This window comes from Humulus lupulus, chromosome 5 (genome assembly GCF_963169125.1).
Source record: "Humulus lupulus chromosome 5, drHumLupu1.1, whole genome shotgun sequence".
NCBI classification, from domain to species: Eukaryota; Viridiplantae; Streptophyta; class Magnoliopsida; order Rosales; family Cannabaceae; genus Humulus; species Humulus lupulus.
In genome coordinates, this window is record NC_084797.1 from 126,249,678 (window position 1) to 126,393,856 (window position 144,179).

Here is a 144,179-nt window from a genome sequence, read left to right on the forward strand (position 1 = left end):
GACTAAATGCTCCCGATATCTGTATAATGTCAATGATGGTATTATGCCATGGGACATGTGATAAATGGCCTAAGGGTGTTGTATACAATATTTGCGCATAGGGCGCGGTTTGACCACTAGTAGCCGAGGACAGCTTAATATTCACTGAGCTCAGTTTAAGTGGGCCGGAGTCAGTGGGAGAAACAGAGGGTGCGGCCTAAGGGCGCTAACCCTAGTTTTCATTTGTGAATTGGTTATTGATATGAGATGATATGTTTGGTATGCTGAATACTTGGTTATCATGAATGCTTAAACTATTCAGAACATGTTTATGTGATATGAGATATTGGATTGTCTGTTGAATGTTTATGCTCTGTTATTGTGTTTTCTTGCTGGGCCTTGGCTCACGGGTGCTACGTGGTGCAGGTAAAGGCAAAGGCAAGCTGGACCAATCCTGAGATATAGAGCTACGAGGCTGAATGTACATAGTCAGCTGTTCGGCCGCCATGGCCGAGGAGTGGATCGGGACAAGGAATGCCTACCAGTCTGTTTTGCCTTAGAGTGGCTAATTACTGTATTTAAATCTTGGATCCTTGTAAATGATTTTAATCGTTATATTTTTGGGATCCCGTGTAAACAGAAAATGCTTATTTATAAGAAATGCAACTTTTGAGACCAAAATCTTTTAACCCTAGTTCCATTATAGTTTCAGTAACACGTTTTTAATTAAATGACTTGATTAGCAAGTCTAGCACTTTTATAAACTCACAGGGTAACGGTCTTGGCTATCCAAGGCGTTACAACTGTAGTGCCAGATTTTTAAACATTTTTGAAACCGAGCTTAATTTATTCTTTAACCTCTTGATAAGTCCAGAATCTTTTTGACCGAGTCTTCAGCCTCTGCTGAACGGATATTCAAAGATTTTTCAATTAAAAATCCATTATTTTATTCAAGCTAAATAAAGATCTTTTCATTCTTGAACTCTATAAATAAGACCTAGTACCCAGCCATTTATTCATTCATCAAGCTAAGTTTAGAGTTTGCAAGCTGCTAGGTTATTTTAGAGTATAAACACTTGGGTTGGGGTTATAAGCTTTATCCTTATAAGCTTAATAAACACTCAGGAAGTAAGGTTCATAGTATATTTCGGTTCAAGGTGTAGTTCGGTTATAGAAGCATTCGAGGTATTCCTTCTTCTAGTTCCTTTATGTGTTATTCTTATAGTTCTTCTACTCAAAATCCTAACTCTATTCTTTATTCTTGGTTAGGAATCTAAGATCTTGAACGTAAAATTCTTGGTAAGTATCTTTTTCGATGGTATAGTTCGTTCATTTTCATCTCTTTTCTTTAGTATACTCACCTTTCTAATATGGTTTTTAGGAGTGTTCCAAAGTCCCGATTCTGTTCTCATATCCCGGTATATTGGTAAGGAAAATAGGATAGGATTTTATATGTTATATGTTATCTTATGATTTATGTGTTATGAAATGTTATAGTATGTATGTCGGTAGACTTGGGCATATGACTTGTATAGCTAACAAGCCCCAATAAATTAATGGGCATATGACTTGCTTAGCTAGCAAGCCCCACAAATCTAATGGGCATATGACTTGATAAGTTAACAAGCCCCAAGTAGTATAACCACCATTATAGTATATATGACATATGTTTATGATACGCTTATGGTGTTATGACATGTTTTTAGCATATGATATGAATTTTATGTATATGATTTATGTTGTTAGATTTTCCTTGCTGGGCATTAGGCTCATTCCTTTATGTTTATATGTGCAGGAAAATAGCTTTTGCGGCGGAAAGGTTCTTTGCAGCTTGGGGGTTGTGTATTGAGGCCGGATGGAATCGATGGACTGAGCGTTCGATTAGAGGATGAAGTCTTTAAGTCTTTAAATCATATTTTCTATGTATTTTTCCGCACTTAGTTTTGTAATTGATTTATTTAGATCATGTTATGTTTTTTATTTTTAAAACAATGAGATCCCATATCCTAAACGCATTTTTATGTATTCAACATTTACTTTACAGTTTTAAATAAAGTTATGATGTTTTCATATGTACGTTTTCTTATGATTAGCATAGTAGTTTTTAATAGTCCAAAGTCTAGAATAGTTGGGTCATTACAGTTGGTATCAAAGCAATAGCTCATCCGCATGAAATTCTCCTCGATACACACACTCAAAGCTCCGAATTTGACCGCCAAGTAAGTATTTAAGTTATAGTTATTATGTTTATATGTATAGCTAACGATTTTAGCATTTATGTTTTCAGTTAAGAATGAACGGAGCATTAACCTATGAGGATATCCGAGCCATTAAGGCTTTAAGGAGAATAAGAGAACCGAGAAACACTGTAGGAGCACTAGAGAGAATCACTCGGAGACTGCTTTTGTTCCACAGAGAAATAGGTCACCTTCAAGAATCTAAGCAGATCATGATGAGAGCAACAGAACAATAAGTTTTAGTAATTAGACTATTTAGAGATTTTCATCCCGTAATTGCAGCCTTAGAGGAAATATGGGAAACAATGGATGATCAAAATGAACTGCTAGTAGCAATGCGATATTATTTTCTCTTAATTAGGTTCACTTCAAAATCAGAATTTCAATTTACAAATGAGCAAAAACATAGGATTTTTACGAACCTTCCTTGAGGACATTTTGAGGCACATGATAATGAAGACTATGAAGAGTTAGATGATGATATGCTAGATGAAGGATCAGATATAGAAGATCCCGATTTTTAGAATAGTTAGTTTCATTGTTTGTTTTATTTATTGTTTGTTTTATGGTTGTAATTAGTGAAAACTCTTTTCCAAATTAATATCATGTTATTTTGTTATCATGTATGAGTTTGATTTTTATTTCGCAATCATAATAAATAATAAATAAAATAAATAATGACTAAGTTCGGTGAGGGTGGATACAAATCAATGAACCAAGTTTCTATATTGAGAGTTAGGGGGCCATAGTAGTGGGAAAAATTTTACTGATCCCAGCCCTCCCTTAGTATGGTTAACTTTGGAACAAAGATGAGTTTCGAGCCTGAGAATTAAGTCATATAGGATGGTTAGAAACAGACCTAGAAAATAAAGATGGCTTGTTTTTCTAAGTATAGAAACCCACTCTAAATAAAGAAGACTTATATTTAATTTTCATAAGAAGTCATAATCAGTAGGTCTGAGTTATGTTTGTTTAGAATAAGTTTATGCCTTAGAGCCTATTAGGTCAAGTTCTAACATGTTTCTTTCAACTGTTAGAACTCTGCTGCGATGCCACTCCGAAGATCTGCACGCACCAACGGAAACGCCTCCAACGCTGCTCCAGTGAACAATGAAGCCCCTTCAGTTCGCAGAAGGGGAATGCGTGCTACTGCCAGCCGCAACGCACCGGCACCGCCAGCTGAAAACACTGCGGAGATCACCAAACTGCGACAACAAGTCAAGGAACTTTTGCAGCAACAACGACAACAGGCTCAGCCCCAAACTCAGCCTCCACCACAGCCGCAGCCATAACAAATGGCCACAGCACCCCAACAAGTTGGTCCATATTGGGGATGGCCAGTGGCGAATTATGCGCCATATCCAGTATAGCACATGGAGCCAGTTTATGAGAGGTTCCGTAAGCAGGACGCTCCAAACTTTGAAGGGACTACAGACCCCTTTGAGGCAGAAGAATGGCTAAGGAATGTGGAGCAGATTCTAACACACATGAATCTTAGTAACGTGGACCGTAGATCCTGGGTCTCGTCTTTGCTCAAGAAGGATGCCAGAATATGGTGGGACTTGGTCCAATAATCACATGATGTTGCCACCATGACATGGACTCGATTTGTGGAGCTGTTCCACAAGAAGTATTATAATTCGGCTGTACTCGCTTCAAGGGTCGAGGAATTTGCTAGTCTAAAGCAAGGCAATTTGACAGTGGCAGAGTATACTCGTCAGTTCGACTGCCTAGCTAAGTTCGCACCGAAATTGGTTCCAACCGACTATCTGAGGGTGTCTAAGTTCGTTAGAGGACTTCGACCAAAGATCGAGCTAGGGGTTAAGCTAGCAAACCTGGGGAATACTACGTATGCCGACGTTCTAGAGACGGAAATAGAAGTAGAGAGGCTGCAGGCTAATGTAAGTAAAGAAGAAGCCAGTAAGCCTGAGCCTAGACAGCAAGGTCAACCTCAGGCCAGTCGGAACAACAACCATAATAGCAACAATCAGTCCGGCAACAATAGTAACGATCAGAAAAGAAGGCATCCTGATAATAAGCAACCAGAAGAAACATCCTGGTGAATGCCATGCAAACACCAAGGAATGTTATAACTGTGGTCAGGAAGGACACTGGAAAGAGATTGTCCTCAGCGCAAGCCAGAAGGGAAGAAAGATGACAAGATGGTTCCTGCTAGGGTTTTTGCCTTAACCAAAGGAGAGGCTGATGCTAGCAATAAGGTGGTCACAGGTCAGGTTTCTATCATCAAGAATATATGCTCTGTATTATTTGATTCGGGAGCCACTCATTCGTATATCTCGTTAGGAATGATAGAAAAACTAGACAAACCTTGTGAAAGATTTAGAACTAGGTTTGTAACTGAGTTGCCTTCGGGCAAAGTAGTTCTATCATCACGGATAGTACAAGGTGTATCGATCAAGATTGAGGACGTAGAACTAGAAGGAGACCTGATAGAACTGGAGATCAAGGACTTTGACGTGATACTAGGCATGGACTGGCTAGCACGGCATGGCGCAACCATCGACTACAAATGCAAGAAGGTGATGTTCGAGACTCCTGATGGCCATAAACTATGCTTCATGGGACAAGCTTCAGGATTATGCACCCCATTAGTATCATCTCTCAAAGCTCAAAGAATGATGGAAAAAGGATGCCAAGCATTCTTAGCCAGCATCACAGATGTGGTAAAGGAAACACCACTCAAGGTTGGAGACATCCGTATTGTAAGAGACTTCCCAGAGGTATTTCCCGATGACTTGCCAGGATTGCTGCCGACTCAGGAAATTGACTTCACGATAGAATTAGTACCAGGCACCGAGCCTATCTCCAAGGCACCGTACCGGATGGCACCTACAAAACTCAAGGAGTTAAAGACGCAGCTACAAGAACTCCTAGACTTGGGTTTTATTAGGCCGAGCTATTCGCCATGGGGAGCACTGGTGCTATTCGTGAAGAAAAAGGACGGAAGCATGCGAATGTGTATAGACTATCGTGAGCTGAACAAGGTAACAATTAAGAATAAGTACTCGCTACCCCGGATCGACGACTTGTTTGATCAACTCCGAGGTGCGACTGTATGTTCAAGGATTGATTTACGGTCTGGATATCAGCTCAAGGTAAGGGGAGAAGATATTCCTAAGACAACCTTTAGAACTCATTATGGACATTACAAGTTCTTAGTGATGTCTTTTGGTCTTACCAACACACCAGCTGCGTTTATGGACTTGATGAATAGGGTCTACAAGGACTACTTAGATAAATTCGTCGTAGTGTTCATCGATGACATCTTAGTATACTCCAAGGATGAAGTAGAGCACGAGGAACATTTGAGGTTGATTTTGTCACGATTGAAGGAGCATCAACTCTATGCCAAGTTCAAGAAATGTGAGTTTTGAATTTTGCAAGTGGCGTTCCTCGGGCACATTATATCAAAGGACGGGGTTACAGTAGACCCATCAAAGGTAGAGGTTGTGAAGGATTGGCCAAGACCAAAGAACACATCCAAAGTAAGAAGCTTTTTGGGCTTAGCAGGTTATTATAGGAGGTTCGTAGAGGGCTTTTCTAAGGTAGCCACTCCGCTCACCAACCTGACCCGGAAACAACAAAGATTCAACTGGAATGATAGATGTGAATAAAGTTTCTAGTTGCTTAAGGATAAGCTTTGCTCAGCACCAGTACTCTGTGTACCGACACCCAACGATAAGTTTGTAGTCTACTGCGATGCGTCAAAGCAAGGGTTAGGTTGCGTGCTGATGCAGAATGACAATGTGATAGCCTACGCCTCACGGCAGCTGAAGGAGTACGAGCAACGCTATCGAACGCATGATATGGATTTGGCAGCGGTGGTCTTTGCGTTAAAAATCTAGAACCATTATCTTTACGGAGAAAGGTGTGAGATTTATACGGACCACAAAAGTTTAAAGTACTTCCTTACTCAGAAGGAGCTCAACATGAGGCAGCACAGGTGGTTAGAGTTAGTGAAGGATTATGACTGCGAAATCATATACCACCTGGGGAAGGCAAACGTAGTTTCCGATGCACTAAGTAGGAAAAGTTATGGAAGTTTAGAAGCATTAGCCAGACTAGAAAAGCCACTGTAGCAGGAGCTGATCAATGCCAGAGTAGAAGTAGTTGTCGACAAACTGGCTAACTTGTCTATCCAGTCAAATCTGCTAGAAGATATACGGATTGGGCAAGAACATGACGACACACTAGCGACACACATGGATGCAGTCAGAGAAGGCAAGGCCACAGATTTCTCAATATCAAGTCAAGGATTATTGAGATATAAGGATCGGGTATGTGTGCCAAATGATCAAAGGATTAAGAGGACAACTCTAGAAGAAACACACAGTACCCCGTACTCAGTTCACCCAGGGTCGACCAAGATCACTCATGAAATTAAGGCAATCTATTGGTGGCCAGGGATGAAGAAGGACATAGCAGAGTTTGTGTCTAGTATGCCAGCAAGTGAAAGCAGAACATTAGCGGCCTGCAGACTTATTGCAACCGCTTAGCGTACTAGAATGGAAGTGGGACGATATAGCTATGGACTTTGTGACGGGTTTTCCACAAACGAATAAGCAGCATGATTATGCTTGGATAGTAATAGATAGACTAACCAAGACGGTTCATTTCCTGCCTGTTAAGACTTCATACATGACAGATCAATATCCAAACATCTATGTCCAAGAGATTGTACGGTTGCATGGAATCCCCAAGACAATAGTGTCGGATAGAGGAACGGTGTTTACATCAAGATTTTGGCAAAGTTTACAGCAAGCTATGGGTACTAAGTTAAGTATTAGTACAGCTTTTCATCCTCAGACAGACGGGCAGTCCGAGCGTACGATTCAGATTTTAGAAGATATGTTGCACGGTTGTGTACTTGATTTCGGAGGATCATGGAATAAGTACTTGGCGCTGATAGAGTTCTCCTACAACAATAGCTACTAGTCAACGATCGGGATGGTAGCTTATGAGTTGCTATATGGAAGGAGGTGTCGATTACTATTGCACTAGGATGAGGTAGGAGAAAGGTAGCTTCTAGGTCCCAAAGTTGTTAGACAAGCTCAAGAAGCAGTAGCGCTAATTAGACAGTGTATGCTTGCTGCTTAAAGCCGTCAGAAAAGCTATGCGGATGCCAAGCGACACGATGTGGAATTCAAAGTCGGAGATCAAGTCTTCTTGAAGATATCTCCTATGAAAAGTGTGAAGTGGTTTTGGAAGAAAGACAAACTTAGTCCCCGATTTATAGGTCCTTTTGAGATATTGGACAAAGTGGGAGCAGTTGCATATAGACTAGCCCTACCACCAGCTCTAGCTGATAATCACAACGTGTTCCACATCTCGATGCTACGCAAGTATGTGTCAGACCCATCTCACGTCCTCAAGTACGATATGATAGCACTCCAGAAAGACTTGAGTTACGAGGAACGACCAGTTAGCATCCTGGATAGGGGGTGAAGCAGTTACGGTCCAAGAGCATTCTTATAGTCAAAGTCCTATGGAGTAATAGTTTTGAACGAGAGGCAACGTGGGAGTTGGAAGAGGACATGCAAAACCGGTATCCAAAGTTATTTGGTAAGTAAATTTCGAGAACGAAATTCTTTTTAGTAGGGGAGAATTGTAGAGTCGAAGAACTTTGCTTAGCTAGCTAGATAGTAGTAGCAATAGTAATAGTTGTAGTATTTTTATGACTGTGGATTTTGGTTCAGACCGGGATTTAGTTATACACTCGTAGTAACACTTATAGATTTTATAAGTTTAACCTATAGTTTAAGAATATTAATTATAACCTAACGTTTAATTAATATGACTGATTATGAAGGTGATATTTATTATAATATAAGGTTTAGATAAACCCAATAAGGAAATGACACTTGTCATGTGAATGTTTAATGAATAATTAAGTATTTTGAGGAATAAATTTATTAAGGGTAATATTTGAATATCCTAGGGTCTGCCAGCAGCTTTGAAATCGTAGAGGACATAGTCAAGGCTGTTTACTCAATTCAAATTAGGCTGAAAAAGTGCAATTACGTGTATAATATTTCAGCGTATGCCGATATATCGCAGCACTAGGGGGCGATATATCGCCATACATGGATACAAAAAACACATAACTTCGCAGGGCCACCTCGACGAGCCTCGGGCATATTAGTCCAGGCGATATATCGCCTACTACGGGCGATATATCGGCTGTAGTGCCAGATTTTTAAACATTTTTGAAACCGAGCTTAATTTATTCTTTAACCTCTTGATAAGTCCAGAATCTTTTTGACCGAGTCTTCATCATCTGCTGAACGATTATTCAATGATTTTTCAATTAAAAATCCATTATTTTATTCAAGCTAAATAAAGATCTTTTCATTCTTGAACTCTATAAATAGGACCTAGTACCCAACCATTTATTCATTCATCAAACTAAGTTTAGAGTCTGCAAGCTACTAGGTTATTTTAGAGTATAAACACTTGGGTTGGGGTTATAAGCTTTATCCTTATAAGCTTAATAAAAACTCGAGAAGTAAGGTTCATAGTATATTTCGGTTCAAGGTGTAGTTCGGTTATAGAAGCATTTGAGGTATTCCTTCTTCTAGTTCCTTTCTATGTTATTCTTATAGTTCTTCTACTCAAAATCCTAACTCTATTCTTTATTCTTGGTTAGGAATCTAAGATCTTGAAATTAAAATTCTTGGTAAGTATCTTTTCGATGGTATAGTTCGTTCATTTTCATCTCTTTTCTTTAGTATACTCACCTTTCTAATATGGTTTTTAGGAGTGTTCCAAAGTCCCCATTCTATTCTCATATCCCGGTATATTGGTAAGGAAAATATGATAGGATTTTATATGTTATATGTTATCTTATGATTTGTGTTATGAAATGTTATAGTATGTATGTCGGTAGACTTGGGCATATGACTTGTATAGCTAACAAGCCCCAATAAATTTATGGGCATATGACTTGCTTAGCTAGCAAGCCCCACAAATCTAATGGGCATATGGCTTGATAAGTTAACAAGCCCCAAGTAGTATAACCACCATTATAGTATATATGACATATGTTTATGATACGCTTATGGTATATGTTATGACATGTTTTTAGCATATATTATGAATTTTATGTATATGATTTATGTTGTTAGATTTTCCTTGCTGGGCATTAGGCTCATTCCTTTATGTTTATATGTGCAGGAAAATAGCTTTTGCGGCGGAAAGGTTCTTCGCAGCTTGGGGGTTGTGTATTGAGGCCAGATGGAATCGATGGACTGAGCGTTTGATTAGAGGATGAAGTCTTTAAGTCTTTAAATCATATTTTCTATGTATTTTTCCGCACTTAGTTTTGTAATTGATTTATTTAGATCATGTTATGTTTTTTATTTTTAAAACAATGGGATCCCATATCCTAAACGCATTTTTATGTATTCAACATTTGCTTTACAGTTTTAAATAAAGTTATGATGTTTTCATATGTACGTTTTCTTATGATTAGCATAGTAGTTTTTAATGGTCCAAAGTCTAGAATAGTTGGGTCATTACAAGGCTAAATATTAAAAGGATGAAAATACTGAAAATAAATTGAATTAAACAAATTAATTAGGAAGAAAAATGTGGGTTGTAGAATGGACATGAATTATTAAAGCCCCCTATGACAATTTTATTGAACGGATTGCGGTAGCAATATTTTAGCAAAACTTCTAGGTTAACAAGAATTCAATAAATGCTCATAAAGCTTTCCCAAATTCTATGATATTAATTCTTTTACCTAATTAAACATATTCCTATGCCGAATTAAATTTATGAATACAATTTCAAGGTTCAATTCTCAAAAGTTACACAAGGAAAATAACACATCCCTATATTATTTACTAACATAACCTAACACAAATTATGAACTTGTGTCATCTAAGTTCTTTCCATTATATTTAATCCGTCTAGCATCAAACATAACTAAACATCTTGCCATAGATGGCCAAAGAACAGCAAAAAATTAACATAAAACACACTTGAATGAACAAGAGTGATTTCACTAAAATAAAATGCAAGAAATTACTATACTATGACATAGGGTTCATCAACAGTTCAAGCCACAAAAGATTAGTTCATGGCTAATTGAAAGAGCATAAATCCACTTTCAATTCTTCCCATGAGTATCAAAGTAGAAATTAAAATAGAAAATACAAGATGAAACTTAGAAATAAGAGAAGAGAGCAAATCCAATTGATGATGAATGTCCTTTTCTTCGTTCTCCTCTTCTTCCTTCTTGTTTCTCTGGTTTTTCTTTTCTATCCTTTCTCTTCTTTTCTCCAAAAATGGCAGACTATCTCTTTTTATGCGGCTGGTCCTCCTGTCTTTTGTACCTCTAGGTTTCCCATTTTAGTCATCTAAGTACTAAATTGCCCCTCTTTTAATTCACACGTGGGTTTCTTTCCTTCCCTTCTCTGACAATTGCTTCAAAATTGACTCATGCTCTATGTACTTGCCACCTCAGCCACTAGTACAACTCACTTAATGAATTTCTAGGCACGCATAAATTTTGAATTGTAACCTGATCAAAATGCTTTAGAAAAATCTGCTTTGCTACCACAAACCTGCTATTTCAACATCAAAATTTAGCTTAGATAATTTCACAATTCTAGTTTCATTCTTTGTAAAAATATCTATCCATGAAACTATTGTTTTCAACCCATTAGATTTTAAAAACTACAAAAACAATTAAACTAACTAAGATCATAAAAACACAAAAGTTAGCTACAATAGTTAATAATAAACTAACATCACCCTCGATTTTTTTCACATTTAGAAGTTCAAAAGCATAAGAAATAACTCTTTATTCAAGAGTTATCACACCCCCAAACTTAAGACATTACTCATCCTTGAGTGATGAATCTCAAAAGATAAGAAAAGACACACAAATTGAATAATAAAAGAAAAATGACAACCAACAAAGACAAGACACAATGAGAGAGGATAAACTTGCTTTGCTAATGCCAAAAAGGGGAAAACTCTTGGGAATTTTATTGTTGGATGACAGAAACTGAATTTCACACTTACAAAAGCTTTAAACCAAACTCTTCAAGTATTAATGCTGTTGCCAAAATATAAGTCAAGTGTTTCTCCCTTTAGTGCATGCATAGCTTTTCCTAAACATTTTGGATCACCCAAATCAAACTAGGCCTTTGTCCTAAAGCTTAAATAATGCCTCCATAAGTTACTTACTGATCCCCCCTCCTCTAATGTAGACAAACACCACACCAAAGGTCAATAGGACTTTATCAAGCTTGTAATGATAGACTAGGGTGAAGGTAGGAAAAGAAAGATTAATTTTGGCTCAAATCACCCAAGGCACCTCAATCTTTCTAGGACTAAAATCAATGCACACATTAACTTTCCCAAAGAACACCCACAACAAAATATAACTCTTGCCACTAGCCTTTATTAGTAACATACAAAGACAAAATCTAAAACAAACTTTTCTTTTATTTGAAGAGTTACACCCCGAAACTTATTTACAAACATACTTGATTCTTTTTTTCTTTTTTTCTTTTCTTGACTTTTTTCTAATTTATTTTTCAAAACTTTCCTTTGATGCAAGGGAGTGCACTCTTTAATCCTCTTTTTTCTTTTCTTTTATATATTTTGCTCTTTTTTATAATGATAAACAAACTAAATGGCAAGACAAAAAGAAAAATGAGAATACACTCTCCCTCCAAACTTAAAATTCAACATTGTCCCCAATGGTGAAAACAAGAAAATGAAAGCGCTCGCCCAATTTCCTCTCTCACACTCAACTCCTCTCAATCCCCCAAAATGAAGGTGCTAAAGGGGTATGGTGAAAGGAGGTTATTATCTCTAGCTAGGCTAATGAGTGGCTAAGAAAGAAAAGTGACTATTAAGATCAACGGGATGACTAGGGATAAAAAGGCATAAAGGGTAGGCTTAAAAGGCTCAAACGGTCCAAAGATGACCTAAATCATGTCATTGGTGTAGTGATGTCTAGGATTTCGTCTCAAGGAAAACCACTAAGTAATTCTAGAAAATTAAGCTCTTGCAAGAAACTAGATCTTTCTAGGGTCTCAAAAATGTTTAATCAATCTATACACACACTAAAAAGAAAAACACTCTTATCAATCAATTGCTAGCAACATTCACACCCAAAGAATTTTAGTTTAAAACTTAAGTAAGAGAGACATTGAGATTCAACTTAATTTTATTATATTTTTGTAACTTTTTCAAGATCGTCATCGAGCCCCCTAGGAAACACTAACAAAGACAAAGAATTTTCCTCTCAACAACAAATGACACACAAAACAATGACTCAAATGAAACAAACCACATAGATGCAAAACTAAACCAACAAAACTCATAAAAATTCCAAAAAAATGCCAACTAAACATCAACCAATGATTTCTTTGAAAGCAACAATCCTATAAACAAACACAAAAACAACAACTAAAGACAACAACAGAGCAAAACATAGCATGAAAACAAAATGAAAATTTAAAGTTGGGTTCAAAAATTCTCATGCTATAATGTGTTGTCATCTTCAAGGTCCTATGCATTAGCCATCTCAAACTACAATTAACAACCAGCACAACCTACAAAACAACAAAACCAAGTGCAAAATACCAATAGATAATGAACAAAAAGGTTTAGGAGTTGATTTTTTCAGGACCACTTGAGGCACTGGTGGATAGAGGATTCAGAAATCGGCAAGTAGGAATGCTTGCTGCAGAGATTCTGTGAGAGAAGGCATCTGACAGAGTGAAAATTTTGGGCAACAAATTGGAGTTCATCAACAGAGACTGAGGCGAGGGTGAGTTTCTAGGCTCTCGATGCTTTGGGATCTTGCGGGTTGCTCTTAGCTGGGTTGGGATACTCGTGCCTGAAACTGCGTAGGAGAGGGTGGAATCGCGCCTGGTGGTGGTGCACACTAGTTGCTATCAAATTACAAGGGTCGATGGGGTGACTGGGGTTGTGGGAGTGGAGATGGTGGCTGGGCGGAGTGGTCGGAGTGGTCGGAGCTTGGGAAGATGGTGGTGGAGATGGTGGCTTGACTTCGGGATGGCGGCATGGGCTACGGCTACGGCTAGGGAAATGGTGATGGAAGAATTAGAGAAAGCCCACGCACTATTTTTGCAATCTATCACAGAGCTCTCTGACTTGTGCTTGTCCCAAGTCCAAAATGTTGCTCCAGCTGGCGTAGTCCCTTAATTTTAAAAAATTTCACATAATTTGCTTCCTGTTTTGCTTCATCAAAATTTCCGCAAAACCATCAAACCCACAAATTACTTCCCAAACACCATTTGTTTTCCTTTGTACACTTGAAATTCATCATTAACAGCAAGGACCAAGTGAAAGAACATCAAGAAAGCAATGAAACCCATTTTTTTCTTAACGAGCATAAAAAATATTCAATAAAGAAAATTTAATGAACTTAACTAAAATACTTAAAAAAAATTAAGAACAAAGTTTAGAAACTTGGGTTGCCTCCCAAGAAGCACTTGATTTAAAGTCATTGGCTTGACTTTCGGAGAGTTCATCATCAAATAGTGGTTTTAACCCATAGAGAGTGGCATACGCCCTCGCACATGGGTCTGCATTGTGGACACCCTCAAGCTTAGTGAGATTTGAAATTAATGACCTCCAATGCTCAACGTGACTTTCTTTGGAAGAATAAGCATGATAGATGCCAAGGAATGATGCTAATGGAGGTGGAGGTGGTGGTGGCCAATATGGATCGTCACATGTGTACTCTTCCATTACCATGAGCTCACTATATTGAGGACCGAGTATTTCTTTCATGAGGGGTGGTGGTGGATTTAGCCTTTCTTCACTACTTTGCTCCAGCACTTTATCCACATCTTGGGTAGAGACAGCATTCAACATTACTATTTTCTCTCCTTTGTCTTTGCCACTTTGGATTAAAGAGGGCTCCACTTGACGCTCTTCTTCCATTGGTAGCTCCATCTCCTTACCACTCCCCAATTGACCTCCTCACTTTGTGTTTCCCCCCTTGAATTTTCCCAATCATGAAGTAGAACACCATGGGGTCTATTTCACAACTAATTGGCCAATAATCCCATTTGATTCTCCAAATTCCTCAAAGATGAAGCTTGGCTTTTGATCAAAGCATTGTTTTAGCCATAAACTCCATCATCAATACCTCCAATGAACTTGATTGAGCAACTTGATGAGGTTCCTCTATGATGATGTTTTGAAAATCCTCCAATGCCTCCTCCCATGGTTCTTGAGTGCAATCTTTAAAAGTAGGATCCATATGGCTAAAATTGTTCTCCAAAACTTGGTTGGTTATTAGAGAATGCAAACAATACCACTCATCCTATTATGCCATGTCTTCCAACATCCATTAGGCTTCATCAATGGATAATTGGTAGAAATTGGTGGTACCATCTCCTCTTTCTACCCATTCTCTTGTGGTGGCATGAAACCCATTGAGAAAAACTTCAAGCAAACACTCTCTAGACAACCCATGATAAGGGAACCTCATGAACAAATTTTTGAATCACCACCATGCTCTATGTAAAGGATCCAAGTCATGTTGAACTAAATTCAAGAGTACTTGTTGATGTGACATCTCAAGCACCTCGTAAAAGGACCAAACAAACAAAAGCGTAAAATAGAACAAAGAAAAACAAAAAGAAACAAATGAAAATAAGAAACAAAATTGACAAGTAATTGATTTTAACAAACCAAATTTCACTAAATTCAATCCCCGACAACAGTGCCAAAAACTTATTGTGAAAATTTAGTTGATTTTAATACGCAAGTGCACGTAATCACACAAGTAATACAGTGATACGTAAATTGTCTCCACAAGGATTGCAAATAGAAAAATAGGCAAAACAATTACTAAGCAACTTCAAGGTATTAATAATTAATTGGATTGTTTGTAAGCTAAACTAAATATTAAAAGGATGAAAAGACTGAAAATAAAACTGAACTAAACAAATTCATCAAAAAGAAAAATGTGGATTGTAGAATGGACTTGAATTATTAAATCCCCCTATGTCAATTATACTGAACAGATTGCGGCAACTATATTTTAGCAAAACTCCCAGGTTAACAAGAATTCAATAAAAGCTCATAAAACTTTCCCAAATTCTATGATTTTAATTCTTTTACCTAATTAATCATATTCCTATACCAAATCAGATTTAAGAATACAATTTCAAGGTTCAATTCTCAAAAGTTACACAAGGCAAATAACACATCCCTATGTTATTTACTAACATAACCTAACACAGATTATGAACTTGTGTCATCCAAGTTCTTTCATTATATTTAATCCTTCTAGCATCAAACTTAACTAAACATCTTGCCATAGATGGCCAAACAACAGCAAGAAATTAACATAAAGCACTCTTGAATGAACAAGAGAGATTTCACTAAAATAAAGTGTAAGAAATTACTACACTATGACATAGGGTTCATCAACAATTCAAGCCACACAAAAATTAGTTCATGGCTAATCGAAAGAGCATAAATCCACTTTCAATTCTTCCCATGAGTATCAAAGTAGAAATTAAAATAGGAAATACAAGATGAAACTTAGAAACAAGAGAAGAGAGCAAATTCAATTGATGATGAATATCCTTATCTTCGTTTTCCTCTTCTTCCTTCTTTTTCCTACTTGTTTCTCTGGTTTTTCTTTTCTGTCCTTTCTCTTCTTTTCACCAAAAATGGCAAACTATCTCTTTTTGTGGCTGGTCCTCCTCTCTTTTGTACCTCTAGGTTTCCCAATTTAGTCATCTAAGTACAAAATTGCCCCACCTTTGATTCAGACGTGGGTTTCTTTCCTTCCCTTCTCTGACAATTGCTTCAAAATTGACTCATGCTCTATGTACTTGCCACCTCAGCCACTAGTACAACTCACTTAATGAATTTCTAGGCACGCATAAATTTTGAATTGTAACCTGATCAAAATGCTTTAGAAAAATCTGCTTTGCTACCACAAACCTGCTATTTCAACATCAAAATTTAGTTTAGATAATTTCACAATACTAGTTTCATTCTTTGTACAAATTTCTATCCATGAAACTATTGTTTTCAACCCATTAGCTCTTAAACACTACAAAAACAATTAAACTAACTAAGATCATAAAAACACAAAAGTTAGCTACAATAGTTAATAATAAACTAACATCATCCTCGATTTTTTACATTTATAAGTTCAAAAGCACCAAAACTACCTCTTTATTCAAGAGTTATCAGGTATACTCCACAGACCTATCACGGACATGGGAGATCAACATTAGCGACTGAAAAAAACATACAAGTGTTAGATAACATCAACACACATGCTAACCAGATAAAAAGAAAGGATAAAAAGTAAAGTTAGTATATAGACGTAATGAGGCTCCCTACCACGAACCACATAGGCCAGTAGCTGGGGGCATATCCGTTACTAAGGAGCAAAAGTGAAGAAATCAAGGGAAAAATTGATCGAAGTCACAAATGAGGGTCGGCCTAGGCCTTAAGCTTACAAAACGGGAAGGAAATGTCATAGGTGGTTGGCCTACCAACTTAGGTCGACCACCCTAGGATGAAAACTTCCAAAAAATGCCAAAGGGCTAAGGTTCAAGTCTCCCAACTTATGTCGACCACCCTAGGATGCAAACTTGCAAAAAATGCCAAAGGGCTAAGGTTCAAGTCTCCAATAAATCATACAGAACATGGAAGACCCTAAGGAGATCAATAAAAAAGAGGGAAATAAGGGTCTCAGTGGTCAGCCTATGATTGGGTCGCCCACCCTAGATTTTGGGTCCTTGGAAATCACCCAAGGAGTATGGTGGTCGACCAATGCTAAGTTCTTGGCCAACCACCCAGGCATGGGAACCCTGGAAATCGTCCAGGGCATAGGAAATACTACCTAAGCTTGGATTTGTAACCTTGGAAATCACCTATGCCTATATCTGAAACCCTGGAAATTGCTCAATCATAGGGTTTATAAGCATGGAAAGTGCTCTGGCTAGGAAAATCCTAGGGGTAGTCAGCCTGTACCCTAATCCCTTAAGCCTGGAAATCGCCCAGGCTAGGGAAACCATAGGGTGGTTAACTTATGATGGGATTTGTAGGCCTGAAAATCGCCCAAGCCAGGGAAACCTAGGGGTGGTCGGCCTATGATGGATTTGTGAGCCTGGGAACCACCCAGGCTAAGGAAAATCTAAGGGTGGTCAGCCTACATACCTCTAAACCCTAAAGCAACACGCAAAATGAAACAAGGATCAAGCCAATCTTTGATTGAAAACAAGTTTTTTGATTCAAACAAGTCAGTTGTTTTAAATCAAAATAGAGCAAAGCAAGGAAATTCATATAGATTCATCAGAGACGTAAATATTGGGAGAGAATACTTACACAAGAGAAGATACGCAGAGTTGATGAGGAGTTGGAGAACTTCACAGCTCAGAATTTCCCTAAAGGAGGATCATGGGTCAAGGATTTGATGAGTGAGTCCCTGTAACACCCTGGGTAACCAAGACCGTTACACTCTGTTTTTAAAGTAGTGCAAGACTTGCTAATCAAGTCGTTTGGTTGAAAACATGCTCCTAAAGTCGTAAACCAGTTAGGGTTAAAAGATTTTGGACATAACCGAATAATTTTTCATTTAAATAAATGTGTACTCCATGGGATCCCAAAAACAGGGTTAAAGGACCAATTTACAAACTCCCAAAAGTTAAATACAAGCAAAGGCCACTCTAATGGAAAAATACACATTTTAGGTTTTCTGTCCTTGAAGAATTCCTCGGCCGTGGCGGATGAGCAGCTGACAATGTACACCTTGCCCCCAGAGCTCTCCAACTCATGGTTGATCCATCTTAGCCTTGCATTTACCTGCACCACGTAGCACCCGTGAGCAAAAGCCCAAGAAGAAAACCATATAGCAAAACATAATAAATAATAACAATCAAATGATCCATAAAACAATTAACCAATTATTCAGCATGTCGTAACAGTCACCTAATCAGAGAGGACAATAAATGATTAACAATCCATTCATCCCAGTATTTAACAAACTATAAGCAACAGATTAGCAATGGCAAACATATCAATACTCATCATACAATACTCAGGGTTGATGCCCTTAGGTCGCACCCTCTATTTAACCCAGTGACTCCAACTCGCTTAGGCCGAGCTCAGTGTTAATCTTAGCTGATCCCAATTCTTAGTGGCCGAGCTGTGTCCTGTGCGCAAATATCAGCCCCAGCACACTTAGGCTGTTTATTTCATGCTCTCATGGCATATCATAATCAAACTACATTTGTATTCAATCATAGGGAATATCAATCCCAACACAGCCACACAAATGGGTGCAGTTTTCTTACCTTTAAGTCCGAGCGGAGTGAACGAAATGATTCTGAGCACGATCCTTAACCGCGACCCTAGCGATAAACCTAGTCACAAGGGCCAATGGTATCCATTAACTTTCAATCCAAATAAAATACCTAGGAGACATAAACTAGCCTTTGGGACCTCAATTTCTACTAAACCAGGTAGTAGAATTTGTCTCGAGCACCTAGGTTTGAACCCCCCGAGCCTTAACAATTCTTGAAATAATTCTAAGGCTAAAATCCACAGGCGGGTCGCAACTTGGCTTAGTGGGTCATGACTTGCCCCCAAGTCAGAGAGAAAGGACCCCAGCCAAAAGAGGAGGAGGGCCGTGACTTGGCCTAGTGAGTCACGGCGCACCCCCAAGTCAGAGACATCCCTAGGCCAAAATGGCCACACGCGTCGCGGCTCCCCCAGGCTGGGTCGCAGCGCGCCCCCTTCGAACCCAAAAAATTTGGGTTTTCTCTTCTTCTTCCCAGCCAAGAACACCAAGACTCTACCCATAATTTTCTCTATCATCTCCCCTTAATTCAATACCAAATTAGCTACAAATTCAAGACCATAACACCCATTTTTAATCCCTAAAACCTTAGCAACAAAACCAAAGTCATTATCCCCAATTCATCAGCTATTATCACCCAAGAAACTTTATCAAAATCCAACCAACAATTCAAAGGTAGGAGAACATAATTTTTAATTATAACTAACTTCTCACAAACTTCCACCTCCAAATTCTGAGCTTAAACCCCCTAGTTCCACAGCATCACTTTATCTAAATTCTCATCAAAATTCCAAAATAAACACATTTTCCAAGCCTCAAACTACTCAGCCCTACACAGTGAAATTTAAAATTGAAACCTTACCTCAACTATGGATAAAACCACACCAATTCCAGCTTCAATTCCTAGCCTTTTTCCCAGCTGAATTCCCTTCCAAAACTCTAGCCTTAAGTCTGAATTCCTTCTGCCCTTTTCCTTAGCTTCAATGTTCCATAAGAGAGAGAGAGAGAGAGAGAGAGAGAGAGAGAGAGAGAGTACGTGAGAGAGAGAGAGAGAATGAGCAGGAGGTTTCTTCTTCCTTCTGGTATATCCCTTACCTATGAAAAGACCATTATGCCCCTCCATATAATCCTAAATTATTTAATTGTTCTAAGGGCAAATGGGTCATTTCTCCCCAGTTCCTGCTAAATCCTCCAATGCTCCTAACATTTACCAATGAATCTCGTCCTCAAATTAACTTCCATTTATTTATCCAATTTCTAATAATCACAGATATATTTTCTAAATTACCGAAAATACCCCCAGTCTCCCCCGATCCGGGTAGAAATCCATGTTGTGGCTATTTTGCCAATCCGCTCACTAGGACCATCTCGAGCCATGTATTGCAAATATATCGACATAATAATGTGGTCTCACCAATTTATCACATATAATCACATTTATGCCATCAACGACCAAAATTACAAATATGCCTTTATAAGCTAAACAGGGCCCACATGCATATTTAATACTCATAAACATGCATTTCACATATCCTTATAATCATATAACCATGCATGCCACATAATCATGCATTTAATAATTTAATCACACATAAACCAATTATGCCCTCCTGACACACTAATCAAGGCCCCTTAAGTCTTAATAGTAATTTTGGGCCGTTACAATTATCCCCTCCTACTGAAAATTTCATCCTCGAAATTTACCTGAATAACTCAAGATACTGATCTTGCATTTGACTCAAGCTCCCAGGTCGCTTCCTCAACCTTGCTATTTCTCCATAACACTTTAACTAGAGGAATCGTCTTGTTCCGTAGAACCTTGTCTTTCTTGTCTAAGACCTGAACTGGTCGCTCCTCGTAAGAAAAATCTGTCTGTAATTCCAAGTCCTCATACTTCAACACATGATTCGTATCTGAGACGTACTTACGAAGCATATAAATGTGGAATACGTCACGAACTCCCGACAATGACGGTGGCAGTGCCAATCTATAAGCCATCTGTCCGATCCTCTCTAGGATCTCGAAATGTCCAATGAATTTAGGGCTCAGCTTGCCCTTCTTCCCAAACCTTCTCACTCCACACAGTGGTGAAATTGACAGAAACACGTGGTCCCCAACCTGGAACTCTACGTCCCTACGCTTGGTATCAGCGTAGCTTTTCTGTTTGCTTAGCAAAGCAAGCATTCGAGTTCGGATCTTCTCGATAGCCTCATTAGTCTTTTGAACCATGTCCGGTCCCAAATACTTCCTCTCACCCATCTTATCTCAATGAATGGGCGATCTACATCTCCTCCCATATAACATCTCATATGGAGCTACTCCAATCGTTGATTGATAATTGTTGTTGTATGAAAACTCAATCAACGGGAGGTACTTACTCCAAGACCCCTCAAAGTCTATCACACATGCTCTGAGCATATCATCCAATACCTAAATCGTCCTCTTAGACTGTCCATCAGTTTGAGGATGAAAGGTTGTGCTGAACTTCACTGAGTCCCCATAGCCATCTGCAATCCACCCTAAATCTTGGAAGTAAATATATGATCCCAGTCTGACATTATAGACTTGGGAACGCCATGGAGACGTACAATCTCCCTCACATACAACTCTGCATACTGATCCACAGTGTAAGTCATCCTCACTGGCAGAAAGTGGGCTGACTTGGTGTATCTGTCTACTATCACCCACACTAAGTCATGTAGTCCCACTGTCCTGGGTAAACCTCCCACAAAATCTATCGTGATATCCTCCCATTTCCACTCGGGAATACCCAAAGGCTGTAGCAACCCTGTTGGTCACTAATGCTCAGCCTTCACCTGCTGACAGGTCAAACACCTGCCCACGTACTCTATCACATCCTTCTTCATCCCAGGCCACCAGTACAATGTCCGTAGATCCTGATACATTTTCGTGGTGCCTGGATGAAGTGAGTACGACATAGTATGGGAATCATCCAGTATCTCACATCTAATCCCCATATCAGTCAGAACACAGATCTGACCCTGATATCGTAGCAAACAAACCTCAGAAATGGAATAGTCCTTAGCTGCTCCCACTAAGACATTCCCTCTAACTTCCTGTAACTATACATCTACCAACTGACCCTCCTTTATCCGCTCGAGAAGGGTCGACTGCAAGGTAATATTGGCCAACCAGCCCACAACCAACTCTATCCTCGCTCTGGACATCTCTTCTGCCAACTCTCTCGATATCTGAGTAGAACTAAACAACTGTCTCGGGCCTCTCCGGCTCAGTGCATCCGCCACTACATTGGCTATTCATGGGTGGTAAAGAATGTCACAGTCATAGTCCTTCATCAACTCCAACCAATGCCTCTGCCTCATATTCAGATCCTTCTGGGTGAAGAAGTACTTCAAACTCTTGTGATCGGTGTATATCTTGCACTTCTCTCCACATATATGCCCTTATAAGTTAAACAGGGCCAACATTCATATTTAATACTCATAAACATGCATTTCACATATCCTTAATAGTAATTTTGGGTCATTACCGTCCCTACTTATAGCCTCTCATGCTAACCATATTTTTAGGAATTCAAATTCCTTTAAAAAAATCTTGTATTTTTAGGAATTCAAACTCCTTGAAAAATATCTTATATTTTTAGGAATTCAAATTCCTTGAAAAATATTTTGTATTTTTAGGGATTAATATCCTTGAAAAATATATCATATTTTAAGGAATTCAAAATTCCTTGAAAAATATGATTATTTTTTGGAATTATAATTTGCCTAAAAAATAGATTATGTTATTAGGAGTCGAATACTTTGAAAAATGTAGTTATTTTTAGGACCAGAATCCTTGAAAAGTACGTTATGAGAAAATTATCGATAGTTGATAAAGTACTACGTAAGATCCTGAGGGACTTTGCTGTTAGAGTATTGCTACAATATGTTTCTCAGGCTAGATCAAATTTACGGTAATGTTGAACACAATACGATAAACTTGGGCGGCAAATGTTATCCCTCAAAATTCAAGAGATGACGTGGTGAATGAGAAAGCGGCACGTGGCATCACAAGTCATGGAAAAAAATGACAAAGTATTGAAAAAGACCGATGAACAAAGATGGATAGGTCCAGGACCTATAGGGTAGTCAACAAGGCCTAAACCCCCTAGGATGGTCAGCCTGGCCCTAGCCCCCTAGGGGTGGTCAGCCTAGCATGCCAAAGAACCATGTGGGGTGGTTGGCCCACCCTATTCTTCATAGGGTGGTCGGTCTAAACTCCCAAATACACTTCGCTGGATAAAGTTCATTCTTGTTCCAGCTGAAATCAACAGGCCTAGCACCTAGAAGATTAACAGGCCTAGCACCCAAGCTATAAAGGGTCATCGGGCCTAGAACCTAAGTCTCATAGACCAACCAAGACTTAATATTTTCCCTAAGGTTTCAATCGTGCATGGTCAACCACGATCCAGAGAATTGACGAGAAGACCCACGATCTCATAATCATGCAAAGGTGGACATGTATCTCCACTCCCAATGATCGTGTACCAAACCATGATCCCCAGTCTTGATGATCATGTAATAGCCCCTGGGTACTATCAATAAAGGACCCAAGGCTTCATTTGTGGTGGAGGGATGGAGAGACTTTTGGATTGATCATTTGGATTAACTTCTAGGAAAATTTGTGACGAGTGAACTATTCAGTTCATCTTTGTAATATTCAATTGAGTGATTCAATACTAAATACTAAGTGGATTAGGTTATAACTATTCATCATAACAGGGCTGAAGCACTATAAATTTCAGTGTGTTTTGTTTAGATATTTATACTCTGTCGTATATTTACATTTATATCGTTCAAAAGGTGTCGTATATCGTACATACGACCGTTGGCCAATTTCACAGGTCAACACCAAGTTCTCCAGTGATATCTCGGTCGTTGCGGTCAAGCAGACTGTATATGTACACATTGCCTCTAATGCTCTCCAACTCATGGCTGGCCAAGCTTATCCTTACCCTTACGTGCACCACATAGCACCTGTGAGTCAAAGCTCAACAAGAAAACATATTTAACAAATTTAGATAATCAACATAATATAACAGCATGCTTAACAATAATTACTGAGACCAAGCAAACACAATGTACAAGTAAGCCACCACAGGGTCACACAAGTGCGTATCTCACTTTGATTCATACAAGTTTCATCTGAGCCAGTCAAGTGCATAATACACTCCTAGGGTGGCCTAGCCATAGCGGCATGCGTTCAGCACACATAGTGCCGACCACGGCTTATAAGTCGAGCTTTCCAACCAGGAACAAGCATACATATAATATATTCACCATACACACAAATACAATGCATTCCAATGTACTTAAACAGATATTAACAGGCATAATTATAATCATGCTCATTAATAGGCACGAGCCCTAATCATGTTTACCTTTAGCAGCTGGGTCAAGCCCTAATCGCATTACATTTGATAGTTGGGCCAAGCCCTAATCATAATTACATTTAACAGCCGAGCCAAGCCCTAATCACGTATCTCACGTACTGGGTGAAATTTTCTTACCTCGAACCTCATGCGAATAAAGAAACGACCCTGAGCGCTATCCCTGACCCGAGCCTAGCGAAAATCCTAGTCACAACACAAGTATATGCTCATAAGGAATTAACCCTAGATCCCGTGTTCCAAAATAAACTCTAACTATCAAAATCATAGCTCTCAATTAACGGGGTGCTCAAAATGTCCCCCGAGCCCCCAAGCGGGCACCCAAATCGGATTCCCGATCCCCCAAGCCTAGCCCTTAAAATTCAGCATTTCGAGGACCCTGGCACAATCGCGCCAGCATAAATTTTGGGGCTTCTAGGCCGCTGGCGCGATCACGCCCCTCAACTCAAGACCCAAATTGAAACTCAATTTCTCCCTTTCTGGGACACTAGCACAGTCGCACTAGGTCACCAGAAATGCAAATCTAGCCCAAAATATGGTTTTCTTCCCCAATTCTCAAACTCTTCGATTTTCAGCAAAATAAACCCCAATTCCAACCCAGCACAAGTGTTTCTAGCAGGTTGTCAACCACAAAAACTTATCTCTAGGCTTAGGCAACAAAACCCACTACTCAATTCATCAAAAACACAACATACAACTTAAACTAGGAATCAAATTCATAAGAACTTAAAAACACTATTTGAATGCCAAAACATGGGGATCTTACCTCTGAATTTCGAATCCCTTGAGGTTGATGATTACCCTAGAAATCTCTAAACCCGATCCTATGTTGCTATCGCATTAGAATTCCCTTCAATTTCCACCAAAGATCCAATACTTGGCCTAACTTGGAGTGCCTTGTGTATTCTTTAATGAAAATGCTCCTAAAACTCCCTAGAGAAGGCTTGAATGTGAGTGAGCCTAAGTGCCCAGCTACTGGCCTAATTGGTAATCCATGTGGTCAAATGACCACTGTAACGTCCCAAATTATCTAATAAGGCTTAGGGCCTTGATTAGGGGGCCAGGATGGAAAATTATAGAAATTATGTTATTATGTGATATATATGTATATCATTATATGATTATGTGAGTTATATTATTATATGACTTGATATGTGTTGACGTGGTTTTTTCCCAACAATGAATTATGAAAATAGCAAGGATGGATTAGTGCTTAATGATAAACCGCAACAAGAAAATGATACTCAAGAGCACCTGAAAAGAACTCTCAAGAACACTCATCTATTTTATGTGATTTGGTGGTTAAAATCCACCTAGTCCATGAGTCTATATTATTACTATTTCTCTCTCTAAATTTTGACAATGTTTTTGCATTACAGAAAATTGTTATCCTTTTTTCCCTATCCAAGATCTTAGTATTTATAGAGAAAATCCTTGGATAGGCCTTGGGGTCATCACGTGACTTAATCCCCAGTGTGACCTGTACCACACTAATTATAAATATTACAATTTATCCTAAGGTATGGTCTAATCACTAGGTAAAACTGATCTTGGATCCTCAGGGGTAATCGGACATGCCACGCCTGACCATGCATGATTATATTACGTGTCCGGGTTTTCAGGGATCCGCGGACATGCCATGTCTGACCATGCACTTCTATATAACATAACCGGGTTTCTAAGGATCCAAGGATACATCAGGTCTCTAGTGTACCCCGAGCTAAATGCATCGTGAGCTCATGTCACGGATGTTATGTCATATAAACACTACAAGCTCGTGCTTATTTTTTTGCATTCCCTAGCTCGTGTTATTGACATGGGGAACTGTGCTGTCTTTGTGGAGAAAATATGGACTTATGGATCATCTATTACATTTCCTTACTCGCCAGCTGTACACGAGCTAAATAAAAGACTCGTGCTATACATGGTGGGGACTTTTAAACTTCTGTCGCGATTATCCAGGCTTGCCTACTACTCGGGTATTGGCCACATGGAACACTACAATTGGCGTATGTTCGGGTTTCGAGGACTGCAATAATGGTCTAGCCAAATCTTTGTCGCCGTTTCACCTTTCGAAACACTACCCTTGGATCTTGAACTGGCTGGATCAAACGGTTCACGCTGTTTTATGCCATTTATGTATAAAAAGGGACAGGCCAAGTCCACAGTTTACCGCCTTTCATTCAAAAAATTTCTCTGTCTTCTATCTTTTGTATTTTCAAACCTCCTTCCTTCTCAGAGAAAAGAAAAAACCTCAAAACCCTTTGTTCCAAAATCTTTCAGAGACCTAGCCATTCAGCTACTCAGGAGTGAGACTTCCAGTCCTTACGAAAAACACTTCTTCTATCGACGATCATACTGTAAGTCCTATCATTTCTCATGGGCTCTTTCTTTATAGATTTCTGCATTTTATTTACCATGCTCTTTCATGCTTTGTCATAGTCAATATTAGGGTGTCTTCTTGATTTTTGGGACATAGGTTTCAACTTTAGGTTTACACAGAAGGTTTGGAACCTTTCCTAAAATTATGACATTCACGACATAGGATATTTTTTGGGTAGATTTGGGTAACCTTTGATAACTTTAGAAAATACCCATTCGGTGTTTAGAAGATGAAAGGTTAGGGTTCAATAAAAATCATATTGCTTAGGGAACACATTTTTTTTTCTCTGGGTGGTTTTTCTCTAAACTGCCCCCCTAGGACAATCATGGCCAGATTTTCTGACACACGGATCCCTAAATACGAGGGGTCTGTTCGGAAACCTAGGCGCGTAGCGTAGATAGCACGTGGCATCATGCAACGAGCTGAGATTAACTCAGCTCGGGCATCAAAAGAACCAACCCCCTTCATGCTTCCTTCCCTTTATCTTTATAAAAGATTAGGTCGCCTATTAAGTGACTCGTCGCTCTTGTTTGCTAGGCGATCTAATGGCACCCAAGAAGAGCGTACCCAAGAAGAGTACAGCCGCCTCCTCGTCTCGACAAATCAACAAGGGAAAAGAGATCACCTCCAAATATCCTATTCCTCATTTCGGCCCCGTGGTGGAGAAGGAGGTCGTGGTTGGCCCTAACGCGTTCTTTGAGGCAGAGACAATTGTCTCTAAGATCACGACCTAAGGAAGGGTCAACAAGATAATGTTGTCCCATAACATTGAGGTCGGGTCTGGGGTCCTCATATTCCAACCTTCGTATGAAGGGGAAAGAAGTTACGCGCCTCTCCAGGATGACTTCGCGGCCTGGAGCGACGACCATTTGAAGGCGGGGGCCTTCCTTCCTCTGGACCAGTACTTTGCCGACTTCCTCAATTACGTGAAGTTGGCGTCGTTTCAACTTCCCCCCAACACATACCAACTATTGGCGGGGTTGAAGTATCTCTTTCTGAAGCATGAGTGGGAGGTCCCCACTCCAGTGGACATCCTTTATTTTTTCTGCCTCAAGGCCAGCCCGAAACAACGAGGGTGAGCTGACAGGTTCTATTACTTGACCCGATTCCCAAACTCGCCCTCAGTCATCGAACTCCCCAGCAATCCCAGCGACTATAAAGATCAATTCTTTATGTCGATTGGGTTCCTCAACTGTGAGCATCGATACTTCAACCTTCCTCGTAAGTCTCCCTTCCTTTCTTAGCTCGTGAAATCATTCTCTTTGTTCCTGGTTTTACTTCTCGTGTATATACGAATTGACTAGTATTTTTGTGCAGCCATATTCGCGAGGACGGACAAATCTGTGACCCTCGGGGGTCAATATGATACGTTATCTAGGCTTCCGCCTAGTGAGAATGAATACCGCCAGCTCGTGACCGACGACACGATGCTGGCGTGTAAGTTAATTGCTGAAGGCCAAAATCTGGCTTTGAGAAGAACACAGGCTAATCTCCCGGTGGTCCGCGAGCTCCTGCCTACCCACGAAGAGGATGCTGAGGCGGGTTCCCGAGGCTGCTCGAGACCTTGAGTTAGGGCGAGGTTCATCGGGGGCAGCAGCCGGCTCCTCCGGCCAAGGTAACCCATACCCCTATAGGGAATTAGATAGGGTTGTCGCTGACCTTAGGTTAGTTAGGTTTAATCAAAACCAGATCTTCCATCGCCACCCTAACGAATCAGACCGTAATATAACCCTGCTCCTGTGCGTGGACCACTTAGTGTTACGCCATGGCATGGGCTACCCTAAAGGCACCGTTGTCGTAGATAATACCCTATCCTTTAGGTTGGTCTTTTTTTAAGAGTATGGGACCAATCTCAAGTCATGATCCTCTCTGCTCCAGGGTACCCTTGCCCCTGGACTTCGGCAATACGTAGAGGAGTCCAGCCCGGAGATAGAACCTGAGCCTGAACCTCCCCTAATTCAAGAAATTGTAGACTTAGATTTCCCCTCTCCTCCAGCAGTTCCAAGGTCGGAGGTCGTGACAATAGACTCCTCCCCTAGCCCGAAGGGTAGGACTTTCATTTATTTCTTTTATGTAAACTGACAACTTTACTTGTATATTAACTCCCTTCTCACTCTTTTCAGGCATAGAAATGGTATAACCAGGAGTTCCTGACATCCGCACGATTTTCCAAGAGGGAAAAACCAGCTCGAGGCCTGTCGTGAAGAAACCCCAGTTTACAGCAAAGAAAACGCCCCCTGCAACAGGGACTACCTCTAAATCTCTAGCTAAGGGGAAAGGCATGAGCTTGACAGCTCCGACTGCTATCGCGACGGAGAAAAGGGGTCCTCCTCCTCGATTTCCACCTACTCTTGCTCGAGATCAGACAACACAAGCTGATCCCACAACTCCTATTGTCCCCACCACCACCATGCGCATCCCAGTCATCCCTCAGGAATTGGAGAAGATCCCCGATACTTTTTCGGGGACTCTCTATGAAACAGTGAACCACGTGGTGGAGCATATATACAAAGCCAACCCGAGGGACCTGAGGACAATAGAAGAGAGGAGCCCGGAGAATGTCCTGGAGTCCGCCTTGGGGATGACCCTCACCGATAAGATAGCTTTCCTCAGTTGAACATATATATATTACTTTTTCTTTTTATTTTACCCCAGTATGCGTCTAACTTGTTTCCTTATTTTTTTTTTGCAGTCAATCCTGGCTCAGCACCGCAGTATAGCCCATGTCAGGGCTAGGAATGAGGAGCTTCAGGCTGAACTCCAGGTTGCCCAGACCACCCTGACTACTGCCAAAGCTACCCTTGTAGCTGCTCAAAAAGGCGAGTTCGATGCTAAGGCTGCCCTTGCATCGTCTCAAGAAATCGAGCAGGCTACAAAGGTTGCCTTGGCCACTCTTCAAGTTGAGGTCGCTAAGGCCAAAGCCAAGAAGCTGGAGGCTGAGGTTGCTATTAAAGAGGAGAAAGCGGCCTCGCTGTCCTCCCTGGAGAGCATGTTGTATCATTGTTGGGCCTTGAACCAGGATGGTAACTTATCCTTTCTGGCTCTTGAAGTTTGGGATCCCTACCTCGAGAATTTCAAAGCTCGGATCCTACAAGAGCAGTTTGAGACTGGGGATGCTTCCACCGTGGGCGAGCAAGAGACTGAAGAGGTTACATCCTCAGAGCGCCCTGAAGGGGCTTGATTTTCTATTTCTCTTTTTTGTAAACATTCACCCTTTGGTCTAGTTTGAGGTTATTTTTCCTCGAGACAATTTGCATTTAATTCATATATCTAACTTTTTTATCTATTTTTCTTTTCCTTGATTGTCTCTCATGTTTATGCTTTTCTAGACTTGCACATTCAAAATCTTAGGAATCAATTTTTAGATCGGGATAGATATTTCGAATTTGGTTATATCCAAAATTAATGTGTTGATTTTTATCATACCTGTTAAGTATCAAGCCTGGGATCCGGTTATAAGCGGGATTTTAAATATTTCAAACTTAGTCCTTGTTAGGTTTACTGCTATCTCGAGCTTCTAAGGAAGCCATCGAATTTTCAATTTTGCTAACTTCTAAGTTTCGGACCTGGTTGTATTCAGGTTTTTCAATGATTTAAAACTTAGTTCGTGCTAGGTTTATTGACACCTAATTTTTTCTTTTATAAAAAAAATCAGTTAATCAATTTTACTAACTTCTAAGTTTCGGATGTGGTTGTATCCAGGATTTTAAATATTTCAAACTTAGTTTGTGCTAGGTTTATTGACACCTCGTGTTTTCTTAAAAAAAAACATTGGTTAATCAATTTTACTAACCTCTAAGTTTCAGACCTGGTTGTATCCAGGATAGTTTTGTACCTGGTTATATCCAGGATTTTAAATGTTTCGATCTATCTCGGGTTATATGCCCCCCAAGTAATCAGGAAGTGAACTTTTTTGGTAACTTGGACAAATGTTATCACACGAACTAATATATAAATAAGCTATATGTAAGACAAGAAATACATAACGATCCCTTCATTTCTTAATCAAATGGCTTTTATAACTAAGCCTTACATAAATAGATGGTATCATCATTGAAAATACTGCTTCAGGTGCATGGAATTATAGGTCTGTGGGACTGTTTCTCCATTAAGTCGAGCTAATTTGAAAGTTCCTTCATGCATGACCTCCACTATTTGATATGGCCCTTCCCAGTTCGGACCTAAAGCACCATCTTTGGGACCCTTGTTTGCCAAAAAGTCCCTTCGGAGAACTAGGTCGCCCAAACCAAAAATACGCCTTTTGACCTTGGAATTAAAATGACGAGTGATTTTTTGCTGGTAATGTGCAATCTGTAGTTGTGAATCCTCTCATTTCTCATCAATTAGGTCGAGAGATGCATAGAACAACTCCTCATTCCGCTCCTGGCTGAATGTCTGGAGTCTGTGCGTAGTTACTTTTGTTTCGACGGGAAGGACGGCCTCACTTCCGAAAGTCAGGGAGAAAGGGGTGTGTCCCGTTGAAGTCCGGTGGGATGTCCGGTATGCCCATAGTACCTGCGGAAGCTACTCAGGCCAGACTCCCTTAGCCTCGTCCAACCTTTTCTTAAGACTCGCCTTGAGGGTCTTATTCACAGCCTCGACCTACCCAGGGGCCTGTGGGTACGCAACCGAAGAGAAACTTTTAACTATGACATGCTTTTCACAGAACTCAGTGAAGAGATCACTGTCGAACTGAGTTCCATTATCTGACACGATCTTCTTAGGAAGCCCAAACTGGCACACAATGCTCTTAATAACAAAGTCGCTGACTCTTTTTGAGGTGATGGTTCCCAAAGGCTCGGTCTCTACCCACTTCGTGAAATAATCAATGGCCATCACTGCATAACAAACTCCTCCCTTTCCCATAGGTAAAGCTCCTATTAAATCAATTCCCCATACTACAAATGGCCACGGGGATGAGATCATTGTTAGCTCGACCGGCGAAGCTCATGCAATTGTGGCGAATCGTTGGCATTTGTCGCACTTTCAAACATAGGAGATGGAATCTTTTGTTAAAGTGGGCCAAAAATAACCCTGCCTTAATATTTTTAAGGCCAGGTTTTGCCCCCAGCATGATCTCCACAGAAGCCTTCATGCACCTCTTGCAGAATAGTTTTACCCTCCTCTGGCAGAACACACCATAGCAGAGGCAAGGAATGGCCACATCGGTACAATGTTCCCTCCACTGCTACATATCTTGGAGCTTGATAGAGTATCCTTCTCGCGTGTTTTCTTTCTTCAAATAGCTTCCCTATTGTAAGATATTCTATCATGGGGTCATCCAGGTCGATCTAATGCTGAGCATCTCAACCTCCATCGCGCTTCCTGCTATGCTTGGATCTTCCAAGAATTCCATCGGTACTACGTTCAAAGTCTCAGCTTCCTTGGTGGTGGCGAGCCTCGCCAAAGCGTCTGCGTTAGTGTTCTGCTCACGAGGGATCTGTTCAACGGTGCCATACTCAAATTATGATAGCTCTTTCTTCACCTTGGATAGGTAAGCTGCCATTTTGGTACCCCGCGCTTGACCATGAGCTGGGAATCGCTATAACACTGGACGACCCTGGCCTTCAATTCCTTTGCCACTCTAAGCCTAGCTAACAAAGCCTCGTACTCAGCTTCTTTGTTTGATGCCTCGAACCTGAATCGTAGCGTGGTATGGAATCGATGTCTTTCCGGAGAGATCAATATGAACCCAGCTCCGGACCCGTTCTCGTTAGAGGAGCCATCCATAAATATTCAGAACAACATCTGTACTAGTTCTTTCAAAAGCTCCTCTTGAAAACTGATGCATTCAGCCATGAAGTCGGCAAGGGCCTGGCTTTTGATCGAAGTCCTCGGTACGTACAGTATTTCGAACTGGCTGAGTTTGATTGCCCATTTTAAGAGACGTCCCGACGCTTCAGGTTTTTGTAATACCTGCCTTAGAGGTTGGTCGGTCATGACATGGATTGAATGGGACTGGAAGTACGGCCTAAGCTTCCTGGAATCCAATATCAGGTAGAACGCCATCTTTTCCATTAGGGGATACCGTGATTCAGCTTCGAGAAGTCCTTTGCTTATATAATATACTGGTTTTTGAGCCCTGTCTTCTTCCCGGACCAACACGGCGTTGGCTGCATTTTCTGTCACTGCCAAATAAAGGAATAGAGGCTCCCCTACCACTGGCTTAGACAATACTAGGGGTTCGGCCAAATGCATTTTTAGATCGAGAAATGCCAATTCGCATTCCTTAGTCCATTCAAATCTCTTATTCCCTCGGATCAAGTTATAGAATGGCAAGCATTTGTCGATGGATTTTGAAATGAACCGATTAAGGGATGTCACTCTTCCAGTTAGGCTCTAGACTTCTTTACGCGAGCTGGGCGAAGGCATTTCCAAAAATGACCTGATTTTATCTGGATTTGCCTCTATCCCCCTTGTATTGACTATGAATCCCAGAAACTTTCCCGATGCCACTCTGAAAGTACACGTCTGGGGATTCAACCTCATGTTATATTTCCTTAGGATCCCAAAACATTCATTTAGGTCGGATACATGGTTGTTGGCAGTCTTGAATTTGACAAGCATATCACCGACATACACTTCCATGTTTTTTCCGATCTGGCCAACGAACATTTTGTTAACTAACCGTTGGTAGGTAGCCCCGACATTCATTAATCCGAAGGGAATAACTTTATAACAGTATATGTTTGTTGGAGTCATAAAGCTAGTATGCTCCTGGTCTGCAGGATTCATCGTGATCTAGTTATATCCATAATACACATCCATGAAGGACATGAGCTCGTGCCCCACAGTGGCATCTACCAACTGATCAATTCTCGGCAATGGAAAGAGATCCTTAGGACAAGCTTTGTTCAGGTCGGAGAAATCGATGCAAGTCTGCCACTTTCTGTTTAGCTTCGGAACCAGGACAAGATTTGTGACCTAGATCAGATATTTTGCTTCACAAATGAGCCCGAACTTTAATAACTGAGCTACTTATTCCTACAACGCCTCAACTCGAATTGTTCCTAAACGTCTCTGTTTTTGGGATTTCGCAAGTATCCTTTTATCCAAGTTTAGGGTGTGCATGATCACACTCGGGCTTATTCCCACCATGTCTTCATGAGACCAGGCGAAGACATCTAGATTCCCTTGCAAAAAATTTATCAGCTCTGTTTTTCTCTCCTCATCAAGATTTTTCCCAATCTTAACAACTCTCAAAGCGTCCTTGGGATCTATATTTACCTCCTCGAGCTCTTCGATAGCTTGGAGATCTGATCTACCCTTGCCCATTCGTGGGTCAATATCATCACTTGGGGTGATGCCTCTATCCTTGGTTTCCTGAGGTTCTTCCATTCCAGAAGCTACTTCCATTTCCTGGGACTCCTCGCCTCCATCATTTATGGCCATTGCTTGCTGCCCGGGTTGTGATTTTCCCTTCATGGAAATGTTATACCATTCCCTGGCAGCGAGATGATCGCTTCTGACAGTGTATATTCCCGCAGAGGAGGGGAATTTGATTGCTAGGTGGCGAATAGAGGTTATGGCTTCAAACGCCATCAACGGAGGTCGGCCCAGAATCACATTATAGGCAGCTAGACAATCGATGACCACAAACTCAAGGATCTTGGAGACAGTTCGTGGACCTTCACCCAATGTCACCACTAGCTCGAATGTTCCGATGGCTGCTGATCCCTCCTCGAAAATCCATATAGAATCATGGAAGTTTCCTTTAGGTTGGTTATAGACTACCCCATCTTTTCTAAGGTGGACCTAAACAGTAGATTCACAGAACTTCCATTATCTACTAGTATCCTCCTAACTCTTCAGTTGGCGAGCTGAACCATTATGACTAAAGGGTCGTTGTGTGGGAATTAGACATGGCTGGCATCTTCCTCCGTAAAAATGATCGGTTGCTTCTCTAACCGCTGGTGCTTTGATAGTCGTTGCTCCGGGAAAAGTCCACTCCGTTGTGGGATTTCAGCTCGTTGATATATCTCTTCTAGGCACCTTTGCTCATGCCTGCTAGGTGAGGACCTCCAGAAATGGTTGCTAAATCTCCTCCCATTATCGGAGGGGGTTGTCTTGATTCACCTGATCTCCACTTTGATTCATTGGAGCCTCCGGAGTTGATGTAATGTTTTGTCCAGCAGGCTGTCTGGAGTTCCTCGATTTTGGGCATACTAAGCCAAAGGTCCTGCCCTGATGAGATTCTCGATCTCATCATTTATGGTCTGCAGTCATCAGTATTATGACCGATATCATTGTGGAATCGACAAAATTTCGAGGGATCTCTCTTCGCCCTTTGATTCTTTAACGGTTCTGGCTTCTTCCACGGAAGGCGAGCAAAATTTGCCAAGAAGATGCGTTCTCTAGTATCCGTGAGGTCGGTATAAGTTGCATAGATCGGTTTAAACTTCTCCACAGACTTGTTCTTCTTTAACCCGCTCTGGTCACCTTCACCATTTCCCTTTCTTTTACTACCTCCTTGGTTATTTTGGGAATTGGTTTGAGCTGTAGCACCAGCCACATTTGTTGCCGCTAGAACGGATTGAATAGGGGCTTGGCTACCTCCTGCAACAGAAGCTTGTGCCTCTTCAAGATTAATCCACCTCTGAGCTCGGTTCAGGAACTTATCCATAGTGTTAACTCCCTTTCTCTATAGTTCAGAACTCTCATCGGCGTCTCTAGCTTGTGTGGAAACATTGGCAAACCTACTCAAGTATGCTTTCAAAGGTTCTCCGGGCTGCTGTTTTACATTTGCCAAGGAGTCGTCCTTAATCCGAGCTACTTGAGAAGCCCTGAAAGCTCTCTTGAAATCCACAGAGAAATTCTTCCATGAACTAATAGAGTGCTTTTTGTATTGTTTGAACCATTTCCTAGCCGGCCCGATCAGAGTCGAGGGGAATATTAGGCACCTTAGATTGGGTCCAATGTTGTGGGGCATCTTCAGGGTGTTGAACATTCCCAAGTGGTCGGACGGATATCCATCTCCATCAAATTTTGATAAATGGGGCATCCTAAAACCCGGTGGGTAGGCGATTGCCACAATGTTTGGGGCGAAAAGCTCGAGCTCGTCCCCTGAATCATATTCATATTTTTCCTTTTCTGATAGGAGTCTTTTCATCAACTCCTCCATCTGGGTTAACCTTTCGAGGGTTTGTTCTTTGATTCCTTGGTTATCCTGAGGCTGTTCCACAGCTCCAGTCCTACCGTACGCGTTTGGCGGGTTGTTGTCCCTCCAAGTTCAAGCTTGGTTTGGTGGGACATTCTCGTTATCACGTACTTCTGAAGGACCTCCCTCTTGACGAGTGTATCTGACTCCATTTTGGGCTGAATTTCTCCTCTGTGAGTTTAGGCAATCTCGAAGATCGGTCTGGGGATCAACTTGAGGGCTCTAAGCTAAACTCAGGTGATTTCTCAAATCTATATCGGACCTGCCACTTTGACAGCTCTCAGTCCAATAACTCCCATTAGCAAAGCTTAATGCTTGCGGTTGAGGATGAGGATTGGGGATACTGCCACGTGTCCGCGGGGCAGCGGGAGGAGGATTTCTTATTGGTGATGGGGGATGCCTAATTGGAGAGTCGATTCTTGTCCCGTCAGGACAAACCAAATTAGCCCACGGTCGTTCTGCTCCACCATTTATAACTCTCTGCGTCTGGTGATCTGATCGTGACGCAGGAGGGTTGGCGATAACATGATGTCTTCATGAATTTTCCCTAGACCTTCCCCATGGGTTGCCATGGGCATTTCCTGGCGCATACAACAGTGGTATTGAACTTGGGGTCGAGGTCCTAACCGACCAGCTGGCTTGCCGATGACCCCTGGGAGGTCCATCAGGCTGAACATCTTGGTGATCTAGTGCCATGGGCACAGAACTTGGGGTCGAGGTCCTAACCGATCGACTTGGTTTGGATCGACCATCCCGGTGGGACTTGTGAGACCCACTTTGCCTCCTTCCGACATTAAAGTCGGTTGTAAGAGGGGGTAGCTGAGCCAAAACCTCCTCGATTTACTTGTTTGCTTTGGCCAAATGGCTTCTTAACTACATGTTTTCTAGTTCTACGACAGTCAAGTAATCTGGGTTCGGATTTGGCGACAATGATGCTGAACTCCCAGTGTCGGCATGGCCCGTCGGTTGTTTTCCCAATCGTTGTTGGATTTCAAGGCTATGCTCATCGGAAACAGCAGTGTGGTGAACCTCCTGCCCACCAGGTTGATCCATTTCATTGTCGTCCTCGATCAAGTGACCACCATGATAGACTTTGATTGGGATTTTGATGAAAGCACTAATCTGCAGCTCTCAATGAAAGCACCAAACTGTTGACGTAGTTATTCGCCAACAGTGAATTATGAAAATAGCTAGGATTAATTAATGCTTAATGATAAACCGCAACAAGAAAATGATACTCAAGAGCACCCGAAAAGAACTCTCAAGAACACTCATTTTTTTTACGTGGTTCGGTGGTTAAAATCCACCTAGTCCACGAGTCTATATTATTACTATATCTCTCTCTAAATTTTGACAGAGTTTTTGCATTATAGAAAATTATTATCCTTTTTTCCCTATCCAAGATCTTAGTATTTATAGAGAAAATCCTTGGATAGGCATTGGGGTCATCACGTGACTTAATCCCCAGTGTGACTTGTACCACAGTAATTATAAATATTACAATTTATCCTAAGGTATGGTCTAATCATTAGGTAAAACTGATCTTGGATCCTCAGGGGTAATCGGACATGCCACGCCTGACCATGCACGATTATATTACGTGTTCGGGTTTTTAGGGATCCGCGGACATGCCATGTCTAACCATGCACGTCTATATAACATAACCAGGTTTCTAAGGATCCAAGGATACGTCAGGTCTCTAGCGTACCCTAAGCTGAATGCATCATGAGCTCATGTCATGGATGTTATGCCGTATAAACACTACTAGCTCGTTCTTATTATTTTGCATTCCCCAGCTTATGTTATTGACCTGGGGAACTGTGCTGCCTTTGTGGAGAAAATATTGACTTATGGATCATCTATTATAGTTCTTTACTCGCTTGTTGTACACGAGCTAAATAAAAGACTCATGCTGAATTTTATGATGCACAATATGCATGTTCAGGTGAATTAATTATTCATGTGGGCCCATTTCTTATTAATTGGGCAATTGTTGTAAGTTGGCCCGTTATGGGTATATTTGGCGTATATGTGATATATGTGTGGGACCACATTTTTATGTGGATATATTTGGGTTACTCGGCACGAGACGATCCTAGGGAGCAAGCTAGTGGGAAAGTCACAACGAAATCAATACTTGACTCAGAGTGAATCAAGGGGTATAATGGGTATTTAGCACATTACCGGGATATTGGGTAATGGGAATGATTATTTGATGATATATTGGGAGTTAGTGAGATCAGGAGGGAATTCTGGGAATTTTGACTATTTTACCACGAGCATTAGGATTTGCTTGAGGTTACTTAAGCTCGAAGTAACATATCAGAAATAAAAAGAATGTTCAGTACGTTCTCTCTCTCGCCCATTCTCTTTTTGACATCGTTAGCATTTTCGAAGGAAACTCGAGTTTTAGGACTCGGATTCAAGCAAGGTTAGAGTTAGAACGATTCTAGGGAAGATTGGAAGCTTATTAGGCAGAGGATTTAACTAGGAAACGACTCAAACAGATGTAATCCAACTTTTAAGTTTTCGAGTTCTAAGCTTTGATTGGATTTTATGCTTTGATGAGTTTTTTATTTGTTTGGGGCTTGGGTTTTGATTGTTTTGGGCCATTGGGATGTTTGGGAACTTTATTTTTGGGATTTGGATATATTTGGGTAGGTTTTTGAAGGATTTTAAATGGGAAAAAACGTAGAAAATGGCTAGGTTCGAGGTTGGGTCGCAAACTTTTTCTTGGGCGAAGCGTCTTATGTGAACCCAGAACTAGGAAGGTTTTGCCTTGGAGGCACGCCGCGACCCTCAGGGGCAAGTCACAGCCTGCGTCTCCTTTATAGCTAAAGGAGGTTATCTTTTTGGGAGGCATGCCGCGACCCTTAGGAACAAGTCGCGGCCCGCCTGTGCATTTTTGGACATGTTGGGTTTTTAGTCTTGGGAAATTAAACCTAAGGGCTCGGGATCGATCCTACTACCCCTTTTGGTAGGATTCGATGTCCCGGAGGCAAGTACTCAGTTCGGAAGTCTTTATTTACTTTTTTATATAGGATTCTATATTACGGTTGTGACTAGGTGATCGCTAGGGGTTCAAAATTAGGATCGTGTTCGAGGGTCGTGTATTGGTAACATGTGCTTGGACCAAAGGTAAGAAAATTGCACCCATTATGTGACATACATGATTGTTGATAAAGCATGTTGAGTGCTTTATATATGGATATATGTTGCATTATGAATGCTTGGTTGTATTGTTTACTTGAGAAACGCACTGACTTATCAGGCAAAAATGGGAATAGTGATGAGCGCTGGTCGTGAAGCTCTGACTTATCAGTCAGGAACGAAAATAGTGTTGAGTGCTAGTCTTATGGCATTGACTTATGAGTCAAGAGTGGCAATAGCGCAGTGAGCGCTGGTTGACATGATTAGATCTAATCAATGGAGCGTTATACGCTTGTCCGACCCTATGGTCGAAGAAAACTAAAGTGCTTGACTAGTCACATGGCTAATTATACAAAGGATAGGGAAATGGGGCCCACGGTGACTTATTAGTCCTATATCCTAGCATTGACTTATTAGTCAATGTCGGCAATAATGCTGAGCGTCGGTCGAAAAGCATTGACTTATTAGTCAAGAGTGGTAATAGCGCTGGTCGTATTGGTTAGGCTAACCATAAGTGTCAAGTACGCTTATACAGAGGATATGGCTAAGAGATTTGAGGTACACATGAAGGTTACCATCTTCTTTTTACAATCAATGGTTGCCCCAGATCTAGTTAACCAGTCCATTCCAAAAATCATGTCGAAGTCGTTCATGACTAGCACAATCAAATCAACTAACAACTCCTTGTTGTCCACTGTCATTGGCAGTGATTTGACCCATCTTCTGGAAACCACTAACTCCCTCGAGGGTAATAAGGTCCCAAACCCTACAACATAGTAATCACATGTCCTACACAATCTATCAATAATCCTACTAGAAACAAAAGAGTGTTGGTGAAACTTATACAGGATCTTGTTTATTTTCATGTAAATCTTATATTAAACAAAATAATATAAGACAACCTATAACATGTTTCTAAAATTGAATTTAAACAGAGATAATGATAAGAACACTTATATAATACGTAGCGGAATGTATTAGTCCATCCTTCAGTTTCTCTAACCCTTGAATCATGTCTATCGCAAGGTATCACCAAGAAACTGAACCGATCTTTAGTTTTCTTCACAGCCTTCCAAAGTATCCTTAGAATCACCTAGACTGGAGTGTGAAATTCTCAACACATGAGATAGATACCAAGAGAATAAGAGAATAGAATATTAAGGCTTAGAAAAGGACTTTTGTTATAGAGAGATTCTAGAACCCTAAAGCATCAAAACTAGATATTCTGATCTTCTCTTCTGCTCCAGATCTTCTCAATCATCTATTTTCAACTCTCACTTAACATTCCCTTTATAGGCTCAATTAGGTCATTTATTTTAATTAAAAAATCAATAAAATAATATATAATATCTGCCATTAGGTCAAAATTCTCATTGGCTTTAGGCCCGTGAAATTCTCATTTAATTATAAGCCTCTTGGACTTAAAATCAAGGCATGTATTATTTTCGATTGATTAATTAATTAAATAATTATGTAAATCCTTTATTAAATTAATTATTTATTATTTGAACCTTGATTTAAACATATTTATTAATTTAGACACCAATTTATCTTAATTAATAAATCTGCTCTAAAATCTATTTTTTGCTCTAAATTGCATAACTCTATGAACCTATCCAAAATTGACCTAGTCAACTATGATAATTAAATTAATTAATTGACACTATCTAGATGATTTTATCCAAGATACAGTGGGGACCATGGCCCTATGAAATCAAGCTCCAATATGTTATCATAAATTTAACAAATAAATTTACTAACTTATTAATTCCTCGTGACTCCACTAAAGACTCGGAATCGCACTCTTGAATTCATAGAACGCTCTATAAGCAATATAAATACATTATTAGTTATCCATTGTACAACCATAATTATCACTCAATCCTCTATAGACGGTCTACAATGAGATGGGACTAAAATATTGTTTTACCCCTCATCGAATTTTATCCTTAAAACACTTAGTTCCTTATAAATGATATTTCGATAAACTAATATTAATTACTGAAATGAGATCTCTATCATTTAGCACCTCGAACCAAACTAAAAGGAAACCATCATTTTACTTCTTCATCAGAATCTATAGATGTTCATATCTATGATTAACACTCCCACTCAATTATACTACCGAGCTCCCAAGATGTAACTATGGGTTAGTCCGTAGGTTAAGATGGTAACGAACAAGTCAAAGAGCTCAAATAATACAATCAGATAGAATACTAACCACTCAGAATTGAGATTGAATTGACATATGGTCGACTATATGATATGACTAGAATAGATAATAACGGTAAGTTTACTTATCCTATCTACTGTCAATATCGTTCAAGTTTGATGTAACTAATCTTATCTACTTTGCTAATGTTCTGGAACGAACATAACACTGCAATGTGTAAGTAGATCATATCGTAGATTGGAAAGTCAGTGTAAATCTTGTGCACTGACTAATCTTAGGACTAACTTATGTTTGAACATATAATCATATTTATATTCCACTATGATTACGTCACTATAAATATGATTAGCTATATGTTCGGGATTTAATAACAGTTTATATTAAACAAATAATCATGAAAATAAAACATGTGAGCAAAGTGATTGACCAAGTCAAAAATTGATTCCTATTCTTCTATTGATAATAAAATGAGATTACAAAGATATTGGGTTTCAATTAGGGCATAAAACCCCAACAAAGAGTGTGTAGCACCAGAGTCAATCAGTACAGTATAAGAAGTGACAACACTAGAAAGTTGACCTGTCACTACTGAGGTACTAGTCTCAGCCTCTGCTTGCATCAGTGCGAGCACTCGAGCTGGAATCAAGTTGTCCGCCTTTTTCTGCTCCTCTTTCTTCATCCTTGGGAAATCTTTCTTGAGATTCCCCACGATCCCACATAAAAAGCAGGCCTTCACCCGACACTCCCCCAAATGACGTCTTATACATCTGGCACACTCTAGATATGTCCTCTAAACCTCATTGCTGCCCTAGCGGCCAATCTATACACCCTGTGGCCTCCTATCAGGGCTGGAAGCTAAAATGGTATTCGGGGTCTTCCCTTTTTGGTCACTAGGGCCTTCGCCCCTACTAGCTCCTGTAAAGGGAGGTCCCATCCTCCTGGTATCCCTTATGGTCGTGTTCTCGCGCCAGATCTTGTTCTTAGCACACTCAGCAGTAGGGCTCTCTCCACTACCTGAGCATATGTCGTCACTCTAGGTACTGTGCTATCATAGGGTTCAACCCCCTAAGGAATCTCTCCTTCCTGGTCACATTAGTAGGCACCAATTCCATAGAAAAATTGGCTAAGCTGTCAAACTTCGGGCATATTCTCTTACTGACATATTTCCCTGAACCAGACTGTTTCATAGCTCTCACTGTGTCATTATAGTACTTTTCATTGAACACTTCTCGGAATTCTTCCCAATTCATTGTGGTTACATCGCTAGTCTGGGACACCACCTCCTACTAGATTTGGGCATCCTCCCTAAACATGTACATGGCACAAGCCACTCTCTCGTTGCTCGCCACTCTTACGACTTAGATGAGGAGTTCGAACCCTTCGCTCCTCATATTTTGAGCACACCATTCCCAAATGGTTTTAAGATACGTCACGCGGCCATGGAAATACGGCTCTAGGAAGTCATCTAAGCACCTTCAACACGGTTATGAGGGCCAGTAATGTGGGTCTCGAGCTCAGATGCATTTTGTTTTCGACCATGTTATCGGGAGCAAAAAAGAGTTGGTTCGATAAATTTTGCAAATATTCAATCTCATCATGGGAGAAACTGTCAAAGGATTTTAAAAAGCAGTTTCAAGCTATAATAAGCATCAAGCCCGAGGCTTCATCCTTAGCAAACATCAAGCAACAGTTAGGTGAATCACTCAAAAACTATATTGGGAGATTAAATATTGAGGATGCCCGAGCTTGTGACATCAATGATAGCAGTCATCTGATGTCTATTTAAGGTAGAATCTTGCCAGCAAGCGCCTTTTGGGATGACTTGCAATGAAAACCAGTTCGAACCATAATGGAGTTCACAGAGTGAGCGTAGAGATTTTGTAACGACCCAAATTTGCTAATAAGGCTTAGGGCCTTGATTAGCGTGTATGGAGGGCAATAAGTGATTTATTGTTATAATATGTGAATTTGTGTGAGTATGAGATTAGAAATGCATGTTTAGGAGAATTAAATATGCATGTGGGCCCCGTTTGGTTATTATGGGCATGTTTGTAATTTTAGCCCGTTGAGGGCATAAATGTGATAACTGTAATAATTGCGATATACTTGTGATATATCTGTGTTGCATGATCCAAGACAGTCCTAGGGAGCTATTAGCCAGAAAGTCACAACGGGGTCAAAAATCCGACTCGGGGTGAGTCGAGGGGTATTTTGGGTATTAGACGTTTTATGGGGTTATCAGGTTATGGAAATAAATATTTGGAGATATATTTGAGGTTAGAATATTTAGGAGGGAATATTGGGGAAATTTACCATTTTTCCCTCGGAGACATTTTTGGTCCCCCGAGCTTTGAGGTAACCTTAGAGACTAAGTTAAATAAAACAAAACATAGGAACCACTCAGAATTCTCTAAACCGACCCTTTCTCTCTCTATTACTCGGTTTCTCTTTTCTCTCTTGGGAGCTTAGTGAGTTTTGGTGGAACTAACCAAAGATTAAGGATTTAGATCTTGGATTTTGGGAGCAAGAAGCTTAGAGCTTAAGGACCTAATTCAGGGATTCATTTATGCTCAAGGTAAGCATTTCAATGTGTTAAGTTGTGTTGAATTGCAGCTGGTTTTCTGGTGAAATTTTAGAGTATTGCATGTGTGTTTGGTGACGAATTTTGTTGAGTTTGATGAGGTTTTGAGCTAGAATTCTTGTTAGGTTTTGTTGCTGAGTCCATGGTATAACTTCTGTGATGATTAGCTTAAGTTGTTGGGTTGATTTTGGGGTTAATTGGATGGGTTTTCATGGCAAAATGGAGGATTTTTCTAGGTTCGAAGGGTCGGGTTGCGGCATTGTTCTTGCTGAGCTGTGGCCCTCTGAAGCATATTGGTGGCCAGGAAGAAGGGAAGGTCGCGGCATGCCCTAGCTTGGGTCGCAGCGCGCCTGCCCTATTTTGGGGTTTCTCTCTGGTTGGGGGCGAGCCGTGGCATGGCCTGATGGGGCTGCAGCTCTTAGTGCATTTTTTGGGCTTTTAAGAGGTTTTAGGCTTGGGAATCCAAAGGTTAAGGCTTGGGATGGATTTTATCACCCGGATTGATAGAATTCAAGGTCCCGGAGATTAGAATTATGACCCAAAGTTATTTAGGGGATTAGAACTTGATGGATGGATATTGTTGGTGCGTTGTGCCTAGGGTTTCAACGAGGCTCGGACTAGGGGACTGTGCTCGGGACATCGGTTCTTGGAAAGCTCGGGACATAGGTAAGAAAACTACTCTTGTGTTGCAGGGCACGAACCTATATGATTGTGTTGCAGGGCGTAACCCCTTTGATTGGGTTTATTCGTGTTTAAGTATGTATCTAATTATGCTACATGTACATATATGTGATTGAACGACGAGGGTCGGGAATGGAGAAGGCCGAGAACGGCGAGAGCCAGAAATGGCGAAGGGCGAGAATGGAAAAATTCGGGAACGGCAAGGGCCGGGAACGGCAAAGGTCGAGAGTGGCAAGCCCGAGAATGGCAAGGGGCTGGGAACAGCGTTTAGCACGCGGAGTGTGAGTTGCCAGGGCGAGACCTTAAAGGATACCTGGGATATCCTCACGATGTGGCTCGCGAACCCAGGGCCTGGTAAAGCGCCTAGGACGGCATGGCCGTATGTGGTTAGCCTGATGAAGGCTTGTTTATATGTTAAGTATGTAATATGCATATGTTATCTGCTTGTGAGGGTTTTTTTGCTGGGCTTCGGCTCACAGGTGCTCTATGGTACAAGTAAGGGCAAGTGAAAAGTCGACCAACCATGAGTACGGAGAGCGTGAAGCGGCGCGTACATGTTTGGCCTGCCTGGCTGCCACGGCTAGGGGTATTTTGGGAGATGATTGTACTAAACCCAGATTTTTTCGTTTAGCTTACTTTAGTTATATTTTTGAGTTGTAAATATTTCTAAACAGTATTTTTGGATCCCAAATGTTAAACGCTTTATGTTTTTCAGTAAATGGAATTATTTTCAAAGTTTATTACTCTGTTTATGGTTTAATTACACTTTTGTCTTAAAACCTTGATTAGTGAGTTAAATGCATGTTTTAAACTCACTTAGTAACGGCTCTAAGGAAGTATGGCGTTACAACTTGGTATCAGAGAGAGCCAAGGTTTATGGTTTCTGGAGAATGACTGAACATGTACGCTTGCTATCAGTGACAAGCTCGACTCAGGGTTGGTTGGTAATGATTGACTTATATGTTTGAATATGTGCTTAAATGCCCTGTTTGCCTGCTTATTTCATATACAGCATGATGAATGAGTTAACATTTGCATGATGCCAGGGCATGGCCCATTCTGTTTTATATGCTATCTGTATGTTAAGTGGACTATTTTTTATGGTTGGCTGATATGATTGGGAGGTGGTTTTTGATGTTGTTATCATGCCTGATGAGCGGCATCATTGATTGCAGGCATATTTGTTGAGATGCCTCGACAATCATCTAGACTCCGGGGCAGTAGGGCCGAGGATGACAACCAGGGTCAGGACCCTCCACTTGCCCCACAGAATTGGCAGCAGATGTTTACCGAAATGGAAGCAATATTGCAACGAACAGAGGAAGAACTTCGATAGTTGAGGCAGTAGGCCCCTCCACATGTCCTTGGGTTGCTAGTTCAGCAGATTGTGGCGCCAGTGCCGATTCAACCTGTTGTGGAGAACAAGTGGGAGCCTTTATATGAGAGGTTCAGGAAGCAGCATCCTCTCACCTTTGAGGGTGGATCAGACCCACTCCGGGCATAATAGTGGATGAATAAGATTTCCTCAATCCTGGATTTTATGAGGGTGGAAGGGAATGAGAGAGTAGCTTGTGCCAGCTACATGTTCAGAGAGGATGCCCACATCTAGTGGGATATGGTAGTTCAGAGGAGGAATGTGGCAGTTATGACTTGGGAAGAATTCAAGAACATCTTCAACAAGAAATATTATAGTGTTGCAATCCAAGCTGCAAAGGTTGACGAGTTCATCAACCTGACTCAGAACCGATTGGCGAAGTTTGCCCCGGATTTAGTGTCGACGGATGCGGCAAGAAGGGACAGATTTGTACGGGGGTTGAATGTTATGATCACCCGTGATGTGAAGATCACTTTCGATCCAGAGAGTACTACTTATGCTCAGGTTGTAGACAAGGCCTTTATAGCTGAAGGGGCTGAGGACCAAATTTGGAGAGAGAGCACTGTTAGGCACGATGCTAGGAGGACAGTGCCTCCTTTTATTGGATCCAGTCGGGGTAGTGGCTCCAGTGAGCAGAAGAGAAAGGCCCCAGATTCTTTTATTCCTCCTAGTTCGGATAGGAGGGCACATGGTGTTTTTAGTGTCTGTCAGGGCGGAGGTGACAACTGGAGGAGTTTTCCAGTGTGTCCACCGTGCAGACGATGACACCAGGGTGCGTGCAGAATTAGGGCCTGCTTTATCTGTGGGAGTGCCAATCACCTGAAGAAGGACTGCCCACAAGCCAGAAAAGAGGAGCTGAAGCAGGGTGACAGTCTCGCTCCTGCCAGGGTGTTTACTTTGACTCAGACTGAGGTGGAGGCTAGCCCCTCAATTGTGACAAGTCAGATTTCTAGTGCTGGTTCTTCTTATATTGCATTGATTGATTCGGGAGCTACTCATTCATTTGTGTCTGCTAGAGTGATAGATCAGCTATGTAGACCTAGTGTTTTGTATGATAGGGGTTTTCAGACTTTGTTGCCAACTGGGGTACTAGTAGTCTCTAGGAGATGGATTAGAGCTTTGCCAGTAGAGGTAGATGGTAGGGAGTTGTCTGTTGAACTGATTGAGCTTCCGATGGATGACTTCGATATGATCCTAGGGATGGATTGGTTATCGAAGTATGGGGCGACGATTGATTGCAAGCGCAGGATGGTGACTTTTGAACCAAAAGGGGAGGTACCCTTTGTATTTGTGGGGACAATTAGTGGACCGCGAGTACCTATGATTTTAGCACTGAAGGCTAGAGACCTGATGCAGGAAGGTTGCATGGGATTCCTAGCAAATGTTGTGGATACCTCTAGGGTTGTGTCGATTGGACCGGGGGAGATCAGATTGGTATGTGAGTTTCCAAATTTATTTCCAGCAGATCTGTCGGGGTTGCCGCCGCAGCGGTAGATTGATTTTGTTATAGAATTGGCGCCAGGGGCGGAGCCAGTATCTAGGACACCTTTTAGGATGGCTCCGGCGAAGTTGAAGGAGTTGAAGATTCAGTTGCAGGAATTACTGGATTTGGGGTTCATCAAACCAAGTTTCTCGCCATGGGGTGCTCCAGTGTTGTTTGTCAAGAAGAAGGATGGATCTCTTAGGATGTGTATTGGCTACAGGGAATTGAACAAGTTGACCATTAAGAACAAGTATCCACTGCCTAAAATCGACGATTTATTTGACTAGTCACAGGGAAGAACAGTGTTTTCCAAGATTGATCTCCGATCAGGTTACCACCAGTTAAGGATTAAAGAGGAGGACATACCAAAGACCGCTTTCAGAACGAGGTATGGCCACTATGAATTCCTAATTATGTCCTTTGGATTAACCAATGCCCAGCAGCTTTTATGGATACGATGAATAGGGTTTTCAAGGATTATCTGGATAAGTTTGTGATTGTGTTCATCGACGACATTCTAGTGTACTCTCAGTCAGAGACAGAGCATGAGCAACATCTACGTTTGGTATTACAGCGGTTAAGGGAGCATAGGTTATATGCTAAGTTCAGCAAGTGCGAGTTCTGGTTACCGCAAGTTACATTTTCGGGCCATATCGTTAGTAAGGAGGGGATTCTGGTTGACCCAAGTAAGATTGAGGCAGTGAGAGACTGGCCTAGACCGAGCAATGTTCTTCAAGTGAGGAGTTTTCTGGGATTGGCAGGATATTATCCGTAGTTTGTTGAAGGGTTCTCCAGGATAGCTATGTCGTTGACAGAATTGACAAAGAAGAAGACAAAGTATGTTTGGACAGACAGATGTGAGAACAGTTTCAAAGAATTGAAGCGGCGACTGATCACTGCGCCAGTATTGAGTCTACCGACAGATAATGAGAAGTTTGTGGTTTATTGTGATGCTTCCAGACAGGCTTTAGGGTGTGTGCTGATGCAAGATGGTAAGGTGATAGCCTACACATCGAGATAGTTGAAGGAGTCTGAGCAGAGATATCCCACGCATGATCTAGAATTGGCAGCGGTGGTATTCGCACTTAAGATTTGGAGACATTATCTGTATGGTGAGAATTGCGAGATATACACTGACCATAAGAGTTTGAAGTACTTCTTTACTCAGAAGGATCTGAATATACGCCAGAGACGGTGGCTAGAGTTGGTTAAGGATTATGATTGTGACATCCTATACCATCCTTGGAAGGCTAATGTAGTGGCTGATGCATTGAGTCGGAAGAGCCCAGGACAGTTGTTTAGTTTGAGACAGATATCTGATAAGTTAGCGGAGGAGATGACTAGAGTGGGTATAGAGTTGGTGGTTGGTCGGTTAGCCAACATCACTCGTCAGTCTACACTCCTTGAGAAGATCAAGGAGGCGCAGGGGAAAGATTCCCAGTTGAGAGGTCACAGAGAGAATGTCTTAGTCGGAGCAGCTAAGGACTTTTCTATCTCGGAGATGGGGTTACTGAAGTACAAGGGTCGGGTCTGTGTTCCGATGGATTCTGATATCCGGCGGGAGATCCTAGATAAATCGCATACCACTCCTTATTCCTTACATCCAGGTATGACGAAGATGTACCAAGATCTGAGAGCTTTATATTGGTGGTCAGGCATGAAGAGGGATGTGGTGGATTATGTGTCCAAGTGCTTAACTTATCAGCAGGTCAAGGCTGAACATCAGAGGCCAGCAGGGTTGTTGCAGCCTCTAGGGATTCTAGAGTGGAGGTGGGAAGATATCACCATGGACTTCGTGGTTAATTTTCTGAAGACCGTGGGATAGCATGACTTGGTGTGGGTGATTGTGGATAGGTATACCAAGTCTTCCCACTTTTTACCTATCAGAATGACTTATACTGTGGAGCAGTATGCTGAGTTATATGTGAAGGAAGTTGTTCGGCTTCATGGGGCTCCAAGGTTGATAGTATCCAATAGGGACCCCACCTTCACCTCTAAGTTTTGGGAGAGTCTGTAGAAGGCTATGGGCACGCGGTTACAGTTTAGTACCGCTTATCACCCTCAGACAGATGGACAGTCTGAGAGGAAGATTCAGATACTGGAGGACATGTTACGAGCCTGCGTGCTAGATTTTGGAGGATCTTGGAGCAAGTATCTCCCTCTGATTTAGTTCTCATACAATAACAGTTATCAGGAAACTATCGGAGTGGCTCCGTATGAGATGCTTCATGGGAGGAAGTGCAGATCACCTATCCATTGGGATGAGACGGGTGAGAGGAGTTATTTAGGTCCTGAGATGGTTCAGAGGACCAATGAGCTGATTGAGAAGATTAGAGCTCGAATGCTCGCCTCCCAGAGTCGCCAGAAGAGTTACTCGAACTTGAGACGCAAAAGCGTAGAGTTTCAGGTCGGTGACCATGTGTTTCTTAGGGTTCCACCTTTAAGGGGAGTGAAACGGTTTGGTTTTCGGGGCAAGCTGAGCCCTAGATTTGTTGGCCCCTTCGAGATTCTGGAACGAGTTGGGGAGGTAGCTTACAGGATGGCAATGCCTCCAGCCTTATCAGGGGTTCGTAATGTTTTTCATGTATCCATGCTTCGGAAGTATGTATCAGATTCGATGCACGTTCTGAGTTATCAGAATTTGGAGCTAGACCAAGATTTGTCTTATGAGGAGAAGCCGGTTCAGATTCTTGGCCGGAAGGATAAAGTCTTGCGGAGCAAGACCAATGCCTTGGTGAAAGTGTTGTGGAGGAACAAGGTTGAGGAGGCGATATGGGAATTTGAATTAGTGATGTGGGAGCGGTATCCTGAGTTGTTTAGTTAATTTCGACGAAGAAATTTCTGAAAGGAGGGGATAGTTGTAAAAACCCAAATTTGTTAATAAGGCTTAGGGCGTGAAGCGGGTTGCGGCATGCCCTAGCTTGGGTCGCGGCGTGCTTGCCCTGTTTTGGGGTTGCTCTTTGGTTGGGGGGGAGCCGCAGCATGGCCTGATGGGGCCACGACTCTTAGTGCATTTTTGGGCTTTAAAGAGGTTTTAGGCTTCGAAATCCAAAGGTTAAGGCTCGGGATGGATTTTATCACCCGGATTGATAGAATTCAAGGTCCCGGAGATTAGAATTATGACACAAAGTTATTTAGGGGATTAGAACTTGATGGATGGATATTTTTGGTGCGTTGTGACTAGGGTTTCAGCGAGGCTCGGACTAGGTGACTGTAATGCCCCGAATTCTCCGTTATGGTTTAATGGCGGGAATAGTAGGCCGGGAGGGCCATACTTGTTTAATTATTCCATTAATTGATAAAATGCATGTATATGTGGATTATATTACAATATGATGTGAAATGCATGCATGTGAGTCCATATTTCTAATTACAGGGGTGTGATGGTATTTGGCCCGTTGAGGGTAAATTGTATATTTTTGTGCATGTCGGTGATATATTTTGAGACCACATTATAATGTGGGTTTGTTCGAGCCATTCGGCATGAGACGATCATGGTATGTTAAATAGTGATCTGGTCATAACAGGTTTGAGTTCGAGGCTCGGGAGGAGTCTCGGGGTGATTTATGTGATTAGAGTGTTATCAGGAATTATAGGGTAACGGGATATGAATTATTGGTGTTTGAGATTATTGAGATTAACGGGAATTGGAGAGCGTTAATTATGATTAACAAGATAGGTGGAAAATATCAATTTTACCCCTTGGAATGACTTTAGAAGCCTTAAATGACCTAGGGGCATTTAGGTCATTTGGTTTGGATGTATATGAGACTTTAGATGGCTGTAGAAAACATAACAAAAACAGAGCAAAGGATTTCCCTTCCTGTACATCATTTTCTCTCATTTTTCCTTTGGAGTTTTTGAGCTCAAAGTGAGGAATCAAGCTAGGAAATCAAGGAGCTGAGTTTATAGGGTTGGTTCAACCATTGGAGGGGGTTTAATTTCAATTTTAAGGTGAGTTTCAGCCATTAACTCTCTGGTTTTACTCTGTTTTGGTTTAAGATTTCAGCTTGTAATTCTTTGGTGGGTAGTTGGAATTAATGGAAGTTAGGTTGATGTTTAACTTGGGTTTTGATGAGGGTGAGTTGTAGATGAAGTTTAGGGGTTGAATTGGGTGTTAGTTTGATGTTTGGAACTGGTTTGAAGGTTTGGTTCCAAGGGAAAATGCAGGGGAAGTCGAGCTGGTGTTTGCTGGTTTGGGGTAAAGGGCCGCGGCATGGCTATGGTGAGCCGCGGCCTATGTTGGTTTCAGGGGTGGAAACTCCTCTGTCAGGAGGGTGAGCCGCGGCATGGCTCTGGTGAGCCGTGGCCCATAAGGGCATTTTTGGCCAGAAATGGATTTTTAGCTTGGGGATTCAAGCCTTAGGCCTCGGGGTCGATCCTACTACCCAGTTTAGTAGTGTTTGATGTCTCGGAGGCTAGGTTTTGGTTTGGGAACCCTTTGTTATTCATTTAATTGATGGAATCCCATATTTGGCTATGACCATGTAACCGCTAAAGGACCAAAAGGTTGATCGCTCTCAAGGGTCGTTCTTTTATTCATTCTAGCTCGAACCAGAGGTAAGAAAACTGCACCCCAAATGTGACATGCATGGTTGTTCATGAAGCATGTTGGTTGTATAAATGTGGACATGAGTTGGTTATGGAATACTTAGCAAATGTTGCTCACTTGTGCATGGTACTAACTCATTAGTCAGATTTTGCAAAGGTGCTGGTATCAACTGTGAAGCTGTGACTTATTAGTCAGGTTCGGTAGTGGTACTGGGCACTGGTCACATTGCGCTGACTCATTAGTCAGGACGGCCTTAGCGTGTTCAACGCAAGCCAATAAAGATTAGATCTAATTGACTTTCTGCATTGATCGACTCAAAGAGCATTAATGTCGGATCGACCTCAAGTTCGATGAATATTATAAGCGCTTGAAGGCTAGTGGCTTACCTATCAGCCACTCTTCCATTTGAATAAGTGACCTGCTTGTCAGTCACTCAGTATGGTTTACCAGAACCTGTTGAAGGCTTGTGGCTTACCTAGCAGCCACTCTTCCACTTGAATTAGTGACTTGTTTGTCAGCCACTCAGTATGGTTTATCAGAACCTCAAGTGATATTCATTCATTTGTTTGAAAGCTATGAGCTCTGTGTGATTATAACGATAATCAGTTGATGATGTTTACATATAATGCCATGTTTTCTTGCTGGGCTTTGGCTCATGGGTGCTATGTGGTGCAGGTAAAGGGAAAGAAAAGCTCACCCAGCCTTGAGTGGAGAGCTTAGGTGGTGATGTGTACATATGCAGCCACTTGACCACCACGGCCAAGGAGTTCTCAGAGGAACTAGGGGGTTTACCCTATTTTTGCTGCTTAGGTCGGCGGGGTTTGAAATTTTGGAACAGTAATGACCTTTTTGAGTTGTAAATAACTTGTAAATGTTATTGTGGGCCCATGAACAATTTTATGTATTAAATAAAACATATCCTTTCTTTTTATTGGTTTTCACCTTAACCTGTTAATAATACTTAGAACAACTTTTTTTTAACCAAAGGACTCAGGCAATGAGTCAAATTTCTGGTTCACCGTAACTGTTCTGGGGTAACCAGGGCGTTACAGTGACTGTGCTCAGGACATCGGTTCTTGGAATGCTCGAGATACAGGTAAGAAAACTGCTGTACCCGTAGAGCTTGTGTTGCAAGGCACGACCCTATATGATTGGGTTGCAGAGCATATCCCCTTTGATTGAGTTTATTCATGTTTAAGTATATGTCTAATTATGCTATGTGTGCATATATGTGAATGAACAGCGAGGGCGGGGAACGACGAAGGCCGAGAACGGAAAGGGGCCGAGAGCATCGTTTAGCATGTGGAGTGCGAGTTTCCAGGGCGAGACCCTAAAGGATACCTGGGATATCCTCACGGTGTGGCCTGCGAACCCAGGGCCTGGTAAAGAGCCTGGGACGACATAGCCGTATGTGGTTAGCCTGATGACGGCTTGTTTATATGTTAAGTGTGTAATATGCATATGTTATCTGCTTGTGAGGGTTTTCTTGCTGGGCTTCAGCTCACGGGTGCTCTATGGTACAGGTAAGGGCAAGTGAAAAGTCGACCAACCATGAGTACGGAGAGCGTGAAGCGACGCGTACATGTTTGGCCTACCTGGTTGCCACGGCCAGGGGTATTTTGGGAGATGATTCTACTAAACCCAGATTTTGTCGTTTATCCGACTTTAGTTATATTTTTGAGTTGTAAATATTTCTAAACAGTATTTTGGGATCCCAAATGTTAAATGCTTTATGTTTTTCAGTAAATGGAATTATTTTCAAAGTTTATGACTCTGTTTATGGTTTAATTACACTTTTGTCTTAAAACCTCGATTAGCGAGTTAAATGCACATTTTAAACTCACTATGTAACGACTCTAAGGAAATAGGGTATTACACTAGGCAAGTTAGAAACATATGGCTGCTGGAGGCAATTAGTGCCGCGACTTGACCTTATAAGTCGCGGCGCAAGGCAAAGTCAGAGGCTAGGAAAAGGGGAAATCCTAGACACGGGCCGCGATTTGATATGCTTGAGTCATGGTTTCTGAAGACTTGTACAAAGTTGGAATGTGTCAAAAATAGACACAAGTCGCAACCCAGAGAAGGCCAAGTCGCAGCCCGCATATGAAAAATATAGCTTTTGTAAATTTTATTTTACTATAAATTCATAATTAGGGTTTAGTTAGGTCAGTTTTTAATAACAATTTTAGAGATTAATTTTGATTCTTAGACTGGTGATTCTGCATATTTATAATTTTCTTTCTTCTTTAAGTCTGTGAATCTTATTTATTTGAATTATTATTTTATTGATTTAGTCATGTCTGATATGAACTAAACAATTTTATCTAGGGTTTAATGTAGTCACTTGGATTTCTGTCTAATTTAATTATGATGTTCTATTGATTTTTCTTCTCTATTCTAATCTATATAATGTGTGTTTAATTCTATTAAATACTTGATCAATATTTGCTTAATTTATGATTTTGATTCAAAATTCGAAAGATGAGAATTGAATATGCTATCATTAAATAGACATAGGTTGCATATTGGACGAAAGTACCTATATCATTTGTGTAGTGTTTACCGAGTTTTTCGGAAACAAATACAAACAAAATAATAAAAAGATAAGAACTGTAGAAGTGCAGAAATATAAATAGACAAACAGGTTTTTTACGTGGTTCAGGCGTTAACGAGCCCTAGTCCACGAGTCGATGTTATTATACTTGTAGAGAATTACAGTAAAATGGCTGGTGTACAAGAACCTCACAAACTCACAATGTTTCTCTTGGGTTCTCTTGAAGAAGATGAAGCTAGAGAGATTTTGGCAGAGTTCTTGCCCTGTAATTTCTTGGCCCTCCCCCTATCGTCAAATGAGGAGGTCTTTATAGCTAGGGTTTTTGGATTAGGGTTTTACTCTGCCCCTACGAGTCTTAATTACACCAGCCGTAAATAGGGGATACAATTACCGTAGTAGCATGGCTACAAGGCTCTACGTAGGTATAATTACATGAAAATATGGGGAATGTCAAAAGGCAGCTGTCTTTTCCAGGCTGTCAGCGGAACAGTAGGCGAAAAGGCACTTTTAGGCGTGCTGGGATGTGTGCGGCCTCGACCTGTCAGGCGTGTCAGGCGGGATCCTGTGTCAGGTGAGTATCATTCCAACTATGCCTCCTTCGTGACTCGACCGCTTGGCCTTCTTCCGTGCGAGGCACGGAACTGTATCCGCGAAGGTAACCTGAAGAGCTTCTCCTGGAAGGACCTTCCCCGAAAGATATCCCTTCGGGAGTCCGGGAGAATTGACGAGCTTCCGGGTCGCGGTTGCTTGAAAGAGTGTGCTAGACCTAAACGGGAGAGGCGAAGCCTTTCTGTCCATCCGCGAGCTCTGGTCACCCTTCGTGAAAGACTTTGATAATTCTGCTTCCCCGAGGCTATCCATCTAAACGCTATCCGGAAATCTGGATAACATTTACCCCCCGAGGTCACGGAGCTTGAGAGGTCCGGGAGCTTGTACAGTCCTCCGGGTATTCTGGTCTCTAGATTAGGCGAGGGGTCACCTCCTGTGTTCCTGGAAGGGTTCCTTTTTCTCGTCTGAGTGTTAGTACGGAAAAAAAAAGGAAATTTCTTCTGTTTGAACTCAAGTACTCAAGTGTGGCAAGGGCCACGCGTCATTCAGGGAATGGCTCTGTGACCAAGACGTGTGCGTGAAGCGACTGGATGAGTATGCGTGCGTCAGGCGTCTGAGTAGTGATTTGACGATATTTAATGGTACACCGGGCCCGAGATGGTACAATGATGGGAAATAAATACTTTATTCCCATCCGAGGAGTCATAAATGGGACCGGCACTTCATCCCCAGCCGTTGGATCTGATGCATGCGGTATGGGAAGATCGGGACCGTCCATTTGTGGAATTCGAAATGACTTCGTTCCTGCTATAAAAACGAGGGAACGGACCCTTCTTCCTCTTTACGCTTTCAAATTCTCGAGCTTTCAGATTCTTAGATTCCCAAATCTTCGAACTCTCAAGCTTCCAAGATTCCTTTCCTTCGAATTCGCCACTTCTTTTGGTAAGGAATCCAGAAAATTTTCTTTCGATTTGGCAGTAGGTTTGTTCGCCGAAGTTCTAGGTTTGAATCGTTGCTTGTCTATGCAGCCTTTACTTCACGTGTTCGTGCGGTGCAGTGACCCGGTTACTCCCTCAATCTTCAACTACCCGAATACCAGTAAGTATTTTTACTTTGCTTTTTCCTTCTAAACCTCAGATTGTTGGTAGTTGTTAGGGTTGAGTTTTCTGCCGGTGTCATCTTTATGCATGCGTGAATAGGGCTTTGATAGGCATGTGACTGATGTGAGTCAATAAGTCATTTCTTTGCATGCTTTGACGATTTGCTTTTGGAAAGTTGTTTCTCGTCTGCTTGTGCTGTTCTGGTTTGTTATTTTAGGGCATAAGCGTGAACGCCTTTAGGGTGTCTTCCCCTGGGAAAACACTTCTCTCGGCGGGCTTAGGCTCGAAGTTTGAATCTGGTTCCTTGCTGTCCTCCGGGTGGCATGGTGCCAACCCCTCGGCAAGCTCGGTGGGAGCCTCTCCAGGCAGTTTTCGGGGAGGGTCTCCCCGACGCCTTTAATACCGTTAGGGTATGACAAGGGTGCTGACTGCTTGGAGTGTTTTCTTCTTTGTTTCTTTTGCTCAGTGACGAACACCTCAAAGGAACAAATCATCGCTATGGTAGAGGCTGAATCTGCCCAGGAGCAAGGTTCCCCTATTGCCGGCGCAAAGGGGAAAGCAAAAACTAAGGTGGCCACGGCTAGCCCATCGACTATCAACAGTTCCATCCCATCGACTATCAACAGTTCCATCTGGGAGATGGACCAGAAGCCGAACCTGTTCAGGAACTACGGCATGCTGGAGCTGTATTCCTCAGAGGCAGGCCTGAAGAACATCCCAGGCCTGATGTGGCACCGTCTGTCGGTGCTGGGTGAGTCTGCCAGCCAGAGTCACGAGGGTTTTGGTGCCTGGAGCTGGGCACACATAGTGTGTGGGGCACACTTGCCCCTAAGAAGTTATTTTTCCAACTTCTGCGTGAAGGCGGGGATTGCCCCCTTCCAGTTGATTCCCCCCAGCTACAAGCTTCTAGCGGGGTGGTATATCTTTTGCAAGTCCCGGGACCTGGAGGCCCCTACCCCGGAGGGGGTGCTATACTTCTATGGGCTGAAGTCTCAGCCCATGAGAGGTCATGCAGACAAGGTGGGGTTTTATAGGCTGGAGAGGTATCCGGACGTGATGTGTCCCGGGTAGGGTCGTAGGTGTCCTGCCTGTGAGAGGGGATCATAGTTTCTACTGGGATGACGGCCTCGTAACCGAAGGTCATGGAATAAGGTGTGTGCCCCGTCGAAGTTCTTTCTGTTGTGCGATAGGCCCAAAGTACTCACGGAAGCTCTTCCGGCCAGTGAGCCTGGCATACTTGGAGTTTTTTCTTCAACGTGGTCTTTAAGATTTTGTTTACTGCTTCCACTTGCCCATTAGCTTGAGGTCTGGCGACTGCGGAAAAGCTTTTGATGATTCCATGCGAAGCACAGAAGTCCGTGAAATGCTCACTATCAAATTGCTTCCCGTTGTCGGACACAATTTTTCGTGGAAGCCCAAAACGACACACTATATTCTTGATGACAAAGTCCAGTGCTTTCTTAGACGTGACCGTGTTCATAGGTTCAGCTTCAGCCCATTTGGTGAAGTAGTCTACCGCGACTATGGCATACTTCATTCCACCCCTTCCAGTTGGAAGGGAACCTACTAGGTCAATGCCCCAAACGGCGAACGGCCAGGGGCTGGTCATTAAGGTAATTTCTGTAGGCGGCGCTCGCAGAACCTTGGCGTACCTCTGGCACTGCTCACATTTTCTGACATAATCCACACAATCCTTCTTCATGGTGGGCCAGAAGTATCCTTGACGAAGGATCTTTTTGGAGAGGCTCAGCCCGGAGGTATGGTCGCCACAGAAGCCTCCGTGAATCTCATGGATGATGGTGCTGATTTCGGTTCCGGCAACACACCTAAGGAAGGGTATGGACAACCCCCTTCGGTAAAGCTTTCCATCCATAACCACGTATCGGGGAGCTTGATATTGGAGCTTTCTTGCGTCAGCTTTATCAGTGGGGAGCTCTCCGGTGGTGAGAAATCTGAGGATGGGTCCTATCCAGGAATGGGAATGGTCGATGATGGCATTTACCCTCTGTGTCTCAGTACTAGGTGCTTCTAAGTGCCCGATGGGCACTAGGCCATATTGTTCAATCTCCGGGTCTGTTGCAAGCTTGGCCAGTGTGTCCGCGAGTGAATTCTGGGCCCGGGGGACCTGGCGGATTTGGTAGCCTTTGAAATGCTGCAGGAGGCCGCGGGAGAGAGACACGTAGGCAGCCATTTTTCGCCTTTCGTCTGGTATTCTCCGGATATTTGGTTTACCACAAGTATGGAGTCGCTGTATACTTCGATTTTTTGGGCTCCGACTTCCCTGGCCAGTTGTAATCCAGCTAGCATGGCTTCGTGTTCTGCCTTGTTGTTGGATGCTGGGAACGTGAAACGGATGGCGCTCTAGAGCTGATGTCCTTGGGGAGAAATTAGGATAACCCCTGCTCCAGCTCCTTTTTCATTTGAGGCTCCGTCTACATAGACCTTCCATGTGGGAAGTTCCGGGACAGGATCTTCCGGGAGGTCATTCATTCCTAAGCATTCCACAATAAAGTCCGCGAGAGCTTGACCTTTTATGGAAACACGTGGCTAGTAGTGGATGTCAAACTGGCTCAGTTCCATGGCCCATTTAAGTAATCTGCCAGAAGACTTGGGCTTCTGCAAGACTTGCCGGAGAGGGTGGTTGGTGAGTACTCTGATGGTGTGCGCCTGGAAATAGGGCCTTAGCTTCCGCGAAGCGATTAGCAAGCAGAGGGAGAGTTTCTCGATCATTGAATATCTGGACTCAGCGTCCAGTAACCTCTTGCTCACGTAATACACAGGGAGCTGGAGACGGCCGTCTTCCCGGGCGAGAGCGGCACTCACGGCATGCTTTGTCACAGCTAAGTACAAGAACAACGCCTCTCCTTCGACAGGTTTGGACAGAATGGGAGCTCGAGTTAGATGTTCCTTGAGGTGTTGGAAGGCTGCTTCGCATTCGGGGGTCCACTCGAACCTCTTGTTTCCTCGCAACACATTGAAGAAGGGGACACATTTGTCAGTGGCCTTAGATACGAAGCGGCTGAGAGCAGCTATCCTTCCGGTAACGCTTTGGACATCCTTATGCTTTCGGGGAGAAGGCATATCTATGAACGCCTTAATTTTCTCAGGGTTGGCCTCCACTCCGCGGGAGCTGACAATGAAACCGAGGAACTTCCCAGACGAGACCCCGAAAGTACATTTCTTCGGATTCAGTTTCATTCCGTACTTTCGGATCACGGCGAAAGCTTCCTCAAGGTCGTCACTGTGGTCCTAGGAGGTCTTGGATTTTACCAACATGTCGTCTACATACTCCTCCATGTTCCTCCCCAGCTGGTCCTTGAACATCCTGTTTACTAGACGCTGGTATGTCGCCCCAGCATTCTTCAAACCGAAAGGCATGACCACGTAACAGTAGACACCCTTGTCCGTGAGGAAGCTGGTGTGTTCCAGGTCCGCGACATGCATCTTGATCTTGTTGTGTCCGGAGTATGCATCCATGAAGGATAAGAGTTCATACCCGGAAGTAGCGTCTACCATTTGATCGATTCGCGGAAGAGGGAAACAGTCTTTTGGGCAGGCTTTGTTCAGGTCCGTGAAGTCAATACACATTCTCCAGGACCCATTGGGTTTCGGGACCAGAACCGGGTTGGCCAACCACACGGGATAGAGTGACTCCTGGAGAAAGCCTATGGACATCAGCTTGTCCACTTCAGCTTTGACTGCTTCGGCCCTCACTGGGTCTAACGACCTCCTCTTTTGGCGAACTGGAGTTGCAGATGGGTCTATGTTGAGTACGTGGCACGCAACATTAGGATTAATCCCCGTCATATCAGCATGGCACCATGCCAGGATATCCTGATTATTCTTCACAGTGGCCACGATCTTTTCTCGAATGGCCGATGGAAGGTTTTTCCCCACCTGAATGACTTTGGTGGGATCTCCCGAGTTGAGGATCACCTCTTTGACTTCCTCCATCGGCTCTATCGCCCTCTCGACCCCCACTCTAGGGTCGAGTTCGTCAACGTATGCCCCTTGGGCACCCCCAGTTTCTGGTAAATTCTCCACCAAAGGAGCAGCAACAATCGCCTCCTGGACCGTGTAGACGGATCGGACGGAGACGTTATAACAGCTTCGTGCACTTCGTTGGTCTCCCCGGAGGGTGCCGATACGCCCGTTGTCGCATGGAAACTTCAAGCATAAGTGGCGTATCGAGGTTACGGCCCCAAAATCGATTAGGACCGGTCGACCTAGGATGGCATTATACGCCGTGGGGCAGTCGACCACCACGAATGTGCAGTGCTTGAAGGCACAAGCGTCGCGGTCTCCTCTGAGGGTGACTGGAAGTTGAATTTTTCCTAAGGGCATGAGTGCATCCCCATTGAACCCCTGAAGCTAGATGGGGCATGGGGTCAGATCTGTCTCGGTTAATCCGATCGCGTGGAAGGCAGCTTTGAAGAGGATGTTTACGGAGCTTCCATTATCGACTAGGATCTGTGACACCTTCTTATTGGCGATCTGGGCTTCCACGACGAGGGGATCGTTGTGGGGGAAGTGCACATGTCGGGCGTCATCTTCCGTGAAGGTGATGGGAAGATCCATCATTCGGGGACGCTGAGCAGGTGACTGAACCAAGGCGCACATCTCCCCGGTTGGTTCTAACTCCCTCAAGTACCTTTTCTGGGAGTTGCGGGTGCTTCCGGCAAGGTGCGGTCCTCCGGAAATGGTGGCTACGTGTCCGTCAACGGATGGTGGAGCAAGGCCAGGCGGATATGGGTTTCTGGGTCCTGGAGCCAACATGGCAATGGGTGCCGGAGAGGTTGGAGCAGGAAGCACTGGGAACTGAGATCCAGGAGCTTGGGGGTGACCGGCTCCAGGAGCGCTAGCGGTCCCCCTCTGTCCCGGAGAGTACGCAGCTCCGTGAACTACTCCCTGTCCGGGATAGATTATGGGTATCCTCACCCATTGACCGAGGTGTCCCGCTCTTGCCAGGGACTCGATCTCATCCTTCAGCTGAAGGCATTCGTTTGTGGTGTGCCCCACGTCTCCGTGGAACTCACACCTCTTATTGGAGTCTCGCGGATGCCTTCCTCCGTGAGACACTTTCGGGGGCTTCCTGTAGTTGACCATATTACAGGTCGCCCGATAGACATTCTCTCGTGAGTCTATCAAACTGGTGTACTCCGTGAACTTGGGCTCATAGTCCTTCCGGGGTTTCTTTGAATGGTCCCCCCGGTTGGAGTTTCTTCCGCCTCGTTTATTCCGCGATTGGCTCAGATTTTGTTCTGGGCCTTCCGCTTGCGGTTGTGACGGGCCGGGAGCGATACTACATCCGGTTTGTACAGCTCCGTACCCAGAGAAATGGGTTTGACCCGGCGTCTGAGCAGACGCGGAAGGCCCATACACGCTTGGAGTGAACTGGGCTCCTGGAAGCGTGAGGGCTGGTGCGGGAGCTTGCGAAGCAAAGCTCGGCGCAGTCGCGGAGGGCGTCGGAGCTGGGGGAACTCCAAAGGCCTGTTGGTAGGCATCCTCAAGGTTAATGATTCCCTGAGCTTTTGACATGAATTCGGACAGGGTTTCTGCCCGTCTCCTTTGCATTTCCCCCCATAGCAGGGAGCCGACGGTAAGCCTCGATTGAAGGGTGATCAGCTTCATGTCATCGCTGACCTTGGTCTTAGCAGCAGCTTCCATCATTCTTTGAATGAAAGCTTTGAGGCTCTCATTGGGTAGCTGCTTGATGTTGGTTAAGGAACCAACCTCCATGTCGTGGTCCCGGGCAGCAATGAACTGCCTCCTGAACGCGGACTGTAGCTCCTTCCAACTGTGGATGGATCTGGGAGCTAATCTTTTCCACCAGTCCTCCACGGACTTGGTAAGGGTGAGTGAGAAGCACATGCATTTGGCGTCCTCACTGACGCGCGCCACTTGCATCATCTTGTTGTATTTAGCTAGATGGATGCGCGGGTCTGTCCTCCCCTCATATAATTCTATATGAGACATTTTGAAGTTCTCCGGGAGGGGCGTTTCCGCGATCCTCCGAATACATGGTTCCGGATCTTCCTCCTCAAAGTCTGACAAGGCCCCACTTTGCTTCCGGACCAGCTTGGTCAAGGCAGCGATCTGTTCCTCGAGCCTCATTGTATCGCTCTCCGGGAGGTCACGTCCCCGGAGCTTGTCGTTGAGATGATTTCGCAGGTCATCTCTGCGAGGCCGGGCCTTTTCTCCTTTGGCCTTTTCATACTTGGCCTCCAACCTTCTTCTTAGGTCCACCGTGGACCAGCTATCTTCGGAGTGCGTGTCCGCAGCCCGACCGTCCTGGTTGACGGAATCACTGGGGCGGTTGTTCCTTCCCCTAGGCCTGGGTGCCTTAGCACCGGGCCCTTTAGGCACAGAGTGCCCCCTTGGGGCTGAAGGACGTCTGGGCTTAGGAGCACCAGAGACCTTCTGCACGCAGGGGGGGGGCAGTCGGCCTGGTGATTCACGCCTTTAGGAGGTGCAGGGGCGTTAGTGCGCACAGGCTCCCCAACTTTTTCTTTGCCCTTGTTAGGGGCGGCTTTGGATGGTCCAGCAGCGGCTGGATCCGGCATGGTGGCATCAGCACCACCTAAAACAGAGGCGTCCTCGTCCGAGTCGCCTAGATCTCCGAACTTTCTTTGGAGGTGCTCCATCATGCGCTGCATTTTTTCGGAGACGCGCTCCTGCTCAGCAAGCTTGGCCTTAGTGGCCACCAGTTCTTCGGCTACTTGGACCAGTTCTGGATCCTTCTCGTAGTAGTAGCCGTCTTTGTAGTAACCGTCTCGGACATACTCTTCTTCATTTTCTAAATATGTCGTATCTTCAGTACTGACCCGATCCTGGCGGGATGTCGGGTCTTCACCTTGGTAGTCCGAGTCGTGGGTACTTTCTCCTTCGGTCTGGGCTGCCGAGGGTTCGTTTTGTACCGCATCTTCCATCATAGTATCGGGGTTGACCCTAGCATTCTTGTCAATCGCGGATTTTCTCGTAGTCACCATCTTTTCAGTACGGAGTGAATACAGAAAACGTACACAGAAAAAGAGCTGACTAACAACTCCCTACAGCTCTCAACGAGAGCACCAAAATGTTTATCGAGTTTTTCGGAAACAAATACAAACAAAATAATAAAAAGATAAGAACTGTAGAAGTGCAGAAATATAAATAGACAAACAGGTTTTTTACGTGGTTCAGGCGTTAACGAGCCCTAGTCCACGAGTCGATGTTATTATACTTGTAGATAATTACAGTAAAATGGCTGGTGTACAAGAACCTCACAAACTCACAATGTTTCTCTCGGGTTCTCTTGAAGAAGATGAAGCTAGAGAGATTTTGGCAGAGTTCTTGCTCTGTAATTTCTTGGCCCTCCCCCTATCGTCAAATGAGGAGGTCTTTATAGCTAGGGTTTTTGGATTAGGGTTTTACTCTGCCCCTATGAGTCTTAATTACACCAGCCATAAATAGGGGATACAATTACCGTAGTAGCATGGCTACAAGGCTCTACGTAGGTATAATTACATGAAAATATGGGGAATGTCAAAAGGCAGCTGTCTTTTCCAGGCTGTCAACGGAACAGTAGGCGAAAAGGCACTTTTAGGCGTGCTGGGATGTGTGCGGCCTCGACCTGTCAGGCGTGTCAGGCGGGATCCTGTGTCAGGTGAGTATCATTCCAACTATGCCTCCTTCGTGACTCGACCGCTTGGCCTTCTTCCGTGCGAGGCACGGAACTATATCCGCGAAGGTAACCTGAAGAGCTTCTCCTGGAAGGACCTTCCTCGAAGGATATCCCTTCGGGAGTCCGGGAGAATTGACGAGCTTCCAGGTCGCGGTTGCTTGAAAGAGTGTGCTAGACACTAAACGGGAGAGGCGAAGCCTTTCTGTCCATCCGCGAGCCCTGGTCACCCTTCGTGAAAGACTTTGATAATTCTGCTTCCCCGAGGCTATCCATCTAAACGCTATCCGGAAATCTGGATAACATGTAGTAATTAGGTTTCCATGCTTAATGCATGCTATATGTTTAAGTTTATCACATAGATGTGTAAAACATGCATATAGGATGATATCTTATATCTTGAAAAAGAATAGGAATAGATTTATGTTAACCTACTATTATAATAGAAGGAAAGAATTTTAAAACTAATTAATAAAATTAGTAGAATGAAAAGTTGATGACATTAATACCTTAGGTCTTTTTAATAGTAATTTTCATCGTTAGTTTATTTTGTTCATAGTTATTTATAATTTTTAAAATTAAATTCATTCATCTAAATTTTGTTTGCCAAATAGAAATTAAAAGAACAATTAGTGGTAATTGGAAAATAGTCTTTGTGGGAACGACACTTTATTTATCATTTATATTACTTGAATCGATTGCGTGCACTTTTGTATATATATTTTTGTGATCAAGTTTTTTGGCGCTGTTGCCGGGGACTTAATTTCCAATATCAAAGCTAATTGTTGTTTGTTATAATTTGGTTTTTTATTTTTATTGTTTTACACTTATTCGGATCAAGGTTGTATTGTGTTTCAGGAATTGTTGGTATATGCGAGGAAGTAGACAAAAGGCACTCATACCAATAGAACTTGAAATTGAGAGAACGTGCAGACAAAAGTGAAAGATAAAGAAACAATTGGATTTCACCATGGCTGAGAATGCAAATAACCTTGTCAATGACAATGCAAATATGGGTAATGCAGCTGAAGCTGATCCACCATTAAGAAAATATGTACTCCCTACAGTTACAGGGATACATTCAAGCATTTGTCCTCCAACTGTTGAGGCAAATAATTTTGAGATAAAACCCTCAATTATTCAGATGGTGCAAAATTATGTACAATTTGGGGGGTTACCAAATGGGGATCCAAATCTCCATATCACAAACATTTTAGAGCTATGTGCGACATTCAAAATGAATGGGGTGAGTAACAATGCTGTAAGATTGACATTATTCCCATTTTCACTAAGGGACAGAGCTAAGAGTTGGTTGAATTCATTACAAGCCAAATCTATACTTACTTGGGAAGATTTGGCTCAGAAATTCCTTAGTAAATATTTTCCTCCTACCAAGTCAACCAGAATAAGAGGAGAGATTGATAATTTCCATCAGCTGGATGGGGAGTCTTTATATGATGCATGGGAACGATTTAAAAAGTTGCAAAGGAAATGCCCACATCATGGAATAGAGAATGTAACGACCCCAAATTCGCTATTAAGGCTTAAGGGCCTGGAGTAGTGTGCCTGGCGGGCATAATGGGATTCTGTGTGTGACTTTTATGAGTTTAATGCATGACTATGATTTAATGCACGTTATATGACTATTTGATTAATTTTGATGCATGACTATGTGAATTAGTATGCATGTAGACCTGCTTGAGCATATTTGTAATTTGGCCATGTTGGGCATGAATGTGTTGATATCTGTGATCTATGACTCGAGACAATCCTAGAATGAGCGGGTTAGCAGGAAGTTGTACCCGGCTCGGGAGGAGCCTAGGGGTACTTCGGGAATCTTATAAGTTGAGCTGAAAATGAGTGGTTAGTTTTTGGTTATTGGGTAACCTGGGTAACCGTTTGTAACTGCTTTGGGTAACAAGTTTTAAGATAGAAAGTGATAGAATTGAAATAGAAGTGTAAAGACTTAAGTGCCCTTGAAGGTTTAGTTAGGAAGGATTGTTAGGAAGGGGTAAATTGGTTTTTTGGCAAGGGATTATGAAACTTTCAGCTGAGATATAGGGAGTACGATTTGGGCATTTGGGGTCATTTGATGCTTTGATAGAAATTGAAGAGAAGAAAGAGAAGGAGAAAGGAGAGCTAGGGCAAGTAAAAAGAAAAGAAGAAGAAGGGTAGAAGGGCTGAAGTGGGAGCTTAGGAGGAGATCAAGGAAGCTTGTTGGGTGGATTCTTCACTTGAGGTATGGATTTTATACTCACTTAAGTTTGGTTTCTGTGTTGATTTGAGGAATTTAATGCTTGAGTTAAGGTTTTCAAGGTTTTGGTTTGAGTTGCTGAAATTAGAGATCAAAGGTATGGATCTTGGGTGTGTTGATGTTTTGATCATGATTCTTGTGTCTATAGGGTGTTAGATTGTTCATATGAAGTTTGGAATTGAGTTTTGGGGTTTAAGTATTGGTTTAAGGTGAGGTTTAGAGAGTAAAATGGTGGTTTTTTTCTGGGTTCGAAGGGTCGGGCCGCGGCATGGTTCTTGGTGAGCGGCGGCCCTTCGAAGAAGTTGCATGCTGAAGAAGAAGGGCGGGCCGCGGCATGGCCCAAGAAATGCCGCGGCCCTTACCTGTTTTTGAGCCTTTGGGGGTTCTGTTTGGGGGCCATGCCGCGGCATGGGTGGCCTATGCCGCGGCGCTTAAGGGATTTTGAGATTTTAGGCTTGGGAATTTAACCTAGGGTGCTCGGGGTTGAGTCTTTTACCATACTTGGTGAAGTTCAACGTTCCGAGTACTAGAACTGGGCTTGGAAGCTCATTTAAGGTTGTTAATGGTGTCTTTCTTCATGGTTGTGACTAGGTGTTAAGCTAGGGCTTGAGGATCGGATCGTGCTCAAGGAGTCAGGTGATCAAGGCTACCGAATCTGAAGGTAAGAAAACCGTAACACCCGAGAATAGGGCATGGGCCCACTGTCTGATTGCAGGGCACGGCCCTAGATTGTATTGTGTGCAAATGTGTAACCTTAGATGAACTATTGTTTGTTTGAATGGTTAGTTTATAATGTATTATATATGTGTGTGATTATAATGGAATGAACGGCAAGGCCGAGAGCGGCAAAGGCCGAGTACGGCAGTGGGGCAGGAAGTAACGCTCAGCACATGGGATGCTATAGCAAGGGTGGGACCCAAGGGATACATGAGTTATCCTACGTTGAGGACTGAGACCCCAAGCTTTGGTAAGGCCTCTGGGGCGGCATGGCCGTGCTTGTTTAATCTGATGGTTTTCCTATTTATCAGTGAATTATGCCAGCTATATTATTTGCATATGTTATGTATTATTTGGGTTTTCTTGCTGGGCTTCGGCTCACGGGTGCTCCGTGTGGCAGGTAAAAGCAAGGAGTCAGTCAACCGGCCATGAGTATGGAGAGCGTGGGGGCGGCGCGTACATGTTCGGCCTGCCCGACTGCTTTGGTTGGGGGCATTTTGTAAATGGCTGTATTAATCCATTCTTTTGATAGTTAACCTGGTGTAAATCTATTTTTGAGTTGTAAATATTTTGTAAACCTTATTTTGGGATCCCAGATATTTTATACTTAATGTTTTCAATGAAACTAAACATTTTCAAAGAGTACAGCCTTAAACTCTGTTTTATTCACACTTTTGGTTTTAGAAACCACTTAGAGTCAGTCAAAAGCACGATTTCTATTTTAAACTCACTGAGTAACGGCTCTAAGGTAGTAGGGCGTTACAACTTGGTATCAGAGCAGTTACAAACGGTTACCCAGGTTACCCAATAACCAAAAACTAACCACTCATTTTCAGCTCAACTTATAAGATTCCCGAAGTACCCCTAGGCTCCTCCCGAGCTGGGTACAACTTCCCGCTGTGACTTTCCGCTAACCCGCTCATTCTAGGATCGTCTCGAGTCATAGATCACAGATATCAACACATTCATGCCCAACATGGCCAAATTACAAATATGCTCAATCAGGTCTACATGCATACTAATTCACATAGTCATGCATCAAAATTAATCAAATAGTCATATAACGTGCATTAAATCATAGTCATGCATTAAACTCATAAAAGTCACACACAGAATCCCATTATGCCCTCCAGGCACACTACTCCAGGCCCTTAAGCCTTAATAGCGAATTTGGGGTCGTTACAGAGAAGTGGATGCTAGTTCATACTTTTTACAATGGTTTGGGGGGCATACAAGGAAAATTATAGATGCAACATCAGGAGGAGCGTTTATGAGAAAAAGCGCCAATGAAGCATATGAATTATTGGAAGAGATGGCTATGAATAACTATAATTGGCCTACTGAGCGTGAGAACAAGAAAATAGCAGGAGTCTTAGAAGTTGATCCAATTGCACTATTGACCGCTTAGGTGGTATCTCTAACCAAGCAATTGCAACAGACTAATCTTGCCCCACAAGCAATGCAAGTACAGAATTTTGTGAGTAGTGAGATTTTAGGGGACCACTTTCTTATGAACAATGCCCAAGCACAGCTAGTTGCTTAACTGATGTGAATAATATGCCTTTGGAACAAGCATAGGTTATTGGTAATTTTTCAAGACCTGCACCCAACACTTACTCCAATTCCTATACTCCTGCTTGGAAAAATCACCCTAATCTATCTTGGAAAAATAATCAAGGGTTACAACCACAATATCCACAGTACCCACCTCAACAACCCCCTCATCAACCGACTTATGGATTACATTCTAGACCATATTATGATCCAAATCCACGCCCATCTAATCTACCATCACATCCTCAAATGAACCCACCAACAATTCAGCCAGATCAATTAAATCAATTTATGACAGAGACAAGGTCTTCAATCAGGAGTTTGGAGACATAAAGAGGTCAATGAGCTTAAATGTTTTCTAGTAGACAGCAAGGGAATTTTCCTAGTTCCACAGAGGTAAACCCTAAAGAGCAATGTCAAGTTGTCACTTTGAGGAGTGGGACTAAGTATGATGGACCTACAGTGGATGACAAGGGAAAGAAGAAAGAGAATCAACATGTTACTAGTCCAATACAAGAGGAGGTTACTGAAGACCTTCCAAAGACAGAAAAACCAAAATACACTAAGCCTACACCAAAGATTCCATATCCTAAACGGTTTCGAAAGGCTAATCTTGACAAACAATTCTCCAAATTTCTTGAAGTATTTAAGAAACTTCACCTTAACATTCCTTTTGCAGAGGCTCTAGAACAAATGCCTAGTTATGTGAAGTTTATGAAAGAGATATTGTCTAATAAGAGAAAAATGGAGGATTATGAAATCGTTGCTGTAACGCCCTGGATAGCCAAGACCGTTACATTGTGTGTTTATAAAGGTGCAAGACTTGCTAATCAAGTCGTTTAATTTGAAACGTGTCACTGAAACTACAGTTGAACTAGGGTTAAAAGATTTTGGCCTCAAAAGCTTCATTTCTTATAAACAAACATTTTCTTTACATGGGATCCCAAAAGTAGTAAAGTTAAAAGACAGTTTACAAGATTTTAGGATAAAAGTACGGTGATTATCCACTCTAAGGAAAAACAGAAAATTAAGCATTTCTCGTCCTGCATCACTCCTCGGCCGTGGCGGCCGATCAGCTGACTATGTACATTCAGCCCCACAGCTCTCCATCTCAGGATTGGTCCAACTTTCCTTTGCCTTTACCTGCACCACGTAGCACCTTTGAGCAAAGGCCCAGCAAGAAAACACAATAACAGAGCATAATTATCAAGTAAACAACTGGGTAACACATATAGTATAAGCATGCACTCAACAGTCCAATTATTCATGTTATTCAAGTATTCAGCATACCAAGTATATCATTTCATATCAATAATCATTTCACATATGATAACCAGGGTTAATTCCCTTAGGCCGCACCCTCTATTTATCCCACTGACTCTGGCCCGCTTAAACAGAGCTCAGTGAATATTAAGCTGTCCTCAGCTACTAGTGGCCGAGCCGCGCGCTATGCGCAAGTATTATTTACGACGCCCTTAGGCCTTTATCATATGTCCCATGGCATAATACCACCTATGACATTATACAAATATAGGGAGCTCTTAGTCCCATCACAAACACATAACCGAGTGCGGTTTTCTTACCTTTAGATTTCGATAGCTTAGTTCAATTTGATCCTCAAGCACGATCCCATCCAAGCCCTAGCTTACACCTAGTCACAGCCATAGATCAGAATCATCACAAAATCTCAAATCCAAAATCCTAGCCTCGGGACCAATCCCGAGCCCTCGGGAAGCCCTAATTCCACCAAACGGGGTGGTGGAATCAAACCTCAAACCCTAAGAAATAACCCAAAAATCCCTTTCTGGGAATAGGGTAGCGCTACAGTACCCTAAGGAGAGCGCTATAGCTACAAACAGAGCCAAAAGGCTCTAGAACTTTGGGACCTAGCGCTGTAACGTCCAGTGACTAGCGTTGTAGCGCTAGTCACAGCACTGCCCTGCACAACATTTTCTCCTTCGAATTTTCCCGAGCCAAACCTCAAAAAAACTTCAAAACAAGCCTCCTAACATCCTCAACTCATCCCATAAGTCCCAACCACAAAAAACTCAATCACATGCACCCCAAATCAAGGAATTCACCATAGCTGAACCTAGAGCCCAACAACACAACAGAAATCAACTGAAATCACAGAACTTGAACTAAAGTTTATTACCTTTGATGGATAAGCTCAACCTAAACTATCTTCCACAATTGCTTAGCCTTCACCTCCTCAAAGCTTCAGCCTCAATTCCCTAGAATTCCCACCAAAACTCAACTCAAAATCATTGTTTACATAAGAAACCAGAAACTGAAAAACAACCTTAGACCTTACCTCAAATGGATGGATTACCCTTGCTAACTCCTCAAGCCAGACCAAGGACCCTAGCCTCAAGCTCCTGCCTAGACTCTCCCTGAATTTCAGCTCCAAACTCCTTGAAGAAATGAGGAAGAAACCTAAACCGAATGGGAGAAGAAATGACCCCTGTTTTCCTTCTTTCTTTTTCTTCTTCTTTTCTTTAACTTCCTTCAGATTCTAGACTTCTCCCTAAGGCATAAAGACAAAACATCAGTTGTAACGCCCCAAACTCCAGGGACCGTTACGGTGTGCCTTGTAAACAGTGCTAAACTCGCTAATCGAGTCATTTGGCCAAAATCGTGTACTAAGTATGATTAGCGGTTTAGGGATTAAAATTTTGGTTAAGGTGTAACGTTTCACTAGAACGTTTAACATATATACATTGGGATCCCGAAAATATAATTTCAGAGTCTATTACAGAAAATATTTACAGCAGGTCGTTCTAAGCGGCAAAACAGGGTTCAACCCTAGTTCCACTTTAAACCTCGGCCGTGGCGGACGAGCAGCTGCATATGTACACGTCATCACCTAAGCTCTCCAACTCAAGGATGGTCCAGCTTCCTCTTGCCTTTACCTGCACCACATAGCACCCGTGAGCCAAAGCCCAGCAAGAAAACACAGAATATCAACAATAACCATAGTAACCATTCAGGACTATCAGTCCAGGCAAATCGGTGACAGTAGCCAAAAGTCACAATAAAGAGCATCACTCCTTCTAGCCATATGACGATAGGGTCACCAGGGCTTAACCGATAAGTGATACTTTCATAAGTTTGACTAGGACAGGTGCAAGGTGATTAGTCACCAACATAACCTTCCTCACGACTCTAGAGTCGAAACTGTGGACAACGTCCCTTAGCCATGTGACAAACGGTCACCGGGGTCATATACCTTGGCTGAAAACATCTGGTCTTAGACCAGGCAAGCGTTTATAGTTCTCATTGACCTTCCGGTCGGTCCAGCATTAATACCCCATATGAGTCATTCAATGCCGACCTCGATTAGATCTAATCTTTGTTTGGCCCGGCGTTCATAACGCACTGCCACCTCTGGCCCTTGGGTCGGTGAAACACGACCAGTGCTCAACCCGTTGCGAACTTAACTAATAAGTCATAGCTTCACAGACGGATCTGACACCATTGTCGATTCTGACTAATAAGACAGTGCCATACACAAGTAAGCTATGCCACCAAACTTATATCACATGTCCAATATCCATAAACAAGGTATTTGGCATGCTTGCTAAATAGATACCAGTACAATTAGGACCATGCACAACCACAGAGGCTCAAGCTCCGAATAATACCATACCCATTGTATAAAGCATGTCCTAATCACATGTTTCTCATGCATCATATGCAATATATCCAACAATCCAACACGCACCAATAACAGCCAACCATATCACGTTTAACAGCCAACCAACATGCATCATAATAACCATGCATGTCACATATACACAGGGTGCAGTTTTCTTACCTCAAAGTCGAGCTAGAACAATTAGAGGAACGACCCTTGAGAATGATCAGCTTTTAGTCCTTTAGCGGTCACCTAGTCATAACCAAATAATCTCCAATTAATGAAAATTACCAAAGATAGGGTCTTAACCTAAACCCCACTCTCGGGACCTCAAAACATGCCCATATGGTGAGTAGATTCGATCCCGGGCCTTAAGGATTGAAACCCCAAGTCAAAAACCCTTAAAAACACTCAAAACGGGGTTTGGAAGGAACAGGGTAGCGCTACAGCGCTCAACCCCTAGCGCCACAGCGCTCTACTCAGAACCTCCCAAAAGCAAAAAACCCTCCTGAGGAGCGCTACAGCGCCCTAGGGTGGGCGCTGTAGCGCTACCTCCAGCCCAAAACATCCCTGAACCGACCTTCTTCATCTCCTTTGTTTCTAACTCGATCTCCAAGCTTCCAAAGCCTATTCTTGATGCCAAATAAACCCAAAAACCATCCTAACACATCCCAAACATCACAAGCATGGGAACCCTAGCCAAAACTCCCAACAAAACCCATGAATTCACCCTAGTAAACTCAGCTGCAAAACAAAACCAAAACAGAGCAAACCAGAGAAACTATGGTTAGAAACTTACCCAAAGCTTGGCTTATGAAGCTCTTCAATAGTGGAACACACTCCCAAACTCCCAAGGCTTGCTTCCCAAGCTAGAATCCTCAAAGTTGGCTCAAAAACCACAAAGAGAAATGAAGAAAAGAAGGTACGGGAGAACTCCTTTTTGCATACTCTGTTTTCACTACCTTTCTTCAGCCAACAAGTGATATATCTATCCTAGGGGTGAAATGTCCATTTTACCCCTAGGTCAATTAATGGTTTCTAAAGGCTCCCAAGGGCATTTTTGGTACTTTCCTCCTAACTCGTTAATCATAATTAACGCTCTCTAATTCCCGCTATTCTCAAAAATCATAAACACCAATAACTCACCTCCCGTTACCCTTTATCTCTCGGTAACGCTCGAACCATCAAATTCACCCCGAGACTCAACCCAAGTCCCGGACTTAAACCCGTTATGACTAAACCGAACACTTACATCTCATGATCGTCTCATGTCGATAGCTCGAACCAATCCACCTTATAGTGTGACTATATTAATTAATCACAATCATGCACCCAAGATATACAATTACGCCCAGAGTGGCCAAATTACCAAAATACCCTCACAATAATAAATTCTCCCATATGCATGCATCCACCATCATATAATAATATAATTCACGTAAACATGCATATAATCATTAAATACTATAATAAATCAAGTATGGCCCTCCCGGCCTCCTAATCAAGGTCCTAAACCTTATTAGGTAATTTGGGGCATTACAACTTAACTCTTATCCCTTGAAAGCCAAATGACCACAATACCCTCCCATTAAAATTTAAGCCCCTTAATCCATCCAAGGGCTTTCTGGTCATTTATTCCCAATTCCCGCTAATTCCTCGAGTGTCTCTAATATTTACCGCTTACTTCCCGACACCTAACTAATCACCAATTATATTCCTCAATATCAAAATAAACTCCAATATATTCTCTAAATTCCAAGAAATACCCCCAGGCTCGTCCCGAGCCAGGTATAAATCCCCGCCATGACTTTTTCGTTGAATCGCTCACTAGGATCGTCTCGAGTCACAGATTACAAATATATCCACATAATAATGTGGTCTTGACAATTTATCACAAATATATACAATTATGCCCCCAATGGGCCAAAATTACGATTATGCCCTTCTAACCCAGTCAGGGCCTACACGCATACTAATACACAGTCATGCATCACATATATTCAAATAATCATATAACATGCGTTTAATCATTAAATCACATATAATCCAATTATGCCCTCCTAGCACACTAATCAAGGACCTTAAGCCTTATTAGTAAATTTGGGTCGTTACAGTTGCATTAACTGAAGAGTGTAGTGCAATTATTCAAAAGAAGCTTCCTCAAAAGTTAAGAGATCCAGGCAGCTTTACTATACCTTGCACCATTGGAAACTTTCATTGTGAGAGAGCTTTATGTGATTTGGGTACAATCATAAATTTAATGTCGTTGTCTGTATTTAAAAGGCTTGGTTTGGGGGAAGCTAGACCCACTATTGCTACTCTTCAACTGAATGATCGTTCATTAACACACCCCGGAGATATTATAGAGGACATTCTACTAAAGGTAGATAAGTTCATTTTCCTAGCGGATTTCACTATATTAGACATGGAGGAAGATGAGGACGAGCCTATTATATTGGGACAACATTTTTTGCCACAGGGCAAGCGTTGATAGACGTTTAGAAGGGAGTGTTAAGGCTTAGAGTACAACATGATGAGGTTGTTTTTAATGTTTTCAAAGCTTTGATATATCCTTCAACCAGTGACAGTTGATTTCGTGTTAGTGTATTGGAGGAAACAAGTACATGGGTCCAGTCTATTAAGGATCCAGTGGAGTTGAGTTTGATTGCAAGTCCTGAAGCGTGTGCTGGTACTGAAGCCAGTGAGTATGTTAAGTGGTTGAATTCATCAGGGCAAATTTATAAAATGAAATATGAGGAATTGGACAAGTGCCTAAGAGACCTCCCCCAAAAATACGATTTTAATGTTTCAAAATTACAAAAATACGATTTGCACAACATCAACCCACAAAACATAATGTTAAACAAACAACAGGAAAGCAACACGACAACAACCTCATAACAACACAGTGAAACCCATTGCAACTACAAAAAACAAAACCAAAAAACAACATCGAAAAACTCATTCTTAAATTTTAAAAAAGCAACACACTGCAATACAATATCAAAAAAGCAACTTAAATGCAACAAGACAACAACCTCACAACAATACAGTGTTGAAAAGGTAATTAGACATCAATTCATTGCATTAACTCAAAATAAACTAAAATATAACAAACAAAAAAAACAACCTCAAAACAATTTTTCCATGCATTTTTAAATGTGTCAAAAATAAACTAAAAATATATCTCAAAATAACTAAACATATATCCAAAATAAACTAAAAAAAATAACAATTAGAAAACATCTAAACATTCACTCACTACATACTAACAGTACATTAAAAAACAACAATTTGACAACAACTAAAAGTCAACCCATAACATACTAACATTTTTTTTTTAAAATCAAAATATATCTGAAAAAAAACTAAACAATAATTAGACATGAACTCTACAACAGAACAACTATATATAATGATTGGACATAACACCATATAAATGAAAACTGAAAGCTTAAGTCCTATAAATGTAAAAAAAAATTAAAAAAAACTCAGTTTAACCGTATATATGTTATTTTTTAACTAAAACTAGCAAATTATGTAAATATTCCATTTAATTTTGGGTAACATGGTAATTCTATTATTATGGGCATCCATATATATATATATATAATATTTATAACAATTTGTGAATTATTATTGTAATCTTATTTGCATTCATTAATTGAACATGATATTATTCTTAGCCGCTAATAAAATTGAGTTTGAATTAATTCATATATATATATATATATTATTGTAACTGTAATGTATTGATCAACCGATGGAGAAACCATGTATTAATTAATGATTCCTACTATTAGAAAGGATTCATCGTGTATAATAGTTGTATTAGCCAAAAATATCTAAATCATAATAATAGCTCTAAACTATGTACATCGATGTATATATATCTATATATATATCTTAATTAATATATATTAACGTCCAGATTATTTCTGCAACTTGTACTATACATTCGAACACACTAAATGTTAAGTAATAATAAATATTACCTTTAAGGTTCAGACGATAACATAGATCCCGACGTACAATGCTTCGAGGGGTTGAGGATGTGCAGCTATTCTTAGTCGCACTTGGTGGATATTAATGATTGGACATAATTAACACTGTATAAATGAAAACTAAAAGCTTAAGTAGTATAAATGTAAAAAAAAAACTCTGTTTAACCATATATATATGTTATTTTTTAACTAAAAGCAACAGATTATGTAAATATCCCTTTTTTTATTGAATTCTCATAACCCTGGACCCACCCTCAGTAAAAAAATCATAACTTGAGCTTTAGATAATGGATTTAGACAAAATTGATACTATTAGAAAGTTACTTAAATTATCTACAATTTTTGTGAAATAGTATTTTCCTTAAGACGCAACAAATAAGGGTCAAAATCGAGTCCCAAGTGGCAGGACCCTAACTACAAAAAGATCACATTTCCCTTATTTAGGTTGTTGTCATCCTTTTTCCCATTTATTTCTTTGTTTTATTTTATTTAGTTTAAGTTAAGAAATAAGTTTATGAAGGTTTCCCATTCCCACTAGAATAGGTTTTCAGCCAATTAGGTTAGTATAAAGGGAAAGATTGAGCCTTGAGACTCAATCTCTTGTGGCTGCCATAACCTAGAGGGAAGAAGGAGAAAAGAAGAGAAAAGAGAAGAAAGGAAGAAGGAAGAAGAGAGGAATAGGGATTTCAAATATCCCTAGTGGCAAGCCTTGGTTCATGATGGTTTCTTATATTTTATTCTTCTCCTTCATAGATTTAAGAATGTTTTTGTTTGTTTTTCTTTTTCTTTCTTGATGTGGGTTTCCAAAACCCTAGGTTTGTTCAAAGAGGGTGGCCATTGTTTGGGTCTTTGATTTCTAGCCAGAGAGGTCATGGATCTTCTTGACTTCTTTATTGGTTTGATTATGTTATAACCTTGTTGTGATTTCAAAATATGGGTTGGTGTTTGGCAAGAATATTGTGTTCATTTTTTTTGTTATTAAGTTTGTTTGGATGTTAGAAGCATGACCACTTTTTGCTTTGATGTTGTATTTTTTAGATTTTCAAAAAATCCTTGTGGGAACTATGATTCTATGTTGAAGGTTATTGTGAAGCTTTGTTGTTGAAAGGATAAAATTAGGATGTTAATGCTTACAGGTTTCGCCTAACATGTTTATAGGCTTAGTTTTATCTTTCTTTCTTATGTTGCTTTGTTGAATATATGTTTTAGGGTTCTTGTTATTTTGAATTTTGAATAATCATGCTTATGGATTTGAGAGATGGTTATGTTTTTATAGGAACATGATAAGATTTGTGATATAATGTTGATATTGACACTAAGCATGTTTTGGTTTATGCATGTTGTTGGTACTAATTCTCTTAAATTTTAATAAAGAAATATGGTGAGTTTGAATAATAAATCTTGCTATTGAACTCTATGTGTAATTCGGCCTAGGGTATCTTAAAGGGTTGTGAGATTTTGGTTTTGGCTTCTTGTTTTATTTTAGTTATGGGCATGGAATAATTGTGATATTTTATGTTTTTATGTTGCAAAGAATTCCACATGAGCATACATTATGGTAGGTATGTTTTGATTTTTGTTGTTAGTTTTGTATGATTAAACGTATTATTTGATTATTCAAGTATAGAAACATATTAGGGTGACTTGATCAAAAGGGTGTTAAAAAGGATGCATGAGTTGTAGAAACATGCTAGGTTATGTGTTAACATGATTAAAGGTGCAATTAGGCAAATATGTACTTGCTGTTTTTTTTTTATTTGATGGCGATGATAAATCAATGATTTTAAAATGCACAAGAAAAGCCTCAAAGTGATGTTGTGATTTTATATAAACAAAATAAATTTCATTTCACATGTTAATGGGGGGATTTTATCATAATAAACACATGTAGTTTTTTTTTATATATTTTGTGAAGGAAAATATGGTTTTAATTCAATTATGTGATTTTAATTAAATAATATGCTTGCTGGAATTTTTGATTTATTAAGAGGAAAAGTCTTTCAAATAAAATAAGTAAAATCATGTACTCAAATTGATTAAGTCTTACATTTTATATATGAAAAATGTGATTTTTCCACACTTTAAATATGCATTTTCACACTTATAAATATGCAAATTTTCTAAGTAAAATTATTTTATTTCTAAAAGTAATCAAGAAAATTCATTTAGTCATTATTAAGTAACTACAAATTTTGTCACATTCTTTTAATTGTTATTAAATAATAAATGTAACGACCCAAAATGGCTAATAAGGCTTAAAGGCCTTGATTAGTGTGCCAGGAGGACATTAATAGAATAATTGTGATTTAAATGAGTAATTATATGTTTAGTAATGTTTATATGATAATTGATGACATTATGTGGTAATGTGATATGTATATACGTGATAAATGTGAGAACCACATTATTATGTGGTAGGTTTGGAGGGCACGACTCAAGACGATCTAAGGGTCAGATAGCGGGGGGAAAGTCACAACGGGGCTTAAGATGTGACTTTGGACAAGTCATGGGTATTTTAGGTATCGGGTAGTGAATTGGACTATCGGGTTACGAAAATAAATATATGGAGATATATTTGAGGTTAGGATGTCTAGGCGGGAATACTGGGAGATTTTACCATTTTGGCCTCAGGGACGGTTCCGGCACCCCGAGCCTTGGGATTGATTTAGCAATAAGATAGACTTAAGGAAACTTTTAGAAGAAAATACAAACCGACTAAAACTTTTACCTCAGTTCTCTCTCACTCTCAAGGAAAACAAAGGGAAGGAAAACACAGAAAACTTTAGGGAATCAAGCTGTAATTTCTGAGGATTGAGGTGGGGATTTGGAGGCTTAGCTCAGGGATTAATCAAGAACTAAAACAGGGTTAAGGTAAGCTTTTAATTTTCTTCTCTGTGGTTAGAATTCTGGGTTTTGGTTAACTGTTGAAGCAAACATGGTTTTGATGTTTTAAGGCAGAATTAAGGAGGAAACTCGGAGACTTAGCTTGGCTTTGGCTTGGTGAAGTGATTCAACAGAAGAGGTAAGTTTCAACTCATGGTTTAGAGGTTTTAAATTGGATTTGAATGGTTGGTTTTAGTGTTTATAGCTCTTGAGTTTCAGAAATTGAAAAGAGAAGATTAGTGTGTGTTAGGCTGTGTTTTCTGTGGAATTATGTTGTTTAATTCATGCTAAAGGAGTTGGGATTAATTGGTTGTGAGTTGGGGAGCTTTGGGATGGTTTAAGGTGAGGTTTCAAGCTTAGAAATGATGGGTTTTCTGGGCACGAAGGGGAGGGCCGCGGCTCTGTTCTAGAGCGCTGCGGCCCTAGGATGAAAAAGGGCCAAGGAGGCTCGGCCATGGGAGAGCGCTGCGGCGACCAAGGCAAGGGCCGCGGCGCGTGTCTTGTTCAGGATAGGCTTGGTTCTATTTTGAGGCTAGGGCCACGGCTAAGCTTCAAGGGCTGCAACCCTTGGTTGCACACATGAGTTTTTGAGGGTTTTAGGCATGGGAATGTGGTCTAGTGTGCTCGGGATTGGTTTCACCACCGTGCTTGGTGGAATTTGGACTCCCGGGAGTTAGTTTTATAACCAGAAACCTATATTCGAGTATTAATGGAACCTTATACTTTGGTTGTGACTAGGTGATAAAGGCTTAGGCTCGGGAACGGATTGTGCTTGAGGGGTGTGGCTCGTAGTCAATAACTATACAGACTAAAGGTAAGAAAACTGCACCCGGTTGAATATATGTGTCGGGACTAAGGGCTCCCTATTGTAAATGCTTGAAACAATGGTATTATGCCATGCAAGCCATTTAGTGAACCAACGGCCTAAGGGTGCCAAGGGTTTCACTAGCGCACAGGGCGCGGCTTGGCCACTGGTAGCCGAGGACAGCTTACTATGCACTGAGCTCGATTTAAGCGGGCCGGAGTCAGTGGGTTAAACAGAGGGTGCGGCCTAAGTCGTCGGCCCTGAATATTATGTGATATGAGTGTTATCTGTGATAGATTGTATCTTGAATCTGATTGTATGTGCTGAATATCTGTTGTGGATTGTCTGATTGGGTTAGCTGGTTACTACAGGCGGTTTGTAGAGGGGTTCTCGAAGATTTCTTCACCGATGACAGAGTTGACAAGAAAGAATCAGAAGTTCATTTGGTCGGAGAAGTGTGAGAACAGCTTTCAGGAATTGAAGCGACAGCTTATTTCTGCGCCTGTGTTGAGTCTTCCTTCGGAGGAAGGGAAGTTTGTGGTCTATGTCGAGGTTGGGTTTAGGCTATGTGCTAATGCAGAATGAGAAGGTTATAGCCTATGCGTCTCGACAGCTGAAAGAGTATGAGCAGAGGTATCCGACACATAATTTGGAGTTAGCGGCAGTGGTGTTTGCATTGAAGATATGGCGTCATTATTTGTATGGAGAGAAGTGTGAGATATACACCGACCATAAAAGTCTGAAGTATTTCTTCACCCAGAAGGATCTGAATATGAGACAGAGACGTTGGTTGGAGCTGGTTAATGATTATGATTGTGATATCCTTTACCACCCTGGGAAAGCCAACATGGTGGCAGATGCATTGAGCCGGAGGGGCCTAGGACAGTTGTATAGTTCTACTCAAATCTTGAGAGAATTGGCTGATGAGATGGCCAGGGCAAAGATAGAATTGGTGGTGGGCCAGTTAGCCAATATCACTTTGTATTCGACCCTGTTAGAGCGGGTCAAGGAGGGTCAGTTGACAGATTTGCAGTTGCAAGGCACTAGGCATCAAGTTTTAGCAGGAACGGCTAAGGATTATTCTGTTTCTGAGACAGGTTTGCTTCGGTATCAGGGACGGATATGTGTTCCAGCAGATGAGGGGATTAGACGGGAGATATTGGATGAGTCTCACACTACGCCGTACTCACTTCATCAAGGTACCACGATGATGTATCAGGATCTACGGACATTATACTGGTGGCCCGGGATGAAGAAGGATGTAGTTGAGTATGTGTCTAGGTGTTTGACATGTCAACAGGTTAAGGTTGAGCATCAGCGACCAGCGGGGTTGCTTCAGCCTTTGGGTATCCCAGAGTGGAAGTGGGAGGATATTACGATGGATTTCGTGGGAGGATTACCCAGGACAGTTGGACTTCATGACTCAGTGTGGCTGATAGTGGACATATACACCAAGTCAGCTCATTTTCTACCAGTGAGGTCGACTTATACCGTGGAACAGTATGCGGAGCTGTATGTGAGGGAGATAGTTCATCTCCATGGGGTTCCAAAGTCTATTGTATCTGACCGAGACCCTATCTTTACCTCTAAGTTCTGGGGAGCTCTGCAGAGAGCCATGGGGACTCAGTTGAAGTTTAGCATAGCTTTTCACCCTCAGACTGATGGACAGTCTGAGAGGACGATTCAGGTATTGGAGGACATGCTTAGGGCATGTGTGATTGACTTCGAGGGTTCGTGGAGTAAGTATCTCCCATTGATTGAGTTTTCATATAACAACAGTTATCAGTCCACGATTGGAGTGGCTCCTTATGAGATGTTATATGGAAGGAAGTGCAGATCGCCCATTCACTGGGATGAGATGGGTGAGAGAAGATATTTGGGGCCAGATATGGTTCAGAAAACTAATGAGGCCATTGAAAAGATTCGAGCTAGGATGCTTGCCTCGCAGAGTAGACAGAAAAGCTACGCTGATCCTAAGCATAGGAACATGGAGTTCCAGGTTGGGGACCATGTGTTTCTGCAAGTTTCACCACTGAAGGGTGTGAGGAGGTTTGGAGTGAAGGGCAAGTTGAGCCCCCGGTTTGTTGGACCCTTTGAGATCCTAGAGAGGGTTGGACAGGTGGCTTATAGGCTGGCCTTGCCACCGTCACTATCAGGAGTTCATAACGTGTTCCATGTCTCTATGTTGCGGAAGTATGTTTCAGATACAACACATGTGCTGAGGTATGAGGACTTGGAGTTGCAAGCAGACTTGTCCTATGAGGAGAGACCAGTTCAGATTTTGGATTAGAAGGACAAAGTTCTGCGGAATAAGACGATTCCGTTAGTGAAAGTATTATGGAGGAATAGCAAGGTCGAGGAAGCGACCTGGGAGTTAGAGACGACGATGCGGGATCAGCATCCCGAGTTATTCAGGTAAATTTCAAGGACGAAATTCTCAGTAGGAGGGGATAGTTGTAACGACCCAAAATCGCTAATAAGGCTTAAGGGCATTGATTAGTGTGCAGGGAGGGCATTAATGGAATAATTTTGATTTAAATGAGTAACTATATGTTTAGTAATGTTTATATGATAATTGATGACATTATGTGGTAATGTGATATGTATATACGTGATAAATGTGAGAACCACATTATTATGTGGTAGGTTTGGAGGGCACGACTCAAGACGATCAAAGGGTCAGATAGCGGGGGGAAAGTCACAACGGGGCTTAAGATGTGACTTTGGACAAGTCATGGGTATTTTAGGTATCGGGTAGTGAATTGGACTATCGGGTTACGAAAATAAATATATGGAGATATATTTGAGGTTAGGATGTCTAGGCGGGAATACTGGGAGATTTTACCATTTTGGCCTCGGGGACGGTTCCGGCACCCCGAGCCTTGGGATTGATTTAGCAATAAGATAGACTTAAGGAAACTTTTAGAAGAAAATACAAACCGACTAAAACTTTTACCTCAGTTCTCTCTCACTCTCAAGGAAAACAAAGGGAAGGAAAACACAGAAAACTTAAGGGAATCAAACTGTAATTTCTGAGGATTGAGGTGGGGATTTGGAGGCTTAGCTCAGGGATTAATCAAGAACTAAAACAGGGTTAAGGTAAGCTTTTAATTTTCTTCTCTGTGGTTAGAATTCTGGGTTTTGGTTAACTGTTGAAGCAAACATGGTTTTGATGTTTTAAGGCAGAATTAAGGAGGAAACTTGGAGACTTAGCTTAGTTTCGGCTTGGTGAAGTGATTCAACAGAAGAGGTAAGTTTCAACTCATGGTTTAGAGGTTTTAAATTGGATTTGAATGGTTGGTTTTAGTGTTTATAGCTCTTGAGTTTCAGAAATTGAAAAGAGAAGATTAGTGTGTGTTAGGCTGTGTTTTCTGTGGAATTATGTTGTTTAAGTCATGCTAAAGGAGTTGGGATTAATTGGTTGTGAGTTGGGGAGCTTTGGGATGGTTTAAGGTGAGGTTTCAAGCTTAGAAATGATGGGTTTTCTGGGCACGAAGGGGAGGGTCGCGGCTCTGTTCTAGAGCGCTGCGGCCCTAGGATGAAAAAGGGCCAAGGAGGTCAGCCATGGGAGAGTGCCGCGGCGCCCAAGGCAAGGGCCGCGGCGTGTGTCTTGTTCAGGATAGGCTTGGTTCTGTTTTGAGGCTAGGTCCGCGGCTAAGCTTCAAGGGCCGCAGCCCTTGGTTGCACACATGAGTTTTTGAGGGTTTTAGGCACGGGAAGGTGGTCTAGTGTGCTCGGGTTGGTTTCACCACCGTGCTTGGTGGAATTCGGACTTCCAGGAGTTAGTTTTATAACCAGAAACCTATATTCGAGTATTAATGGAACCTTATAATTTGGTTGTGACTAGGTGATAAAGGCTTAGGCTTGGGAACGGATTGTGCGTGAGGGGCGTGGCTCGTAGTCAATAACTGTACAGACTAAAGGTAAGAAAACTGCACCTGGTTGAATATATGTGTCGGGACTAAGGGCTCCCTATTGTAAATGCTTGAAACGATGGTATTATGCCATGCAAGCCATTTAGTGAACCAACGGCCTAAGGGTGCCAAGGGTTTCACTAGCGCACAGGGCGCGGCTTGGCCACTAGTAGCCGAGGACAGCTTACTATGCACTGAGCTCGGTTTAAGCCGGCCGGAGTCAGTGGGTTAAACAGAGGGTGCGGCCTAAGTCGTCGGTCCTGAATATTATGTGATATGAGTGTTATATGTGATATATTGTATCTTGAATCTGATTGTATGTGCTGAATATATGTTGTGGATTATCTGATGGGAATACATGCATAATGAGTTAATTGTCTGTTATCATTGATTGAGTTGTATAATATGTTTTCTTGCTGGGCATTGGCTCACGGGTGCTTCGTGGTGTAGGTAAAGGCAAGGAAAAATTAGACCAGCCTTGACTGGAGAGCTCAGCGAGCGGAATGTACATAGCCAGGTGCTCGGCCGCCACGGTTGAGGTCTAGGCAAGGACGTGAAACCTGAAGACTGTCTGTTTTGCCTTAGTATGGCTAGTGAATACTCATGTACTTTTGGGAGTCTGTAAACTTATTCTAACTTTGTTTTCTTATGGGATCCCATGTTTACTACATTTTAAATATATGAAATGAGTCTTTTGAGACCAAAACCTTTTTAAGCCTAGCTCTTACACTTTTAGTGACACATTTTTGAGATAATGACTTGATTAGCGAGTCTTGCACCTTTATTAGTACATAGTGTAACGGTCTTGGCTATCCAGGGCGTTACAATAAATGAGATTATTATTTTGTGAGAAATTAAAAGACTAATGAATTATTTTAGAAAATTAGATTTTTGTAATATAGTTTTTGAATGACAAATATGTGGTTAAAAGAAATAATGAAGTAATAAATAAGTGGTAATTTATGCTTGCTGATTTTTTTTTAAAGAGAAGGCAGTGAGATAAGCATGTAGAAATTATCAACTTTAAATGTTAAATTTTAAGAACACTCCCATGTATACATATTGCATGCAAGTGTATTTTTACGTTCAAACATACGCCTATTATTCAAACATGTGATTTTTTATGTTTTAACCATAAAGGAATGATTGGTAGAATTAGCATTATTCATTTATGATTTTATGTGAATTTATTGTATGTTTCTAATCATAGTTCAACTTATACCACGTGTGCATGGCCCATGCACACTTGGGGTATGTATGTTGGACATGAATATTCTTACGTGATTTTAAAGATGAGCGTTTGATTATGATTATAGGATCGTTGTGATGTTTTCGCACTTTATCTTGCTTGAACCTGAGGTAAGGAAGTTAGAAAGAATTTTATATGTTTTATGCTATGAAATGTATGACTTGTTATGATGCAAGAAATAAAGTGCTATGGAAAGTGTAAGTTCTATGTTTTGATATGTAATGATAAGCCAAGTATTATGAAAAGTGAAATTTTATGTTTGATATGTTATGATAAGATAAATGTTACGGAATGTGTAATTTCTATGTTTTGATGTGAATTGTGACACATGTGCTTGTATGTTGAATGAAAAGAAAATGTTGTTAGATTGTTGAACGCGACGCAACAAAGGAGTTACTAAGGATATGACGTAACTCAAAGGGCGGCCGCGCCGAGGTTATTCAAGGACCTAAGATCCTATTTACCTCATAGAGGTGGTCTTACCAGCCTATGTTTTACTGGTTACCTCAAGATGTGACATGGACAATAGAGGTGTCATGATCACAAAGAGTATGTTTATGGTGAGTGATTGTGATGTATGACTATGATTACGTTTATGATTATAAACTATGAGTATGAAGATGTTATGTTTTTCCCTGATTTACGATACATGTTCTTCTTGCGTGACCCTTGATATTGTTGTACTTCCTTACTGGGCTTTTAGCTCACCCACTTACCTTCCCCCTTTTAGGTAAACAATAGGGTTTCTCCTTGGTATGCGCTGTGATGTGGGGGGTTCTGATGTCTGAGTATATATGGCGTGGGGTGTCCTATGAACATACAACGATCAATATGAGTGCCAAGATTAAAAGAACCTATGTTATGATTTTTTTTTTTAATTATGCTAGTAGGACTTAAAGTTTTATTTTTATTTTATTTCTGAATATTCCATAAAGACAAATTATTTTATTTTTCAACTATTGGGCCCAATATGCATGTTTTACCAAGGCCCCACTAAGTTTTTCCTTAAAGTGGTATTTTTCTATTAACTATGAGTCAAGTGACGTTTTAGAAAAGAATATAATTAGGGCGCGTTTTACAGAGAACCATCCTTCTTATTCACAAATAGAACTGGTGCGCCCTATGGCGAGAAATACAAGAATTACAAAGAAACACATTACAGTCTACTTCATAATGTAAGCTCATAACATATCTTATCAGATCATACTCATATCATAACCATGCACTTTATCTGAACATATATCATCATAACAAATAACACAAGCAAGTTCTAGGAGGAAACCAATAAAGCATAAACTAGTAAATCCTCTTCTATGAGGTAAACAAGAACTCTGGTCCTCGAATAACCTCAATGCGTTTTCCCTATGAGTTACGTCATTTCCTTAGTAACTCATTTGTTGTGTCATGTTCAGCACACTAACAACTTACTGCTTTTCATACAACATACATGCATATATAGAAGCAGTTCATCTCATAACATAATAGCTCATTCATCTCATAACATAATAACTCATTTGTCTCATAATATAATAGCTTATACTTCTCATAACATAATTCATAGAAATTCTAGCTAACTTCCTTACTTCAAGTCCAAGAAATTTAAATAGCGGGATACTTCACAATGAGCCTAATATCACAATCTAAACAGTCATCTCATTATCAAGACCACGCATGCCCAACAAACATACCCCACGTGTGCATGGATCATGCACACGTGGCACAAGTTACATCACAAAATCATACATAAAGTCATAGAAGAATAACTCTCAAACTCACTAGTGTAATCTCAATGAACACCAAACAACAAACGTTCATGCAATTAAAAGACATGTTTTGAACGTAAAATTAAACATGCATGGAAACGTGGAAAATTCTTTAAAATATGCGTAGAAATTGGTAGGTTTTAGTCCCTTTAATTCGCGTAAGATTTTTTTAAACAAAAATATTTTACCAACTTGATTTTATATCGCACTGCTATATTAAAATCGTACTCAAAATATAACTAAAAGAATGACTTTATTTTTAGTTGTCATTTTCCAAATATTAATCTCATTTATTATTCAAATAAAATAATCACAAAAGTATAGTACTCTTTTCTATTTCTTTTCTCACCAAAAAAAAATTAATTAATATTAAATAATTAATCATAATTATTTAAGATAAAAAAAAATTGGCACTCACTCCCTTTTACCCAAAGGATAAATAAAAGTTACATATTTAACTTTGTTAGAATAATGATATCTCAAGGTTACCGTGACTACGAGAAGGCGATGACTATGACTTGGAGGACGAGGATGTGGAACTGTGTGTTCCCCACATAGTGGAAGCCCCATTACCTCAAGGCTTCAAGATGCTAGCCATCACGTCTTATGATGGTAGCACGGATCCCACCGACCATCTATCGAAGTTAAACCGATTAATGTCAGTGCATCGTGTCTCCGAGGTCGCAAAGTGCCACGTGTTCTCGTTGACCTTGACGGGATCGGCGATGAGTTGTTTAAGAAGCACAAACTAGGGTCCATTCATTATTGGTAGTAGCTATCATCCTCATTTCGAAGATATTTTATTGCGATAAGGAAGGTGAGGTTAGAGGTCAATGCCTTAGCGAACATAAAACAAGGACCCCTCAAAACCCTCAAGGCCTACATCAAGCGCTTCAAGGAGGAAGCTACTAGGACTAAAAGGGTCGACGACGACAAGCAGTTGATGGCCTTCCAAGCAAGCATCCATGCAGGGTCTCTGTTGTGGGATGATTTCCAGCGGAGGGGATGCCACAGGCTCGATGACTTCATTCATCGAGCATAAGAATATATAAACTGGGAGGATGCCCAGATTGGAGCATTTGGCGAACTTGCTCCTTTCCCCGCTCCACTGACTCCGGGCACCTTGGCTGTAGGGACCCAGTGCCCACCTTACACTCCTATCAAACAGAGTGTGGTGAGCACCCCGCAGTTCAGCCTGATTGTTCAGTCGGTTGGCTTTAGTGTCACGCCTCCTGCTGGCTTCAGTGCCGCTCTGACAGGATATGGAGTCACACCACTAGATACAGTGCTTTATAGCATGCATTCAGTGCTGGAACTACAACTCCAGCCCAGTCAGTTGCACCTAGCAGGACCCCCAGCGGAAATAGGCCCAAGGGAAAAGGCAAGGGCAGAAAGCCCAAAGGAATTGGGGCAACTTCGGCATGACAAGAAGCAGTCCCCGAGGAGAAGTATGTATTGATGTACTCTGAGTACAAGGACTTTGTGACTCTTGAGAGAACATCTTCTTGGCCACAGAACAGCATGTCCACTACCAGAAACCACAGCCCATCCGGAGGGACAAGGAGAGGAGAGATCCAAACAAATTTTTTTAGTTCCATAATGATGTGGGGCACCACATCAACGAGTGCCGACAACTCAAGGATGAGAATGAGAACTTCATCAAGCTAGCACATCGGCACCAGTATGCTTGGGACGGAGGATGCTCGGTTCAAGCCCTAGCTGTAGAAGTGCCTCCGCAGCAGGCATCCCCCTAAGCTCCAGGCACGGTACCCATAGCCCCACAACAACAACTAGTCCACAGGCCTCCCCCAGTGACTGGGAGAATGGGAACTATCTCTAGAGGACCCCACTTGGGGGGCACCTCCAGGGGTTTAGAGATTATGTATGCGGGCCCTAAATCATGACGATGAGATACTATCATTAACTCAGCTACCAGCGCAAATGCCTAGGATGACTAATCAATTCATCACATTCTTTGAGGACGATGCTCGGAGGGTGCATTTTCCCCACCACGTTCCTTTAGTGGTCGAGAATCAGATTCCCAACGTGATGGTGGCTCGGATCCTGGTGGACGACGGGAGTTTTGTGAACATCATGTTTAAGTCAGCCTACGAGAAGATTGGGTTGACCATGAGCGACCTATCATTCAATCTATAAGAAGGTATAGATTTCATATCTGTTAAGATGTGTCCCCATCCATATACATCATTGAGTCCCTAAAACAATTGTTCTTAGCTTGATCATTCTGACAAACCTTAATGCGTGAATCAAAGGATCAGATGACATATATAGGAGTTCATAGTAACCTCAGGATTAAGATCATCGTGTATATGATCATCATTTGATGTGTTTGATTAATACTATAAAATGGTGTTTAAAGAAGTATTAACAAATAACATATGGTCCAGTTCTACATAACTCTCAGCATGCAAAGATCCTCCACTTAAGTGTCCTACTACACTAGTAACCTAGATCTAGGTCACATGTATTCATAATACTATTGAACCGTACTAGCAGTAATTAATCTAACGATTCCATAACTTTATTTTACTGCAAACTATTTAAGTTTATTATCTTAATCCCTATCCTCCCATACAAATATAAGATTAAGACCACATAGATAAACTTTGGAATTTTATGATATTCACTTGATATTATCATATAACATCGGACATAGTCTCTATATATAATAATTCAATTCAATTATTTATTTCATTTAAAACATTTGTCAACTACAATTGCTTTAAGGGCACTATTCCCATCAAGAACTTGTTTTGTTTGTCTATGTGTAGAGTTTGGAAAAGAGAACGTTCATCACGATGCGCACAGGAATTCAAATCCAATTAGTAAAGATTCATAGCCAGAATAAGTTGATTCCATCCACTCCTCAATACTGAGACAAAGGATCAAACAGACTCCTATGAGACAAAGCGCACAATCCCATCTCGACGACAAAAAACGGGCAGCACGCAAAAAGAAATATCATAGTGAATCAAATCAGATGAAACCTACAAAAATAAGTGCAAGTCTGCCTTAATGATACTAGACCGATCCACTCCATGCACGATGGAATTAACTCATCTGATCAAAACAACAAAAAGAGGCTTAGCCCATTAATGAAAGAAAAGAACAAGATGGGAATGAGTGACACACAGATCCACCAACAACAATAGTGAAAGTCTGAGCTTTAAGCCATTATGCCACAAAAGAAAGTACGTAGCAAAGTTCTACTTACTTGAATACCAATCGTGTCGAGTTGTGATCATCTCTTCTCGAAACAAGAGAGATATAGGAGCTAGGAACACTTACAGCTAACTTCCCTATAAGAGATGAATACTACTTCTTTCCTAATAACTATAACATTTGAATATCTAATATTTTTGAAATGAATGCACCAATTTCTATCTTCAGATTTATGATCTGTAAAATATGCACACAAGTTTACGTGGTCATGTCAAGTAATAAATTTGGAAGAATGGATATCGTCCCACAGAGACTATTGACCAATTACCAATAGTCATTTTTTTCTTTCTATTTGGCAAGTAAACTCTAGATGAATAGTGTTTACCCAAAAAATAGTTGTTGATGATATGGCAAGAATTTTTGACACGTGGCAGAGATGCTGCTCGCATATCGACCAGAGATATTTCCATATGTGGAGTTCAAGTTTTATATACGACCAGTCTAGTTGTATACTCCGTATATTTATGAATAAATCTGTACAGTTGTAATGATATCGGAGAATATCTTCTCACTATAACCTGAAGATCCGTTTATTAAGGAAAGATATGACTAATTGACTCATGTAACCCTCCTTGAGCCTATAAATATACAAGAAATAGCTCAAGGGGGGATCTTTTGATCTTTTTCTGAATTGCATTACTATTATCCATCGTTTGTATTGTTTTCTCCTTCTAAGGTTTGTGAAACTCAAGAACCCTAGTTCTTTGATCACACCTTTGAAGCTCAATATTAATACTAGTATCAAGTGGACGTAGGTCATTACCAATCATTGGGGCCGAACCACTATAATTCTTTGTGTTCTTTATTTTCCATTAGATTGTTTTCTCAAGCTTTATACTATTTTCCTGTCGTTTATCTGACTCGGTGTCGTTGACCAAAACGAGGGTCAACATTCTGGTGCTTTCATTGAGAGCTTGACAAAGAATCTAATGGCGAAAACTACCAAGAAGACTGGACAGGCTGCCGCTGCACCATCTCAGCCTCCTCCCCCAAAGGTGGCTGAAGACGAACCTCATTTGGAGTTTGATGAGGAGGAGTTAGATTCTGAGTCCCTGAAGGCAACACTGGGGGTGTTGCAAGATGAGTTGGCCAATCTGAGGGCCAATCAAGAGAGTACTGCCGAGATAATGGCGTCGCAACAAAGGGAGATAGAGCGTCAGCGCTAGGAGTTGAGCGAGCGGCAGGCGGAGATGGACCATTGACAGAGGGATGCCATGGCAGCCCTTGAAGCAACCATCCAGCTGGCTAGGAATCAGGTTGCGCCAGCCTCCCAGCCAGATCAACCTCCAAATGGGCCACCTCAAAGGGGCCCCAATCCTAGTCCTCCGCTCCACCCAATAAGCCCTCAGAGGCCGGAGCAGCCACCTATGCCTCAGGATGATGTCCCACCTAGGGATCCTGAGACGCAGCCTCCGTCTCAGGCTGGTCAAGACAATCCCCTGCGCCCGAGGCAGAATAGGGCTGGGCAATAACCCCGCAGCCCTAGACGCCCAGGGGGTGAAGAGCCGCATCCACCGAGCAGGGGGCAGCGTCCTTCTGCTAATAGGAGGAACTCAGAGACAGGCTCTGCAATCAGGGGCCCCCCACAGCATGACAATGCACGGGGACCCACCAACCAGCACAAGCCTCCCCCTAACGTTCGGGAAATGCCAGCCCGAGGAGGCAACAGAGGGAATAGTCAGTTGCACCATAGCCAGCCACGGTTCAGAGATGGCCACGGCTACAATGAAGCCGACTCAGGCAGAGGAAATGCTGGTCGGAGGAACGAAGAGAGAGGTGAAGGCAGGAGCCCCCCACCTAGAGAAGACCGACCAGCAGGTCATAACGCTGGGGGCAGCCTAGGCAAAATAACGTCTTTAGTTAGCTCGGAGCTAGTGAGCAGCGATGAAGAGATGATGATTTGAGGGATGTACTCAATGACCGTAGAGAAAGGCATGATGAGTACATTCCCCCGGTACCAGAGGCCCCAGCAATTCCAGAAGCTGTTCAGGCTCAAATCGATGCCTTGAACCAAGCTGTACAGTAGCTGGTCGGGGGTGAACATCACACATTGAGTACGATCGGAGGAGAAGCACCCTTTTCGTACAAAGGATTGTTGTAGCAGAAACTCCCAGTAAGTTCAAGATGCCGACAATGCCAAATTTTGAAGGGTATGGAGACCCAGTATATCATGTCAACAAGTTTGAGATACAAATGGACATTCAAAAAGTCTCTGAAGATGCTCGCTGCAGGATCTGATGCCGTCCAGGAGTGGTTCTTTAAGTTCCCTCCTACAAGTATAGTATCTTGGGAGATGTTCGTGAAGGATTTTTACAGACAGTTCTATGTGGGTCGTGTGCACCCCATTGAGGCGAACCAACTGGTCGAGAGGGGGAGCCCTTGAAGGAATACGTTTAGCGCTTCATACGAGCTACAGTTGGAGCCAAGACTGTGGGCGATGAAGGCAAGATGATGGCCCTAACTGCTGGGGTTAGGCGCCATTCTTCCCTCTGGAGTAGCCTCAGAAAGCATGGTGTTAAGAGTACCCAGGAGTTTCTAGATCGAGCTGATCGGTACATCAAGCTTGAGAACGCGATTTCCAATGAAGGGAAATTGCCAGCAAAAGACAAGGGGTCCAAGGAAGAACCTGCCAAAGCCGCCAACAGGTCGAAGCCCAATGGCAACGTCAAAGGCAACAGGAATGGCAATGGTAAGAATGGTGGAAAGCGGGCGAGCAACAAACCCTCGACCTTCGAGAGTAAGCGCCCCAAAGGTAATTGGTATGAACCGAGATTCACCAATTACACTGCCCTTGTTGAAAGCTGACCGAGGTCTACCAGGCGACCAGCTCGAGTGTGCCCTACAAACAACCCGCACCAATAAGGAAAGATATCTCGAAGAGAGATTCAACAAAGTTCTATCGTTTTCATAACGACTACGAGCACGACACTAATGAGTGTAACCAACTGAAGGATGAAATTGAGTTCCTGATAAGACAGGGACATTTAAGAAGATATGTACGAGCCGCGGGAGATTCTCAGCGAGAGGCTCAAGGTGGCAACGATTCGGCGCCTGCACGCCAACGCTCGCCACCTTTACAACCAGCTCCCGTGGCAGATACCCTACTCACCATCTACGAAGGCCCACATCTTGTAGGAGATAGTGGGAAAGTGAGGGAACGATATGCTCGAACCCTGCGCCACGACCAGGACATCGAGATGATGAGTGTTGAGGATCGAGCACCAAAAAAGGCTCGAACAGAGGAGGAACTGATCACCTTCTCTGACGACGACGCCCAGCACGTGCGATTCCCACACTCCGATCCACTGGTCATGGACGTACAGATCGTGAACATGATGGTGAAAAGGGTGTTGGTCGATACAGGAAGTTCGGTCAACATCCTATACAAGTCCTCGCTGGAAAGGATGAAGTTTTCCATGAAAGACCTGGAGCCATGCAACCAAACCATTTATGGTTTTTCCAGAGAAGGGCTCGCCCCAGTAGGGACGATTAGACTCCCAGTCACAGCAGGCACTGCACTTGCTAACAGGACATTACTCACTACTTTTATAGTAGTTGATTGTCCTTCAGCATACAACGTTGTGATAGGGAGACCAATTCTGGTTGACCTGCGAGTCGTCACCTCTATATGGCACCTCGCAATGAAATTCCCAACGAACGCATGGGTAGGATGCGTGTTGGGAAACCAGAGGGAAGCGAGGGAGTGCTACAATGCCTCGATCACCAAGGCAAAGAAGGGTGTATCGAGAGATGCCACCGGAAAGGAGTTGCAAATTGCAACTCATGTTCAAGCCTGCTCAGGTGATAATCTCACCAAATAGGGCGTTGCCCAAAGTGAGGATAGAGACTTAGATCCTCGCTTTGGGGATTTTGAAGAAGAAGTGGAACCCATCGAGGAGCTTGAAGAGGTCCAACTCGATGAGGAAAATCTGACCAGAGTTGTGAAAGTCGGTAAAAACTTAGAGACAACAACAAAACAAGCATTGGTGGAGTTCTTAAGGAGGAACTATGACTTCTTTGCCTGGTCGCACAAAGACATGGTCAGAATAGATCTTGCAGTCATCAGCCATGTCCTGAACATCGACAAAAACTTTCCACCAGTGCAACAAAAAAGAAGGCTGCTCGACAAAGATAGATCAAAGGCCTTGAAAGAGGAAGTCGAGAAGCTGAAGGATAATGGGTTCATCAGGGTGGCATTTTATCCATTGTGGGTCTCTAATCCCATACTAGTGCCCCAGCTGAATGGCAAGTGGCGTACGTGCGTGGATTTTACAGACCTAAATAAAGCCTGCCCCAAAGACTGTTTCCCATTCCTGAGGATCGATCAGGTGGTCGATGCCACTGTAGGGCATGAGATCCTCTCATTCATGGATGCATACTCCGGGTATAATCAAATTAGTATGCATCCCCCTGATGAGGATCACACTAGCTTTCGAACTGATACAGGGCTCTACTGTTACAAGGCGTGCCCTTCGGTTTGAAAAATGCTGGTGCGACTTACCAGAGACTTGTCAACCACATGTTTAAGGAGATGATCGGCACAAACATGGAGGTTTACGTCGCTGACATGCTGGTTAAGTCAAAGAAAGCAGAAGGACATGTAAGGGATTTGCAGGAATGCTTCAGCGTCCTGAATAAATATAGGATGAAGTTAAATCCCCTTAAATGCTCCTTCGGAGTTGGATCATGGAAGTTCTAGTTAACTCAAGAGGAATTGAAGCTAATCCTGAGAAAATAAAAGCCCTGATCGAGATGAAGTCACCAGTAAAGATTAAGGATGTCCAAAGCCTGACCGGGAGGATTGCTGCTCTCAGTAGATTCATTTCGAAATCGACAAACAAGTGTGTTCCATTTTTCAATCTACTCAGAGGCAATAAGAAATTTGAATGGATAGATGAGTGCGAACAGGCCTTTCAAGCACTAAAAATGCATATGGTGCAACTACCTATCCTGTCAAAGCCGGTCGATAAAGAGACTTTGTTCATCTACTTGGCAATCACGGATTACGCTGCTAGTGTTGTTCTAGTAAGAGAAGAAGAAGGTGTGCAGAAGGCTATCTATTACGTAAGCAAAAGGCTGATTGGAGCAGAGTTGAGGTATCCCCCCATTGAAAGGTTAGCCTATTGTTTGGTTTTGGCCTCTAGGAAGCTACGGCCTTACTTCCAAGCTCATCCAATTACGGTCTTAACTGACCAGCCTCTTCGACAAGTCCTGCAAAAGCCAAAGGCTACAGGAAGATTACTAAAGTGGGCAGTCAAACTAGGGCATTTCGACATATCTTACTTGCCGTGAGCAGCGATAAAAGGACAAGCCTTGGCTGACTTCATCGCCGAATTCACAAAGCTCGCGGGTGGCGAGCAGACTGAAGAGCCCAACGAGCCTGAGTGTCAAATCCAAGCACCCTCGTGGAAATTGTTTATAGACGGTTCATCCAACAAATCCCACGCAGGAGCAGGAGTGATATTGATAACGCCGGAAGGGCATCGATTTCACTGTGCAATCAGATTTGACTTCACTGCTTCTAACAACGAGGCCGAATATGAAGCACTACTCTCTGGATTGTGGTTAGCCAAGGATATGAACATAAAAGTTCTTGACATCTATAGCGATTCACAACTAGTGATGAATCAAGTCTTGGGAGAGTACCAGACACGAGGTTTGAAGATGGTCACCTATCTGAACAAAGCAAAGGATCTGTTAGCCTAGTTCGATAGATACACTCTCCAGTAAGTACCTCACGATCAGAATTCCAACACAGACGCTTTGGCAAAGTTGGCAAGTGCAAAGGATGTTGATACTCTGAACATAGTGCCAATCGAGCGCCTATCAGCACCAAGCATCCAAGCAGCAAAAACCACTCGGGTCATCCAGATGGCGGATACATGGATGGCACTATATGTAGAGTATCTGTCAAGCGATGTGCTACCAGCGGACAGAAACAAAGCCAGGACCCTTCAGCGGCAAGCTGCTAGGTATATCCTGGTCGATGGGATCCTGTACCGAAGGGTATACTCACTGCCACTTCTTAGATGTATTACCAAGGAGAAAGCCAAAGAGTTGATGAAAGAGGTGCATGAAGGCTTTTTCGGGGACCACGCTGGGGGGCAAAGTCTGTCAAAAAAGATCCTAAGGCAGGGCTATTTCTGGCCAACCATGAATGAAGACTCAATGGAGTTCGTGCGGAGATGTGACAAGTGTCAGAGATTTTCTAAAATCCCACGAGCAGCTCCCAACGAGTTAAATCAGATGCAGAGTCCATGGCCCTTCGCGGTTTGGGGAATAGATCTAATCGGATCTTGGCCTACAGGAAAAGGGGTTGTAAAGTATGCAATGGCTGTCGTCGACTACTTCACCAAATGGGCCGAGGCTGAGCCACTCGCAACCATAACGACCAAGAAAGTGCTAGACTTTGTAGTCAAGAACATCATTTGTCGCTATGGATTACCAAGGAAGATAGTCTCAGATAACGGTACCCAGTTTGACAGTGATCTATTCACGGACTTCTGCAAACGGCATGATATTATCAAAAGCTTTCCTTCAGTCGCTCATCCCCAAATGAATGGGCAAGTCGAAGCAGTTAACAAAATGTTGAAGGATACCCTGAAGAAAAGACTTGAAGAAGCTAAGGGAGCATGGCCAGAGCAGTTGCCTGAAGTTCTTTGGTCGTACAGAACTTCCCACCGAACAGCAACAGGTCATACCCCGTTTTCCTTGGCATACGGGTATGAAGCTATGTTGCTTGTCGAGTTAGATCCACCCTCGCACTGCAGATTGACATACGACCAAGACTCTAACAGCCAGCTATTGATGGAATCCTTGGACTCAATTGATGAGAATCGTGAACAAGCTCAGCTCCGAGTAGCTGCGCACCAGCAAAAGGTCACCTGGTATTTCAACTCTAAAGTGCGAGAAAGAAAATTCAGTGTTGGAGACCTCGTACTCCGACGAGTTTTTCTAAACACCTGCGACCAAGCTGCTGAAGTACTCGGGCCTAATTGGGAAGGGCCATACCAAATTGATGAGATCCTTCACCCAGGCACTTATAAACTTGCACGCTTAAACGGAGATCTCGTTCCTCGCTATTGGAATGGAGAACACCTGCGCAAGTATTACCAATGAACAATTCTTCTTAAAGAATTGGCTTGTATAAATTTTACTTTTTACAAGTTTTGAAAAAGTGTAAGATCTTATTGATCACTCGTACAGACATGTTTAGTCCATTTATTATGAGAAATAAAAGGGATTGTGCTCAGCCAGTCATTTCTTGCCAACTATTGTATTTATTACAAGTATTTGTTCATTACGTGTGTTGTTTTGCTGTATTATAATTCTAATCATATTGCTACGAGCAGTAATGTTCAAGCAGGTTCTGGTCAAGGCAAGTGACCAAGGACCTAAAGCTCATCGATCACTTGGGGGGCATATAGGGTACAAGTAAGCAAAGCATATCGTTAAAAGGTATGTAAACACATGAACAAAATAAGTGAAAGCATGCTAGGGCACTTAGAGTATTTTTCAAAATTTTGTTATTTTGTTAAATCAAACCAAAGTGCTATGCTAAGTTCAGTCATGTGAATAGATGTTATAATAATATGCAAATATATTATAATGTCAAAACTAATCCTTTTACACCGCGAGCAGTCGCTGCTCGGATGTAATTGTTCAAATAAAAGTAAAAGCTGCCCATGCAACAACAAAAAATATATTGTCTTTACATCACAACCCGTAGGTCGTGTAGTTAAAAAGATAAAATATAAATAGAAAAAGCTTAAGCTGCCGGCGGATCTTGAGGAGGGCCTTGATCGACGACGCCTGCAGCCTCATTTTCTGCCACATCCATCCCAGCAGCCAGCGAGATTTCAGGGGAAGCAGGAACCCTTGACCATTCTTCCTCAGCCAGCCGAGCAGCGCAGCGAGCAAGCTCGGCGTCTCTCGCATTCTCAGGAAGGTAGTCAAAGTTGGCACCCTAGTTATGCTTCCAAAAATCATAGAAGCATCAAAGAATGGTACTCTTGAACCTTTCCAAGTTGTTGGCGTTGGCTTTCTTGAGCTCCTCGATCCGGCCCTCCAGGGTAGTATTCTCCTCTCTGCTCGCAACCAAGTCCACCTCGAGTTGTTGAGCCGCGCAGAAATTGAAGCGGTTAGACTCCTTAAATTGGTCCCTCTGCTCATGAGCTTTGTCCAGAGACCTCTGCTTCTCCTCCAACTCCTTAGCTAGTTGAGCCTTTTCCTCAAGTACCACTGCCAGCTGTTCAACATATTTTGCCTCGACAGCTTTAAGTTCATCCTCGAGCCGTTGCTCCAATGTTTTGGCCTGCTCGGTGACAGCACCCGAGCGGATACGGCCGGCAGTGAGGGTCCGCATGGCCTGCAGTCGGAATAAAAGTTAGACTAACTATAAAATAAAGAAGACTTATTTCCGCAGAAAAAGATGACTTACACTGGTGAACTCGTTCAGGGCGCGATTCAGGATCAGGTCAACATCCATTGCCTCTGTCACATCCATTGCCTCTCGGCAGCGGTTGTGCTTCACAATCTTAGTGACCCTCTCCTTGACCAATTTAAAGGCGCGACCAGTTATGTCGCCCCCAGTTGAAGCAGGATCGGCCTGCTGCGTTTGTTCGGTCGGTCGGGGCCGTGGGAGGTGAAGTTGATCCAGCTAGAGCAGGAGGAATCTGCTGCTCACGGGGAGAGGATGGAGTTATGGTGGTGGAGGGCCTGCATTGCGAGGCTTCTTCGCCTGAGGCGCTTTGCTGCTTTCCCCGTGGTGCCTCTTGCTTGTCTTCTTTTTGCTCAGAGGAGCCGCGGCAGCCTCAGGAGTGCTGTAAATATCGAACACATTTACGGAGTCCATTTCTGAAAAAGAAGCAAAATATCGAACAGTGAGATAGCATAAATGACTAATTATATAACATCAGGAAAAGAAATAAAGAAAGATTGCAAAGTCAAATACCCGAGCTATTATTACTGGTCACTATCCTATAGACTCTATTAGTCTTATACTCACTCTCTGACATGAAGAAGTATGGGCCTAAATTTGGAGCATATTTAAAATTTATGTCCCCGTCGAATAGGTGACAGGGAATTGGCAAGCTATCTAAAAGCGAAATAACTATACCATTCTCGTCTGAGGACTCGTCCAAGTGTTCGACAGGCTCGGTGGCCTTCTTCTTTCCCTTCCCCAGGGGGACAGAGGGCCTCTCTACTGGAGGTGTGCCAGCAGGTTCCCTGATTGTGACCCCAGTCAGCCTCCTTCGTGGAGGCGACGCTGGTGGTTGCTGCTCGGGTTCCTCTTTAGCTGTGGAACTCCCTGCAGTTGACTCCCTCATGTCCTGATGAGGGGCCAAGAGGCCAACCAGCCTGAGATTTGCCTCTGTAACTAGATGCTTGACGCTTTTTTCTACGTCAGTCATGCTGGCTAGGAGCACCGATCTCAACTCCATATCTGGAGTTGGGTCTGGTCGCAGCCATGGGCCTGGAAGACATTAACAGTTTACTAAAATGTGGAGGAGAACACTAAGTGAAGAAGTAACAGCCAGTGATACGAAAGTTTTACCACCTTGAGCGAAGGCCAGGTTGTCTGCGATCATGTCAGTTGTGAGGAAGTACTCCTGGTAGTACCTCCCCACATTTGATATATGGGTGGTGTTAATCAGGAAGGTGCGCCCGGTTTCCTGATGACAGAAGTGAAAAAAACCTCGTGCCTTCTTGGTTGGGGTTAGACTTGAGGTCGAACAGGTAGTTGACCTCATGAGGCGTTAGCACGGGCCATTTCTTGTGGCTGTACAGGATATAGAATGCAGCGAGCATCCTATATCCATTTGGGGTTATCTGAAAAGGGGCAACTCCTAAATAGTTGTCCACCCCCTGAAAAAATGAGTGAAGAGGCAAGGTAGCCCCTGCCTCGATGTGAAACCTTGACCAAGCGCTAAAGGCTCCTCCAGGAAGGTTCGCCCTTTGGTCTTGGTTAGATCGAATTAAGGTCACCCCCGTGAGACCGTACTTCCTAATATAATTGGCAATCATCCTGATCGTCACTCTGCTCTCAGGAACTAAATGCCACTCAACATTGGCTGAATGGCATGTCGAGGTCGAGCGTGTCTTTGGATGTTAAGATCGGGAGCATTTTCAGCTCGACCACTGGTCGAGGGAGTTTCAGCCCGAGGAGCAGGCTAATGTGAAGGAGTGGGGGTTTTCTTTTTCTGAGCTTTGGTTTTGGCACGAGCCATATTTTGAGCAGGGACAGGTGAAGTGTTTGGATTGACACGAGAGAATGGGATGTCAAGAATCAATGACGATGGTTGCTCTTCATCCTCGAGCAGTTGAGCCAATAGGTCATCGTCTACAGGTCTTTCTTCTCCCCACGGATCTTGCATGTAAACTACGAACAGAGAATGGAGGAGATAAGACGCACAGCCTGGGAGCTTATGTTGAAAGTTAGAATAACGTTGCTCGCATCTACGACCAGCAACATTCTAACGGAAACACTAAGTTCTATGCGAGCAGTTTGAAAAACAGATCAAAAAGCGGAAATAAAATTTTTTTGGAAAAAAGCTTTTTCGACTTCGAAGGGGCGGGAAAAACCCAGTTTTTCTGCTAGCCTAAAAATTGAATTTTTACTTCGATTTACGCCCTAAACTTACGATCTTGACTATCAAACTAGCTCCTAACTCCTACAGAGAAAAACTACACTACCTTATCAAGCATCAATCAACATTCCCATAATCCTCATGCATTTGTACCCAAGAACACAAAAATTTCAGAAATCAAAACAGTCGTATAGCAGTATGCATGGTATGTCAAAGGGCTTGAAAGTTGAAGAAATTTACCTAGATGAAGGTTTGAGGTTCTGAAATGAAGCAACTTGGGACGTGCGAACGGAGGATCCTTAGAGCAGCGACGGAAGATCTTCGAAACTTTTGAGCTCTGAGATGGAGAAGGTTCTTGGCAAGAGAATGGCTAGTAAAAAGTTAAAAGGTAAATTTGGGGATTATTTATAATGGCTGAGATATGTTGAAAAGGGGTAATCATGAGTTACCTTTTTCAAGGCATGGGGGAGTGTAATAGTCGTCAGAGGGATTACTTGGAAACCGAAAAGGCGTGATTGGACGTGATTAGGTCACAGTTTTTGAGAATGCACGAAGGACTCTGACAGACTTCGTGGGGCATACGAAAAGTTAGTTTCCTAAGTTTACTTATTGCTGGTCGCAATAAATAAACTTGGGGGCAAATTTTTATCCAAAAAATAGTTGTTGATGACGTGACAAGAATTTTCGACACGTGGCAGAGATGCTGCTCGCATATCGACCAGAGATATTTCCATATGTGGAGTTCACGTTTTATATACGATCAGTCGGGTCGTATACTCCCTATATTTATGAATAAATTTGTACAATTGTAATGATATCCGAGAATATCTCCTCATTATAACCTGAAGATCCGTTTATTAAGGAAATATATGACTATTTCACTCATGTAACCCTCCTTAAGCCTATAAATATACAAGAAATAGCTCAAGGGGGGATCTTTGGATCTTTTTCCGAATTGCATTACTATTATCCATCGTTTGTATTGTTTTCTCCTTCTAAGGTCTGTGAAACTCAGGAACCCTAGTTCTTTGATCACAGCTTTGAAGCTCAATATTAATAATAGTATCAAGTGGACGTAGGTCATTACCAATCATTGGGGCCGAACCACTATAATTCTTTGTGTTCTTTATTTTCCATTAGATTTTTTTCTCAAGCTTTGTACTATTTTCCTGTCGTTTATCTGACTCCGTGTCGTTGACCAAAACGAGGGTCAACAAATAGATCTAACTATAAACACAATTTCAATAACTAAAAAAACAAAACAATTAATCAAAGGATAAAAATCAATAATAAAAAGACCTAGGGTATTAACTTCATCAACTTTTCGTTCTATTAATTTTATTAATCAGTTCTAAATTTCTTTCTTCCTATTCTAATAGCAGGTTAACATAAATCATTTCCTATTCTTTTTTAAGATATAAGGTCTCAACCTATATGCATGTTTTCTACATCTCTGTGATAAAATTAAACATATTGCAAGCAATGAGCATAGAAACATAATTGCTACACAAGCCATACAGGTACTTTTGTCCAATATGTAACCTATGTCTATATAACAATAGCATATTCAATTCTCATCTTTAGAATTTTGAATCAAAATCATAAATTAAGCGAATATTGATCAGATATTTACTAGCATTAAGCAAACATTATATAGATTAGAATAAAGAAGAAGAATCAATAGAACATCATAATACATTAACCCCTAGATAGAGGTATTTAGTTCATATTAGAAATGACTAAAACAACAAAATAATTATTCACAAACATAAAATTCAAAAACTTAAAGAAGAAAAAAAAATATGAAAGTGCAGAAATAATTGTCAAAAAATCAAACTTAATCATTTAAATTCGTAATTATGTGATAGGGAGTCATTTTCATCTTACCCATACAACATGCTCCTTATATAGACACATGGCCGCGTTTTGACCCTAGATTTTTTTATAATAGTATTTAGTGTATAGAGAATAATTAAAGTATGGAAAACAAAGTTCAAAGAGCTTGTTGTACGTGTACTTTTATTTACATGTTTATTATTTTTTATATACTTTGCATGATTTATTATAAAATATCTAAATTATGTATACAGAAATTTATGTTTTGTGTAAGGGTTATTTTGGTCAATTACCTTTTATTTTTAAAAATTAACTGTTACACAACATGTTTTTTCAAAAGATTAAAAATAGGAATAGATAGATCGATTTTTTTAACACACTATTTTGACCAATTACTCATTTTGACATTTTATTTTTCAAAATTAACCATTTGACCATATATGTATTCAAAAGGTTAAAATTTCTTTATAAAAAGTAAATTATATATAATATATGTTTTGTGTAAGAGTTCACACCATTTTGAACCTTATATTTTATCCGATTACCTGTTTGGACCTTTTATTTTAGAAAATTAACATTTTGACCTCGTGTTTTATCAAAATATTAAAAATATGTATATATAGATAGATTATTTGAACCACATGTATTCGATTACCCGTTTAGACTCTTTATTTTAAAAAAATAACTTTTGGACCTCGTGTTTTGTCAAAACGTTAAAAATAGGTATATATAAATAGATTATTTGAACCACATGTAGTTTGGTTGATTACTTATTTGGACTCTTTATTTTTAAAATGGTAAAATAAATTATTAAAATTTTGTCGAACAAAGAGTTAGTATTGAAGTTTTGGAAATAATATTTGACTAAAATAGAGTGGATGAGAATATATTTTCTTTTTATATAATTGTGTTGTAGTTTAATTTTTTAAGTCATTTAAATATATATTTATAAATGTCTATTATTATATATAGATAGATATTTAAAAACTAAAATAAAATCAAATCAAATAGAGTTAATAGTAATTAATAAATTAACTTTTAGATATCGTGTTTTGTTAAAACGTTAAAATAGGCCTATAAAGATAGATTATTTGAACCACATGTATTCAATTACCCATTTTTATTTGTTTTTAAATAACTTTTTGACCCCGTGTTTTGTCAAAACGTTAAAAATAAGTATATTTAGATAAATTATTTAAACCACATGTATTTTGGTTAGTTACTTATTGGACCCTTTAATTTTAAAATGGTAAAATAAAGTATAAATAGTTTGTTGAACAAAGAGTTAGTATTGAATTTTCGAAAATAATATTATATATAGATATAGATATAGATATTTAGAAACTAAAATAATATAAAAAAGAGTTAATAGTAATTAATAAATTAAATTTTGGACAACGTGTTTTGCCAAAACGTTAAAATAGGTATATATAAATAGATAGATTATTTGAACCACATGTATTCGATTACTCAATTAGACCATTTATTTTAGAAAAATGAACTTTTGGACCTCGTGTTTTGTCAAAACGTTAAAAATAAGTATATTTAGATAGATTATTTGAACTGCATGTATTTTGGTCGATTACTTATTTGAAACATTTATGTTTAAAATGGTCAAATAAATTATTAAACATTTGTCGAACAAAGAGTTAGAATTGAATTTTTGGAAATAATATTTGACTAAAATAGAGTGGATTAAAATCAATTTTATTTTCTATAATTGTGTTGTAGTTTAATTTTTAAGTCATTTAAATATGTATTCATATATGCCTATTATTATTATACTAGATACAAACAACGTGCAATCCATGTTTGCTTAATTTTATTTATAGAATTTATTAATTATTTTTATTAAATTTTTATCATTGTCATATAAATTTCAAATAAATAAATAATATTATATATAAAAGAATGACATAAAAACATTAAATGAAAAATTAAACCATAAAATTATTTATGATTTTTTTTAAAATTATATAATATCATAACCCTTTCTAACATAAATGATCATCTTTTAATAAAAATTAAGATTGTGTATTATATATTATTATAATTATATTTTATAATATTTAAATTTATATTAATATAAGTATTAAATATCTAGTTTTGTATTAAATATTATAATAATAATATTTTATAATATTTGAATTCATATTAATATAATTTGTAAAAAAATTAGGATTATATATTATTATCATAATAATATTTTATAACATTTAAATTTATATTAATATAATTATTAAACATCTAGTCTTGTATTATATATTATTATAATAATGATATTTTATAAAATTTGAATTTAAATTTATATTAATATAATTATTATATATGTAGTCTTATATTAAATATTATTATAATAATGATATTTTATAATATTTGAATTTATATTAATATAATTAATAAATATCTATTTTTAATTAGTTTTAAAAGTATATTCTGTTAGATATTTAAAATATTTTGTTAAAGTTAACAAAACAAACCGTTAAAACCAAGAATTTATGTTATCTACACATTTTTTTTATATGGAAGAGATATAGATAGATATTTAGAAACTAAAATAAAATAAAATAGAGATAATAGTAATTTTTATTACAGAAATAATAATATACTAAAATAAAGCGTATGAGAATATATTTTCTTTTATACAATTGTGTTGTAGTTTAGTTTTTAAGTCATTTAAATGTGTATTTATATATGTCAATTATTATATATAGATATATAAGTAGATATTTAGAAACTAAAATAAAATAAAATAGAGTTAATAATAATTAATTTATTATATATAGATAGATATTTAGAAACTAAAATAAAATAAAATAGAGTTAATTATTATTATTATATTTTAAAAAAAAGTAGAAAAAATATATTTTTTTAGAAAAAAGTTGAATAAAATAATGAGAAAAAATAAGAAAATAGATAGAGTGATTTCGAGCAATTTTAGAGTATCACATCATCTCTTTAGTCTCTCTTTTATATAGATATATATAGTAGAATAAAAATATATATTTTTTTAGAAAAAGTTGAATAAAAAAAGAGAAAAAATAAGAAAATATATAGAATAATTTAGAGCAATTTTAAAGCGTCACAACATCTCCTTGAGACTCTATGTTATATAAATATATAGATAGATAAATTTATATATATATATCTGATTTTTTGTTGTTGAATAATATATACATTTAAGTATGATGCTTGTATATATATTTTGAGAAAAATAGAAAAAAATTAATATTTTATTGTTTAAAGCATCTATAGAAGCTATAGAAACTTTTATAAGCGCCAATGGAGGGCTATTTTTAGGCTCTTTCTATATTTTTTTAATAGTTCGAGCTACTTTGCAGAGTTGGGAGTGCTCTTAGGGAGTTAATGGTATTTTATTGTACTTATAAAAATTATAGGTGTGGAAAATTATGATTTCTAAATGATTTGAAGTTATAATTCTATATATTGAGATACTAAGTTTATCCTTAAAAATGATAATTTTTTGGTAAATTTAAATAGTTTTTATTGATTTTAAAAATAAAAACTCAATGACTTGTTGTAAAAAATAATTCTCAAGGAGTAAATGAATAAAAAAAAAAAAAATACGAGCATCAATGGTAAAAATCTAATAAGCATCATCTTCTAGTGAAACTTTTTTATTTAACTTGCAAAATGATCTTTGCATGTAATTAGGTTATAAAATTTAATATAATTAGCAATTATCTCAATATTATAAAATTTAACAATTACAGTAGAACCTCTATATATGAATACTTTATATAAGAATAACATCTATTTTATTATAAAAAAAATTGATTCTAATTTGGCAATTTATAAATAAGAATAAGAAAATATACCAATATGCATTTATATAATAATAATTATTATTATTATTATATATACAGTTAAGTATCATTTGTGGGTCCTACTCACTATGTAGGAGATTAATTGTACATAAAGATGTGTTAACAACTCTAAAAAGTAAATCGATGTGCTAAAAAACTTTACATAAATATTTTTTGAATAATGTCTCACGTATAACAATGCAAAAAATATGGCCAGTATGGCAAGTCAAGTGATAGATGTAAGGTGGAATAATCTGAGCTTAATCTTTATGAAGAATGAAGTTAGAGAAAAAGTGAAGTTTTCGACAGATGCTCCCATCTTGTTGAAAAACAAATGACTGTGGAAAGTAAGAAGTCGTGGATCCAATTTAAATTCAAGCATCTTCCCTTACTCTACTTCAAGTGTGGTTTTTGGGGCCATGATCAAAACAAGTGCAACAGAGAGAATGCAGTGACTACTAACAGCATTGGAGAACAATTCTCTCTCTATGGACATTGGCTCAAGCTGGAAGAAGAGGGAAGAAACTACTTTGAGAATGGTAGTAAGAAAGCGGGGAAATATTCAAAATCCATGGGTACTGTAGTCAAGATTTCAACTCCGACAGCTTAGTGATCTAGAACAGATCGTCGGAGACGAAGGACGTGGGAAGGCCAATAGTCACCATTAATGAGAGTTCTTATTCCAAGATATCAGAAGAGTTCCCAAGGGTGGCTAATATCATTGAGAGGGTGGGGACGGTTCAATTTTCTAAAAGAACCGAGATTTTGGAGGGAAGTAATAATCTAATCGAGCCAAGTCAACAACCTACTACAGTGACAAGTGGAAGAATAGAAGTTGAGGTGGATTTAAAATAGAATGAGTTGGGTGCGATGTTTGAAAAAAGGAAAATGGCTTTGGCTGTCCAAAAACAAATAGCAGAAACGGTGTCGTATAGAGACAAAAGGGTGGATGAGGAAAATGATCCAGAGCCCAACCTATCGAGATGGAAAATAACGAGGATAGAGGGCAAGAAACAAGGGAATAAATCGAAAGAGAAGAAAAATGACTATGAGATTGTTGTAAAAAGGAATGAGATTGAGGATGACCACGATGAAGAAATTGAGGATAACAGATTAGGGAAAAGGATTACCTCTGAAAAAAGCTTCAATCCATATCTAAAGGCGATGGTTGTAATGTCCTACTAAACCTGGACTGTTACACTGTGTGTTTAAAATAGTGCTTAACTCATTAAGCTAGTCATTTGGACTTAAATGTGTGACTAAAGTTAACTAATGGTTAGGTATTAAAAAATTTAGTCAAGGAAGTAATACTTTTCATTTAAAAGTTTAAGTTTATACACGGAGAGCTCTACAGGCGATGTGTACATAAGCAGCAAAACAGGGTAAAACCCTAGTTCCTCAAGAGAAATCCTTGTTGTGGCAGTCGAGCAGACTACATATGTACACATCGCCTGTAGAGCTCTCCAAGTCATGGCTAGTTCAACTTCTCTTTGCCCTTACCTGCACCACATGGCACTCGTGAGCCAAAGCCCAGCAAGAAAACTCAAATAAGCAGAAATAGTTAACTAATAGAATGTAAATCATAGATAACATGCTTAGCAGTTATAATCAACTTAAGCAAGCAACCAATTCATTTATGCGGCCTTTTATGCCAAACGAGCGCATACCGGACTCATAGAGTGGCCTAACCATAACAGTATGCATTCCACATGCTATTGCCGACCACGACTTATAAGATGAGCTTTCCAGACAATTACAAATAGATATGCATTTCATGTATAATACAATTAAACACCATCCAAAGACATTCATATCTAAATAGGCATTCAAAGTGTGGATATAACCACGTTCAATAACCAGGGTCAACGCCCTAATCTCAGTACAAGTGCAGTTTTCTTACCTCAGGTCCTGCGTGAAAAATGAAACAATCCTGAGTGTGTTCCCTGTTCCGAGCCTCACGAAAACCCTAGTTACAACGCATGTATGCACTTATCAGAACTCAACTCTAACTCCCGAGTTCAATCTATACTCTAAACCCTGGAACCACTATTCCCAGTTAATGGGGCACTAGAAACATCCCCCGAGCCCCCAAATGGGCCCCCAAAATAGATTCCTGAGGCCTCAAGCCTAAATCCAAAAATTTAGAAAAACACACATTCGAGGCACCTAGCGCGGTCGCGCCCATAGAAACTTTGGGGTTTCTGGGGCACTGGCGCAGTCGCGCCTCTAGTCTCGAAACTCCAAATTGGAACCAAACTCGTAAGGTTCTAGGACCCTAGCATGGTCGAGCTAGGTCACCAGAAACCCATAATTGCCTAGAAATCATAGTGTTCTTCCCCCAATTTTTCCCCTGCGATTTTCCCTGCGAAACCAGACCCAACAACTCAACCAAAACAGCATTTTCAACATAATTTTGACCATAAAAAACTTCATACAACTTGCATAACTTATACCCAAAATCAATTTATCACAAAACACACTGAAAACCCCACCAATCACTAATTTACAAAAATTCAAGTTGAGCTTAAACTTGCCCCAAATTCGAGAATCTCCATTAAATTTATGAACTCAACAGAAAATCAAATCATAAGGAACCTACAAAACTTGATTCTAACCCTTATCTAACCTCTAAAACAACACAACACCATCACTAGCAAGATTAAAGCCAAAATTTCTGAAACCAAGAACACCAAGAATTTAGCTTAATACTTGAAGACAAAAGAAATGTTACCTCTCTAAGTTTGAATCCTTAGCTGAAAATAAGTTTCCTTGGTAGCTTTAGGTCTCTTATATCTTCCATTTCTTCTAAGGATCCCTCCAGTTCCTTGATCTAATTTGGATGTTCCTTAGTTTTGGTGTCCTTGAATGTGTTCTTGAGAGTGACCAAAAAGAGAGAAAGTGTCCCAAAATGTGAATTGCAGCTGATTCTAGACTTAGCCATAAACCTCATCAATTGGTCAAATGACCACTTTGATGGTATTAAAGGAGCAAATCAAAGATACGCAATGAGGAATAGGCCCTTTTTAATAATTATTAATACCAGCCAATATCATACATATATATATATATATTAAATCACATACAATCATATTAGAGATTACCTCATGTAGCATACCAAGTGTCATCGAATCTTTTTGTATAAAATCAACGATCTTCTTATCCAAGTTCTGAAAGCTAACACCTTGATCTTCCAAACCAATCCTCAAACACACAAGGACGTGCGTGGGCACGTAGGATTCAAAAGGTCGATTAATGAATTTCTAGATGTACTCAACACATGAGATCTAGAGATGTTTGATTGAGAGAAGAGGAAGTGAACAATTTTCAGGATTAGGAAAACTATCGCTTTTGTCTCAGAGAGAGTATTTTTTAATCACATAAAAAATCATCTTACTAAAAGTATTGCTCTATCAATTAATATTTATTTTATTAAAAATAAAATTCAAATTAAAAATGATCTGTTATAACTATTTAATTTAAATCATATTTAAAAAGAATAATGAAATAGTTGATTAAACAAATAATTTGAAATTCAAAATTCAAATATCAGGGATTGGGGAATCCCTGTGTGTGGCGCCACACTCACTGCAGAGTGAGTGTGTCGCCCCACATTTTAGGGTTTTCCCTAATTTTCTCATTTGATTGTTTAATCAAATTTTAAGAAAATATATTTATCCCAACATAAATATTAGTTAATTCAAAATTACCTTTATCTTAAAATATCAATTTTAAATAAATAAATAAATATCATTTTCTAAATAAGATATTTATTATCCTATATATATATATATTAATCCAAATAAGATTGATATTAATTTTAACCTATATTTTTCAAAATAAAAACTATATAGTTAAATAATTGATTAATTCATAATTAATCAATTGCCCATAACTATTACATAATTATTTCTTTGCCCTAGAAAATTAATTTATTTGCAGTTAAGTACTTCTCTCTACAAATCTTTCTTTTGACATCCTTACCCTTGAGAGTGTAGGACAGATGTGATCTGTGGACCATGAACCTATAATACGAAGCTCCAATAGACCAGATTATCAATTAAACTCTTTAATCCAATAATCTTATTTATTAATTCTATGATTACTCCACTATAAATATGGAATTACACTTTAAGTATTTATAGAATTATATTTACAGACTTTTCTCTTGTAGTCCATTGATATAATCAATCAATGCATTTTTGTCCTCCATTTATTGGTTCGTTAATTAGAGTTGGTCAAAATTAATGTTTTACCCTTCCAATTACCTCTTGATCCTTAAGTACCATTAATTCGCTAGAGAATAATTAATCTATAATCAAATTATAGATTTGAGGTCAATAACTATTCAGTTCCAGAATTAACCCTTAAGGGAACCAATATTCGATCTGTTAGGAAAGTATGGATTTCATTATTGTAATTCATGTTCCCAGCCATTCATGATTGTAGCGCACCAAAAAAAAAATAGTTTAATTGATTTTGTGCTTTATTTTATTATTAATTGTTAAGTGTTAGGAAATTATTTTTAATTGTTTGAATTATTTGGTAGAAATTATGTGAATTTAATTTGTTAATTATTTTATTTGTGAACTCATGAGTTTTGATTGTGTGCACCAAGGTGAATGGTTAGTAGAGATGCACTTGAGCACTTGTGTGTGTGCATGTGCATGGTTGCATGGTGAGCATGCATTAGTTTTCCATGCATATTTTATTTTATTTATTTATTTATTATTATTATAAAAGACAAAGAGAAAATGAAAATAATAAAAGGGGTAAGCTATTAGTGGATTTGTTTCTATCTGTGGAAGGTTGAAAAATTAGGGAATGTAGTGTGAAAAGGCCACCTTTGGCCTAGCATAGAGAGATAAGGGGTGATGGGTGGTCGGTCAATGTAGGGATTTGGTTTCATTTTTGGTGCTCCATCACTTGAATTTAGGGGAAATAATCAAGGGGAGAATAGGGTCTTGAATGAGGATATTTCTTCTTGAGTTTTATAAGGGAAAGAGAGAATAGAGAGCCTCATTTTGGAGTGCTAGCTGACTGCACAAGGGTAGAGAGAGAAGGGGCTCGACAAGAAGGAGAGAATGAGAGAAAGAAAGAAGGAGAAGGAGAAGGAGAAGGGGAAGAGGTTCAAAATCCCTAGGAGTAAGTATTCTAGTTATGGTGTTTTTTTTCATTCTCTTCTTCTTCTTGAATCTAAGAGTAATTGTGGTTTCTTTCTTTTGTTGTTTGGTGTTTGAAAATCCCCATAGGTTTCAAGGTTCTTTTGTTGCTAGGGCATTCTTGATTCAACAATCAAGAGAGGTAATAGATTCTCCCTTATTTGTTTGATATGGTAATGACCATGGAGTATGATTTCTCTCCCATATTTTTGTATTAAATGATGTTGTTATGGAGAGACATGTTATTGAGATATGAGAAACATGTTGATCATGATGGATAGTGTATGGTGGTTTCGGCCAACAAGTATGTAAGCCTAGTTTTATTTTTTTTTCTTTCTTTCCTTTTGATTTGTTGTTGTGGTTGAATGCATGTAATAGAATTTTGATGCTTATGTTGAATTTGGGTAATCATGTCTATTGTTGAAATGAATGTTTTTATATATATATTATTTTTGATAAAAAAAGCATGATGAGTTTGAATGCTAAAACTTGTTAAAGGATTCTATGTATTTTCGGCATAGAATATGAATTAAACTCTTGTTGTTGAATCCATTGATTTGAAGAACATGCTTATGAAATTGGTATTTGGATATGATGTATTAATATATTAATGCATGTTAGGGCTATATATGTGTTGTGCTTATGCTTTTGGTAACCTAGGGATCCTTTTTGCATGATTGGTTTATATTGGGTTTGTATATCATGTTGGAACTTGTGATCATAGAAGTATGCTAGGTTTTTCTTTGGGTTTGGAAATAACAAGAGATAGGAGCATGCTATAGGTTTCAGCCAAGTGCCTTATTAAAGGATTTTGAACTTTGTTGATTCTCTTGACCTTATTTTTAAATTTTGGGGTAGTGAGCATGTTGTTAATTGTGATAATTCATGTTATTAGGTTGTATAGAATTCAACATGAGCATGCATTATGGTGTAAGTTTGTTTTGACTTTGATGATGGTCCTGCATGCTTAAATGTATTCTTGAATTGTTCAAGTGTAGAAACATGTTAGGTTATGTGTTAACATGATTAAAGGTGCAATTTTTATAATTGTAAGCTTGTTGTTTTTATTTATTTATTATTTGGTGGTGTTGATATGAAATGATTTTTAAATGCACAAATGAAACCTCAAAATGATATTTTGATTCTATATAAGTAAGGGACATTTTATTTCTCATGATAATAGGCTTTTATTCAAAATAATGAACATGCAGTTTTTTTTATTTAATTTGTGAAAGAATATGGTTTAAATTCAATTATGTGATTTTAATTAAATAAAATGCTTGCTGGAATTTTTGTTTTATTAAGAGAAAATATATTTTTATTAAGATAAGTAAAACATATACTCAAATAAATTAAGTCTTAGATTTTATATATGAAAAATATGATTTTTCCACACTTTAAATATGTATTTTCACACTTACAAATATGAAGTTTTTTTTATGATAAGTAAAATTATTTTTCTAAAAGTAATCAAGAAATTCACTTAGTCATTAAAAGTAACTACAATTTTTTTCACATTCTTTTAATTGTTATTTAATAATGAATAGGATTATTATTTTATGAGAAATTAAAAGGCTAATGAATTATTTTAGAAAATTAGACTTTTGTAATAAAGTTTTTGAATGAAAAATATGTGGTTAAAAGAAATGATAAAGTAATAATTAAGTGGTAAATAAATTATGCTTTCTGAATTTTTAATAAAAGGCAATGAGGTAAATATGTAGAATCGACTTTAAACGTTAAATTTTAAGAACACTCCCACGTATTCATGTTACTTGCAAGTGCAATTTTATGTTCAAACATACACCTATTATTCAAACATATGATTTTTTTTGTAACCATGAAGAATTGATTGGTAGAATTAGCATTATTCTTTTTATGATTTTATGTGGAATTATTGTATGTTTCTAATTGTAATACAACTTGTGCCACGTGTGCATGACCCATGCACACGTGGGGTATTATGTTGGGCATGAGTATTCTTACGTGATTTTAAAGGCGAATGTTTGATTATGATTATAGGCTTGTTGTAACGTTTTCGCACTTTACTTTGCTTGGACCTGAGGTAAGAAAGTTAGATAGAATTTTCTTTGTATTATGCTATGAAAGGTATGACTTGTTATGTTGTAAGAAATAAAGTGCTATAGAAAGTGTAAGTTCTATGTTTTGATATGTCATGATAAGCCAAGTGTTATGAAAAGTGAAATTCTAAGTTTTGATATGTTATGATAAGTCAAGTGCTATGGAATGTGTAATTTCTATGTTTTGATGTGAACTGTGACACATGTGCTTGTATGATGAATGAAAAGAAAAGGTTGCTAGGATGTTGAACGTGATGAAACAAAAGAATTACTAAGGATATGACATAACTCAAAGGGCGGGCGCCCCGAGGTTATTCAAGGACTTGAGATCTTGTTTACCTCTTAGAGGAGGTCTTACCATCTTATGTTTTACTGGTTACCTCAAGATGTGACATGGACAATAGAGGTGTCATGATCACAAAGAGTATGTTCATGATGTGTGATTGTGATGTATGACTATAATTATGTTTATGATTATAAATGTTTACCGAGATTTTCGGAAACTATATTAATGAATATTATTTAAGAGTAACGATAAGAAGAGTAGAAGGTTCACATGGGATTTTTACGTGGTTGGGGCGTTAATGAGCCTTAGTCCACGAGTCAGTAGTATAAGAGCTTGGAAAGCCTTTTACAATGGAGTTTCTCTCTATATTTTGACAGAGTAACTGTATATTAGTTGAAGAGAGATCCCTTTTTTCAGTGATCTATAGCCTGTATTTATAGGCTTATGGGAACGCTGGGTCTGGGCTGGGTGTGACCCGGGCCCATCAGAGATTTGGATACTCTTGACCCTTCTAGTGGGAGCCCAAGATAAAAGATCGAACATACAAGAATTCCATACCAGTTAAGGCCCAATAAGTTGGCCCAAGAACTATATTTCGCCCAATAAAACGGTGCTTTTGGTCTGGACACTTCGAGTTACGAGGCAGATTCAGGGGACAAGACCAGTCAGAGTACTGGGTAGCACAGATCTGAAACAACGGCGCACAATCCCGAGGTGGCCTTTTCCGCAGGTGAAAAGTAGGGACAACGCCCACGCGGAGTGGGGCAGCTTCAGGGTCCTGGACGCTTGGTCCCACCAACCGGGGACGATGTGATCTGGGTCCGTTTACCTTTGTCCCTCTTCATTTACCACAGGTCTGGACCGTTACCAAGGTCCGGGACCAGGACGCATATGTCGTGGGGGGTTCGAACTGTCTGCATGTCTTCCGAATGACTATCCCTGATGACGGGAGACGGATGATCATACCGGACCTCCTTGTGGGCCCAGAAATGCACCCAGGCCCGTGCCCCTCTTGGACATTCCTGTACCAAGAGGCCTCAGGCCAGGCCACATTTTGAATAGCCCCTGACCATGGGCCTAGACGAATGTTTTCGGGTCCACGCAGGAAATGGGGATAACAATAAACTATGAGTTTGAAGATGATATGTTTTCCCCTAATTTACTATACATGTTCCTTTAGCATTTTCTTTTATATTGTTGTATTTGTTGTACTTCCTTATTGGGCTTTTAGCTTACCCCCACTTTCCCCCTTTCGAGTAAAAAATAGGGTATCTCCTTGGCACGCGCAGTAATGTGGGGAGTTCCGACGTCTGAGTATGTATGGTGTAGGGTGTGCTATGAACAAACAATGATCGAGTTGACCGCCAAGAATAAAAGAACCTATGTATGTTTTTTAATTCAATTTTGTCAATGGGGCTTAATACTTTCTTTCATTTATGAATATTGCATAAAGACACATTATTTTATTTTTCAAATATTGGGCTCAATTTGCATGTTTTTATCAAGGCTCCATTGAGTTTTTCTTTAAAGTGGTATTTTTTTATTAACTATGAATTAAGCGACGTTGTTATAAAAGAATGGAATTAGGGTGCGCTTTACAAATGGTATCAGAGTCGGTCGTTCGTGTTTCCAAGGACCCACGCCATACATGCTAAAGACGGGAAAATCTCACCTCACCGTGTGGTAAGTACTTGGTTTAATTGCTATTTGTTTTCTCTGTTTTAAATTTTTAGTTTTGTGATTGTATTATAGAAAGATGCCTCATATCATTAGGACCACTAAGAAACAGTTACTAAAGGAGATCTGCGCTATACCTAAAGTGCAACTCGATGATGAGAACGAGGATTGGAGGATCGCAGTACTTAAGACAATTACAGCAGTATGCGAGCATATTCAAGGAATGATTAGTAAGAGAGGAGTGCTGCTTTGGCCCATCAAGAAATACTGGGTGCTGAGGGAATCACTGTCAATATATCCCGAGGCTCTCCTTCAGTTGACCATGTTATATTATTTTATAATATAATGTAAAATTATATTATATTATAATATAATGTTTAGATTAAATAAATGTGACAAAGTTTGTCACATATTGTAACATATAATAGAGAGTTACAATATTTAGATATATGAGATATATCCAAATAATGTAACATATTTGGTGTTACAAATTTGTAACTTTCAAATATTACCCTTTATTGTGTAAAATTGTTTTTACACAATATTGAGATGAATTTCATAAAGCCATATGTGATGTGGCTGTTAGAGATATGATTTTAACCCCAATAATGTGTTTTGAGAGTTACAAAATCATTTGGGAGGGTTTGGAACCATTTGGAAAAACATCACATTTTTTGTGCTGAAATTGGTCAGTGGCCGCGGCCTGTGGGTCAGAGACCAGTGGTCGCGGCCACAGGCCAAAACTGACCAAATTTTCAGTTTTTTCAATCTTTGTTGAACGGTTCAAAAAACCCAAATAACTCCCAAATCTCATTTTTAATTCCATATTAATCCAATTAAACATTGATAACAGCCATGGGGGTTGGTGGAATTTGAAATTCAAAGGGTGTCTCTAAACTCTATAAATAGGAGCCTATAGCTCACTTGTAAGACACAACATTTCTATCCATTAGAGCACTTGGCTAGAAACACCTTGAGGCTTGATAATTCCAGAAAGCTTTTCCAATATCTGAGAGAGATCCCTTAGTGCTTGAGTTGGGGGGGAATAAGCTTTTGGACAAAGGTTTTAAACCTTGTTCAAGTTGGTGATCCCCAACCCTCTTCACTTAGGTTGTGTAAGTGAGAGTTTCTTGTATTTCAGTTCTTCTTTCTATTGTATCGTTTCTTCTTATTCTCTTGTTCTTTTTACTTGTATTTCTTGTTCAAGAGTTGTAGTCTTTTCTTTTCTTTTATTTCAAACACTTTACTTTATTTGTAACCTTTTGCTTAGAGTTGTATTTTACTATTCTCTTCTTCTTCATCATCTTCTTCATTTCCTTTGTTTTATTTGTATTTTCAGTTATAGAGTTGTAACACTTTATTTAATCAACCTTGTCTATTGTAATATTTTGCATAGAGTTGTAACATTTTCTTACCATTTCCATTGAGGCAATTTATATTTTCCTAACAGACCATAGCATGGCATGATGTCGTCCAAGACAATTTGGACTTCAACACGACCGAGTACACTATTTACGACCTCGTGTAAAATTGTGATTTTAATCGTTTAAAGGCGGTCCTAGTTAAGAAGGACGACAGAGAGATGGAGGAACATTATGAGACAGTACATGACATGGAAGGGGAAATGGCGCGTCAGGAAGCAATACACGCCATACCAAAAGTGAGCATCAAGATGAGGGCGATGGCTAGCGCCCCTGACTACTTCCACATTTTAGGAAACAACTTTGATTATGATTCAGGGGATGAATCCACGATTTAGGATTGAACATCCGTCTCAAATTTCCATCAATAAATCATATTTAAATAAACTGGGACTTCTTTAAAAAAAAAACCCTAAAAACCTAGGGATTTTTTATTATGGTTTTATTTAGACACTTTGTTGGATGTTTGATTATGGGATAATTTTGAGAAAACTTTGGATATTATAGTTTTATATTTCTCTCTCTCTCTTGCAAACTCTAAATGTTGTGTGGATATGAGTTTGCATGGAAACTTTTATGATTGGCTTTAAGTAACCAAAAACACAATGTGTTTTATCTCTTCATGTGATTTTCTTTTGGTGACTTAGAATTTCATAATGTCGTCAAGAGGAAGAGGAATAAGAGGTGGAAGGGAAAGAGGTCGAGGAAGAAGTGCCTCTGCAAATTTGAATGCTTTAGAAATCCCTGACCTAAGAATGCCACCGGCCCAACCAGCAGCCCCAGCTGCACCAGCTGTGGACTTAGCTACAGAAATAACAAGATTGAGGGAGCAGTTAAGGTTGAGGGACGAGGATTTGGCCCAAGCCAAACAAGTACCATAAGCACCCCAAGTACTATTGGCACAGCCTGAGCCTCCAGTACAACCACTAGTACCAATGGCAATGGTTTACGGTTTCAAGCAAGTTTATGAACGCTTTAAGAAGCAAGCCCCACCTAGTTTTGAAGGGAAATTTGTCCCTATGGTGGCAGAAGATTGGCTGAAGTAAGTAGAAGCTATTTTTGACCACATGGAGCTGAATGATCATCAAATGGTATCGTGTGCAACTCACCTACTCAAGATGGATGCAAGGATATGGTGGGATGTTGTGAAACAGACTCGTGACTTGAACACTATGACCTGGGCAGATTTTGTTCAAGCATTTGGCAAGAAGTACTACAATGCGACTGTATTGGAAACCAGGGTGGATGAGTTCGTGACTTTGGTTCAAGGTAACCTCTCTGTTACCGATTATGCTCAAAAGTTCAACAAGCTGGCCATGTTTGCACCTAAAATAGTACCAATTGAGGCCATGTGGGTCCAATGGTTTATGAGGGGACTTAAGCCTATGATTGCTAGAGATGTCAAGATGACCAATGCTGAGGTGGTTAGTTACACTGATGTTTTGGACAAGGCACTTGAAGTGGAGTACTTGGAGTGGAAGGACAGTGTTGCAAGAAGAGAGGCCAACATAAACAAGGGCTTCCATGAGGGAAATAAGAGGAAGGCCCATGAAGGATAAAGTAGTGGAAATGACAAGAGGCCTAGACCCCCGACCACGAATGGAAACAACCATAACAAGCGCAACAACCATAGCAGTCACAACAATGATCGTAACCACAAAAACCACCATAACAACAAAGTTGAGCACCCCAACTGGCCTAAATGCTCGCGTCAACATTTGGGGTAATGTCAGGCTAGCATCAACAAGTTTTACAAGTGCGGTCAGGCATGCCATCTGAAGAAAGATTGCCCACAGTGGAAAACAGGAGCAGGGCAAGGCAGTAACAGCAATCTGGTGCCAGTAAGAGTCTTTGCATTGACCCAAAAGGAAGCAGCCAATAGTAACACCATGGTCACAGGTCAACTCCCTATTTCTGGTATGATATGTAGAGTCCTCATTGATTCTAGAGTGACTCATTCTTATGTTTCTATGAACGTAATTGATAAACTGGGTTTCCCTTGTAAACAGTTTAAGCGTAGTTTTAGTACCATGTTACCATCAGGAGACATTATGTCATCAACTAGGTGGTTACAATTAGCTTCTATAATAGTTTAGGGCAGAGAGTGTTGGGTTTTAATGTGGTGCACCAAAATTATTTTTTTTTAGTTATTAAATTTTTGTGTATTATTTTTATTTAATTATTAAGTGTTGTGAACTATATTATTTAATTGTTTGTTTGTTTAAATTAATTGTTATAATTGTTTTGTAGAATTTTGTGAATTTAATTGTTAAATGTTATTTATTTATTTTATTTCAAAAAATGTAATTATTTGAGTTTTGGTTGAATGCACTACGGTGCATGGTAGGTAGTGATGCACCTTAGTTATTGAGTGTGTGCATGTGCATGGTTGCATGGTGCACATGTGTAGAATATTCTACACACTTTGTAGTTTCCTTTTATTAGATTATTTATTAAAATATTTAGAAAATAAATAAATAAATAAAAATGGGGAAATGGTGAGTGGTGGACGACATAGATTGGGAAAGGAAAAGGATTTTATTCCATTTATTTTTTTTAATCAAATAAACTAAAATTGGATGGCTAAAGCTATTTTGGGTAAGGGAATTGTTGACATTCTGTATTAGTTAAATCTTTTTATTATAATAGATTTTTAGGCTTAATTAGGATAAATGGTTAGGGGAACTTAGCAATTATTTTTATTAGGGTATTATGAGGGAATCAAAATAAAGAGGGAAGAAAAATAGAAGAGAACCATTATGCGCTTGGGCTGCCGAAACTAGAGAGAAGAAGAGAGAGAGAGACGTGAGCTAGAGAGAGAAGGAGAAGAAGAAGAAAGAAAGGAAGAAGAATGAGAAGAGATAATCAATTCTAGGGTATGCCTTTCATGTTTATGCTTGTTAATTTCTCTTATATCGATTCTAGTATTCTTAACTAGAGTTTGATTTTTTTTGTTTTCTCCTTCTCCTCATGATGGTTTTCGAAAACCCTAGGCTTGAACAAGGGGTGATAAAGTTTGAGTGTTGGTCATCTTGTGTGTTCTTGATTTCACAAATCAAGAGAGGTAATGGATCCGTTACACCCAGATTTCGAGCCTTGAGAATTGTGATCTCAAAAGCTGGATTCGTCAGGTGTGAGCTCGCAATATCTAGAATACATATTCGCAACCTAGGCGCCGAACCTACAAAGCAGGTGGCAACCTCGAAGATGGGTAGCCTCGAAGTCCTTACAAGCTTGAAAGACAGACATCGGAGTACGTCTATTCTCGAGTGGCCTCGGATCAAAAGTTCTGAGCCTGACATAAGTATGAGCTCGAAACTATGTGGTCTTCGAGAAAATAGTACAACTCGAAATTCACTCAGACACCTGGGCTTGTACAATGCTGACGATGTTGATTGCTGACTTTGAACATCTTAGTGAGTCACTTGGAGAGACACAGTCTACATTTATTGTTGTAACTTCCCTATAATAAAGGGGTATTTATTAGTCAGTTATATGCCCCCTGGTCTTCAGGGGACGTTTCCTTGTATATAGGAGTTACAGGCTTTTAAAGCCATTAAATTTATTAATGTAAAGGATAACTTCCCAGAAACGTGTGGGATAGTATCCTGAGACTTCCTCTACAAATAGAGAAGTCTTGTACCTTTGTAAAGGACCGAAATTTTGTGATCTTGAGAGAAACTCTGGAGAATTCATCTCTGAAGAATTTCCAGAAATTTCCTAAGTTCTAATAACAAAGACTCATGGACTAGGCAGAGTTAACTGCTGAACCACGTAAAAATCCTCCTTGTTTTATTGTATTTTTCTAGCCATAACTATTTATTGTTTACGTGCTCTATATTTACTGTTGACGAAAAACGACGTCAACAGTTTGGTGCTTTCATTGAGAGCCTTAAGCATTCAATCCCTGAACAAGTTATGGCTACAAACGATCAAAACATACCCGAAGAAAACTATCCAAGACGCCCTGGGAAGCAGCCAATGGTATACCCGGATATTGAAGAGAGAAGCAAGTCCTCCGATTCTCGGGGACCACCAGCACCTCCAAGGGATGAGGATATGTATTACAATCCTGAACGGTACGTTCCCATTCTGGAACTTGAAAACAGGCAGCTGAAACAACAATTGGCTGAAGCCAATAAGCGGAATGAGGAGTTGGCTAGCATAGCCGCAGAGGCTCAAGCAGCTCAACCCCCACCTCCGTGTGAAAACCAAGCCCCTCCTCCAAGGGACGTGCATGTTCCTCCTCGCAGGCCTCATGGACGTCCACGAAAAAATGCTGCCGCAAGGAGGCCAGAGCAACCTCCGGCACCAGCAGCGCCATCCGCTCCCTCGAGACCCCAGAGAAGTACCCGAGCTAGGGCTCCGGTTAATTCAACTGCGGAGGTACCAGCGGGAACTGGGAATAACCGAGCCCCTACAGAGGCTCAGACTCAAATCCCTGGTAACACGCAGAATGCAACCGACCCATCTCGGGCAAACTCCGGGCCATGTAGGCCTCGAAATGGGTGGCAGCCACCTTCACCCATACACTTCCCGCCATCACCTATAAGATACCCTTCACCGCCTCGCAAGAACACTCATCCAATTTGTGATGATGGGGAAAGACATGCGGGAAGGAGACAAGGGAACAGAGAAGCCTTCAGGGAGCAAAGAGGCACCCAGTCTACAAGAAGTCAGATGTCCCGGTCCCGCACTGCCGAGATGAGGCAGCATGAAAGAGACCCATCTCGAAATAATCATGTGACGAGTCTTACCAGTGACGACTCGGGAGATACTATATTGGTCAGTATGTATGATCGAGGTCGAAAGAATACTGGGAGCCGCAGGAATGGCTCCGACCTGCGGGAACACTTGAATCAGAATCGATGTAATGTTAACCCAACAAACCCGGACCTGAGGGGTCGCCTAAATGGGCGTAAAGATCACCTGCAGAGGCGCGAGCCTGGAATTGTGATCAATGACAGCCAATTTCAGGCAAGACCCCTCACGGACCTGGTCCAGGAAAGAATTGATCAGTTGGAGAAGGCCTTCAGACTTTTGCAAAATGAGTAAGGCCAAGGTTGGCATGAGGACTCTGACGAGGAGCTCGAACCGTTTGCTCCCCATATTTCCAATACCCCGTTTCCTCAAGGATTTCGGATCCCTCACTTCCCAACATTTGAGGGAAAGTCCGACCCGTACATCCATCTAAGTACATTCAATACCATAATGAGAGCAAGTAACGTGGGTTACGAGCTCAGATGTATGTTATTTTCGACATCACTTACGGGACCAGCCAAGAGCTGGTTCGAAAAATATAAAAGACACTCAATCACTTCTTGGGATCAGCTATCTAAGGACTTCAAGAAGCAGTTCAGAGCCATGATGGGGGTCAGACCTGAGGCATCAACTTTGACTAACGTTCGGCAGCAGCCAGGTGAGACATTAAAAAGTTACCTCACGAGGTTTAACTTGGAGGTTGCCCGAGCTCGAAATGTGGATGACAGCGGTCATCTAATGGCTGTCCAGGCCGGAGTAATGCCAGGAAGTGCTCTCTGGGACGACATGCAGAGAAAACCGGTGAGATCCCTAACCGAGTTTAACAAACGAGCGCAGAGGTTTGTCAATGTAGAGGAGGCGAGGTCGACGTTGAATATGACCTCCCATCCCGTAACTACAACGATAAACATAAACCCTGCCTCAACCTCGGTAGACCCACCAGCCTCAAAGCCTGCTGCAGAAAACCCTTCCAAGAGAAATAAGAACGAAGGGAGTAACCCTGAGGCCAAAGGGGGAAAGAAGAAGAAGGGGGAGAGATATTTCTCCGTGTACAGAGTGTACACCGAGCTCAACGAGTCTCGAGAGAACATATACCTGGCTAATGAAAACCAGGTCCCCTTCAGACCTCCAGACCCCATGAGAAATCAGAAGTCCAAGAGGGACTCCAACAAATATTTTCGATTTCATAGAGACACCGGGCATACTACTGATGAGTGCCGACAGTTGAAAGACAAGATCGAAGGATTGATCTCGAGAGGCTACTTTAGACAATATGTCAAAAACCAGAATACTAGTCAGGCGTCTACTGGCCAGAGGGCAGCTGCGCCACAACCTGCACAAAACAACAATTCCCGAGCCAGGGAAGAAGATAGGCCCCCTCCAATTGATGGAGAAGACATGATAACCATCTCGGGAGGGCCTCATCTCGCAGGGATGGGCAGGAATGCCCAAAAAAGATATGTGAACGAGCTAAAGACTGGGGACGGGTCTCCTTATGAACCCGAACCTAGAGCTCCAAAAAGCCAAAAAATTGAATCCCAACCGATAACCTTTACTAAGGATGACGCGTCCCATGTTCAGTTTCCTCACCATGATCCACTAGTCATCACTCTCCAGCTGGAAAATAAGAGAGTTCACCAAGTTCTCATAGACAATGGGAGCTCAGTAAACATTCTCTATAAGGCCACCCTAGAGAAAATGGGACTCACTCTTCGCGACATGAAAGCATATACGACAACACTGTACGAATTTTTAGGAGAAGGGACCGCTTGCATGGGGTCCATCGAACTCCCTGTAACCTTGGGAGACTACCTAGTCCCAGCAATCAAGATGATGGAGTTCGTAGTAGTGGACCTACCTTCGGCCTACAACGTGCTGCTCGAAAGACCCGCCCTAGTAGGGCTGGGGGCAGTTTCATCTGTGAGGCATCTGGCCATTAAGTTCCCTACTCCTAGTGGCATCGGGACGTTGAAGGGAGACCAGTTGGCTGGAAGGGAATGCTATAGCATCTCCCTAAGAGGAAAGAAACAAACGAGTGCACAGGCACTCGTCATTATTCAAAATAAAGATGGGACGATCTTGGAGATAGATGAAGAAATCGACCCAAGGGTGGAAGAGAAAGCTGACCTCGAACCATTAGAAGAGCTCGAAGAGTCAGATCCTTCCAAAATAATAAAGATCGGGAAACAACTCCAGGAGGAAACTAAATAACAATTTATTTGCTTCTTGAAGAAAAACCAGGATGTCTTCGCGTGGTCACATTCGGACATGGTAGGAATAAGTCCGAACATAGCGAGCCACGCACTAAATATCGATAAAAGCTTCCCACCGAAGCAACAAAAGCAAAGACAACTGGATGACGACAGAAAAAAGGCACTGAAGGAGGAGGTCGACAGGTTAAAAGCAAATCGGTTCATTAGGGATGCTTTTTACCCTGACTGGGTAGCCAATCTGGTGTTGGTCCCAAAGCCTAATGGGACGTGGCGAACCTGCATTGACTATTCAGACCTCAACAAGGCTTGTCTGAAGGACTATTTTCCCTTACCGAGGATTGACCAGCTCGTGGATGCCACGGCAGGGCATGGACTGATGTCGTTCATGGATGCCTATTCTGGATATAACCAGATTCCCATGCATGCCCCTGACCAGGAACATACGAGTTTTATAACTGACAAAGGACTATATTGTTACAACGTCATGCCATTCGAGCTAAAAAATGCTGGGGCCACATACCAGCGGCTCGTGAACATGATGTTTTCGAAGCAAATAGGAAACAACATGGAAGTTTATGTTGATGACATGCTATTCAAGTCTCAACTTAACGATAACCATGTTGATGACCTCGAAGAGTGTTTTGCCGTGCTCCGGAAGTATAACATGAAGCTTAACCCTCAGAAGTGCTCCTTTTGGGTATCATCCGGAAAATTCCTGGGCTTCATTGTAAATGCTCATGGGATAGAAGCTAACCCAGACAAGATCCAGGCCTTAATCGACATCCCCTCACTCGAAGACACAAAGATGTCCAATGTTTGACCGGCAGGATGGCGGCACTAAGTAGGTTTATCTCGAAATCTATAGACCGTTGTCTTCCGTTTTTCAACCTATTGAGGGGAGGCAAGAAATTGGAATGGACGGAAGAGTGCGAGCTGGCCTTCCAGGAGCTTAAAAAGCACCTCGCAGAACCCCCCATCTTATCAAAACCTATTACAGGAGAAGTACTATACTTATATCTTGCCACTACCGAACATGCAATAAGTGCAGTGCTCGTGCGAGAAGAAGAAAAGGTACAGAGGCCCGTATATTACATCAGTAAAAGATTACTGGGGGCAGAGTCGAGATACCCCTTGATGGAAAAGCTAGCTCTCAGCTTAATTAATTCATCTCGTAAACTTCGACCCTACTTTCAGGCGTACCCCATCCATGTATTAACTGATCAACCACTGAGGCAAGTCTTGTCTAAGCCAGAAGCTTCAGGTCGAATTCTTAAATGGGCGGTTGAACTCAGGAAATTCGAGATCACCTACCACCTGAGGACGACCATTATGGCACAAGCCTTGGCAGACTTTATAGTGGAATGTACTGGCATGACCAACGATGAAGTGATAACCTCAGCCCATGAGCTGTGGAAACTTTACGTCGATGGGTCATCTAATGAGAATGGATCGGAGGCAGGGGTCATTTTGATTACTCCCGCAGGAAGCAGATTTCATTCTGCCTTAAGATTCGACTTCAATGCATCGAATAACGAGGCCGAATACGAGGCTTTACTGGCGGGACTCCGTATAGCCAAAGAGCTCAAAGCTAAAGCAATACATTGCTACAGCGACTCCCAGCTTGTGGTTAACCAAATTTTAGGAGCATATCAAGCTCGTGGCATGAAAATGGCAGCTTACTTAGGAAAGGCAAAATCCGCATTGGAACATTTCGAGTTTTATGCGATCGAACAGGTTCCCCGAGTGCAGAACTCAAATGCAGATGCCTTAGCTCGGCTCACTACTTCCACCGAGAATGATGAGCTAAATGTGGTACCAATAGAACATCTCTCGGCACCTAGCATTAACGAGTCGGAGTAGGAAGACGTGCGTATGATTGATTCTGAGCCTACCTGGATGACCCCGATAGTCGAATATCTCGAGACCGGAGTCCTTCCAAAAGATCGGAACCAGGCACGAAAGTTAATGTATCAACTTCCCCGTTACACCATTTTGGATGGAAAGCTATATAGAAGGGGATATTCCATGCCATTACTTCGGTGCGTGACTCCACCCGAAGCCAAGAAGATCATTGAAGAAATTCATGAAGGGTTCTGTGGAGACCATACTGGGGGGCATAGCCTATCCAAGAAAATCATACGCCAAGCTTATTTCTGGCCTACCATCAAATCGGATTCTTTTGAATACGTAAAGAAGTGCGATAAGTGCCAGCGGTTCGCCACGATTCCTCGAGCTCCACCATCCGAGCTGACCATGATGACTTCCCCATGGCCATTTGCGGTATGGGGAATCGACCTCATAGGCTCTCTCCCAACTGGAAAGGGCGGAGTGAAGTATGTTGTAGTTGCCGTAGATTACTTCACAAAGTGGACAAAGGCTGAACCATTAGCAACAATAACTTCCAAGAAAGTCCTTGACTTCATGGTAAAGAACATTGTATGCCGATATGGGATGCCGAGGAAAATTGTATCCGACAACGGAACCCAGTTCGATAGCGACTTGTTCACCAACTTTTGCGAGAAAAATGGAATAATAAAGAGTTTTTCGTCAGTAGCTCATCCCCAGGTCGAAGCTGTAAACAAAACCCTCAAGATTTCGCTAAAGAAAAAGTTGGAGGAAGCAAAAGGACGATGGCCCGAAGAATTTCCCCAAGTCCTATGGGGATATAGGACTACATCTCGAACATCAACGGGACATACCCCGTTCTATCTGGCATACGGTTGCAAGGCTATGTTGCCTATTGAGGTCAAAATTCCTACAATTCGAACCCACGCTTATGACCAAAGCTCGAACCACAATCAGCTCGAATAAACCTTAGACCTGATCGAAGAAAGAAGAAACGAAGCTCAACTGAGGAACGCTACATACCAACAGCGAGCTACCAGGTACTTCAACAAGAGGGTTCGAGATCGAAAGTTCGGTGTGGGAGATTTGGTGCTAAGGCGTGTATTTTTGGCAACACGAGATCCAGCAGCTGGCGTGCTCGAGCCAAATTGGGAAGGACCCTACCAGATAAAGTCAATCATCCGATCCGGTGTCTACAAGCTAGCGAGATTGGATGGGAGCCTAATACCACAAGCATGGAATGGCAAACACCTAAGACCTTACTATCAATAGTGTAGGAAGGATGTTGCCTGTAACCATGCTTGTCTATTTGTACTGTTTTTCCTACTTTTGGATTTTATCAAATAAAGAGTTATTTCGTCTGACATGATTTATTTTTGCAATCTCTCTTAATCTAATAACCTATGGTCACATTCATAGGATATTAAGGGGGCATCATTGGTATATATATAAATACCACCAGCTTGAAAAATAAATTAAGATATACGAAATAAGTGTTTGGATATAACCAAATACGCAAGCTAAGATAATTCGGATATAACCGACTTATTAAAATTATATAAGTGTTTGGATATAACCAGATGCGCAAGCTAAGATAATTTGGATATAACTGAATTATTAAAATCATATAAGTGTTTGGATATAACCAGATGCGCGAGCTAAGGTAATTTGGATATAACCGAATTATCAAAAACATATAAGTGTATGGATTACAAACCAATCACGACCTTAACAGGTTTGGAGCAAACCAGCTAAAACTAATCGACGATAAGTTGGAACTTAAACCCACTTCGAGTAAGTCAAGATCGAGGCTGGAGTATCTTATCAAACAATAGTTTCGAGCTCATAACCTCAGAAGGATAACCGAGGATGAGAAAAAGTAACTAAAAAATAAGATATAACTAAACAGTTTGCATTACACATCATACAAGTACTTTCGGGTTCATGGTTAAAGTAATATCCGACCTTGATGAATAACGAGATCGGAAGCGGATAATTTGAGCAAACTGTGCATGAATGCATTGAACCTCGAGCCTAAATCCAAACTATGTTTGTGCGAATAAACAAACATACACGATTCTTTAAATAAAATGCGCAAAATATTTCGAATCTTTAAATGTAAAGCATATATATTAAAAGAAAAATAAATTGTATCAGACCTATGGGCATAAATTAAAACAATTACAAAAATAAAGGGACGCGGCTCCGAGATGAGATTCAAGAAGGAGCAGTCTCCTTAGACTTCTCAGCACCAGCAGCACTAGAATCTCCAGGACGAATAGCATGACTATCCTTCTGAGTAGCCTCCCGAGCAACCTGAGCAGCCTCCTCCACGTCAAGCCGAGCTTGCCATTTGGCCACAAACCCTTCCTCGAAAGAGCCCAGAAAACTGGTATCGAGGTCAGCGTTGCTAGCCCAGATCCTGTACATGGCTTAATCGACCGCTTTGACCTTCTTCTCTTTGAACTCGTTAAGGAGGCGGGCCTTTTCATTTTCGATTATCTTGAAAGTGGCAGCCTTCTCCTCCTCGAGCTTGGCATTAGCCTTCTCTAGCTCCGCAAGCCAAGCCTTCACCTTTTCAAGCTCTGTCTTCGAGTCCTTGAGTTCATCAGCCATTTTAAGCTGGAGATCCCTCGACTCCTGGGCCAAAGACATGCTTGTGTGCACCTCATTGGTCAGCTTATAATTAAGCTGAGCCAAGACGACAAGAGCCTGAAACACAATGAAATTGAATTATGGGTAAGGAACATAAGCAATTATGGGTAAGTTGCAACAATTACCGCAGCAGTAAGCTCAATACTCTTATCATAAAGAGTATTGCAGTCTCGGGCCTTATTCACAATCTCCTAGTGATCAGCATCGAATCCTGTAAGACTTTGACCCACCCGAGAGAGGATATCCGAGCCAATTACAGCTCTGTGGGCCCCGGCGGCACTATCAAGCACGAACTCATCAATATGAGGTCGGGCTGACGGCAGGAGTGACTTGGAGGTTGAGGGTTTCTTTGGGGGTTGGCTGAGTGTTGGAGGAATCGTAGCTGGAGGAAGCACGGCAGGTGCGGTCGAGACGGATATGTCGACCTGGGTATTCGGATCCCCGGCTGTGCTCGCAGTAGTTGGAGCTGGTGAAGTCTTCTCATTACGCTTGAGGATTTTGGAGGGTCGATCTAACCTCCGCGAGCCTCTCGGGCGCTTACTCTTCTGAGCCCCCTCGCCACTATAGAGCACGACACCAAGGTCAGAGTCCATAGCACCTGCACAGTTGCAACCAAGATTTAGCATGGTGCTAACAAACATAAAAGATATAAAAACACACAAGTGGAGAAAAACCTAACTGGAACTCCCCTCCGAGCTTGAGCTCGGAGACCATGAAATTCCCCTATCTTCAGAAGAGGCGGGGGGAGTACCTTCCCTATAGGTGGACGTCAACCTCGAAAGGTCCCTATAATCATTGGTCCCATATTGGATGGCTATTCAGTCCCATACCTCGTTCAGGCTATACATAGTGTCGTATTTCCCGAGCCAGCTATCGAACCTATGAACCCGTTCATCTTCCCAAGTCCATACATAAAAGTGGTTTATATCATCTTCGCACAGAACTAGCCTATCGGGTTTGTGCTTTATAAGGGTGGGGGACCACATTTTCGAGCTTAGGATGACTTTACCTTGATCATCCGAGCCCGAGCTTGAGGCTTCATCGCTGGCCTCGTTCCCTGATGGCGGGCTCCTTCGGCGAACTAGAGGCGGGGGCCTCACCTCTCTCCTTGGGGGGAGGATGCCTGTTGGCAGGGGTACGAGCTCCCAGCGGTCATATTTTTTGTTGGACTAGTCTGAGGTGGACTGGCCATCTCCCAAGAGCCCGCAAGCTCGAAGTTTACCTTCGTCCAAAAGGTATGAGAGCGATCTCCTACCATAAGGGAGTTGGAGCAGGGTCTCCCTACGCTCCTTCATCTCATCAGAAGGAGTGGGACGATGATAGTTTGCTGGAAAATAAAATACATTTCAACTAAGTACAAGCCTATAGACAAAAGTTCGAGCACAAAGATAAAGGAGGTGGGGTACTTATGGATCTGTCTGAACGAATAGCATCGTGACGAAGACAGGCCATCCGTCCAGAAGAAGGCCTTCTTAAAATCAGGAGGATGATTGGGAAGATCCTCAAACATCTTTTTCTCCTTCAGGTAACTCGAAAGGTAATAGAAGCCATCTCCTCCCCGAGCTCGGGAGGGGTTGCTTTTCAAACAGAAAAGATACAGGATCTCTTCTGGCGTCGGTCCTTCCCACTTTAGCTCGTGGTATATTGACTTCAGGGCAGACAGAACCTTGTAGGAATTAGTGTTGAGCTAGAATGGAGCCAACCCAACGATGTCCGTGAAGTCCTTGAAGAAAGACTTCAAAGGCAGTATCGCTCCTGCCTTCATGTGCTCCTGACTCCAAGCCGCATACCTCAGCTTGTTGTCAGGATTTCCATCTCCTAGAGCATAGCAGCTTCGCTCACTGGAGGTAGGGGCTCGACACCTTAACAAGTCTGACAGTCTGATACCGTGAAAGGCCAAGATATTGTTTATCTGACCTAGCGAGGTAACCGAGCTCCAATAATGCTCGGCCTCAAAAAACTCCCTCCTTGGCTACGAGGTAGAGGGCTCCCCCATTAATGAAAATTGCAAGTCACCTGGTTTGAATGCAACTGTCACTTTGAGTTTAGGGTCGAGGGGGATCGGTCTAGGCCCAGAGCCAGTCTCCAGGTAAAGAGCTTCTCGAAGAATCCTTCTTTTTTTCTCTATGACCTTGACAATTTGGCGATGGTAGTGAGCTCGGATTTCTTCCTGTTCGTGAGCGAGATCGTATTCACGAATCAGACATTGGTTCCGAGCAAACAACGATTCTGGGCTCGGAGTTTTTGGCAAATACGGGATGGCAAGCAGCAACCCCCACCGTCTTTCCAGATTCTGTGACATCTAGCGAGAAAGAAAAAATGGTGAGGGCCATGCATGCAGGGAATCAAGAATAGCGAGCTTGGTGAAACAAGCTCGGAAGTGCTTGGGTACGAGACGAGCTCGATCCTGAAAACCCGATTAAGGGTCACGACGTGTATTCCACGAAAAAAGAGGAGGGAAGTAGGTCTAATTTTTTAGAATCCCGAAATATCAGGAAAAAGGTGGCGATTATTCAAAAATGGTATTCTTGGGTATCGTGCGTTCTTTAAAATCAAGATTTTTTACCCGATATCTTGGTGTGCAAGATATGTCCTCCAAATTTTGAAAACCCAGAAAAAAGACCATATTTGGGCTTTTCTAAATATAAACTAGATTTAGAACCAGTAATGGGAAAACCTAAACCTAAATACCTATTGGTCAAAGCATCCTAGTACGTCTAAACTACAAAATGAATCTGTGCATTCCCAGGAACTAAAAAACAGCAAAGCCAGAAACTGATAATATATATATCAGATACTTATGCAATGAAGATGATGATTGCAGAGAAATCGTTGATTGAAGAAGAGGCTGCAAGTATAATCCCACGGTCTCGAGCAAGCTGGCGGTCTTTTGCTTCTTTGGCTGGGAAAACATGCAAAAGCAAGAAGCTTTCTGGGATAGCCTTTGGTTTTTCCTTTCTCTTTTCTTTTTTTTCCTCTGATGAACGTAAAAGTAAAATGAGGAAGATGGCTAAGGCTTTATATATAGACAATCAGAGGTGGAAAAAAGGGATTAATCCGGGCCATTGGTCAGGATTCTTATCAAATCTGACGGTCAGGTACAAATGACAAGATGGCGCCGAAAAGGTGGCAGGCGAACGATCGTGGGCAAGTTTCCAAGGTACTCGAGTACCTTGAGTGAGCAATACCCAACTGGCACGTGTCCATACTCGAACATGTGTGACGGTGCAGTTCCTGAGGAAAGTAGTTCAAAAGTTTCCTTCTCATAGGATTCGAACAAATACTTTTGAGGGGGCAAAATGTTACACCCAGATTTCGAGCCTTGAGAATTGTGATCTCGAAAGCTGGATTCGTCGGGTGTGAGCTCGCAATATCTAGAATACGTATTCGCAACCTAGCCGCCGAACCTACAAAGCAGGTGGCAACCTCGAAGATGGGTAGCCTCGAAGTCCTTACAAGCTTGAAAGATAGACATCGAAGTACGTCTATTCTCGGGTGGCCTCAGATCAAAAGTTCCGAGCCTGACATAAGTATGAGCTCGAAACTATGTGGTCTTCGAGAAAATAGTACAACTCGAAAGTCACTCAGAGACCTGGGCTGGTACAATGCTGACGATGTTGATTGCTGACTTCGAACATCTTAGTGAGTCACTTGGAGAGACGCAGTCTACATTTATTGTTGTAACTTCCCTATAATAAAGGGATATTTATTAGTCAGTTATATGCCCCCTGGTCTTCAGGGGACGTTTCCTTGTATATAGGAGTTACAAGCTTTTAAAGCCATTAAATTAAATTTATCCTGAGACTTCCTCTATAAATAGAGAAGTCATGTACCTTTGTAAATGACCGAAATTTTGTGATCTTGAGAGAAACTCTAGAGAATTCATCTCTGAAGAATTTCCATAAATTTCCTAAGTTCTAATAACAAAGACTCGTGGACTAGGCAGAGTTAACTGCTGAACCACGTAAAAATCCTCCTTGTTTTATTGTATTTTTCTAGCCATAACTATTTATTGTTTACATGCTCTATATTTACTGTTGACGAAAAACAGTGTCAACATGATCTTTAGCCCTATTATTTTCATGTTATCTTGGGTATTCATGGTGTTTTGGGTTTGAGGTCAATATAGATTGATGATGGGGGATGTTGTCTTGTTGGTATTCTTGTTGATCTTGTAGATTTGGTTGATGGTTAAATGTTTCATGTTGTTTTGTTTGTATGGTTGGTTATTATTGTATGATAGAGAAAGGTCATGTATAAAAGAGTTGGTAAATGTTTTCATTTGTGATATATTAAAAAGGATGATGAATATTTTTGAGGTAACATGAAGGGATTTAATTATTTTGGGCTATGGGAATTTCGGCCTAAGGGTGATGTTTAAGCATGATTGTCATTTTTTTTATGTTTTTATGTCAATTAAAATCTTAGAAACATGATAGGTTGTTTGTAAGATTTTAAATGAATATATGTTAGTTTTGTTCTTCTTTGGAATACTTGCTTAATGGTAATATGTCAATAGTTATATTCAAGACAAGGATTAAGTATGAATATTTGTGTATGATTTGTGAGTATGGTTTAAGGTGGTTTGATGAATTATTGTATGCTAATGGTAACATTAAAATGATTAATGAGGTGTAGAAACATGCTAGGGTTTGTGTTGAAATATTGTTAAATAAATATGTATGAATTTTGTGAAATATGATGAAAAGAGTGAATTTCATGATTATTGTACTTGCTGATTTTGTGTATAAAAGGTGTCAAAATGATGAGAAAAACGATTTTGAATGCTTAAGTAAATTTTGCAAGTGCTTTGATGTTTTAAGAAAATAAATGAAAAATTTTAAGATGCCTTGAAATGGTATTTTTGCACAAATAATAATCTACGGATTTTTTTTATAATTTTGAGAAAATATGAGTTTTTAAAAATAAAAATGGTGATTTTAAGGATATATTTGGTTTTTGGAATTTTAGTAAAAATGTGAAGTTGTATTTTTAAATAAAAATAATTTGATGTGTATGTTGAAATAAATTAATGCCCTAATCTATGTAAATATTAAAAGTGGTATTTTTAATATAACTATGAGTATTCACTATAATAGTTATGATTTTTCTTTGTTTAAATTAAGAAAAATTGTGAATTTAGTTTACTTGTGAATTTTTAAGTGGATCAAATAGTGGCTGAATGTTTATTAAAATATTTTAAAATTAGTTATTGAATTATCACTTATGAATTAATTCTATTTTAGAATTAAGTCTTAAAAATAATACAAGTGAAAATGTATTTTTCCACATCTAAAAATTGTATTTTTTCTCACATTAAGATTGTAAATTTGTTAATTGGATTATAATGTTATTTTAAGAAAACATGTTAAATTATAAGTATTTTTTTTACATAATTTTTAGTCATTATTTTATGGAATTTAAAAGTAAGCAATGGAATTATTATATATATTTTTAAATGGTTAAATAAATTATTTTATGAAATAAAATAATGTCTTAAGAGGTTTAATCAACTTAATGATTTTAAGAAGATAAATAATCGTGATTAAAGCATGTTACTAATTCATTATTTTCAAAACAATAGAAATAAGCGCGTAGGAATTATCGTTTTTAACGCCGCTTTTTAACAACGTTTCCACGTATGATTGTCGCATGCAATTTCACTTTTACGTTCAAAAATATGCCTTTTATGCAACCATATGATTTTTATAGAAAAACCATGCATGTAAAATAAGTATAGTTTGCATTATTCTTTTGATGACTTTATGTGAAATTATGCCTAGTTTGAATGTTGTGAGTAGATTTCACCATGTGTGCATGGCCCATGCACACATGGGTTATATGAGTGGGCAAAATAGAGTTTTATGTGATGCTAAATGATGTTATTTGGTTATGGTATAGGCTCGTTGTGAAGTTGTTGATGGACCCAAAACGGGTATGTTTTAAAAATTTATACTCGCAAGCGCACGAATCGTATATGGAATATAGTGTTCGTGTAAGCACGAAATCGAACCCAAAGGAGTTGTCTAAAATTGAAAAGAGAACTACTTTAAACCAAGATTAATAAATTCTAACCTAGTTCCAAAGATTGATGGGATTTTTGTATAATAAAAATAAAATAAAAGATAATAATAAAGAAATTAAAGACAATATATATAACTAAATTAAAAGTAGAAATCAATATAGTAAAATAAGATTATTAAGGATTAGAATCCACAAAATATAAGTTCAATAATATTTATAAGTACATTGATTCCCAAGTTTTAGTGATAGTTAAAATAAATCAAACTATCATTTTCCAAATATATTTATAATTTTAAGCACAAATTGCTTCTAAAAAGATAAGATTTTTCTTCACTTTTCAAAATTATAATTTCAAAGCATTTAGTGTAAATCAATCTAATAAAATAACAAATAAATCAATGAACATTATTTATAAGGCAAAACATAATATTTTTTGTTCTAAACATGGATGTGTACAATTTAATGACACACCTTACACAAAGAATATTATGTTTTTGCACTAATGAAGAAAAAAGTGTAAATATGTGCTAACAATCCAAAATACATGATATTTAAGATGAAAGAAGATATTTGAAGAAGAAAATTCCATAAACTTTATTGCACAAAATGAGAAATCAACATACAAAATAAATACTATCTAGTTACATATTGTTTCATCATCACCTTAATAATCTTAAAAAGATTAGAAACTTATAACTAGAATAGAATTACAAACAAAAAAATTACAAACATAAATAGGAAAATTTGGAGGAGAAACCCTAAATTTTTCCTCTAAAAACACATAGAAAAATAACCTAAAAGAAGAAAAATATGAAGAGAATTGAGAGGTTTTGAATGTGTAGAAATTATGGTATAGTAACCTCCCTCTCCAAATGGACCCCCTAAATGGTCTTCAAAACTCCCTATTTATAGCCAAAATGAGTATATTAAAATAATCAATTTAAATTAATTAAATTGATTAAATTAATTTAATTAATTATAATATGGCAAATAGGGATAAATTATAGGGTGTAATAATTATGTTTTGGAGTAAAATGTGTAGAAAGTGGGGTAAAAATGTAGTATTTTTGGACAAGGGGACAAATGGTGCTTTTGTAGGCTCAAGAAAAATTGCTTTGTGGTTGTTGGGTCTGTGTGGGAGGCTGAAGGCAGGCGTAGGCCTGGGTGCAAGGAAGTGGTCTGGTGGAGGATGAGTGATGATGCTGTCGTTGGGCCTTGAAGCATTGGAGGACATGGGCCCTTGGTGGGAAGAGGCCCACGGTGAGAAGCTGAAGGCTACTTGGGTGAAGGAGTTGATGTGGGAGGAGATGGTCACGGTTGGAGGCAGCAAGGGGAGGCTTAGTGTGGGCCTGGGCTGAGGCATTGGGCCTTTGAAAAATGCCAAAATTTCTTTGCTTTTTCCACAAAAATGCCACTTTTATTTCATTTTCTCTTCTTTTTCAAGCATAAAAAATTGCAAAGTACATCCTACAAAATAAGTAAATATTAAATTAGAATCAAATATTTTCAATTATAAAATAACTCATATTAAGTCCATGAAAATACTAAATGAAATTTAATTTACTTTGGCAATTAAGTTCAATAAAATCACATTTTTTAATTATAATCTAACAACACAAATTTCAAATAATTAAATTACAACATATTATAATAAAATATCTATAAAAACATATAAAAATCTAGAAAACTACAATAAGACTAATAAATTAAAAATTATATAAAAACTTAATAAATCAATTAAAAGCTCAAGAATTAAGCAACAATTAGCACATAAAAAGTGGTAAAATAACTCTATTTTGTAGAGTTATCAGTTGTCATTTTTGCTTTGCTTGGACTTGAGGTAAGGAAGTTAGATAGAAATGTTAGTTGATTATTCTATGTATCGTAAGATTGCACTACATGGATAAGAATGTTATGTATGATGATATTTTGTGATTTGAATTGTAAATTTCTAATGTTGATATGACTGGTTTGTATGCCTTTGAATGTTGTATGATATGAAATAGTTGTTAGTGTGATGAATGTGACACAACAATAAGGGGGTTACTAAGGATGTGAAGGTGTAACCCGAGTTACTAAGTATATGAAGACGTAGCTCAAAGGGCGGACGCACCGAGATTATTCAAGGACCAGAGATCCTGTTTACCTCAAGAGGTGACATGGACAAGTTAGCGGGCCATGTTCACAAAGATATGATGTTTATGTTATGATGTTATGACGACGACGACTTTGTATATGATGCCAATGTTGTGATGATTATGTTTATGTTTACGATAATGATGTTGTTACGATAATGATGTTATGGTGTATGACGATGTATGAATGTGAATATGTTTTGTGTGTTTTACTTATGTGCTATTTCAACTTCCTTAGTGGACTTTTAGCTCACCCCCTTACTTTCCCTTCCAGATGGCAAATAGGTTTCTCTATGGACGCGTGGTGATGTGGGGAGTTCTATCGTCATGGTCTGTATGGCGTGGGGGCATCCTATGGACGAGAAACGATCACTTTAAACGCCATTTTTCTAAAATAATGTTATTTTTATTTTAACATTCTAAACTTATCAGTGAGACTTGAACTTTGGTTATTTTTAAGAACTTTGCATGAAAACTATTATTTTTCTTTTTAAATTATTGGGCCCAACTTGCACGTTTTAGCAAGGCCCCACTGGGATTTTATAATAAGTGGCTTTTCTCCTATAAATTCATGAGTATGCGAATGTTTTATAAAGAACTAGATTAGGGAGTTTTACATTTATGCCCTTATAAAACCATGTCGGACATGTAACACGATTTTATATTGTATGTAAAAGTAGTAGAAATCATTTAGTTTGACAATCGTGTTGCTTGCTTATTTTATTACATGATTATTGGAATAATATAAACATTTACAAAATTCTGATCATATAAATAGTTATAATTATAGTGACTAGGTCACAGTGGATTATAATTGCAATTATATGTTCAAAAGAACGAGTCCTAAGATTAAGACAGTGCATTGAATTTTCACTGATCTAGTAATCTACGATATGATCTACTTACACATTCAGGGTGTGATGTCTTATCCAAGGCATTGACCAAGTAGATAAGATCGAATGTATATGGGTACATTGGACTAGGTCCGATATTGATTATTGATGGATAAATAAGTATCGTTGTTATCGAATCTAATTAATGTCACAACATTGACCATAGGTCAAGTTGATCTTAATTCTTAGTGATAATATTCTGCTAATTATATTATTTAAATCTTTTGACTTGTTCGTTACCAACTAACCCTACGGTCTAGCCCATACTTACATCTTGGAGATTTAGTAGTGTAATTGAGTGGGGGTATTAATCATAGATATGAAATCTATAGCTTCTGTATGAGAGGTGAAAATATGACTTCCTTAATAGCTTAGTCTAAAATAGTAAATGAGTGAGCGCTCATATCTGTGATTAAGTTCACGGATTTATCATTTACAAGAGACTTAGTTGGAGTTAAGGATAATATACAAATGAGGGGTAAAACGTTAATTCGCACCCAACTCATTAGTAAGTTGTCGATAGAGGATTGACTGACTGTAATGGTTATAACAGTGGATAACGTATTTGTGGTTTGGAAAATACGTTCTATGAATTCAAGAGTTCAATTCCGAATCTATAGTGGAGTCATGAGGAAATAATAAATTGTGACATAATTTATTTAATAAATAAATTCACAGAAATTTATTGTAGCTTGTATTCATGGATCCATGGTCCCCGCGTCACATTTGAGTAAATCATCTAGAGTGTCTCAATTATTTGATTTAATTATCAATTAGGATTTTTAAAGTTGACTGGGTCCATTTTGGAAAATCTTACAAGATATGAGATTTAGAGAATAAAAGAGAATTTTTGGGAAAATTTATTAATATTGATAAATTGGTGTCAATATAAATAAATAATATTAAATTGTTTCAAATTATAATTAGTTAATTTGAATAAAGATTTAATTGATTAATTAAAAGATAAATAAATAAAAAGATTTTGATTTTAGGCCCAATTGGGATATAAATTGAAAACAAAGAGATTGGGACCAAGTCCGTTTGTGGGAGCCCAAGGCTTTGATTTTTTGTTTATTATTTTAATTAATTTAAATTTAAATAAAGTCCATTAAGTTGCCTATATAAGGAATATGATACCTAGGGTATTTAGTAGTCAGTCTCAGTTGATTCATTGGATAAGTGAAAACCTAGACAGTCTAATCCTTTCTTGGCCACTTTCTCTCTTCTTCTTTTCTAGATCTATATCTCATGTGTTGAGTGCCAGCCCACACTAGTTCTAGGTTGATCAAAGGCTTGGTGAGGAAGACTGTGTTGCTAATCTAGTTCAATCTCTTGATAATACTCTGCTACATAAAGGAATCAAGGATTAGAGAGATTGAAGGAAGGAGTTGTTCCAATTTCGATGCATATTCGTAAGTTTCTACATCTTTGTGTTTATGTTAATTAACGAATTTGATGTTCATATGTATGTCATGTTATTCTATGTTTCTATTTTGTTTTTGGAAAAATAATAGGAAGCATGCATCTAGATTTAAAATCCAAGATCCTATAGAGAGTGCCCAGCAGACCTCATAGAGTTAGACATACCAGACTATGACGCTATACTTGTCATGGATTGGTTAGCCAAATATGGAGCAACGATAGACTGTCGACGAAAGACAGTAGAGTTTAGACCGGAGGAAAGATAACTCTTTTCTTCTAAGGGAGAAGTGATGGGATTTCGTACACCCATTATATCGACATTGGAAGCTTAGAACAGGATGCAGCATGGGTGTTCAGCATATTTGGCAAATGTGGTGGATAAATCTAAGGAGACAGAGTTGAAACCAGAAAATGGCCACATTGTTTGTGAGTTTCCAGAAGTGTTTCTCGAGGATTTACCAGGTTTACCCCCGGACAAAGAAATCGAATTCATGATCGAACTTGCACCAGAAACAACACCAATATCTAAAGTGCCCTATCAAATGGGACCTGCAGAGTTGAAGGAACTCAAGACCCAGCCTTAGGAATTGTTGGACAAGGGGTTCATACGACCTAGTCATTCGCCATGGGGGACACTAGTCCTGTTTGTGAAAAAGAAGGATGGAAGTATGAGAATGTGCATTGCTTACCGAGAACTTAATAAGGTCACGATTAAGAACAAATATCCTTTGCCCTTGATAGATGACATTTTTTATCAACTGCAAGGAGCAGCAGTGTTCTCAAAGATTAAACTGGGATTGATTTCTCCCAATAAACTCCTAAGCGGTCGCAACAGTAATCAGGCTATGTCGTATCCACAGAGAGGTAAAATTCAAGTAAAAAGAAACATTAGTAAATTAGAAACAATAAACTTTGAAATAATGTAACTTTGAAAAAGAATCATTTTTAAACACTAAATAAAAAAAATTAAAGAAGTAGAATCAGAAAGAAAATATGGAAGGCATAAGTTTCATGCAAACATATATATTAATAAAATTGATTCATTCTACTCAACTATAATTCTACACCATTAATTATAGTTGGAAAATATATATAATAAAACTCACCTTAAAATATGTTCTTAATTAAATTATACTAACTTCTAATTTTAAAATCTATCATATTATATACCTTAGAGCGACAAAATATCAATGGCAAAATGCAGTAAAAAGTATATAATATAACAAATATCATAAATTAAATCAAGAGCCTAAATTACATATGAACGACATGACTAGATTTATGTAAAAGACATTAATAAACTTAGAATAAAAATTAGAAGAAAATAAATTTAATTGTAACAAATATATAGAAATGAAGAACAAAAAGAATCAATATATTTAAAAATATATATATATATATAATGTGAAAAGTGAACTCTACTCTAGCCTTTCCACAAGAGAATTTAGCCTAAAATATGTATTGTTTCCACTAAAAAAAAATATAAAAGAAATGAAGAAAAAATAGGAAATAAGTGTATTTCTCTCTAACTCTACTCTCTACTTTTTTTTCCACAATCTGGTCATTTCTTTCCCTACATTTGGCTCTCTATTTATAGTGGAAATAGGACCCAAAATGTTTAAAATCGTGTACAAAAGAAATGAGAAAATGGCTTAAAAAGCTTATGAGAATGGGACAAGTGGGACACATGTCGCGCTCGGATTGGTATGCTAAAAAGAGTTGTTGGTGGAGTGGGGGACAAGGAGACATGGCCAGGCCACATGTCGGCCTCTGGAAGGCTTCTTGACCAAAAGGTGTCAGGCGTGGCAAGCGGAGTGGGGGACAATGTGGGCATGTGGCGTCAGGTGGCAGGTGGAATGGTTGCAGGTGCGTCAGGCGGCTCAACAGGGGACACGTGTCGCACGTAGGTGGCCTCAGTTGGGCTCAGCTAGGCTTGATGCAGCTCGGCTTAGCGAACCAGAGCATGCCACGTGCTGTTGCTGGTGGCAGGCTTTGTTTAGGCTAGGCTCGGATTTGGGCCTAATTTGTCTTAAAAAATGCAACTTTTTGTATGATTTCATCAATTATAATTCTTTTTTTTTCTTCTTTTTTTTTCTTTGTGTCAAAATACATTTTATTTCCTGAAAATTGAACACAAATTTAATTAAAATTAATATTTTCAAATATAAAATATATTACAATAAATCCATGAAAATATTAATTAAAACTTAATTAGTTTTAAACTTTAAAATTAATAAAATGATATTTTTGAACACTAATCACAACCCCCAACCAGCTTATTACTAGTCTCTAGCAATTCAAGTGAAATGATAAATGTCAACATGATACATTTCAAGTCAAAAATTATAAAAGAACTTAAGTATTAACACAGAATGTTAGTAACAAGTCAACAAGAGTTATCAAAATTACTTTGAATAAATCTAGAGTTGTGAGTGTGTGCACCAAACTTGAACCTTCTTACCGCAAACCATAGCACATAAAGACTTCGAATTTATGCCAAGTAAACATCTCAACTCCATTAATCTCTCATGTAATTGAAAATATTTAAGGATAAGGGTTTCACACATGGAGTTAAAATAAAGAAGTGAGCACTCATCAAATGGGTATATTTTTAGGACTTATGCTTCAAGCTCGAAAGAAAGAATTTTCTCCAACACATATGGGTGTTATTCGAGTCTTAGTTGTAAGCTCGAAGATACTGGTCTCCAAAGATTTATTTTGATGAAATCACTAGCTAAGGAGGAGGCTTCCTGGAATAACGAGCTCGAAGAATTGGACGATCTCGAAAGCGCGTTAAACTTGCGTTCGAGGTCAGCAACGCGTTTTGCACACAACAATTGTGAGGAGATCCCTATTCTTTAGGGATTTGTTGTTATCTGATATTAAATCTCGATTATCATGAGATATTATGTATTTAATGTATTTATTTACATTTATTTCAGATTGGAATATTGGTTGTAACTTTCCTGAATCAGGGAAAGATATTCTCCCAACCAGGTTTATAAATAGCCTGGTAATTTTCATTTGTAGGAGAGGCAAAAATTTGTACTGAGAATACTCTGTTAAATTGCTCTGAGAAAGCTTTGAGAGAGTATAAATAATAATAATATTGACTCATGGACTAGGTAGATTTTAACTGATGAACCACGTAAAAATTATGCTATTCTTTTCTCCTATCCTTAAATATTATTTAGTGCTCTTCAAATTCAAGTTGACGAAAAACGGCGTCAACAAACTATTTGGACAACCACCAGAAAGAGTACCACAAAACTAGTTTTTCGGGAATTCCAAGTTAAATAGACAATCTCTACATTTATTCTAAGAGCCATAAAATAAAACATGAAATTAATAAAAACACATTTTTTTCTTGGACACAAGAAACAACATAATTGAAAATGATAGAACTATTGCTCTTATGTCTTTCTTTTCTTTTCCTCTTTTTTTTTTCTTTTTCTTCTTTTTTTGTCTTTTTTTCATGAAGAGCATAATAAAAAGGCTCTCTAATAAGATTTGTCAATAGAAAATATTATCCCTAAAATATCATCCATTTATACCACAATACCTTGTCCAAATAATTATAACCATTTCTAAGAATCAATGAAAAATTCAAAAGTTGTTTTCTCAAGTCTCACCTTTCACAGAAAAGAATGAATTCTTGAACATGGCAAATTTCTAAGCAAATACGTCCTAACAACCATCTTACCACAACGTTTGGCATGTGCATTGGGTAACTCTAGAGAAACTCGTAGCAATAAAGATAACAAAAATTGACTCAAAAGTAACATTTTGCAAAAATAAATAAGAAATTTTTAAATAATTTGACCATGAAAATATTAATATGACAAAAATCAACATGAACATGCATAAATATGCTCACCACCCCCAACCAAAATTAGACAGTGTCCTCAATGTCTAAAAATATAACAAATTTGAAAGAGCAGGGAAAAATAACACCTGGATAGCGAGCGTCGAGTGACAGAGTGAATATTAATTCTCTAAAACATGAAAAATTGAAAACAAAAAATGATAACAAATCAAATAAAATGATAGAAGGGAAATCAACAGAAAACAAACCTATGTACAAACACTTTGGAACACTACTTAGACTTGGTAAACTGGTTCCATGAGAGTGACTTCTTCAGGCTAGGTCACCCTCCCGATGTAGTGTTTCAGTGTCTGGCCATTTACTTTGAATATTCTCCCATCGGTTAGGTCTATTACCTCAACAACACCGTTGGGAAAGATGATTTTCACAACATATGGGCCAGTCCACCTCGTTCTCAACTTTCTAGGGTGGAGATGCAAACGAGAGTCATAAAGATGCACTTGTTGGTTTGGCTCAAAAAAATTTTGTACGATCTGCATGTCATGAGACGCTTTCATTTTAGCCTTGTAGATCCTAGAGTTGTCATAATCATCGTTCCTCAACTCCTCAATTTTTGACAACTGAAGCTTACGATTGAGTCATGCCGACTTGAGACCAAAATTCAGGCTTTTATTTGTCGAATAAGCTTTGTGTTCCAGCTCAACAGGAAGGTGGCAGTGTAATGCCCCACTACCCAGGGACCATTACGTTGTGCAATTTAAACAGTGCTAAACTCGCTAACTGAGCCATTTGGTCATAATCGTGTAACTAAGTGTGATTAACAGTCTAGGGTTAAAAACTTTGGTTAAAGATACAATGTTTCACCAAAACGTTTATTGTATACATTGGGATCCCAAAAATATATTTTAAAGGTTAATTATAATAAAATATTTACAACCAGCCGACCTAAGCGGCAAAATAGGGTTTAACCCTAGTTCCTCTTTAAACCCTCGGCCATGGCAGTCGACCAGCCGCATATGTACACATCGTCACCTAAGCTCTCCAAATTAAGAATGGTCCAGCTTTCTTTTGCCTTCACCTGCACCACATAGCACCCGTGAGATGAGGCTCAGCAAGAAAACTCAATATGCTCATGAACAAGTAATAACATGTCACTGAATCATAATAGCATGCCTAGAAATAATAGCCCTATTCATGCATGCAAGCAAGTCCAAATAAATGATTATGGGCCCTGCCCTCCTATATGGATGACTATCAAGTCAATCTGAAAATATGCTCTCTAAATAGGTGACTAATGAAACACACACTCGGGTTCCTTACCCTAACCAGATAAGTGACTAATGAGTCACGAACATGGGTTCCACGCCCTAAGAAGATAAGTGACTGGTGAGTTACGAACTTGGGTTCCACACCCTAACCAGATAAGTGACTAGTGAGTCACGAACTTGGGTTCCACACCCTAACCAAATAAGTGACTAGTGAGTCATGAACTTGGGTTCCACACCCTAACCAGATAAGTGACTAATGAGTCACGAACTTGGGTTCCACACCCTAACCAGATAAGTGACTAATGAGTCATGAACTTGAGTTCCATACCCTAACCAGATAAGTGACTAATGAGTCATGAACTTGATAGGTGAATAATGAATCTACCTCTAAGGATATGCTCCTTGTATAGATGACTAATGAGTCCATCTCTAGGGATTTTCTACTTGCATAGATGGCTAATGAGTTCATCTCTGGGGATCTGCTCCCTAAGCCATGTGACGTGTCTGTCACCTGAGCCTTTTGGCTCTGGCTCTAAGTAACTAGCCTTTAGACTAGACAAGAGCTTTTGTTTTCATCGAACTTGGGGTCAGTCAAGCATTTCATGCTTATGTTGATTAGATCTAATCATTTCGACTCTGCGTTCATTATGCTTATGCCGCTCTTGACTCATAGGTCAATTCCATACGACCAGTGCTCATTAATATTTCCAAACTTGACTAATAAGTCACAACTTCACAATTAATATTGACACCATTTTCGTTTCTGACCAATGAGTCAGTGTCACTCAAAAGTAAGCAATGCATCCAGGCGTATATCATATGTCAAATATCCAAATATAAGGCATTTAGCATGCTTACTC

At 40.2% G+C, this 144,179-nt stretch overlaps 1 non-coding gene across 1 annotated transcript; it reads right to left on the reverse strand.

Moving 5' to 3' along the window:
* Nucleotides 1-64,780: 64,780 nt before the first annotated feature.
* On the reverse strand, nucleotides 64,781-64,887 carry LOC133780994 (small nucleolar RNA R71). Its single transcript, XR_009869794.1, has one exon. It is a non-coding gene; the product is annotated as a small nucleolar RNA R71 (small nucleolar RNA).
* Nucleotides 64,888-144,179: the final 79,292 nt, after the last annotated feature.